At 41.3% G+C, this 121,691-nt stretch overlaps 7 protein-coding genes across 20 annotated transcripts in view; 2 read left to right on the forward strand and 5 right to left on the reverse strand.

The window, feature by feature from the left end:
- The window catches only part of LOC137872688 (cytoplasmic dynein 1 intermediate chain 1), a 54,565-nt gene extending 54,353 nt beyond the window's left edge, over positions 1-212 (reverse strand). For all 8 annotated transcript variants that reach the window (XM_068711055.1, XM_068711053.1, XM_068711049.1 and 5 more), the window contains exon 1: positions 99-212. The gene's annotated coding sequence lies outside the window, so the exon portion shown is untranslated. The remainder of the gene's footprint in view (positions 1-98) is intronic.
- A 2,645-nt stretch (positions 213-2,857) lies between these two features.
- pdk4 (pyruvate dehydrogenase kinase, isozyme 4) lies at positions 2,858-10,887 on the forward strand. 2 transcript variants are annotated; one of them, XM_068711057.1, is made up of 11 exons: positions 2,858-3,253; positions 3,543-3,684; positions 5,244-5,315; positions 5,732-5,916; positions 6,284-6,373; positions 6,736-6,813; positions 7,639-7,715; positions 7,806-7,904; positions 8,249-8,362; positions 8,661-8,774; positions 9,118-10,887. In XM_068711057.1, exons 1-11 carry the CDS (start codon positions 3,136-3,138, stop codon positions 9,259-9,261), a joined length of 1,233 nt encoding a protein of 410 aa, XP_068567158.1. In that variant the 5' UTR covers positions 2,858-3,135; the 3' UTR covers positions 9,262-10,887. The 2 variants fall into 2 exon arrangements, with proteins under 2 accessions (XP_068567158.1, XP_068567159.1); XM_068711058.1 differs by lacking the exons at positions 6,736-6,813; positions 7,639-7,715; positions 7,806-7,904; ... (1 more) ...; positions 8,661-8,774; positions 9,118-10,887 and having other exon boundaries at positions 5,732-5,942; positions 6,284-6,371.
- Positions 10,888-10,962: 75 nt separating this feature from the next.
- Positions 10,963-15,992, reverse strand: asb4 (ankyrin repeat and SOCS box containing 4). The gene is made up of 6 exons (XM_068711056.1): positions 15,633-15,992; positions 14,660-14,959; positions 14,339-14,581; positions 14,010-14,257; positions 13,794-13,907; positions 10,963-13,566 (listed from the first exon to the last, which is right to left on the reverse strand). The coding sequence occupies exons 1-6, from the start codon at positions 15,931-15,933 to the stop codon at positions 13,378-13,380; spliced, it is 1,395 nt and encodes a 464-aa protein (XP_068567157.1). The 5' UTR covers positions 15,934-15,992; the 3' UTR covers positions 10,963-13,377.
- A 944-nt stretch (positions 15,993-16,936) lies between these two features.
- Positions 16,937-68,638, reverse strand: ppp1r9a (protein phosphatase 1, regulatory subunit 9A). 3 transcript variants are annotated; one of them, XM_068711060.1, is made up of 19 exons: positions 68,584-68,638; positions 61,180-62,722; positions 48,396-48,528; positions 47,518-47,638; positions 43,717-43,821; positions 36,749-36,884; positions 31,892-32,044; positions 29,185-29,238; positions 28,121-28,350; positions 26,000-26,096; positions 24,846-24,984; positions 23,388-23,476; positions 22,484-22,631; positions 22,283-22,352; positions 21,907-21,955; positions 20,422-20,541; positions 19,997-20,020; positions 19,497-19,679; positions 16,937-19,166 (listed from the first exon to the last, which is right to left on the reverse strand). In XM_068711060.1, the coding sequence occupies exons 2-19, from the start codon at positions 62,578-62,580 to the stop codon at positions 18,984-18,986; spliced, it is 3,435 nt and encodes a 1,144-aa protein (XP_068567161.1). In that variant the 5' UTR covers positions 62,581-62,722; positions 68,584-68,638; the 3' UTR covers positions 16,937-18,983. The 3 variants fall into 3 exon arrangements, with proteins under 3 accessions (XP_068567161.1, XP_068567160.1, XP_068567162.1); XM_068711059.1 differs by lacking the exon at positions 68,584-68,638 and adding an exon at positions 64,087-64,288; XM_068711061.1 differs by lacking the exons at positions 19,997-20,020; positions 68,584-68,638 and adding an exon at positions 64,087-64,288.
- sgce (sarcoglycan, epsilon) lies at positions 66,782-77,020 on the forward strand. Of its 4 annotated transcripts, none has more exons than XM_068711066.1 (12): positions 66,782-67,021; positions 71,283-71,405; positions 71,693-71,850; positions 72,317-72,389; positions 73,054-73,252; positions 73,799-73,961; positions 74,115-74,329; positions 74,826-74,852; positions 75,340-75,528; positions 75,918-75,961; positions 76,428-76,465; positions 76,624-77,020. In XM_068711066.1, exons 1-12 carry the CDS (start codon positions 66,973-66,975, stop codon positions 76,672-76,674), a joined length of 1,329 nt encoding a protein of 442 aa, XP_068567167.1. In that variant the 5' UTR covers positions 66,782-66,972; the 3' UTR covers positions 76,675-77,020. The 4 variants fall into 4 exon arrangements, with proteins under 4 accessions (XP_068567167.1, XP_068567164.1, XP_068567165.1 ...); XM_068711063.1 differs by lacking the exon at positions 66,782-67,021 and adding an exon at positions 68,130-68,224; XM_068711064.1 differs by lacking the exons at positions 66,782-67,021; positions 74,826-74,852 and adding an exon at positions 68,130-68,224.
- Positions 77,021-77,062: 42 nt separating this feature from the next.
- casd1 (CAS1 domain containing 1) lies at positions 77,063-89,498 on the reverse strand. The gene is made up of 18 exons (XM_068711067.1): positions 89,064-89,498; positions 87,841-87,937; positions 87,486-87,606; positions 87,083-87,127; positions 86,931-86,993; positions 86,764-86,808; positions 86,536-86,659; positions 86,024-86,238; positions 83,864-84,283; positions 83,586-83,675; positions 83,348-83,467; positions 82,334-82,494; positions 82,128-82,203; positions 81,685-81,786; positions 81,372-81,512; positions 80,499-80,576; positions 79,995-80,087; positions 77,063-79,721 (listed from the first exon to the last, which is right to left on the reverse strand). The coding sequence occupies exons 1-18, from the start codon at positions 89,302-89,304 to the stop codon at positions 79,452-79,454; spliced, it is 2,502 nt and encodes an 833-aa protein (XP_068567168.1). The 5' UTR covers positions 89,305-89,498; the 3' UTR covers positions 77,063-79,451.
- Positions 89,499-91,575: 2,077 nt separating this feature from the next.
- On the reverse strand, positions 91,576-110,669 carry col1a2 (collagen, type I, alpha 2). The gene is made up of 50 exons (XM_068711068.1): positions 110,479-110,669; positions 110,028-110,029; positions 107,214-107,249; positions 106,644-106,727; positions 105,918-105,974; positions 105,657-105,701; positions 105,509-105,562; positions 105,297-105,350; positions 105,119-105,172; positions 104,949-105,002; positions 104,363-104,416; positions 104,103-104,147; positions 103,843-103,941; positions 103,529-103,582; positions 103,112-103,210; positions 102,704-102,748; positions 102,343-102,441; positions 102,142-102,195; positions 101,931-102,038; positions 101,779-101,832; positions 101,532-101,630; positions 101,213-101,266; positions 100,969-101,067; positions 100,799-100,852; positions 100,628-100,681; positions 100,463-100,516; positions 100,210-100,263; positions 100,066-100,110; positions 99,688-99,786; positions 99,417-99,524; positions 99,002-99,055; positions 98,840-98,893; positions 98,034-98,087; positions 97,799-97,852; positions 97,575-97,682; positions 97,416-97,469; positions 96,649-96,702; positions 96,317-96,478; positions 96,046-96,153; positions 95,751-95,858; positions 95,466-95,519; positions 95,269-95,376; positions 95,081-95,134; positions 94,820-94,927; positions 94,659-94,712; positions 94,177-94,284; positions 93,847-94,090; positions 93,543-93,727; positions 93,169-93,411; positions 91,576-92,958 (listed from the first exon to the last, which is right to left on the reverse strand). Exons 1-50 carry the CDS (start codon positions 110,546-110,548, stop codon positions 92,812-92,814), a joined length of 4,056 nt encoding a protein of 1,351 aa, XP_068567169.1. The 5' UTR covers positions 110,549-110,669; the 3' UTR covers positions 91,576-92,811.
- Positions 110,670-121,691: the final 11,022 nt, after the last annotated feature.

The raw sequence follows: 121,691 nt of genomic DNA on the forward strand, positions 1-121,691 counted from the left end.
TAAATACTACTGTGACTTCAGATTGCGAGTAATTAACAAAAAGGGGACCGTTGTCTCGCAAATGGCCGTATGTCGCACTGTTCTTGTAACACTCGTACCTTGTCCACTCGTGCAGATAATGATGTGTCACCCGGCAAAAGATGCTGTCTCACTGCTGCACCCCGAAAGAAGAAGATAAAAATCAACACATAGTCTACCAAACGTGAAGTCACAGTGAGTCGAGGCCTCTCGAGAACCACCGGAGAGGTCGTTTAAACCGTTTCGTGTGGCTATTGATAGCACCGCTCAAAGCACAGCATCTTAGCGGATGATGACCCATATAATACACAAAACAGGTGCACCGCACGCCGACACATCCCTCCCTAGGAAGAGTAGGAAGATGAGGAGGAGGAGAGGAAATCCCACCTCCTCTGACACGCACTGTCATCGCCTAGTCGCTTTTGCAATGTCGCCATCTCCAGGCCGTTTGGAGAAGTGCGTTGAAGGACAAAAAACTAACAGACACGTTTGACACTCTTTAAAACACCGTCTTTTATTTGATTTTTTTTGACAAGTAAAGTGGCTCGTGGTTGAACACTTTGTGAGTTTTAGATAGCGTTATTTATATGTTAGCTAAAGCAGCGTTACGGTCAATGTGTGTTGCAACGGCTGGTCCAAATGCGTCTCTACTGAAGAAGATCCGCGTGAGATCAGAAATGTGCTTTTATTAGCTGACTTATTTCGGTAAGCATTCAAAAACGTAAAACAGTTTTTCATGTGGATCGTCGATAGGTGATGCTGTAATAAAAGCTTTTGTTTTGGTACAGCACTTCGGATACTACTTCTTCTTCTACTACTGCTTTCTCTTCTTCCTTAGTGTTTATTGGCGGTTCGGCAACCCAGCCTAGAGGTGCATTACCGCCACCAGCTGAACTGGAGTGTAAAACAACAGATTATACAGGAAGATAAATATCTTTCAATATCTTTCAAATTCTTTTTTAAATATATATATATATATATATATATATATATATATATATATATATATATATATATATATATATATATATAGTGTATATATACTGTATATACAGCACTTCAATCGTCCAGTATTCAATTCACACAGGAGTAAGGCTTAATGATGTGGTTATTTTTTATAGATTATGTATTATTTATTTAATTTATTACACTTAATCTCCATCTTGTACATTTATGAGGAATATTTCATTGATAACATCAGTTATAATTGATGATCTGCCAGATCTTATACATGTTTAGTGTTTAAAACAGATGTAATAGCAGCGTTATTTATTCAGTTTTATTTATTATCTATTTCCCTCTACCCTATCCACTGCAGAGCCAACAATATTGTCAATAGCTCTGTAGTATATACTCTCAAATGGTCTGATACTCTTTTCTTAATATATGACTCACTCATTTGGGATATACTGCTGCAGCTGTACACCCTGTTCCAGGATCCTGTTCCATCTGTGAATACAAACACAGAGTCTAAAAAGTGCTGATCCAAATAGTTCTGGATTATGTGCCATACTGGAAGCCGATCTGACTTGTCCTTCAATTTCTGCTGTATGTTGAGGTCTTTGCTTGGCAAGGGGAACAGCCAGAGAGGAATGGAAAAAAGATGAAATTGTGGGGCTGTACTGTAATTGAAGTAATCCTATGCTTTCTGCCTTTGCATCACCAATCCACCCCTTACCAATCCACCCCAAACTTTTCTTCTCATTATGTTCCCAGCAGTTTGTTTAAATGCTCTTGGTAGAATGTACATCATATGGTCTCTGAAGATTAACCCAGTATGCAAGCATTAACTTCACTCTCCTTATCCTCAAAGGCATTTCTCTCATTTTCACCTGCATCGCTCATACTGGAGGTTTTTTAAATTATGAGATGGGTGTGATTTTATGCCGTCTTGAGAAACAGAGTACTTTTTTTTGCTACAGATAGTTTTAATCCCCATTTACTTTCTCATTTTCACACTTCAACTGTTGCAGTTGCACTGTTTCTTATTGACATCAGATGCATTGCGGCCTCTTATCCACACATCTTCCTACGCTTTGTTCAACCTGAGAGAAGATGTAATTGATCATTATGTTGGATAACAATGGACTACATGCACTACCTTGGCCAGTTCCATTTTCCCCCGTACTGGAACATTCTGCACCTACTCTTACTTGCATTTCCCTGTCATATAAACAGTCCCTAACCCAATTATATGCTCTACCGCCAATGCCCAATGACTTTCCAGGACATGTTGTATCTCTTTTCCACATCAAAAAAGTGATATACTTCCTTGTTGGTTTGTGCTTTAACTAGTTTGTGTCATATGCAAACCATTTAAAGATTGAAAAATCTCCGTCTAATACATATTCTGTTGTAACTGCTTTTTAACTACGAAAATAGGGACCTTCAGCTCTTTGTCTCTTCTTCCCTCCCATTAACTTAAATGCCCTGTATCAGTTTTTCACATTCATTGTTCTTCCATGGCGCTGCCTTTCTCTTTGTGTTGGTGATGGTCGCGTTACCATTGATCTAATACGGACCTTTTCCTTGATTTTCTCCCACTTAAGTTCCCCATACATCCCCATTTTCCACTCCTGTTTATAGCAATCAGCAGCGCGTGTTTACTTTACATAAGACTAGATAATGGTCACTATGGTTCGTGCTTTCCAGTCCCACACTGGTGACAAAATGATTCAAAGGCAAACCCTTTCCTGTACAAACATATATCCTTGCCTCTAGTCTCTGACTTTCTGAGAGCTGTGTTTTCAACGTACACTTTCTCCACCACGTGCTCCAGATCCAGGCGCCTATTGGTTGCTTGTAACGTCAATCCCTCCTACCGCCCGCCCAACAACAACAACACGCACCAGCACACTGTTGCAAGTTGCATTTGAAGGGCAGACGATCAACTTGTCTGGAGACAAGGACGCTGCTCGAGAGAAGAAAACAAAAACAGTGATGGGGAACTCATAACCAACATCTGTGACTATGTTCATTTAACGACGGGGTTCCTGCACGACGCCGAGCTACAGCCCTGCTAGATAACGGTCTTCAACCTGGAGCGAGCTGCAGAAAGAAGGAACAGTGTGTCCCCTTAAACACTGACGGGCTGGAGTCCGTAAAAGAACAGGAAAAATGAAGTTTGCTCAGCTTTTACGGAAAAGCGGCTCCGTCTCAGGGATACCAAAGCAAGTGGAGAGGTTCGCTAAGTTCTCCCCCTCTCCATTGTCTATGAAGCAATTTATTGACTTTGGTAAGTGTTTCGAGGAGTATCGATTCAGTCGGACACTGTTTACATGTTATATAATTATTTAGCACACACACAGTTACACAACCCCTGTCAGCTGGTCATTGACGGATTATTGACCGGTTTGATGCTGCTCCCTCTGCATAAAAAATACACACACGCAGATACCACCCAAGGACAGGTCACGTCCACACACAAAAAAAACCTGGACGGATGTCATTTACATGTTGATTATTGATATTTTTTGTGTGATTGGTTTGCTCAGTGTCTCTGTCCCCCTCATATGTGTCTGCAGGCTCGGCCAATGCATGTGAGAAGACCTCTTTTGTGTTCCTGCGGCAGGAGCTTCCTGTTAGACTGGCCAACATCATGAAGGAAATTGATTTCCTCCCCGACAAGCTCCTGGGCACTCCGTCTCTAAAGCTCCTCGTCAGCTGGTGGGCTCTCTCAGCTGCATCACACATCTTACTATATAATCTGTGTTGTACCAAAATCGTTGTTGTACCAAACTCTGGGAATAGTTTAATGTTTAGTAAATAACTCTTCCTGCACATCACGAACAATAGGGTTCAGAGGAACTGTAGCATGAGAGTCCTATTGCATGTCTGTTGTCATTTATTTTTCAGGGTTCCCAGGCTATACAAGGGTAAACATTGTACTTGTTTCAGCAGGGGATAGTTACGCAACAGTAGTGTCTGGTTTATTGAAGACCTGTCTTTATTATTTCTCAAAGCATCAACAGATCCATTCATGCAATTTGTCCTCCTTTAGTTTTGGTTAATCCACCTAGTCACATGCTTACAGCTATGCAAACATTGCTGCTGATGCTCCATCACCGTCTCTTATGCATCAAATTGCCTCCTCCCTCACCATGCTGTTGTCTGTGCACCCGCTGGCCTGACGCCATTGATCTTAGAAGCATATATTTGAATAGACAGACTAATGGTGGTCATGTTGTGTGCTATTCTTATGTAATATACCATAATATATTAGGTTGTATCATTAAGATGCTGCACTGATTTTGAACTTTGAAGGATATGCATACCACTTAGTGCATGGCAGCATTTGTTTGTGTTCACAAAACCCTCACACAGTTAGAGTTATATCAGCGTGTGTTAATCTGTGTGCACACACCTATTTCAAGGTACACTGTAAATAAGGTTGTAAACACAGAGGGTGCAGCCAAGTATAGGTGTGCACGTGCAGGAGAACTACATCTGTTGTATGTTTTCAGCTGTTAGCAGAATAGCTGTAATCCTTTTTCATTTGGAGTTTGTTTTTCCGTCATAGTTGCTACTTCCTGATATCACACAGTATTCTCCTGCAGACTTTACCCTCACGTGTCGATTATGTTTGCACAAGTCATGTTAAGACTCGGTAACAATTACCACAATCCCCACCCTTTACACAAGACCTCCTACGCTCTGGCTCTCTCTTCTGTCTACTGCAGAGCTCAGCAAAAGAGTTGATCTGTCACTTGTTAATGTTGTTGACGAAGGGAGAGAGAGAGAGAGAGAGAGAGGTCACGGCCTTGATATTTTCAATCAAGCTTGTCAAAATGCAAAGTTTCAAAAAAAGTTTATTTCAAGATCTGTTGGAACGATGGGACATAATTCAAAGTGTGAGAGCTGAAGGTCAGTGGAGGGACAAACCACACTGCTGTTCACCTTTCACCCAGTTTCTCCACTGAGAGTGTGACTCACTGAGCTCAGCTCTCCAGTCTTCTGCATCCACTGGCCTCCAGATACATTCTGTGATAAAACAAGCAGCTATTATTTAAAGAGGACAGTGTTATTCTAATCATGTGGAAATGCTCTATGTCTAATTACACCGTTGTTTAACTGGTTAAGATCTTTTTTTATCATGTCTGCTTGCTGATTAGTATTTAATGCTTTCACATGAATGTAGCCTAATCACCATTTTGATTTACAGTAAATCAACTAGTTGAGTTTGTTTCTGTATTTTCTTGTAAAATCCATTATTTTGTGTCCACCAGGTATTCCCAGAGTTTGCTGGAGATTGTAGATTTCTTAGAGAAGGATCCAGATGATAAGGATGTCCTGACAAAGTAAGTCATTTACAGACGCTTTCTAGTTCTAGTGCATACATATGGCTTCTGTAAACCTTAAAGGCATTAAATAAAAAAATCAGAGCAGTGGGGTGAACTCGCATGCACTATGCACTTAAAAGGCTTGCACAGCCGGTCTGGCAACATTAAAAAAAACCCGCAGAGAAGCAGATTACAGCACACACAGAGAGGAAAAGCAACTTCATTCTCTGCTCAGGTAGACAAACAGTACTCCACTATATCTTTACATTTCAAAAAGTTTGTCGCTGCTATATTAATGCTGCGAATGTCATATAGAGAATATTAAAATCCCTTCTCGGCCCTTTTGTTTAGCACTGATGTGTAGATATACTAATAAACCCGGTATGCTAACAATCCCTCAAATACTCAAACGACCGTCTTGTCTTCGCCCTCAGCTTTACACAGACTCTGGTGAACGTCCGTAATCGGCACAACAACGTGGTGCCCACCATGGCTCAGGGTGTGGTGGAGTACAAGGACGCCTTTGGCGTGGACCCCGTCACCAACCAGAACGTTCAGTACTTCCTGGACCGCTTCTACATGAGCCGCATCTCCACGCGCATGCTCATGAACCAGCACAGTCAGTATAGCACTCTGTCATTGACTGTGAGTTAATCAACACAGTTGCTCACACTCGAAGCTCATGTCCTTAAGTCAAACTCAATAAAGTACTGATAATGTTTAAGAGCTAGCAGTTTAAAATGTCACAGAGCATGTTGTACTTTTTATGTCCGATCCCTTTTAAGATTTAAAGCGGTAGAAAAGACACCCAACCTACCATAATAGCTTGTCAGTAGTTTTATTTCACTGAATGATACAACACCCACTCAAACTGGACATGTGCTTCATATTTGACTTAGTATTCACAAATGTACAACATGTAGGGACAGTGAATTGTGTCTATACGTATTTTTAGTCACACACATTTATTGTATTTTGCCCTGTAGCGTTAATCTTTGATGGCAGTGTGAACCCAGCCCATCCTAAACATATTGGCAGCATCGACCCCAGCTGTGACGTTGTGGAGGTAATAAAAGGTAATGAATGATTTCCCTCGGCTCCACTGCTGCTGTCTATACACACACACACACACACACACACACACACACGCTGGATGTGTTATTATTCATGACTGTTTGACCTTTTATTATTTGATATTTTTAGAGTCAGTAGACAGAGTGGGAAGTGAAAGCATGTCATCATGATGTGCATGGCCTCAATAGACCCTCATACCAAATTGGAGCTGTCTATTTCTATTTGGAGTATAGTATAGTATTCTGAATGTTAGTGTAAACTGGTTCAAAGATAGAAACCACAATGTCCTCTGATATTGTTCTCCATTTCTCACGGTGAAAAGTAACCACAGATGATTTATTTTTATTTTTGTTTCCCTTTCTAGATGCCTATGAGACGTCAAAAATGCTTTGTGAGCAATATTACCTGACTTCTCCTGATATGGAGATCACAGAAGTCAATTGTAAGTCGTACAAAACAACCACAATGTTCCTATTTGCATTTTTCATTTTTAAAAGGTACTCTTGTCTATACTGTATCTGTGTTGTTTTACCTGGATAGTTTCTGCTAGCTGTCTGTGTGAGATGATAGTTTCACTGGTGTGCTCTTGAACTGAACCTTCTACTATACTATAGTCACTCTTTGTTGGTTCAAGTGAAGCCCTTTGTGTCTGTGTCCTGTTAGCTGGGTCTGCCAAGAGCTAATGGAGCATCAGACATTCCTCACTTTGAACAATTATCTACAGATGAACAACCTTAACAGAAATAGACCAGAAAAAGGTTTCATTGTATCATGTTCCTCATACACAGTATATTGCTCATACATCTGGGGTTGGATAACATTAACAACTGTGGGTTGTATGATTACATGCATAAAAGAAGACTATTATACTGTAAACTGTATATTAATATAATATGTAGTTTAATACAACAAATGTGGTAGTTTTTGCTACAAGTTCCTGTTACAGTATATCAGTCAGAACCAGAGCTTTGAATACAAACTGTACACACTTGGCCAGAATGTTTCTGGCAGATAAGTCCCTCTGTATTATAAATCAAAATGATGAATGACGTTATGTTCCTTGCTTAATTTTGGAATAGTGGCTATAATCTTTTTTTCCCACTGATCTAATCTCAGAGTTAATATGTTGTTTTATAAAGCAGGCATTTGTCCCAGAGGTCTTCATTCACTCACTGGTGTGCTTTCAGTCAGGATGTCTGGGTTTTAGATTTGTCATAGTTGAATATAGTGCCATCCATATGATCAGTATTATCAATTTTTTTCACAGCCAAAAACCCTGACCAACCCCTCCACATTGTCTATGTGCCATCCCATCTGTACCATATGCTGTTTGAGCTTTTCAAGGTACAGTACCAAACGAGCCTGAAAACCAGACGTATGTTACTCCTCACCGTGTGTCCGCTCACTCATTTTTTGTCACATTTTCTCTGTCAGAACGCCATGAGAGCGACAGTAGAGACCCACGAGACGAGCCTAACGTTGCCCTCGATCAAAGTGCGAGTCTCCCTGGGAACTGAGGACCTCACTATCAAGGTAGATGAGGATAGACAACTTTAGTACTAGAATTAGTGTTGTGCAGGGGGAATACCACAGGGATAAACCAGAGTTATTTATATATATATATATATATATATATATATATATATATACACGTATATATATTATGCTAACAAACAAGCGTTGTTGCGCCATTCACTTCCATGTCCATGTGGACCTTGTTAGTATAAGAATAAAACTAACCCTTGACTTGATGCACAAAGCATGACACTGTTTAGATTCCATTCAAAAGGATAAACGATGAAGAGCCGACAAGTTCGCTGCTGCCAGAACAAGAAGAAGACCCTTGTAAATCTAACATACCTCCCCTTTATTTTTAGATGTCTGACAGAGGAGGGGGAGTCCCTCTGAGGAAGATTGAGCGTCTGTTCAGCTACATGTACTCCACGGCTCCGAGTCCAGTCCACGAAGACAACTCTCGCAATGCACCACTGGTGAGGCTAAACCTGTCTTCAGTGTTGATGAGGTTCTTTGTCAGTACACAGTGTGCTACAAGACGACAAACTTGTGTTTGCATTTTAAATTGGGATTAAAAGTCAACCAGATGGTAAATCTCCCTGTTCTAATCACAGACTCACACAACTGAGCATGTTGCAAATTAGCTTATTACAAAGAGGATTGCAGTCCAGACTAAACTGTAACCATTAGATAAACTGTAGACCTGTTTACAACACAAACCCCCCACAGTGTCCACACTATGTTTTAAATGTGACCTTGTTATTTTTCCGTCAGGCTGGTTTTGGCTATGGCCTACCCATCTCTCGTCTGTATGCCAAGTATTTCCAGGGAGACCTGCAGCTCTACTCTATGGAGGGTTACGGCACCTCAGCTGTCATATACTTGAAGGTGGGAACTCCACTACCTCCAAACACACGTCAAAAATAACCTTCAAAAGCCTAGTTGGTCTAGAGTTCAAATACGCATGTACCGTCAATAACACAGACTGGATTGACTGGTAGCAGATGTAAAGTAACTATGTAAAACAGACCTTGCACAACTAATGTGTGTCTTGTTGTGAGTTATAAATCACCACATGTTTCATGTCAGGAGACCTTTGCTGTCTCTACTTAAACCAGTAAATCAAGCACAGAGTGAACTTTGTAGGAACTGGATCTGACTCTCATTTATGCAGACGTGTCTGTGTGATAAGGATGCGGACTAATAAGTTGCCTTCTGTTCCGTATCACAGGCCTTGTCCTCAGAGTCGGTGGAGAGACTTCCTGTTTTCAACAAGTCAGCTTTACGGCATTACCAGACGAGCATAGAGGCTGACGACTGGTGCATGCCCAGCAAGGATCCAAAGAAACTGGGCAATTCCAAGAGGACTCTGTGATGGTGGACGGAAGTGAAGGACACTCTTCTATAGTTTAAATTAAAGAATCATAGAATTAAAAAGTAAAGGGTCCATGTTGAAAGAAATGGACAAACTTGTACTGTAAGTGGGGAAGGCACCAAAGGCTTTCAGCATGCTACTGGACCTGGACTTGTGTACGTGGAATGTGGATTCATTTCTCACAGAGAGAAGCCTAGATGCAGGAAAATGCTCATTGTTGGTGTCAAGAACCAGATAAATACACCGAAATAGCTGAACTGAACTATTACTACCAGCCTCAAGGCATTTTAATGTAATTATATTGTTTGATGATTACAGGCTGCTAATGGAAATGGAAACAAGTATTTATCTTCTTTTGCCACACTCACTTTTCAGTTGTAATAACCCAGTTACACTTTGTAAGTAAGCTTGCTGTTAATGTTTATGTCCATTTTTTTCTTTCAAAGCATATAATTTCACAATTGTAAGATGTAAGGAAGTTTAATTCAAAGATTCATTGGATTAAATAATGATCAAGGTCTAGAGAAACCCCGCCAAAGCCAGCTGCAGGTGGGTCATTTGAGTTAAACAGAATGGGAACACATTCAACGACTCCAGCTTAAACACAAAGGGAGCAAAGTCTGTTCCTTAACTTTTGTACATGTTGGCATTTCAGTCCTTCATAACTTCCAGCATTGATTCACACAGACAACTTCTGTATTTCATTGTGGCTTAGTTCTAATACAACTACAGCATTTCAGAGACACTATAAGAAGAATTTGCACTGGTTATGTGTGGCGAAAAATCACATCAATGTAGAGTCAATTGTTCCATTTCAGTCTTTTAGCTTCTTCTATATGTGATGTTAACATGAATGATGGATGTTGAGTTCCACATGGCAAAATTGAATGTGCCTTTCTGGAGAACTGTAATGGCTAAAACATAGTATTTGCAACATATTTTAAATGAATATGTATGGTTGAACTGTGAATAATTGTGTTTGAAATGTAAAACTGCCAAATTAACCATGACCTCCACAATAATACTTTTCCTCTGTTGAAACAGAACTGAAATACACACTTTTTAAACTTTTTACAAGAAAGAACTGCACAGTCATTTGATAATATCAAGTGCTTCCTAATGATGCATGTATAAATTACTTACTTAAAGGGTGTGAAGGCTTGTGGGAAATGTTAAATGTTGATCTACAGAAAACTGTATTTGAGCTTTCTGGGATGACACATACACACAAAGTTAAGTGTTGCTGTCACATACAGTAGGAATGTCACAGACAATGCTATATGCAAGATGTATTGATCTAACAGATATTGCTTTATCTGTAACTTAACAATTTCACTGTTATGTAATGTAATGTCCCCATTAGCTGTCATACTTTCAAACATGCACTGTACTTCTCAATTATTTCTTTGCCAAGTTTGTAGCATTTAGAATTGATTTGAGATCTTGTTGATTAAAATATGAACTCACTAACTTTAGATTTTTATGATTTGTAAACTGTCTCTGCACCAACAGACACTTTGCATTTTATACTGTATAAACACCACTCTCCACGGCCATGAGTTACTGTACCGTGTCGCCACAGTAGAAGGACCAGTGAATATAGAAAATAAAAATCTCACTTCTCAATACGTGACTAGAAATTCTGCTGTTCATAGTGTGTAAAGTACACAGCATTGTGTGCCACTGCTCTGTGCAACATCGCTGGAAGTTGTTGCATGCTCATTGTCCCCCTGACTCCCCTCTTCTCTCTCCACAGTTTGTTTGAGGAAACTTTGCTCTGTTTGTGTGTCACCATCTCAGACACAATCCAGTGGCTTTTTCCGTGGCCAGCTGCCAATAGTGGTTTGAGACCAGGCTGTTCTGCCCCGTCATTAGTGTGCCCACATGCCACACTCTACTCTGGTTTTGTGGATTTTCTCCACTTGTCTCTATGAATTCTGTTTTCCAGTTCATTCAGGTATGATTGGCATTGCGGCAGTACAAACAGCATTATGCAAGCTCGTTCTCAAAGATAAGAGCAAAGAAAAAAAGATCACTGCAATGTCAGAATCACCACTGCGTTCAAGTTAAGTTAAAAGCCCATTTCCCGTTATGTATTATTTTATTATTAATGCACGATTTAAGAATATAGGCTCTCTCTGCCTGACTTACTGGTCTATTTTAAGAGTACAGGGAACCAGGCCAGACCCTTCAGTCATCCAGACAATGTTCTCTCCACAGAAGATGTCTGGTACACGTGCCGACCAACAGAGCTCAGCCACACCTGTTTACATATATGACCTATGGACTGACATAAGTTTGGTAATAATAACACTGGCACATCAAAAGTACAAGCAACTGTTGTAAGATGGTGAGGTCACTGATATGACACTGGCCTTCATTTACCCAGATTGTTCAAAGAATGTGGAAACTGGAAATTCAAACATTTAAAGACAATTCCTACCAAGCTCCAAAATGTTTGCAGGACATTTTTTTTTATATCTTTGTCTTAATTATTCCTTTATAGTGACATTCTAAAATGTATGTCTGCTATGTGTACACTGTGTCATTGGAGAGGAAGACTTTCTCCCATCCTAATTCAGCCTTCATCTTATAATGCTTCTTGAGGCTTCCAGTTAATTTCTCCCCATTCTCCTCTTCAACAAAAACACCATACAATAGATCAGCAGGGCCTCTCTCTCCAGGCAGCAGCCTCAGTCACATGAGTGCTTTCCTCTAATATACACTGATATTATCTCCCCATGTCAAATTAGACTTTACACCTGGATATAATAGACCGAGATGCTCACACCATTACAGCATGCTGTTGTGAATGGGCTGATTGGCGCAGGTCACAATTTAAGGTTTACCTGAGACTTTTTAAAGTACTTTAGTGGTCTTCCTTTAGGTGAGAATCTAGAAGGCGGAATGGAAAAAAAAGTTGGTGTTGAGTTAAGGTGGACGTTCTTCTAAAACTTGACAAGGGTATTAAAGGTTCTCTATACCAAACTCAGAGCATATCTAGAGCCTCCACGCAGTTCATAACATGACGAAGGCTGAGCCGGCAGCTTGCAACTAGCAACAGTGGTAACAACACAAACAAAGGCAACAGTACTGACAGAGCTAACAGTGTTTACCTGTAGGGTGGGGGGCAGAAATGTGTGCACTATTCTTCCACGACGACACAGTGAGTCAGGATGCTGACCCACCGTAGGAAAGCAGTGCAGAGCAGCAACCGTGAGCTAACCAGTGGAGCGCGCTCATATGTACCAACATGCATTCAAAATAACACGCAGCCTCTGTCAACAAAGAACAGAGAAGCTCGGTTAACAACACACACACAGAAGGAGAGCGACTTCCTTCTCTGTGTCCCCAATTGTCCCATAGCCATGACTTCATGTTCAGTCTACTGGAAAAAACAAGCACTTGTTGTGGAGGGCTTTGTCAAGTGTTTGTACAGCAAATAAAGGGGTTTAGAGCATTAGGTCGAGACTGAGCATTAAGGCTGGTTGCCAGGTAGATATGGATCCTCTGAAGTATGTGGCAACACTGGGATAGAGAGACAGGACTAATTGTATTTACTGACACTCATGCCACGGTCAAAGAAACCAGTACCTCTACTGTAGAATGTGAACGATATACATAATACAAGCATTACAGAAAGAGAAGTTGTGGAGATTGACTGTGCTTCCATGTGACCCAGTGGACAAAAATTCTCATTTGTCCATCATCATAAATTATTATTATTATCGTAATCAGCATAACAATTTTCATCAGTGGATTGCTATTTCCTCACCTGTCCCTCAAATCTCTGTATGTCTGGATGAATAGTAAATCAACTCTCTCATGTGCAGCCTGAAACCACCATCTATAAATCAGTTTTAATGTTAGTTATGTGATCAAAGTTCTTCTCCAGCAAAGACGAGTTGAAAGAAAGAAAGTTGCATGTAGTTTCTTCTGTACTGTCAAAGAGGGATTTCTGTATGTTCCAGAGAAAATCCTCTATCGGAATGATAAGCAAAAATATAGAAGACACACCTGTTAGTACCAGCTCCAACTAGCAGCATTTTCACTTTCCATAGTCAGCAGACAGGAAGAGTGAATGTCTCTATTAAAACTGTCAGGTGACAGGCTTCATCAGTACAGTATCCCCTCAGGTTCCAGTAGTAAATATTGCTTCATGGGAGATGGCAGAGGCAGCTGTGCTACACCTCTGTGGCAGAACCCACCCAGGCTGGCTCTGATGGCACATCTGGTCAGGTGAAGCAGGCTTCGAGGAATGTTGGTGCAAACAGCAAACAAAGAGTCGTAGAAGTCTTTGTGTCGCTGAGTGAGCAAAATAAAAACAGGTAAAGATCTTACATCTTATCTGGATTGTAAATCATGAATAAACCCCCACCTTTCAAAACAAAACAATTGATCTCTTTACACAGCTTCTTAGGCTCTGGCCTACTTGCTTGTTTGTTTTTAGTTTTTAACTAAGAGAGTAATGTTAATCTTATTCACTGAACACATACTTCATACTAATCATGTACAGTTTATCATTGTACTACCTTGTAGCAGTCATCAGGAATGGCAGCTCTCCACTTATTTGTGGGCTTTATGCGTTCATAAGAGTTGATCATGATTTCTACGGCTCCGGGGTAGTCGTAGCAGGTCTGCAACACCTGCACAAAACACAAAACAACACACAACATTTCAATTTACAGCACAAGAATCTGTTGAATGTGCAAAATATGATCTAAAAACATAAGTCTCTATCTCTGTACCTTATGGAACTGGGGTGGGTAGATCCGTGCTGCGTTATGGTTGAGCAGCAGCTGATAGCAGAGCTCAGGTATGGCAAAGGGCCTGACATCAGTCACTTTGATGACATACTGAATAGGAGCGCAGCCATTGATGTCCATGGCTCTGGTGTCAGCTCCGGCCTCCAGTAGCATCTGCATCAGGACGTGATCACAGTTCCAGGCTGCCTTGTGAAGAGCTGTTTTATTGTCCTCTTCTCTGAGGTTGGGATCTTGGAGAGAAGGAAAATCTCAAAGCATTCCATGGATGGTACACAATGTCAATATAAGTACAAAAGTCCCAAAAAACTCACCAGCCTGGTGATCCAGCAAGAGGCGACAGACAAGATGATGATCTTGTCTGTAGATTTGCTCTTTAGAGTCAAAAGCCCAGAAACACGCAGTCATCAGGGGCGTCTCCCGGAGAGAGTTGACTGCATTCACAGACGCTCCGTGGGCCAAGTAGAGAGCCATCAGCTCTGGGATGCCGAATCTGGCTGCTGTGTGTAAAGGTGTGTCCTCCTCATTGTTTTCGCTGGGCATATCAACATTTGCACCTCCAAGGGGAAAAAGCAATGGTTATTTTGTATCACTTTCATTAATCTGCTAATATCCATTCACCATTCCCTCCTGACCTTTGAGGATAAGCTGCTTGGCACAGTCCACAGACTCCCTGGTGATGCAGTAGTGCAGGGGTGTGTGTCCGCTCAGCGACAGGCTGTTGACTTTTGCCCTGTGAGCCAAAAGCAAGGCGACACAGTCACCGTTGGAGACCTCGCAGGCCACATGCAGCGGCGTCTTCCCATTAGGCATCCGGTTGATGACTGCACCTTCTTGAAGGAGCACCAGTGCTGTTTCCACAGCATTGTACATCACGCATACATGAATACCCATCGCCCAGGATCTCTCCAGTTTGTAGCCTGGGAGCCAGTAGCCTGTAGCAAATAAGACAACTAACTACTTACTACATTTCCTGTCAAATGTCAAACTGTTGCTGTATGGTTATTTCACGGGACAGATTTCTGTTTGTGCCGTTTCCTCTGTTCTTTTCTTACTGGTTTGAAATAGTTGGGCTTCAATTAGAAATAATAACATTAATTAAGGATGTTTTTTTTTTCCTTCTTACAAACTTTTAATTTTGATTGTTGTAGTTTGTCATGAACATTCAAGGTTGTAGAGAAATACTTGGACAAAAGTAATCAGGAGCTGTACAAGTAAGGGTCAAAGGTGCTTGTACTCTGACTCACACTAGATTTACATCATGATAACTTTGTTCTTTTATTGCATTACGTTTAATCCCCAGGAGCCTGAGCATGTTATTGTAATTCAGCTGTTGAGTGTTTGTCATTTCCAGTTTTAGGATGAATGGGGATTTAACACCATCTACTGGAAAAACTACAGAGTGTGTTAACAATCTATTTTTCTAACTTAATGCTTTGTTAAAACTATGATGTCTCACAATCTTGTTGTTTATTATGGATACTCACATGATAACTCGTATTTCAGGGCCTTAGTGCTTGATATAGTCTGACAAACATACAGTATATCAGCGTTGATTTTATCGCTGCTGGTGAAATGTGGCTCAATCTCATCCTACTTTCTTCGTACCTTGTTTGTATGAGGCCAGCACCATGCTGGGGTCCTCCACCTCTAGCACAGTGTCAATGTCTAGTTTCCCAGTGTGCAGAATCTGCATGACCTCTTGGGCGTCGTTGGCCTGCAGGGCCTCCAAGAACTGTTGCTTCAGCTGTTTGACAGCCAGTTGTCCGGGGGTCAACTCCTCCATAAGCTCAGTGAAAGAAGGGCCTCGCTCCTCGTATAGCACTGCTAAACCAGCCACTAACACTCTCCACACAGCATGCAGAAGATTGCAAATAAACGCACAAATAATAAAAAAGGTGTCAATCATACCCACACTCCATAAACTCAGCTATCAGATATGGGAGGGGTGTGACGAAGAATATGAAGAGGGTCAACAAGTGACAGGAGGGCGCCGTCAGCGAGAAAAAATAGGCCTGAAGTGAAATTAGGCTAAATATAAATAGAAAGGAGAGAGGGAGGTACTGGAAAGCTACAGCTGACTGGCTGTTCTGGAGTCAGTCTGCTGAGATGTCCACTAAGAGAAAGGCAGTGGATGGTCACATGGTAAAAGGGATGGCAAACAAATCTGCTTGTTCTCTTCTATTGTTTCTTTACATGACTATCAGGTTTACCATGCTATTCTAGACAGAGTAGAATGAAAAAGTCTACAGTCGTAACATGATTTTTGCAAACAGTTTTGCTGCATGGGGCAGAGATTTCTGTCCCTAGCTATCAAATGACCACCAACACTGTGTAGGAAGTCAGACAAATAGTGGAAAAAAAGAAGAAACAAAAGCAGACTATGGACAGTGACTGCACATTTTATTCAGTGTGACAGGTAGCTGCCCTTTCAAACTTTTCAGGATGCGAAAAAGAGAGCAAGGTAATGACAAAAGAAAAGGAGGAGGAGAACAAGCAGCGCAGCTTTTTAAAAGAGTGAAAGCATGGCTAGCAGTTTGTGGTGATTATCTTTTGCTCTCTTAATACATGAAAGACAAACCCTTCCGGACATGACTCAAACGCCTGCCAGGAGCACCAGGGTCTCATCCATACGTTGGTTTCATCATGCCAGGCAAGCTCAGTCAAGCACACAGAAAAGATCCGGAAACACATATTGGCCTCAGGTGTGACCTTTAAGCTCCTCAGCCTTCAGACAAACTGTGCACACATACTGTCACGATAGAAAACAAGGCTTCTTTAGGATTCGTTCAGCATATTGCTCTCAATGTTTTACTATACATACAAAAGAGTCAAAAGAGTGCAGTCGGCGGACTGACTTGACAGGGCTGGGGTGGGGGGTATTCACAGAAAGTTTCAAGTGTTACAAAATATTCCATAAGAACACATCATGAGCAGTTTATTGGAGTTGCACAGGAGCAGCACTACGGTTGTTTAAGAGGAAAACAACAAGCACGGTGGGGGAGTATTTCCAAACTTTAAATCCTTCACTCGATAAAAACCATTTGAATCTAAATCACTTTTAATGAAATGTTTACTTATGTTTTGGCAATAGTTAGTAATCATACAATTCTGGATAAATCATTGTTAGGTGTTAATAATACTCGCATTTTGAATAATTTATCATAAACAGTAGTCAGTTGCTTTCATTAAATACAGAAATAAATAAATAATAACATTAGTACATCAGTGATACCTGTATTACTGTGGGATTGCATGGAGGTATCTGTAACCCCTACTATATTTCTTGCTCTTAACCAGTTAACAGTACACCAGGCAGGGCCCTTCAGACAAAAGGGAATTATAACCAAAGCTGCCTTCATTTTGATCACGGTGACACTGGTGTCTCTATATTTACTGTAAACCGACGGAATGATTCTCGGGAATGCTAAAGAAGTAACACAGGGAACATGTCTCTCAGTGAGCGTCATAATCCTAAAACAAGGATTGCATAAAGTACACATGTCAAAATAATTTCAAAAGGTATATTTCTTTTATATCTAACAAGTAAATCAACATGTTTCAAGTCTTACTGAACCAGTTTCATAGGAAAATTAAAACTAAATTGCATCTATCAGGTACAATTTCCAGTGTAACATCAGTAGCATCAGGCGTCATCATCTTTAAGACAATTTCTGGACTCACTGCATCTGTCCTCCATCACCGAGATGACTTGTCTCTATGGCAACATTCCTAAATATTTTTCAGAATTTAAGTAATTTGCAAGGTGAACTTTGTCCTGTAATTGTATGAAAGAAAATAAAATAACAATTATAAATGTTTAGTCTACTGTATATGTTTGGACACTCACACTGAAGCGGGTAGAGTTCAGAAAAATTCTACTAGTCTAGAAGTTCTAAAGGCAGTGGCGGGGTATTACTTTGTTATTGAGAGAGAATACAAAAAGAGGTCAAAAGCAGGTTACGAGCTGTGTCGAAGCAACATTATGCATCTAAGCAGGAAGTTTGATTTTACCATTTCTTGTTTTGTTTTTGTGGTACAGGATTGGTTAGTTACAAATTTCATGATTACATTGTACCTGAAGTTTCCATCAGAACCAGTCCAATGAGTTACAGTATGTCCTTGTCCTCATTCATACTTTGTGAACTGTTTTAGTATGGTACATGTATACTGTAGGGAGCACTGGACAAGCCAGTGCAGAGGTTCAATTTACAGTATTTGCACTTCCAGTGTTCTTGCAAGTACTGAGAGAGTTTGTTTCTCCCTATTAAACTTGGTTCCCGCTTCAGTTCCTATTGGAAAGTTCCAGTGTTGCCTCCTTCAGTAGTGAAAGTAAGCAGCATGGGGACACCCAGTGGTGGGAGATGAACACTGCCTCATTTATTCCACCTCACAGGCCTGACCTGTATGAGCTTCGTCAAAGCAAGAGAGCAATTTCACTGAGCTATGTATCTGAACAGGATATACATAAGTCTATTGAAATGGCACAGCAGACAAATCTGTATTATCACTGTACATGTACATGATCGTCTACGGGAGCTTTTATGAGTAACACAGACGGCTCTAAAGATGATATAGGATGAGGATGAGATAAACTTTTCACAGACTTATTCTGGCAATGAATAAATAAACCTAATTTACAGCAATAAACAGCAAAATAAATAGAACTGAGTAAATCTTAAATGGCCAAAAAACTCAGGATGGGTGTAAAATGAGACAACTGAACGGGGCAGGATCCTATTATCCAACGGCCTATTTTGGTTGTATTTGCTTGGTGAAAAAGTCACTCAACAGTCTCCGACAGTTGGGTGTGTGTCGCTCCACCAGTGAGAACTATTGAACTACTGAGCAGGCATCCCTCAGGGTTCATTTGTGGGGCCTACTGACGTTCTGTTCCTCGAGATGCTACTTGGTGTGGTGCTACAGTAAAGCGGGAGCTCGGAGATCTAACAATTCACTTCACTCTGCCGTGCTTTCTTTGTGCGCCTCTTTCTGCTGCTGCTCAAGCTCTCGCTTCCGTAGCTTCTCGCGTTGTTTCTCCACTTTCTCTCGGTTCCTCTTGGCCTTCTCCATCAGAACTTTAAGGTCTTTGATCTTTTTCTTGATCAGGGCACGGTCCTGGGAAGAAGAAACTCCAAGGGCCTGAAACAAATAAACCCCCATAAGTATCTTTCCTCCTTTAGTCTAGTTCATTGATTATTTGCTCAAATCCAATTCAGTTGTAATTTCTCAAAATTCCCTCAGGTTTGAATCCGGTCTTGTTTGTTCCAATATCCCTGTTATAGTTTAAAATAATTCAGACCTTATAGTGTGTGATAGAACCAGTTTTGGGCTGTGCTGAACATTATAAGAAGGCGTATGTCAGAGATTGTGTCACAAATGTGTGGTACAGCATTGATTAGACACGTATACTGATATATTTGTGTTCTCTAATATATGTATGTGAGCATGTATGAATCACTCTGAATTTACCTTGAGCTCAGCACTCTCCAGCTGTAGCAGCTGTTCTCCATCTATGTTTTTGGCAGTGAATTCTGGGATGTGGTGTTCTAAGTTGAGGCCCATTAGCCAGCGGGCCACTTGCTGGGAGGTCCACTCTGTGATGCTGCGGTTCTGCCAGTGATACGGCTTCTGAAACTGTCCCTCGTCTAGGATCTGAACACATACAACAGGAAGAGAGACAGACAGGAACAGAGAAAAAGAAGCAGATAAGATGCAAATCTTTCCAACTCCAACATACAGTATTTTAACCACACACTAAAAGTGTATCTCCTACAGAATGCTGAATGATATTGTTTAATGAATGCTTAATGAGCTCAGATGAAATCAAGACATTTCCCAAGTAACTATATTCTGTAGCAACACATATTACTTTGTGTGAAAATCCATGAATGATGTGTGGGAATGAAACACAAATGGCTTATACGCAACAGACACATAAAGACATATATGCAGTTAAACACAGGTCTCACCTCATCATCTATCATATCCAGACTCTGAACGTGGCAGCATTGAAATAAACAGAAGATGACTGGGTTGTTAACAAGGAAATCAATATAGATTAAACTACAACAGCCTAGACCAGCATTTGAATACAATGAGCCTAAAATGGTGCATTGACTTAAAGCTTGTTGTTTTGTGCATGATGAATATGAGAGAAGCTTCTTCCTGTAGGGAATGCTTTTTTTTGTCTTTAAAGCCATTAAGATAATAAATGGGGGCACAGACACAACATAAAAAAGTTATTGTTTGCATTTAAATGTTCCCTTGATGTGGTGAAATCAATCTCAGGTATATTGTTTGTTTAACCGTTCAGATAATTCATCTCATCTAGCAAACTACCATCACCTCATCCAACTTCCATTAAAAAGGCAATATTTTAAGTTTATATGTTTACCTCATCTGAGGAGAGCACCAGTGTGTGTGAGCGTCCCGACATCTTGGCTTCACTCAGCAGGCCGCTGATCTCCACTGAGCTGCTGCTGCTGGCACTCAGATCATCGTTCAGAGTGGGTGCCTGAGAAATCAAAAACACACTTATAAGACTGGTGGTTAAGAGCCAACTGGCTCTGAGGCTGAGTTTAGTTGATTAGATGGAGGGCTTCTCTATTTCTATTTCTTAAACAGAGAGACTGGATGAGGAGTGAACAAATCAGAAGGATTAAGACTTTTCCTTTGAGCACGTACCAGAATGATCTATGTGCTTCTTCCTAATATTTGATGGTCAATAAAAAGTTCAACTAATGTATTTAAGCTGTTTGATAGATGTCAGGGTTGTGCACATCCCTCATTTTTAAGACATTCCATTATAGCACAAACTGAGAATGTGATAGTGGTTGGAAATGATGTAGCTGGATGCTATCCAATTTAAAAAAATCTCTCTCTCTCTTTCTGTGTGTTCTCTCATTACATTTATATAAGATTTTAAGTTAAACTCTAGAATTTCATCTTACATTTAGCTTCATACTGTAGCTCAAAGAGTTCTGTCTGAGGTAAAAGCAAAACTAATCTAAGATTTTCAGCTCTTTGGGCTGAATCCTCACTTAAAAGCTCCTCATAACTATTAATGTGAATACATTCTGCATTGATTTATCTTCTGATGTGAACTCCTCTCAAGCTAAGAGCATATCCTTGGAGAGAGAAATGGATTTGATTGGTGCAGGATCAAAAATAATCTCCTTTTAATCCTATGTTAACCACATCTGATATTACACAGGATTAGAAACAGTTTTCATGCAAGTTCCTACACTGCAACGAATGCCCATGTTAACAACTTTAATCTTATTGTATCAGTATGACATCTAACTGATTGAATGTGCATTATGAAACAGACTGATTTACAATGGGACATTTTTTCTTTCTACAAAATTGTGATTTAATACTTAAAAACAGATCACACGATTGCTAAAATGGACATTTTTTACAGTGGCATAGTTACGATTATGAAAGGATTATTATTATTTAGGATTATGTAGGAATACTCATTGATTTTCTTGGAATTATTAATGCAATTACGCATTTTTTGAAGTACCCTCATTCTCGTTATGATAAACCATGTTTACCTCTTAAAGTACAAACTCATTTCAGTGGATTGAGGTATAATTGAACCAAACACAATACAATACAATACCAAGTAATATGAATAGGAGAAGAAGTGGGGCCATGTAAGGGAGGTCTGTTCAACAGAAATAACACAACACATCAAAGCTAAATGGCAAGAAAACTTGCCATCAAACTTACAGTATGAAGTTCTACATATACAGGTCTGGTAAAAAGCCTGCTCTGACTCAACTTATAATTACATTAAAACAAAGAGTCATTTGATGTCCTCACTGTAAAGTATCATTATTTGCCCAATGTACAGTCACCAAACCTCATGTACCTTGGCCTTGAGTTTCTCTGGACTGTCCTCTGCTGACGTCTCTGTGGAGCTGAGAGACAGAGAGGAAGATGACGTTAGAGGTCAGTGGAGACGATTACTGCACCACACATTCATAAACAGTTTCTGGACTTCCATTTCTAATAACATTAAGAAGGAGTTGTCCAGTACTGTGCACTAAATATTTTGTGTGTATTCTGTGTAAACCCATCTTCTCAAGTTAAATTTCCTCATCACTGGTACCACTCTGACCATATCAATCATTTAAAATAAGCTTTACAGGGAAAGAAAATCACTTTGGGTACCAAATAATCATAAAAAATGACAAATGGATTATACGTTCAAAACGAAAACATGGCATTCCAGTATTTAATCTTACCCAGGATCCACAGCTTGTCTATGTTCCTCCACACAGTGAGAGGGGCTCGACATCGCAGGTGACTGAGAACCTGAGATCACAAACGCCCCACACTGAGATTACTCCTACTTCAAGTGTGAGTAGATACAGTTTCAGATGTATTGGTGACCATTCAATTCTTCATTATGGGATGTGCTGTAGTGAGGGTGCAGGAGTGCTAACCTGCAGTGGACGGCCGGTGCAGTGTTCGTCTGGGGGAGCTTTCGGCGCTGCCAGGGGCCCTGAGGACTGCAGCTGCTCCATCACAAGAGGCCACACTACGAATCGAACCAGGCCGACTGCGGGCTGGACTGCTGTGTCCTTCTGAGACCTGAAGCCAGACGTAAAGAGACAAAAAGGAAATAAGAAATGAAGCAAATAGACGAGTGGGAAGTGAGATAAGACCAGAAGATGAGAGACAGGAAATGCAGAGAAGAAGAATTGCGATGGAAAGAAAAATGTATGAAATATATAAAAGGGAGGAAAGCAAAGGCTCGGAAATGGTCACAGAAAAAAGGAATAATAAAGTGCAATCAAAGTAAAAGTGATGTGAACAGCCAAAAGCGGAAGACTAATCTGAAAGAAGTCACTTGACATACTTTCAACATTTCTAATTCCTCGCCCTCTTTACCCCTGGAAGCCTCACACTGCCGGGTTTCTGTGTTCCTGCCAATTCTGATCCTGCTCTCGAAGTTGTTCATCCAATCTGAATCCATTCCTGCTCTAGCAGAGTTAAGTGACAGCATTAGCCAGACGAGAGCCTTTCTTCCAGAAAAAGACTATTATCACACGGGGAGAGACAATAAGTTGTGACAGCGCCACAGCCTCAATTAGTGCCGCAGAGCAACACGTAGCCATTAATTCATTAAAGGAATAGAGCGGAATGGACAGCGGTTAAAAACAAACACAGAGGCTGATGAACAGACACACATTAATTAAATACCGGTGAAATTAAATACATATTAATTGTAAGAATAGTCAAATGAACATGAATCTGGTCGATATTTCAACAGATGTTGTTCAATAACAAATCTGTTGTCACTGAAAAAAAAGAAAAATCTGCAGGTGTATGTGTTTTAATACAAACCTCTCCCTCTGTAGAGCTGATGCTGTCTCGGCCAATTCCACCGTAGCTCTTCTTTTTGCTGGGTGAATGAGGAGAGGCCTCCCTCAGGTCTAGAGTCACACACACACACACACACACACACACACACACACACACACACACACACACACACACACACACACACACACACACACACACACACACACACACACAGAGTGTAAACAACTGTGATTCAGCTTAAGTAAAAAGAAATATACCATATAATCCATTTGTTCACTAATTGTTGGGTTTTCTTTTGTTTCAGATTTATTAAGGGGCACTTCATTTGGCCTGACACTCCCATTAAATTAACTACAAAAAACATCAACGCAGTTAAAATATCAAGTCTTCCACAAAAAAAACACCATTAATTAGGCAGGCAATTATAATGTTTCTGCTCATTTCCTGACTGCACACGGAGAGGCTGTCAGCCTCTCACTCTCTCTCTCTCTCTCTCTCTCTCCTTTATGTCCTGATCCATCAGTCTCCCTCAATCCCCCCTGTTTATCATTGCATAATGGTGTGCGTCACTCAGATCAGTGCAGATCCAATCACTCCGTTATCCCGTCTGCACTGTACAGTATCATATATTGCACTTATCTGTGCACTGACTGTGTTCTGACAGATGCAGCTACTGAAATAAAGCCAGCGCAGCTTAAAAAGACTTGAGGAGAACAAAACCAGACAGATGACCTTAAAAGGGATTAAGAGTTTGTTTTTGTTTGCAGAGATTCAAAGTGCAACTGGAGTCAGAGCTGAAAGTGTGAAGGTTAAGGCAGCGGAGAAGGGGAGGATGCGTGAGTAAGAAATCTGTGTGTGTGTGTGTGTGTGTGTGTGTGTGTGTGTGTGTGTGTGTGTGTGTGTGTGTGTGTGTGTGTGTCTTAGCCACAAGAGAGTCAAATATTTTCAATGTCCTTCACAGGGCAAGAGATGTCAATAAACTGCAAGGGCTAAAAAAAGTTTAAAGCAATGTTGTTGAGTTGCATCACGGGTCATCTTCGAGACAAAAACAAAAGAACTAGGTATATTACAAACAAATTTAACAAATTACAACAAATATTTCAGCTGTCACTGTATTCATTAAATGAACATTTCTACATTTTGTGAAACAAGCTTATTTGCTTTCTTGCTGAGTGTTATATGGTCAAATCAACACTTCTCTCATGTTTGTGCGTTCAATATGAAACTTGAGCCAGGACACTTTTAGCTTAGCCCAAAGACTGGGAACAGGTGGAAACAGCTAGCCTGACTCTATTGATATGTTAGGAAATAAATCCACCCACCAGCACCTCTACAGCTCAATAACGTCTTTAATTTGTATAGTGACAAACATGAGAGTGGTATTGATCGTGTCACCTAACTCTATTCTATATTTCCCAACATGTAGAACATTCCTTTAAATCCATATCATAATAATGAACCGGGCTGAGACAAACACACCTCTGGCTTGTGCTGCAGCCCTTTTGGGGCTGTGCTGCTGAGCGCTGAGCCTCTCGGCACTGTTGCTGTTGTTGTTGTTGTTGACCTGGATGCCGTTCTGCTTCATCAGCTGCATTAGCTCGGACTCTAATGTTGCAATCTGTAGAGGGAGAGGAACCGATCGATGAGCATACTCGGCAAAAAAGCTGCTTTAAAGCACTGAAATAAAGGGCCAACATGATGACGACCACATCATTAATCTTTTGATTCCATTTTAAAATATGTATATGTGTCTTATGGGTGTTGCGCATAAAAAGCACAAGTAAAGTCAGTTTGGTTAAAGCATAACCCTCTTGTCTTGCTGTTGTCTTAAATGACAGATTATACTGTTTTTCCACCACTCTTGCTTGTGCCACACTTCACCATTCAGCCTTTACAATGCAGTGCAGTGGGAGAATGAACGAATGAATGCTCACTGTGCAGAATAATAGCAGGGGACAGTTGGGTTGACTGCCCACTCAACTGTGGGGCATGGCCTGAGACTTGAGCAGAAAACAACACAACTGTCATGTTTCAGGACTAGGAAAGCGGAAAATCAATACAGAGTTTGACATTGGAACCAAGCACAGGCCTCTGGACACCAAGTCCATCTGCCGTCTATGTGTATATGTGGCAGAAGTGGCACAGATACCCTTTTACGCCTTGTAAAGCAGTAGTGATAGAGTGATGTTACTGATCTTTTTGATCAATTAAGATAATCCTTTATTAGTCCCGCAGTGGGGAGATTTACATGATTACAGCAGTATAGTGGATAGTACAAGATACAAAGTAAAAAAACAAGATCAAAACAAGTACTATAAATAAGTAATAAACAGTAAAGAATACTAACTAAGTAAAAAAGTAAAAAAAATCCACAATAACTAAAATATAACTATAACTAAAAACTAAAAACATTATATATACAGACAGAATAATTGTAGTATTGCACAGTGTATTTATATTGCACAGATTATACGTAATGTTTCATCAAGCACAGAAGAACTGAAGTGTTTATTAGTGTATTTTCATCTTAGGGTTGTTTGGAGGCAGAATTGTACAACTAAAAAACACAAAGGGGCAGAAGGGAAAGATGGAGGTGAGCGATAGACAGAGTACACTTTACAGATCTGATTTACCCTGACTTGCAGTCCCTGGATCTCAGCCAGGTGAGCTTTCTCAGCCTCCTCCAGCCGCCTCCTCTCTGCATCCTCCTTCTGGATGAACTCCACCTCTCTGGAGAGACGAGAGGAAGGAGAGATCGTAATGTGGTGAGTGGGTGTGAGCTGACAAGATACAATTATGTGCGTGTTCATGTTTCACCATGAGTGACAGTTGGTGACAGTGCCTGCCTCTCCGCATGAGTGTGACTACTCATAGTGAACACACACAGACACACAACACATATCTACAACCAACACAATAAAACACACATACGTTTCCATCCCTAAGAATACTAAATTGCGCCGTTTCCTCTGCTTTGTCTTTGGAGAGTTTGTTTCATCAGTTAACTTCCATTTGGCCTGCAGGGCCAGAGCCAATTAGAGGCAGTCAGACTGGAGCTGAGCAGGAGAGGTTGTGATGGGGCTGACCAAAGAGATCAACGTACTGAAAAGCAGGAGAGCTGTGCTGCATGAGAATGGAGACTCGGCTCATACTAGTGAAACGTGGGAAGACTTCGGCTTTAAAAAGAGGCCCTCTGCCTCACAGATGGAAACGCGTTAGATATTCTCTTTTTTCTGTTCAGTGAAACAAGAGATGCTGTAAAAAGGTCATAAAATTGATTTATTAAAATGTACATTTAATGGAAGGATTATGACAGTGTATTAGGGCCATTGGAGGTAAAAACTAATACTGAGACGAAACAAGATTATAAAGTCATAAATTTGAGAGAAAAAATAAAAGTTACAAATCATTTTTTTGTCAAGGAACAACATCACTTCACGTTGCAGGGGTTGGCTCAACCTCATCACGCCATCGTTAAACACTGCCATAACATGAGCTGCAAAAACTGCAAAATATTTTTTTTGTCAAAAGAACACAGAAAGAATATGAAAGAAAACATATTTGTTTCATGAGTGAAATTCAGACCGCAGCTGGCATAACCATGGTTTTCACTATTTCTCAGTTTTTTCTCTTAAGTTCCTCAAATTTTTTTCTAGAAATTTTTTCTTCTTGGAATATTGCCACCCTCCCCTGGTTCCGTAATTTATAAAAAAATGTTTTACCTCCAATGGCCCCAATACTCTACGGATTGATACAATGACCTCATTAAAGACATGGTTCAAGTGAAGGAGTTATAGACATGTTTCATGCCTCTTTCAGCAGGTTATGGAGACAGAGTTGGTTCAGGAGCAGACGTTTCTGACTGTAATATCGTGCATTGAACTATGACAACCAAAGCAAAAGACTGGTCTGGTCTGAACTCAGAAGATAAGAGAAGACTTAAGCCATTAATGGTCAGTTCAGGACAAACTGACTGGGATCAAAATATAAACACGTTAAAGCGATCAGAACAGAAAGTCCATCTTTGAACAGAACCAGGCTTTATGATCTTCCCTCTACATATACAGTACGACCACCTGTTATCACATGACTAAACTTGAGTTTGGTCATGTGATAACAGCTGAGCTATTTTAGGAATAAAATGTTATATAAATGAGGGTATGAAGGATATAAAAGCAAAACCTCCTTGAGAGAACTTTCAGAATATAGACAGGAATGAAATTGGGAAGTTTGGTGTATTTAAGTGATACTGAAATGGAGATTTCTGGCTCAGAGTCTGAGAAAAGAAAACACAATTTGAGAAAAAAGCCTTTAAAGATATGTTTTGTAAAATTACGTACATTTTACATTCACTTCGGGTGAATATGGTAAAAAAAAAATTGCGAAAATGTATGTTTAAATGTGCAAATGAGGCATTACCTAAAACTAACTTTTGATGAATTGTGGAGAAATCTACAGATGCAAGTAGACAAAGTAGTACTTTAATACACTTAAATGTGTATTTTAGATGTTTTCTTTGGGCTCTAATCCCACCTCCGCTGCATAGTACTGTTGATTATCATACATTTTCAAACTGAACTAACAAAACAAATTCAGCTTAATTGAGGTCAAATTTTGGTAACACTCTTTATCTAATTATGATTTCTTGACAGAAGTTTGAAATGTCTTGCTACAATCTTCCATATTCAGAATATATTGCTCCCTCGTTCCATAATCACAGATTAGGATGACCAGTTTAATCCAGGTTTACTCACTTCTGTTGGAAGTCTTTGATGAGCTTCTTGGCCTTGTTGTACTTCTTCTCTAGAGTTTGGTACTGGGCCTGGGCTTCCTTCAGGTGTTCGTTGACCGTGTGGCAGAGGGTCTGCGCTTCGATCCAGTAGCTCTCCAGCTTCAACATCCTCTCCTTGTTCTCCTCGATGCTGGCCTTCAGCTGGCTCTTCTCCTTCTCCCAGCGCTGCTTCTCTCTCTCCACCGACGCCAACTGCACGGGGACAAAAACACTTTAGTTACAACATGGGAGCTTTTAACAGAAACGTACATATTACTGATACAGAGTAAGGAATCCTACACAAAAAATGTGTTTTAGAATAAAAGCTTTCACTTTTATCATCTTATACAGTTTGTCTCTCAAACCGAAGCATTAGTCGATGTATTTTTACTGTCTGCCACTACATGAAAACATTGGATGAGATCAAAACACACCAGATTTTCAAAAACTGTGCATGACATCCCACAAAGCTGGTCAAAGGGAAATGCTACAGAACAAGTCTTTTTTTTTTAATGTTTGTATTCAGAGTACAAATTGCATGAATTTATTTATCTGTAAAAGGGGATCTTCTCTTATTCCTAAAATAAAAGCTTTTCAGGCACCGCTTCTCTGAATTTAATCACATCAACTCTCAACACATTAATCTGGGAATTATTTAAATTACACCATTAACATTTGACAGAGCATATCAATTATACACTTCAGATGTGTGTACTGTATATAGGTAAACATACACAGAACTGTTAGAATTAACCAGAAGCTCTACAACGTGCCCTCCCTTTCGTACTTAGTTAACATTTGTAAAGACAAGTAGTCCAGCCTCTTAAAAGAAGCTTGATAAGAGTCCTTAATAACCACTGTGGTAGTAAAATAATTAGCTTCCTATTTCTAAAGAATAACATCTATTCTTAAAGCTTTCCCATCGAATCTGAACCCCGGCCCCTCTGTTGTCCTGACACTAGTCCCACATCCTTTTACAAATTGTTTGAACTCAGACAAACTTTTCACCCACAACAATTGAACCCACTGAAAGTTTTAATCTCTTACCTTGTTTTTGAGCTTCTGGATCTCGGCCTCGGTCACTGTGTGTTTGATCTGGAGCTGTTGAGAGCAGAAGCGGAGAAAAGAGAAGATGTGAAAGAAAAGAAAAGAGAGGGCGGTCAGATAATCAAATGCATGGCTGCACAGGCTCTCCCTGCTGTCGATACAGTGTGACGGACAGAGGCAGCCGACCCTGTCCTTTCCCTGACAGCATCCCAGCTCCAGCACTGACACACACTCTCAGAGGAGAGGAAACACATAGATAGACAGAGAGAGATAAAAAAACTTGACCGTTTAAATAAGTAATTTAACATAGCATTAATTCTAAATAGCATTTTTTCTAAATGCAATGTCTTTTCTTTTTTTATGAAGTCTGTTAGATGGATGGAGTTGGAAATGGAGAGAGCGACAGCGGAGTTATGCATGAAAGTTGAGATGAGCAGTGCTTTACAGACAGACAGAGAGAGATAATGACGGAGCAGAAATGAAAGAGTAGAGGAGATGGAGAGGAAGAAGTGGATATGGAACAAGAGATGTGGAAATGGGAACAAATGAGAACTATAGTAAGTGAGGCAGAAAGAACAATCAGAGCTATAAGAAAGTGTAACAATACTAACAAGGACCATACTTTCTTTTACTCTTTGAAGACAGATTTGTTTTCACTTTAACGGATAGGTTCACTCAAAGTCACTCCGCTGCAGCTCAGCAAAGAAACAGCAGAAACATAAAGAGGGGAACTTTTTCTAAAAAAACTTCAGAAGATACCCACTTGATTCAATTTACTCAGAATGCTGACTCCTCATGTTAACTTCACACAAACTTAAAAGTAGTTTAGTATTTTTGCACAGAAGGAGGACTGAGGATTTTGATCACTTCCATTGGAAGCATGTGAGGAGGGTATCTTTAAGTCCAGTATGAACAGGAGGAATGATTGCAGCCATCAGCTGTACATCTGGCCACTTACCATTAGCACAAAGTAACACAGTAAAACACAATCTGTCTGCTTGTTCCAACGCTTAATTGAAGCTTTATGATGCTTATGTTTCTTTTGGCTTACCTATTACAACAAATAGAAATATTATAGATGCATTGGCATTGTTTTAAACACATTTCATCAGAGCTCAGCAGGGTATATGTGGTATCTTTCACTTGTCTTGACATCCAGCTCCTTTCCTCAGGCTGTGAGACCCTTAAAAACATCCTCTACCCTCCAACGTATAATATAGTTCTTGCTTTTTTGTGTTTTTCCTATGTGACAGTATGGTACAATTAACTGCATTTTGATGCACATTCCTGTTGTATAATGACAATAAATGAAACCTTGAACCCGATTTGAATATATGATCTGTGAATTTGAGCAATGTTCGGCCATGCAATGGTCAACAGAGATTAAGCAATCACTCATGAAATTGAAATTTGGTAAAATGCTTGGAAAATACATGTACAATATAAATAACTTACTTAATTCAGTGCATGTCACAATGCTGATTATGTTTGAACCATCTTGCATTTATTTTACATCTGCTGATAATCAGACCAAGTTCTGTTGAGCATTCATCCACAGTTTGTGTGTGTGTGTGAGTGTGTGTGTGTGTGTGCCTGCCTGGCTAGGAGAGTGTGAGTAAATGAGTCAATAATGCGTCTGTGTTGACCGAGGCATTAAAAATTACTCTTGGCTCCAAGTTCAAAACATCTTTAAAAAGTTAATGGACTTGAACAGCAGCCTTGTAGGGAATAATAATATTTCTAAAAAAGGACACTAAGATGATAAAACAAGTTTAAGAAAGATGTATTCACTGTTGAACTTCGCAAACTAAAAGAACTACAAACATGTTTTACTATCACATCTTCTTTGTATTTTTTAAAGGCATATTTATCAGCTGCCTGGCATCTTTTTTGCTTGAATGTGTAAAAGGCAGCAAAGAAAGAAAGGGAAGAAGTGGGAAATGTCAGAGCCCTTTAAACGAAAAAAGGGAAAAACTGCATTCTGGGAGACAGAGGTCAAGATACAGAGAAAATGAGAAAAGGGAGCAGATGTACATCCTGTGAGCAGGGCTTTGCATTATAGTTTTACTCGATATCCCCCTGCGGTGGCTGCAGTGCAGCTGAAGCCATTTGTTAAATGTGTCATACAGCTATTGTGGCAGTCTACAGAAAGGCTTCAAGTGTTTTAGTGCCAAAGCAGCAGTGGAGTCAATCTATATTACCAGCTTCTCAGCACCGGTAGCAAAAGTTTAACAAAATATGTTTCTTTTCCCAGAGGCCGGCTGTGTGAAGAGATGCCAAGATCCAGATACAAATCTTTTTAAATACAGGTTTAAAGTGTTAGCTCTCTCTCCTCATCTGTGGGTTTTAACCAAACATGGGTAATTAGAGCATTGGTTTTACATCACTTTTGTATTCATGCCTCTAATCATCCAGATTAGGAATTAGGAGGGGTAAGCGGATCTTAGATTTGGACAAAACTCTGCCAAGTAAAGCAGCGGTGCTAGGCTCCATTGTGTGGGTATCTTTTGTTGTTTTTATTGAATCACTTTTTTTTCCTGTGGCTAAGTTATTCTCGTGGGAGTGTGGGGTATATTCCTTCTTTTAAATGTATTCTTTAAAGCACTAATAGAGAAAATATGGTGGGCTCCCATTAGTTGTGTAATCTTCACATTGGGATATTCAAGAGTGGGGATTGAACCGTAGATGAGAAAGCATCGGAGTTTACCTCTCTGAACTTCTGGTAGAGTTTGTTGGCGTCCAACTCTGAGGGAGACAAGATGTCCTCTGACTCTGGCAAATCAAACACCTCAATGTTCTTGTCGTCGCCTGCGACCGTTGTCCCCGCGTCCTCCTCATCTGTGGCGTACTCTCCTGTCTGCTGTAAGAGTAAAGGCAAAGTCAGTCATGTGGTCCACTTTTCTGCAGGAACACCTCATACAGACGGCACAGTGTACAGATGTGAGTGACAGCTATTTTCTAATCCAGGTAGCTGGAAACACATTTGTCCTTGCTCTTTTTGTAAAATATACACAGGCCCACACTGACCCCCATATACTTAGTCTTTTATCACAGTGACCAAGCAGAAAATGTGAAGAGACCATATGTTTTACTGCTCTTTAAAAACATTTTATGTATCTGCAAATAGCAAGCTGTTAGTGCCTTCAACAATGTGGACAGGACAAGATAAGATGACCTGAATTGCTATGTCATCTTTTGAAGATGCTGTCTTTGCATCAGTTCAAGATAATGTGTTACTCACACCCTCTCTGATCTCATTGTTTGTCAGTGTGAATAAAAACTGACACCCTCTGTGCTCATGTGCTCATTCACTCAGCTCATGTGTTTGACTGTGTTGTGAGTCCATCTGCAGATGCTGAATTAAACTTACAGAAAGACAAGACTCCACTTGATGTGCTTTCTTTAACAGAAACTGCCACCACAAATACTAAAATATTAACTGCAATTTTGTATGAAAATATAAAATATTGTAAAGAAACCAATACTAACCAAAAAACAACTGATAACATGTTTTGTTTTGGAATATTTATTCATCCAGATGGTAATAAACGTCTTTGAGGATTCTGGCAATAACATCAACAATAAGAATAAAAATAAAATAATTGTGTGGTTATATCTGTGACTTTGTGTAATGGTAATACATGAAAGGCACAGACTGGAACTAGCTTTAGCCACACTCTCTTAGCACACTGTCACGCATGGAGCCATCAAGTGCATTTAAAGCCTGTTTTACAAAATTTATGTTTAAAAATGAATCAGCTGAAAACATTAAAAAGTTAACCAACTCATAAAGTTAGCACATGTTTATTTAATGAACTGCTTGTTAGCTGGCTACAGCTGATCAAATCCGCAAGTGACAGTTGTCATTTCAGCTGGGAAGACCCATGGTCACTGACAAGAAATGGAACAAAAAAAAAGCCTGCTTTTGTCTACCCAGCAGCAGGTTTACTCATTAATACGGAGTCCAACAAGCTGCTAAACAGCATGAACAGAGAAACCACCGTCAGATATCCAGCTGTCCAACTGTAGCAACTTGTCAGCTCTCTTTTTCTTCCCTCTCTTTCGTCTTACATCTGGTTGTCTTCAATCTCTCCTCAAAGCTGCACCAGTGCCTCTCATTGCGTGTCAACCACGTCCAGAAACTCCTACCCATTTTCCTCATGCCATCCCTTCTTTCTTTTTTTTTTACGTTCTATTTTACATTAAGTAATGCTATTTTAATGCTACCAGTTATATAAGAATGAGGTAACACAGTAAGTTGGCCAAAACTTTGTCAAAAATAAATTTGTTTGACAGCCTCGTCAGGCATTTCTATAAAGATAAGTTGTACTGGACACATTTCAATGTCTCTTTTTATTATCTTCAAATATTAGTCACCATCTCGCCTCATGTGTCAGGCGGTTACTGGTTAAAACTATCGAGTTTTGAGCCTGTAAATGTCTCTAATGGAGACAATTCTAGATGTCAGCAATCTCTTGGATTTATAAAATAGATCTCTGACTAACAAAAGTAACCATTCGTCAATGTATTGTGGATCAACATTGATGTCTGCCATTATGCTGCATGTATTCTAGGCAGATTTTCTTTCCTCCAATTCTTGGCATTGGCTATTAGGCATTGGATCTAAATAGATCAGTTGATTCGCTCTTTGGCCTGATTTTTTCGAGTAAAGCCATTATGTGAAAACATCTCGGCCTCCCTCTTAACATCACACCCATGTTCTATCCTTTCTAACGTCCTCTCCTTCTATCCAAGTTGATGACATTTTTTTTTATTATCTACTAGTAAATATTTATGTCACTACTCTCTCTGTCTCTCTCCATCTTGTCTGGTCTATCTATCATTCCCTAGATACTTGTTTTCTGTCTTGATCTTTCACACGCATGTACTACACACACACACACACACACACACACACACACACACACACACACACACACACACACACACCTCTCTCATCATCGTGGCCTATATCCTCTCCTCATCTCGTTCCCTCCATCCATCTCCCTCCCAGATAACAGAGCTCAGGCCTGATTTGTTTGCATGCATGACCGACATAAAAGTTCTATTTCCATAATAGGCTTGGCTGTTGCCATGGCACCAGCATCCTACATTAACGTCCCATTCACTGAAGGTGGAGTTAACCGTTGAACACATGGCAGGTCAGTCAAACACCAATTTGCATATGATAAATGCATCACCTCCCACCACATGCTGGAGAATCAGGAGAGGAAGAGAGGATTCAGGGAGAAATGTTGCTCAGCGTGTGATGAGCTGCACTATGCATGTCTATTATGAGTAGCATGTTGGCATAATGACGGAGGAAAAGGGCTAAGGGCTACTCTGACTGGAGGAGGAGCGCACGTAAGCCACTGGGCACAGCTTTGTGTGTGTGTGTGTGTGTGTGTGTGTGTGTGTGTGTGTGTGTGTGTGTGTGTGTGTGTGTGTGTGTGTGCACTATTGTTTCACTGGAGCTAATGCTTTGATTTGATGTCTTGTTGTATTTAATATTTTTGTCTTTTTAAGTTTAAGTCAATAAAAGTAAAAACTAGGTTGCAGCATTTTTATATATCATGCAAGTTACCATTAAGTTAAATAATTGTATATACCGTTCACATCAACGTCCAAATCCTCATTACGATTTTTTTCTGAAAGCTCTGATATAACTAAATAATATGGAAGAGCCTGAATAAGCAAATAACATGAATGCCTTACATCTGCCAAAATCAGTGGTTCAAGATAATGAAACCCAAATTTGATGGATGTAGTGTTGAAATGTCAGTACACTTTAATCTTCCTCACAACACCAGTGATGCAAACACTCAACCATCTATCCACATATGTAAACGTGGTATATGTGTGTGTGTGTGTGTGTGTGTGTGTGTGTGTGTGTGTGTGTGTGTGTGTGTGTGTGTGTGTGTGTGTGTGTGCTCACATGTCTCCATGTTGGTACTGACATGAATTGATCTGTCAGCATGGTGATGCAAATCAGCTAGTCTTATTCATTCTTGATTGATGTGTTACTTTCTGTTGACTTCAGTGGAACAATGAGCCTTCTATTCTGCATCTACACGTGTTTGTGTCAACAAACAGCATCTTTGTCAAGGGCGTCATGAACGATTGTTGTGTAGACTATTTTTCTTTAATTGACTTTTTATAAAATATAATAAAACACAAATGATGACCACAATTTCAAATTTAAAGAGCAAGATTCAAACCCCAATTAATTTACAATCATAGCAATTGAAGTAGCAATTAAAGTGAATATGGAAATGTGAAGTGTGTGTGTGTCCATGCTTTTCCCACGTGTTTTTGCATGTAAGTGCTGACAGATGAGCATGCATGTGTGTTAGATTACATACAGTACAATCAAACCCACAAATGGAGTGGCAAGTGTGTGTGTGTGCGTCTGATGTCTCTTGCTAACTGAAGGAGCATCTCTTCCTCTTGGGACGGGAAGCCCCAGCACCAATAAAGAGCTGTCTGTCAGATCAACCCAGGCAGCTCTCACAGTGGGAAATAACCTCCCCCCTGGTGAGAACTCATTGTAATATTTATAGAGATATTAATATTGATGAGTTCCTTTTATTGCCCCATAGATCTTTGTAATGGTTTTGTAACTGTTTACCCTATCGGCAGTTACGTAGGGAGTTATGGATGGCTTGGTGCTTAACAGTGGCAGATTTCAAGAGTGTTTCACAGCGTTTAGTAATCTATGTATGGATTAACAATTTTAATACAATCACCGTTGTTATGTTTATGTGTTCTTGCTGGGATCTGTGGCACAGGCTGTTCATTAAAAAAAAAGAAACTCAAGCTGTTCTAAGTTTTGTTTGAATCATTACATACCCGAGATGTGAAATGATGACAGGCAGAAGAACAAAAGTTTCTTGCGTGTTTGAATTAGACTCGCTAATGGCTGAATCCTCAACTCTCTAAAGGAGATTTAATAAGTGCTGAAAGCATTTTTTATGTTACTTTAGTGTGTGCCTACATGTGTATATACAGTGAGAGTGTGCCTCCATACACACAGATAGCATGAGTTGCAGGGCCATGAGCTCAGTGTCTAGTGGATTAAACGTGCTGTGAGTAAGCAGCAGAGAGGAGAAACGCTGAGCGATGCTTTCTAGGACCAAAAGCCACATGGCATCTTCTTAGTGTGTGTGTGTGTGTGTGTGTGTGTGTGTGTGTGTGTGTCTGTGTGTGTCTGTGAGAGAGTGTGTTTTGTATGACAGCATCAAAGCCCACTGTCAGTCAGTTTTATGGAGTTAATAAGCTAAAACTTCCAGTCAACTGTCATAAGAAGGGAGCTGATTTATATTAAGTGACAAGTGGAAGCCTCAGTGTCATGTGTAAGAAGTGAGTTTACTGACAGCGGATGAACTTCAAAATATATAGATATAATATGCTTTATTAATATATGAAAATCTTACCCTGTTGGCACATTGGAAATATTTTAAGATCCACACTACAATATACATAATCTCATATGTATGTATACACAATCCTTGATTGCACCTCCAGGACGCCCTGTACAGTAGCCAGGGTTGTGTGTGGTCATTACCTCGTCATCATCAGCATCATATTGGGCGTATTGCTGCTCCAGCAGCTCTCTCTGTCTCCTCTCTTGCTCCAGGGTCTGCTGGATGAGCGTGGCAACCTCACTCTGCTGGCCCGGACGCTCTCGTCCAATCACAAACCTGCAACAACATGCACTGTTATAGACAGTGTTGGCAACACACGCAAACAGAGTCAACCCGCCTCTGATTACATAACAGGTACTGTACATTTTGAAATAAACACATGAACATTTGAATTTCATGAATGAACAATTGTAAATACAGTTTTTAAAATCATCATCAAATCGTCAGTTATGCTGTGTGTCATCAGTCACTGGCTCTCAATTAAAATCATAGACTGTATATAAGAAGTGGACTTAGTCACTGTGAAGTCACTCATTGGTTTGTGGACTACTGTTTCTGAAGCCTTGAGTTTATCAATTTGGCCGTCGGCATCTTGGTTTTTTGCAACCAGATGTGACACGAGAGGGTGGAGCTAAGTAGACCCGAACACTGAATAAGACTGTTTTACGGTCTATTTTATTCTAAATGGACATCATGATGTATTGATGAAGACTTTAAACTAGCAATTGAGACCATAAACTCATGTTTACAATGTTTACTGAGGTAATAAATCAAGTGAGAAGTGGGGTATTATAGACTTCCATACAATCAGACTTCTTTTTGCAGCTAGAGGAGTCGCCCCCTGCTGGCTATTAGAAAGAATGCAAGTTTAAGACACTTCTGCATTGGCTTTACTTTTCAGAACCTGAGGTTGCCGCCTGGTTAAAATAAGGAGTGAAAGGCCTTGTGGGAAATGTAGTCTCCTATAAATGCTATATAAAAACACTCACAGATTCTTAAGGTTCCCCCAGTTTGTCTAACCCTTATTTATGGTAACAATTCATTTGAACAAATTTGGACAGAAAACATCTTTACATCAAGGAAACTAAATTCTTATCAATGTTTATTCTTTCTTCTTTTACAGAAATTGACACATCATACCTGATAGTTGTGTCCTTTTTAAGGCATATAGAAACATATTTACTATACTTCTGTTACAATGTATTGGGTCTTTTGCGCGTGGTGGTGTGTATTTGTGCAGTGAAATGACCACAGCAGGCACTGTGTGAGATCAGCAGAAGCCCACAGCCACAAAGCAATGACAGCAATATCTGCTGACGTATCAGGGCAGGGCTGGAAGACGGGACACGCATAATAATACGAGAAGACAGTGAGCTCAGCCAGGGAGCCTGTTATTAGCCTGGCAAGGAACTAAATGGAGAAAGCCACAGGCTCTGCCTCCGAGCTACTGACTACTAACTACCGCAGTTACACATGGGACCTCCCTACAATACATGTCAAATTAACATGGAGACGGAGTGAGAAAGAAAAGGAGAAAGAGCACAAATCATGTTCGAAAGAAGTTTAGGTTTGTCACAGATATAACCTGTTTTCCTACAAATTGTTTGTGTTTGTCGTAAGACAATGACAAAGTAGGATAAAGTCATCTTAGATTCAAGAGCACATAGTTCATAACTCTAAAAATAAAAAAGGGAGCGGCTTTAGGATTTACTCATATAGAGGTACTGCTACTCAAAAGAATATTAATAATAACATCTCCAGTGTATTCTTCTCATAACTGACTAAACCAAGCAATGATGTATAAGAATTTCTCTGAACTATTCTAGGAAACCTCCAACACAGCAGGGGCGGAAAACACATTTTTTGGATCTGCCCAAAGATACTGTTTTGGGAAAACATTTGGAAATCATGCAGACTTTTGAGCTGCAGATCTCATTGACATTCACTGATACTTCCTGAAAATACTTGTAGTAGCAGCAAAAAAAAGCATTCACTCATAAAAGGTTACAGGCCGATCCACCTGCAGTGGATAACTGGTTTAAACTTATCAAGAAAATTCATTAGATGGAAGACTTACTTTCATACTAAGATGAGAAACGATTTAGAAAATGAAAGATGGACAAAATGGATACTATATTTGTTGGAATATGGAACATGTTTGCCTTGCTAGTCCTGTCTCCTACAAAATTATGTTCCCATAAAAATAAACTGCACTCTAAATTACGTTTCGAGGGAAACTTATTTTCTCTAACTGAAACAAAACAAAGCAAAACCCCCAAAAAACTACTTGGTTAGGTTAAGTAAAAAACATCATAGTTTGGCTTAAAATGACAACAAAACAATATAAAACAAAAACTCAACATATTTAGTACTTACGTACTTGGTTATTTTTCTCCCTACGCAGTCTGCTGACTCATTTGAAACTTAATTGTGATACTTGAAATGCAAATGTAATCCACGACTAAATAAGTTTCCCTTTCGAACTATCTGTGTGTCTGTGTGCATTACTCATGTCATCCATTTACACAGTAACATTGTGGGGACTCGCCTTCCTTTTGAGTACAAAATGCAGGCCCCTATTAAGGAATTATTTATATTTCAGAATAAAGACTTGATTTAAAGTTAGGGTAAGGTTTAGGATAAGGCAAATAGCGGTTATGGTTGGGCTAAGTCTCAAGGAAATCAATTTAAGTCGATGTAATGTCCTCTAAAGTGATGGAAATACGTCTTTGTATAAGTGTGCAAGTGTGTGTGTGTGTGTGTGTGTGTGTGTGTGTGTGTGTGTGTGTGCTAAAGGCATGTTCCTAACTACTGTTCGTGTACAGAGTGAGTTAGAGTGAGAGAGGGAGACAGACAGAAGGAGAGAGAGAGAGAGATGGAGAGTGGATTCGAGATGGGGCCCAATCAAGTGAATTCAGTTCCTGAGAGCTCTTTCATATATTTCTAAAGGCGATGTAGAAAAAGGCCTTACGCTCCAGCAGAGAGGTGTATTTAATCTACATGTGAAGGAACAACTGAAGGGCAGGACAGAGACAGAAAGTTATAAAAAAAGAGAGAAGGACCGGGCTAAGCTAAGTAGTGCACTGGAACAAGCCTTTGGACAGCAGGGAGGCCTGAGGAGCAGCTGACCTGGAAACAGCCTTCCTTCTCACGCATGGGGAGTCTGTCTTGGTTCCTCCTTGCCTCTCACTGTTCTGGGGCTGCCACACACAGCAGTGCTACAAATCAACTGTAGAAACCTTCACTACTGATCTCATTGACTGAAATTCAAACAGACATGGCTCTTGTTAAACATGCAGTATGGTGCAGGAACTTGAAGAGACAACAGTCTTCCTCATTAGGTAGCGCTGAGTTGACAGGCATTTTGGGTTGTCAGTGTTCACACAGAACAGATGACTAGTCGGCTATCGTATCCACTTTTTGTTAAACTTTTCTCTCTGTAAGTTGTAAAAATTGGGTGCATCATAACAGAAATAGTTAAAGAATGATGTTATTCTATATTTTTCGACAAATTCTAATAAAAGAAAGAAAGTCTTTCCGTCAGTATTTGTGTCTGTGGCATTCAGTCTCATTTATTGCATTGAAGGTTTCATTTTACAAAAAGACTAAGTAGTTTCCAAAAAGAGCACGGCAATGTCGTTTTTAGTAAATGCAAAGAAAAGTAAGACGTGCATTTGGGGACTATTTTCAGCTTTGTACTAATACACATTTGGTATTTCAGTGAGTATGTACAGGAGTAGGATGACTGTAAATAAACTACATCACCATCATAATAAAGGAACACGTCCCCCTGTGCAACAGTGTTGCTCATTTATGACTTTTTAATAGTTTTTGGAAAACAACGGAGCTTTATGGCACAAAAGCACAACCTTTATCAGGTTTTGACAAATTCTAATTGAATGATCCATTAACTGTTGGTTCTGGCCTTTTCATGGGATTTAAGTAAATATAGAATATTGCAAGATTACTTAATAGATTTAATAATTTTTAATCCTGCTCATACAATTAGAGCACCTTTATATAGTAAATGGTAACTGGTAACACTCAAAGTGCTTTTCATTCACACCCATTCATACACTGATGGGCTACGGGAGCAATTTGGGGTTAAGAGTCGGCGGAGCCAGGGATCGAACCGCTCACAACCCACTCACTGAGCCACAGTTGCCCACTCTAGTCTAAATTTAGTAACTGACTCTCTCTCCACCTCCTTCCACCTACATCATATTTTGAGTGAAATTCACTTGTCAAAAAGGAAACACAACTAACAATAAAAAAGTTAAAGATGAATTTGACCAAGCATGGGATGATATAAAAGATTCCATGTCACGATTATCCTGACGAAAATAATTGCAATTCATGATATTATCCCATTAATTAGGTAAAAATATGCTTAAAACATTTAAAATGAACTAAAACATTCAAGAATCGCTTTACCTTATTTTGTATCGCATCACAGATATGACCTTTTTTTTGTGAAAAACAATCAAACAATCTTTGATAAGGTCATCTAAAGGATAAATAAATGAAATAGCAACATTGTGAGAGTATTTTCTTTAAATAGTCATTCCTGTAATTTTAAAATCAGGCTCTATTTTTTAAAGAACATTTATCACAATCAACTTGCTGTGAGCCACGATAAAATCCTATATCCTCACATCCCTACATTTGACTGATATCTGTTTTCTTTATTTTCTATAGATATTGAGGTAATATTGTCGTCGTGAATTCTTATGGCCAAGATAATCTGATATTGTAACAGCTCTATCATGTTACTGAGTGCATATTACTCTTGTGTTTTCTCACAAGTGATCCATAAAACAGGGCCTTTAAATCTGTGTTTTATACTGTCACGCTGGGGGGAACTTATGACTGAAACCTGGATGATATAGCGCTGGAAGTCAGGGTTAAATATAGCTAAAATGGCAAATCTAGGACAGTTGGCCATAAAACCTCTGGTGATCAGACAGAGAGAGAAGGATTTACCAAGGAGGAGGAGGAGGAGGAGGAGGAGGAGGAGGAGGAGGAGGAGGAGTGAGTGGGTGAGACATGATGGAGGAAGACTGAAATAGAGAGAGAGCAATGAGGAAGAGTCTGGGGAATCAATGAGAAAAAGCAACTGTAATAATCATTACAATTTGCTATAAGATTGTTACAGTGTTGTATTTTTCATACATTAAGTTTAAATAAAAAAATTTAGATCTGTGTTGAAGTCACTAATTGTATTTCTAGAGCTTCAATAGACTGATTAGACAATACATCTTTCTTCCCCACACACTTTAATCTATTTATAATTGCTAGATAGGTGAACAGGTGATAGATGGAACCTTTCAAGGCTGCCTCACCTATAGTGCCACATCCTGGTATGTGGAAAAAAAACCTTGTCAATATTAGTTCAGCAAACAGCATCTGTTCTGATACTGTTGGACATGTCTTTGTTCAGCCACCAGCTCTTCCCCCGGGCCAGGTACTCTCCACAGTGCACACATCTATCTTTCCACAACTGCCTGAGTGAACATGGCACCGGAATAGTTGAAAACCCCACTGAGGCTGATGGATTGTCTAATAATCCATAATAATAATATCAAGGATATGGGGATTGATGGATTTATGGATCAATTAGTTTGGATAAAACATCCTGGGATAGAGGGGTGCAAACAGCCAACCCGTTCTTCCTCCCATCTCATCTAATACAGACGTTTGATCAGTGCCCCTCGACACACCAGGCTATCAACTAACTCCAATGTAAACCCACTCGCAGTATAAAATGATGCTGGGGGTGGTGACAAATGGTTCACACAAACACAGGACGTTCAACCAGAAGACAGTTGTTTGTGTGCAGTGTGAATCAAAAATTCAATGTTAAGTAATTTTGTTACGTCAGCCACGCAAGTCGTTAGTCAAATTAACTTCAACCACGCTCTTCTCCTAAACCTAGCTACGTCGTTTTGTTGCCTAAACCTAACTTCCTGTGAAGACAGAGGTTTATTTTGAAAGGACACCATGAATATAATGAGTAGAAGCTGACACACCGTCCCCGACACGTCCAAAACTGACACTAGAGGGGTACGTACAGAGCCATAGATTGAAGCGGAGGAACACTGACCAGGCGTCGGTATATGACCAAGTTGGGAGTGAGAACGTGTTGAAACAGCAAATAAGATGACAAAGAGTAAAAAGAGTAGTCAGAGAGGAGGACAGGACATACTCAATAAAAGATGATGGTGATGAAATATGAATAGAAAAGACAACGGTAAATCATAAAAAACAAAAACAACAGAAATAACCAACTGAAAGGAAGAGATGGCAGGCAACCAACATTGCCAAGGACAACGCTGGTTTTCCAAATCAAAGCCTTGCTGCTATGCTCTGTGTGTGTGTGTGTGTGTGTGTGTGTGTGTGTGTGTGTGTGTGTGCTCCACACTGCTCAACTGTCAAACACACCAGACTTTTGTCACATACTGTGTTCCCACATCCTGCAGTATCTCAGATATGGTAATGGCGTTGAGGGGCCTGCCAAACAAAATCTCATGGCGGCTGTTTTGCAACTTTTGCACCATGACAGCAGGACGAGCAGCTTTCAGAATTGCACCATGCAGTGGTAGTGAACAGCGAAGACTGTCCTCACTGAACACTGCTGAGTTTAAAAGGAGGTTTTTAGAGGCTTCAGTTTGTTAGTAATTATGTCTGATACTGTACGATGGTACGTCTGGTTCTCGGGGCTGATAGCTGCTTGACACACTTCTATAATCTTATGGTAATCCAAAGATCCTCATCAGCGGGTGAAAACCTACAAATCTAATGTGTGAATGCAATAAATAAATAAAACAATTTAAAAAACAAATTGATCAAGCACTGAATCTTTACATCTTATTCTATACATAAGTGTTAACTGATGTTGGAGAACCATAGCAGAATATGTATGCAATTGAGCTTGATTTGATATTTTTATATTTTATGGGTAAGGAAATCACTGGCATCACTCTGTCCTGTTTCTATAAAGTCCTGACTAAGTAGTAGAATTGTTTTTGTACTTAAATAAAATACATATAGGATCAAAAGACTATATATGGGACTAATAATTAGCTGCGTGTTTGTTTGAGGGCCGTACCTGACCACTCCTGATGTGTTCCTGAGGACGGAGGCAGCGAAGCTCTGGGTGACGCCCACCAGACTGGTCCCATCCACCTCCACGATCTGGTCATTCACCTTGATCCTGATGCACACACACAGATGAAAGCATCAGTCAACACTCTGTGCAACAAATACTTTATGTGTGTTAAACTGGTGAGTCAGTTTGTGGTCACGATCTGTGCATACATGTGAGATGAAGTACTCCAGATATGGCCCATACACAATGTCCCTGACAAGTCTACAAAAATAAATACATTACGACGTATGCAGCAACAGAAGCACAAGGGACAAACAAACTGGCCTGCATATTCACATTATTTTCAGAATTGCAACAGCGTCACACTTTCTTGCGGTCACAATTCTCCACTGCGATAGCTTCAGACTATTGCCTGACCAAGAGACAGAAGAGATGAGGCTCAAAACAAAGTAGGAGGGCTAACGAGGTCACGGAGGCCAGCGAGCATTTCACCCTGAGCTACAACACAGCCGGAAACTCTGCTCTGAAAACAATGAGAGATCAGCTAAGTTCTTGATCTGAAATCAATCTCCTGATGATCCACTATTCATGACAGGGAAATAGAGGAAACATTACTTAAAAAGAGACGTCCTTGCTAAATATTCCATTTAAACCCACTTGGAAATCTGCATAAAAACCAGACTGAGGATTCTTCTGAAACATAGTTTTGAATAATTTCTTCATCATATGAATAAAACAAAAACTAGCTCTCATTATTTTTCAAGAAAACAGCATATTGTTCTAATACTTCACTGCTTGAAGGCACCACACATGTATCATTTGCTTCTACAACAAACCCACTGTAGAGGTCGTGCTTCTATTTGGACCAAGTCACAACAGCATGCTAATATGTAGGGCTTCCATCAATCTCTTCAATATCGTTGAATGCAGACAATTTAATTACACTGTAATCTAGTCCAATTATCACATTTTGTGATATAAAATGGTCCAATCAAACCAGAACAACTAGGCTGGAGCCTAATCATGCTCAGGATAATTGAGAGGATAATGAGTGTTTCATGAGTTTTATTCAGTTCTACAGAGATCAATTAGCATGCACCAAACTAATTCTGCCTCACGTACAATTTCTAAATACGTGGAGTTCATTCAAACAAGCTGACTCTACAGTATTTTGTGTAAATGTTTCTGAATGCTGTAATCTGAGCACCACTGACCGATGAAAGCCTCATAACTCAATTTTTCCTCATTTGCATGATGGAACAACAATTAAAGGGCCTAATAAAAAAAAAAAAGTAAAAGGTTAAATTACTTAGGGACATTTATTGTTGAAGGAGATTAGTGATTGATACTTCCTTAAATTTCAGGGACTCACAAGACACAGATTAATCAAACAGTGGTCATAGTCAAAGCAGCAGAGGCTGAAAAAGCCTTTCTTTAGTCCCTAGAAAGGGTTAAGCTCCCAACTCAACACCGTTTATTTACTGCAAACCTCTGCATATTGAATTTTTGAGCAAATTTCCTGTAAAGTTAAGATCTAAACCAAGAAATGCCCTCCGATGGTCGCATCATCAACTGCAGTTAGCAATGTCCGTTCTGCTCCTTTCTCAGCCTGTCACAACATTCAGCAGCTGCAGAGCGAGATTGAATATAACCGTGACACCCAACACATCAACCAGAGCTGTCGTATGGCTGTAGAGAGACGCGTCAGCCTGACAGGTAGACAGAGAGCGAGCTGGTTGTCGGCCAGTCAGCAGCTCAGACGCTTTTCTGACCTTCACAGCATCTAATGTGTCAATTTGGCTTTAGGTGACCGAGGCTGGTTGACATACAGCGGCTGAGCGAGGGCAGCTGGAAAACAAATAAAAACAAATTGACAACAAAGGAAGATTCATAGGAATATAACAAAACACACACACACACACCTTCATCTCATAAACCCCACCTCACCCCTGGACACACACACACACACACACACACACACACACACACACACACACACACACACACACACACACACACACACACACGTATAGGGTCATCTGTGCCAGACAATACAGTGAGCCACAACCAAACCCATTTATCTGTCTGCCTGAGAGTGTGTGTGTGCGTCAGACCATTAAGTCCGACTCAGCAAGAGAAAGAGAGGGAGAGCTCTATAGCTGGAAAGGGTAATGATGGAAGGAAATTACATTCTGGCTAGTGACTCCTCCCCTGAGTGTGTGTGTGACTGAGATAGCAGCACTTAGAGGGCAAATTAATGTGCACAAGCTATCTAGTAATTATCACTAATATGAACGAGTCTTCGGTTTATATCTCTGATGTTGTGATGAAGGTTTATTGTGAAATCAATCACGGAGACACAGGCAAAGCTGCAGATTCACAATAAAGGATGATTCTGTTTTCACAGAGGCCCTAATCATGCAATTTAATGTTTGAACACTGCATTAAACTGACCTACACTATTAAAACATGAGATGTAAAGAGGAAGTATTCCTCCTCCATCTCCTGCTCTAGTAATCGTAATGTTTCCATCATTATTATACTTACTAATCTCAAAGAAAATGTAAGCAGGCATTGTTTATCAAGACTCCTTTGATTTTTAGACAGCAAGTAGTACAGTAACATTAAAACTTTGTTCAGAGAAAAAGGATCACATCTACAGGCTCAGAATTGAACCTGAGCTTTAGCAAAGCCTTCCTCTGATCTTTTCAACTTTTCATACTTCTTACTTCTTCTTACTCACAGTCACTGAAGGAAATTAGACTTTTTAGAGTGCAACTGTCATCTTAGAACAACTTCTCTCACTTTTGAACAAGACGGTTCCTTTCCTCACTCGCTACTTCTCTCCCCCGTCTCTCTGCTCACTACATTTTAACTAATCTCACTCTCATGTGTTCCTAAAAATGGCTGCCCTGGCTGCTACATGAAAGAAAAAATTAATCCCCAAGGGAAACGCACCTACCTACCGCAAACAGCCCCAGTGCACTAGGTTGCCCAGTGTGTATGAGGAGCTTACAGTACTTACTGCTCTCACACTGCATGGAATGGAAGTGCCTATCAGTTTTTTAATCTGTTTATGGGGAACCTGAACCACACAGACACACTAATAGGTAGAAGCTGGCGGTTTAGAGGCAGAAAACCACAGCTCGCCTGCTGGGAAGCTGTCATCTCCTCCTCTACCGCTGGCTGAGTGCTTACTCTGCACTGTTCACACTTTAGAGTGCACAAATACACACAACGCATACACACTTCCTCCCTCGCAACAACAGCAACACACACGCAAATTATCTAGGGACATAGATAGAGACACACTGAATATGGAAGTCTCCACAAAACAGACTCTCATTTTCTACAGACTAACTTTTGCAAACTTGCACAGAAAACAAGAAACATAATACACTCCAATGAAATGTGTCTGTGTGTCCACACACACACACACACACACACACACACACACACACACACACACACACACACACACACACACACACACACACAGTCCTGTGTGAGACTTCATGTCCCAGACTGCGCCTCTCCCAGTGGGTCTAATCCTAACCCCTGCTGCTAAAGCTGACAGGAACAAAGCATGACTGTGTGACTGTGTGAGGGAGGGAAGGTGGTGGTGGGAAAGTGGAAACGAAACAGCTGATTAATTGTTGTGTGCATTTTTGTACAATAGGTGTTAAGTGCAACTTTGTTCACATGGGAGCTTTCCTGCAAATCTAATCTGCTTTGATGTGTCCCCAGGCTCACCTGTCGCTCAGGGATATGCGTGACGTCCAATAGGAAAGCAGATCTCACCTGGTGTCTCTCTCAGCGGCTCCGCCCTCGATGACGGTCTTAACGAAGATACCCAGTTTCTCCAGGCCTGCGTCAGCGCCAACACCCATCCCGATGATACTGATCCCCAGACCATCTTCATCTGGGAACATACACACCACGTAGTTAAAGTGTTTGAGTCTCAATAAGTGTGTGAAGGGTTAAAAGTTTCTATTTTTCCAACTTTCCAATGGCTCTTAGTAAACTATTGTCAGGTGGACTGAGGGACACAAGGAAACATGGATGGATGAATTCACTCAAACAGAAGAACAGTTGATTTATTAATGGAGAAGAGGAGGAGGCGTTTACTATAGGCAAGTTCACATGAATAGTAAATGTGCTGGATGGGAAATTCCCTAACAGTGTAGCATTCATCAGTCTCCATCCAGCATTAACTATTCATGAGTTGTTAGGGTTACGTAACAGCGAGTGGATGTGATATCCTATGATGCAAAGTAATTGTATTTCAGGTCCTTGGCAATGTTGAATTTCAACACAGCAAAACGTCAACAGGAAAAGACAAGTGAAGAGGCTCATGCTGGGGAGTTAGGAGAAGCTGTACACTACAATATCGTTTAATGTGATCTAATCAGATTTGTAGTGAACTTCTGCAAGGGTATTTCAAATAAGAAGCCTCATTGCCTAGAAATTCAAAACATTAATTTATAATGGGGATAAAGAAATACTGAACAAAATAATGAGGAAACAACCCGGATAGAAAGATAAAAATAGAAATATCACTCCTTTGATTAAAGAGAAGTGACATCCCGTATGTGGGTGATTCTGTCTACTGGGTAAAATGGGTAACTGACAGGATCTGACCCCCTCGTTTTACGATTTTCTTAGATTTTCTTTCCCACCTTTCTCCAACTCCACGGGGAACAGCTCCAGTTTCTCCACCCTCTTCTCCAGCTCGTACTCTGCGGAGGAGGCCACAGGATCCACCTCTTCGTTACGACGGTCATAGTCCTCGTTGGAGTAGGTGTTGAACACCTGGAGAGGGAGCACAAGGAGTTAAAGAACATGGGCACACAATATCAAATGCAAATTTCCCCGCTGTGGGACTAATATAGGATAATCTTATCAAATAGAGCAGTTACAGAGATAGAGATAGTTCCACCACCTCAGCAGCATGATCCTGGATGTTTGATAAAGTTGTATAAAGGAGATATTGTACCTACAAATAGGACAAAACACTTCTATTCTTTGGTGACAAGAGTGATTATTGCTCCTTACTTAACAAGTTTTTGAATGGCTGGAAGTAATTGTATTCCCAAACATTACATTATCTAAGCTGGCTAAACCTGTGGTAAATAAAGGCCCTTCTAAAAAAGCCTCAGCTACAACCACAAAATCAGCACATTAATCAACAGATAACTGCAGCTTAGAGCAACATAATGTGGTGATGGAGGAGAGGAAGGCCTTTCTCCTCCTCCAAGCAGTGTGGTCCTCGCAGGAGCCTCTCCGCACAGCAAGAGTCTGCCATCACTTCACATCTCATCCCGGCCAAGCATTCCCGCTGCTCTCTGCACCGAAGAGGAGGGGAGAGAGCTGTGCACAAGCAGACTCCAAAGTGCATGCTGTCTGTAGTGTGGCGTTCTGCAGAATGATGGCTGCTGGTGCCAAATAAAGGGGTGCATGCAAAGTGTCTTTGCAGCTATGTGCACAGGCATGCTAGTCTGTTTCTCACTCAGACACACACCTGCAGAAAACCCACACTGATTGCGGCTGCTATTATTAAAATCTGAGAATCTGAAGCCACATGGTGCTGTCTCCTACAAGTGAGGAGACAGCACCATGTCTCCTCACTTGTAGGAGACAGCACCAAATCACACATTTAGCTTGATGACGTCAATTAATCAAGTCATTCACAACACTGGACGCCCACAGAGTTTTACCACAACCAGCCGGCTGTAGTGTCACTGACTAAGTCAGTCACTGACCAAGTCAGTGCCCTGACCTCTTTGAATTGGGTGAAAGAGGAATATCACATCATATCTATTGATCTGGCCTATAGCCTGATTTATGTTTGTCAATAAGCAATGCTGGCTTCTGTCATCAACATTTTAGTAATGTTGGAACCGTGAAAGTTACCAATAATGAGGGCAGACAAGTTCAAAACACGCATGAATATCGTCAATCAAGATATTTGTGTAATTATCCCCTACATGCAGTAGGGGATGTGGCATGTGTTTGACTAATATCTACCACATGATAAAGACACCAAAACTACAGTGAATAAATAAATGGACCTCTGTTTAAGAGACACTGTGCTACATTGATGTAGTGGAATGCTGCCAGGGTTAGTTTTTATTCTTTCCCCTGTGTGAGCATGCGTGAGCTCTATCCATGACCTGTCATCAATCATTCAGTGTGATCAACAGCCCTGCATTATTAACGCTTGCATGCACACACACACACACACACACACACACACACACACACACACACACACACACACACACACACACACACACACACACACGTACATCCCCTCAAATACACATATACATAATATTGGGCATAGCATTAAATACATATAAAATAAAATATATAGGCACACACCCTCATCAATCAGTAAGTGACATACACACACACTCATAATAAATACCACTGCACAAACCACAAACACACCCGGGACGTCCTGGACACGATGCTACCATTAAGTACACTCTCTAATGGCCTCTCTCAGTCACTGTGTGCTCTCTACAAACAAATTAGCATGTGGCCAGTCACTTGAGAGAGCCAGAGAGAGGTCACAGAGAGAGGGAGGACAGATGATGGTGGATCCATGAGAGAAGGTGAGCAAAGAAGAGGCAGAGCAGTGATGGAGATTGCTAACAAAGTGGCAGAAGAGGGAATTCCAAAAAACCTGAGAGTCAGATGAACAGAGAAGACAAAGGATGGACAAGAGAGCATTGGCGATTGAGAGAGGGAGAGACAAGATAAATAAAAGAGCGTGCACAAGGGAAATAAGAATAGGTAGGCAGAAAGAGAGTGAAAGAGAAACAAAGAGACAGACTGCACCATCAAATGGAAAGCATTCACCCACAAGATAAAGAAAGACCTGCCGGTTTTCTCCAGATTGTCAGGCCATGTTCAGTTAATTTGGTACATATTGAGGCACCCAAAGGAGGAACACAAAGGAAAAAATATCCTGGATTAAAAGAGGATTAAAAAAAAGGTAGGACAGCATGCTGAAACGTAAAGGTCACGCAGAGCAGACCGATTATGAGTCGGGCAATGTTTTTACATTTCTGCTCTTAGATAGGATGAATAATCTTCATGTTCTATGGCAAGAACTGGATTTTGTTCTGCCAAAAACCCTGAGGTAACAGAGGAAAGATAAGGAAAAGGCAGAAAGAGAATATGTGAGATGGTACAGTAATGTGTGCGACTGTGTTTGACCTTGGTAGTATGGCAGGACACTGCTGCATGTTTTACTATCGGGAGCTAAAAGATGGCCAGAGTACAGGGCCAGGCCTGCAGCTGTGGAACAGACAGTTAGAACTGCAGCTAACCACACATGTATAATGGCTGAACTCAAACAATTAAATAGCAACTAAATGATATGCATGTGTCTGCTGGCTGCACAGTATGACCAAATACATGCACAACTAATGGCATTCCCATCAGCCTCAACTACTTTGTTTAGTGCTAATTAGTAAATGCTAGCAAGCAATCGCACTAAAGAGGGATGGTGAACATGGTAAAGATCAAACCTGCAAAACCCAACATGCTAGGATTGTCATTGTGAGCATGCTAGCATGCTAATATGAACACTCAAAACACCAACAGTCTCACAGAGCTGGTAGCAAGGCTTACTCTTAGAGTTTTTAAGTCCAGGTTGCTTTGATAAGATCATTGGCCTTTACGGGAATTACAATTTAAGACAAACAAACATGGTGCAAAAACTTGCTAGGCCCGACTAAACCCAACACTGTCTGCATGTAGAGGCAGACTCAAGAGATGAAATTAATCTTGACAGCTCCACCAAACTTAATATGACGCATATCAATGTGTTGACTCACATAATCTAATAAAAAGATCCCTGGGAACGGAAATGTCAGAGCATTTCAGCCTTATTTGCATTATTAACTGTGTGAAATCTATATCCTCATGACAAACGGCAACAAATTTCCACTTTCAAACACAGTTGGTGTGTGCTGAGGCAGGTCATTATGCTCAACTGAAACTCAGTTTGTATTGAAGAGCCAGTGCACAAGGACAACCACTGAATATTGAAGTAGAATGGGCCAGCTCCCCATGTAGTGCCTCCCTGGAATTGGAATAGTCGTTTGAAGGATTAAACACAACACACAACCATTTACATGTAAATATATTCTACTAAACTGTCTGCACTTTGTTTCAAGCTTAATACACTACTTTGCATAAAGAAAGCTTGTGTCAACAAAAAAGTCAAATTTTGCAAGAGGGTTTTAAATAGTTTTCTGGACTCTGTGGTAATAGTACTTGCTGAATACATCATGCTGTCTAATCTTGAATCTAAAACTTCTGTTCATAACATCCTTTTAAGATGAGAGCAAGTAAATGCAAATGTCTTACAGCAACTCTTTCAGTGTCACATCGCCTCTCATCCACCCACAAACACAGTATCAAAGCAAGCACACCTCTTTCTCTGAGATCTGTTAAGTCTGGTATTGACTACCTCACCTCTCTCGCTGTTTGCCATTCCTCACAATTTAAACCAATAACTCTTCTGTTCCTCAGCTTATGCTCATCTCTAATCCATACAACACACTGACACAAGTACATTTCGCGTTTTGTCAGTAATCAAAAAACCCTTACAATGGAGATACTAGTACTTAAGTGCAGACAGCAGTTCTGCTTGGGTATCCACAGATTGACTGTTGTTATCTGATCTACAGGCCTCGCAAGAGGATGGAGGGAGTTTGGTTTGATTCTTCTGAAATGCAGTTTTACAGTTATTTATGGATGCTGCTGCAACTGCTGCAACTGCTGTGACTCTGCAAATGCCTGCAAACGACCTCAGCCACCAACTTCAATAAAGCTGAGCACTTTCACTCGGCACAAGTGCCTCTCACTCACCTTGTATTTCTTTAAGAGTGCTTAGGCGTGGATGGTAAAAACGCAGTATATAACAGTATGAGTGTGTTAGGAGTGTTTCATCGCAGAAACATGTCTGCATAAGCATGCATGCATGTACATGCCAAGCTGGTGTCCAGATTCAAGATTCATCTCACGATGACAACCCCTCAGCAAAATAATGTCTGTCAGTCAGCCTGAATAGATGTTGGGTTGGCGTCAGTGAAAGAGGAGTGAGGATTAACCAGGAGCTCACTAAGCCACAGGAGAGGAGAGAGAAAGAGGAAGCAACAGAGCACGGGGGTGAGTCTGAACGAGAAAAAGGAAATAACAACATTTGGATGGGGAGGAAAATGAGAGATGGAGACGTGTACTGGGACAAAAATAGGAGGACAAATGAGGGGTCACAAGAAGAGATGCAGGAGGCTTTAAGATGATGAGAAAATGGATGAGTCGTAAATGAACAGGAAGAATCAAGTTCACAAAGGATGGGATGCAATATCAACAAAGAGAGAAACTGAGTGACTCATATGATTCATGGGTTAGAGCAGCAGGCAGTAAGGCTATTGAAAAGTAAAACAGCCAGCAAGAGAGAAATAAAGAAAAGAAAATGGAAAAAAGAAAAAAAAAGCTGAGGAGTGAGTGAGGCTTGGGGTAATTTGCTCCAGGGTTGTTTGAGTCCCTGCCTAAGATGTCACAGCATGGTGCCAATGCCCAGCCAACCGCCTCTGATGGTATTAAACCGGGCCATTGGTGTGTCGGTGCCAGTGCCGTCGCCTGCGCCTTCCAGACAGTGGACGCTGCCCAGGGCAATAAGAGGCTAGAAAGCCCAGGAGAAATGTTCCTACTGCTGTGGCGCGAGCCCAGCAAACCCTGCAGTGGATTAACTACAACCTGACACACACACACACACACACACACACACACACACACACACACTGCTCTGCAGCGACAGCTCAGCACATTTGCATTCCATTACTTCTACCTGTGCCCCCCCCCCCCACACACACACACACACACACACACACACACACACACACACACACACACACACACACACACACACACACACACACACACACACACACACACAAGACCATGCCAGAGAGCTGACAGGTGCTGAAGAAAGTGTCTGGATGTTGAAGGACGAGGCAGTTGCTGATGATGGAAATTAATTCATGTCTTGAGAGAGCAGACCAAGAGAGACTGACAGATAAAAAGAGGAAGTGCAGATGGGAAGAAGTGAGAGTGAGAAAAGAGAGAGATAAACAGAAACATTCACTAACACAAACATTCACTGTACAAAGATAAGTGAGAACGTACAGATTTTTACAGTCAATTGAAGGCCAACCTTTCCGTCATCTTGACATACTTCACCCCTCGTCTGAGGAAGTGACACTGACTTTTGACATGTCGGGGAATACCAAAATCTTAGTCAGCATTTCTTTTTTTAACTGAAGTACCTTCTGCATACAGAGTAGACACACATACTGCTCACACAAGTGGAGATCTTTGAGAGAAATACACTGGTAATACCTAGTATTTTTCAAAATACTAGATACTAGGTATAATGAAGATTTAATTTCCGGGTAGCTTTAGAGTTTTTTTCAGTTTCTGTAGCCGGCTTGTTTTTTCCCCCTCAAAAATGCACTTCAGTCCGCTGTTTATGGCACAATACCACTGGGTGCCATGACTCCCACCGATAAACCAAGCCACTGGCCAACTACAGGACGAGAGACACAGAGAGGGAGGGAGGGAGGGGGAAGAGCAAGAGAGAGAGAGAGAGAGAGAGAGAGAGAGAGAGAGAGAGAGAGAGAGAGAGAGAGAGAGAGAGAGAGAGAGAGTATAGTAAACTAGTGAATGGATGCAGAGTAGACAATGTCCTGCTTTATTTCAGGTCTTGGTCATATACAGTGGGTGGGAGCTGGGATCAGAGAAAACACAACAACAACAACATGTTGCTTGTTACAGTACTGCTGCTCTACTGCCCACTATCTACGCTATGGACTTCATTATTCAACAATGACTTGGCAGAGTTTGGGACCACACAGCATAGTAACCGCTCTGTGTGATCTGGAATAATTCCGCTTGTGGCACAGATCTCAGGACAAAAAGCAGTCGAAAGGGTCGATATTTCAGCATTTCAATAAGTTTGAATCCAGACCGTTCGCCTCAATCATGTTCCTGACTCACTACAAACAAGGACATGGCGACAGTGCAGCAGTCTGAACCGTCCTCAGCACCGGCTTAGCAAACACTGAGAACATTGTGTCACTGAGACACTCTGTTCTGCGCCATTTTTACCGCAATAAAAAAATGCCAGCACGCTGATGATATCATTAGGAGGGGACCAGATTGAATTGGGTTGGATGGCGGTCCATGACACAGTCCACTGTAAGGCAACTGACCAGCCTTAAAAACCGCAAGGCCCGTCTCGCCTTTCCTGGATCGTTAAAAATGCATCCCTAAGGGAGGATTGGGTGGCACCGAAAACAAGCAAACAAAAAAACCACTGCATTAATAATGGAGTGACTAAGCTACATGCCCGCACAAATACGCACATATCCAACACCCGAGTTTGGAGTAGATGTACCTGTCAGAGATAAGAGAGGAAGAAAAAAAATCCTTGGCGTCACAAAGATGGGCTTTTCCATATATAGCTGCACTACAAAGCAAAAACACAACATTTTGGGGCTGAATTTTAATCTATGATACCGACTAATAGTGCTGGATTGTTTAAGCTGCCTTTTAGCTCATGACATATAGAGTCACCACACACGTTTTTCCACTACTACACGATCTGTAAGAAGTTGTTAGTCAAGATGATTAATTTAGCCTCCACCAAAATACCTGACTGAGCTCAGCTGCTGTTTTTGCTTTTCTTATCAAAATGTCAGCTGTTATATCGCTGCTGTACCAGTGTTGGAACTCTCTCCCAAAAATACCCTGCTCTCTCCCATTAAACCCAGCCACAGATTGCATAATTAGTAGTGCTGACAGCCAGCTTCACTCATCCAGCAGAGGGAAAACACCAGAATTCAGGGCAGAAGGGAGACGATGTTAAAGAATGTAGCAAATAACATATCATAAAATATCATAAAATAATATATCAATACCTCTTAGGTGTAGTCAATCAGCATTATGAGTTGTTCTGTATTGAGAATGACTGGAACAGTCTCATATGTCTGCATAATGGATTTTTAGCTCAAAAGGCATCCACTGCAACACTAGACTATATTGAAGGTGGCTAAGCTGTAGCAATGCTGCTGCAGGCCTTAAATACTATTTACAAATGACATTGCCAACATCCATGTCAATGCTGTTTCACATACATACGATCATCCAGAAAGACAGACTGCCCTTAAGTAGAGTAATCTTTCCATCAAAAACACGGTCAGAATGTCCCTGGCTAGAAGCCATCTCATCTGAGCTTGTGAAGCATAAGACCAGTTAATGCTCCAGAGAAGGATGATGTTAGAATCACATATGTTTTCTGTTGATGCATGTACGTTGGATTTAAACAGCCATGTACAGTGGGGAGGCTCTGCCATGTACTGTATTAAGGGCAGTCAAATGAGCTCCCAAATGTCCAAAACCGTCTGGCAAGGGGGATGCCGGTTGGCATTTTCTCTGTTTTTTAGCATCAGCGACTTTGTCTTCATGTTCTTTCATGCTCCAGTACAAGTACAAGATGAGTCTCTGAATTGCTTTGATGTATTTCAGCCTGAGTTGCAAACCTGCATACAGCAAACGAATATCAGTCTGAGGCAGTAGTGGGTTTAGAAAGTTTAGCCAGACTGAGGGCACAGTAAAGCAACTATAGCTATAATTCACTGTACATTATTAATAGTTACATTGTTTATTCAGTACAGTAATGAATACCAAGTAAACAACTTCATATATTCTAATATGAAATAAGATCAATAAATAGCTGACTATGAGACAATGGGCCCGTGGACGCAGACATGTAAAAGACACCCAGACTGACAGACTTTGTTGTAATTTTGTATCTCTGTGTAGTTTTTTTTTTATGTATTTGTCGTCATTTGATTGACTTTCCAACAATAAATGTTAATCACTTCATACAGAGGCTCCGGTCCTGTATCCAGCAGGCCTGTGCAGTAAGATATCCATGATACGAACAAGCCTCTCAACTTCTGACTCTGGTAGGGGCGGCCAATCAGACTCCTGGGGGGGAGGGGGGGGCTGCTTTGGTTCCCGCCCCTTGTCCGAGGCAAATGAGTCATCTAAGTGACCTCATATTCCGCTGTGTTGACCTCACATCCCTTTAAATACCAGAACTAAATCTCCAACAACAGCAGTATTTACGAGACATAGATGTTTATACATCTTAGAAAGAGGAGGAACACCATCCCTGTCACAGAACAACACACCCGTCAAAACATTGAGTAAAAGACATGCAAAATGATGTCTTGCGGCTCCAAAACCACTGCCATAGAGAAGAGGAGCGACACAGATCTATCATATCGATTATGGCTCTGAGCTCAGATCCATGGTACTCAGCATTCCACAGCGGTGCAGCAGCAGAATCTGATGGACAAAACGTCAGTCTCGTTGATACGGCATGATGAGTGAAGGGGCTGATTGCAGTGGCCTGTGAGCTGGTGCTCCGCTCGTCACATCTGCTTAATTCCATTAAGAAATCACGGCGTCTCGAGTGATGAAAACCCAGCTGCTCTACAGGCACAAAAAGTATCATTAAAAATATGATCTAAATGCCGTTCACGTAGAGAGTGAGAGAGGAAAACAAGAGGAGACTGACACAGCAGACTGCGTGCAGAGGGAGAAGATGTCTTCTGTCAAACTCCCAGGGTGCGGTTCAACAAAGAGAGGAAGACAACACACTACTTGCAAAGAAATCTGCAACAAGTGAGAGATGGTTAAAAGCTTTTGGGATTTGTTTGTGATCAAGGCCGGATTTTTTAAAACTGTGAGAGAACCACACAGGGGAAGTGAACGCTGGCTGAGATGTGTGCCATACCTTCAGATCAAACAATGTATTCTCAATGTCATATCAGCTACACCGAACATACTTTGAGAACAGGACATCAAAGGTGCGATAGAAGACTGAATCTACCTCAATACATGAGTCTATATGCTTCAGACTGAACAACCAAACTAGAGGTTCTAATGTCAACGATAAAACCGGTTGCTTGAATGAACAGGAGATCTGATTCTCCTCTGTAGGTCAGTGCCTTCGGGAGAGCTGGCTGCCTTTGCCTCGGGCAGCTCAAAGCAGTCACTTCCCACTGGGTCAGTCAGGATGTTACAGCTGAGTGAAAGGATGTGGAAGTAATTATTAGTTAAAAAAGAAAAACTTGTATTAACAAGAGTTTACAGCCTCTGTGAGGGTGTACAAGTACTATAGGCAAAGCAATAGCACATGCTCACAGTGACATTATTGTAAAGCATAATGTTAAGCATATTCACCATCTTAGTTTAGCGTGTTAGCATGCTAACACTTGCTAATTAGCACAAACGCAAAGTACAGCTGATGTTGATGGGATCTGTCTTTAGTTTTGCAGGTTGTTCCCAATTTGACTGGTTTTTGGCTGTCACATTCTTGGTGAACGCTGAATAAGATATTTTAAGGCATACAAAAAGTTACTATTAACTTTCATGAACAGAGAACACACTATGCAAGGCTTAATATCCTAAGACAAATATACAGACAACACCCAGACCGGACAACTCTGTAGTAGCGACCTGTCAATCATAAAGTAGCCGCGCCCTAAAACATAACCTGCTTTATGGTCTTTACTCTAAATGTGACCAGAATTTACTAAAAGACCATCATGCTGTATTGAAAAAGACTTGAAACTAGCAATTGAAACCATAACCTCATGTTTACAATGTTTACTGAGGTAATAAATCACATGAGAAGTAGGGCCATTTTGTTACGTAGTATGTAGCAATATTTCACAGTGTAAGTAAAAACTCTGACCTGCTGGTGGCGCTAGAGGAAAAGTCAGAGGATCCCCTAAGTGATTAAGATTCATCCCAGGGGCACAATAACTGTCTGAACAAAATTTCATGGGAATCCATCCAATAGTTGTAAAGACACCGTCTTGAAAGCCAAAAAATGTCAACCCATGGTTGCGCTAGATGGAAAGTCAGAGGCTTACCAGTCAGTAGGATTCATCCTCTGAGGACCACGATTGTACAATCCATCCAGTGTTTTTTGAGATATTTCATGCTGGACCAAAGTGGTCGACAACCATACCACCCCATCCACAGACCCAAGCTGCTAACATGGCTAAAAAAAATATATATATAAATTTAACACTAGTGAAGTCAACACAACAACAGGCTTCTTTGACTATCTGGATCTGGGAATCGTCTTCTCAAACAGAAGTCAGTGTGCATGTTAACAAAAAGGATGCCAAAGCTAGTTGTGTGTTATCTTCTCCCTGTGGCTGCCATGATGATTTCTAAAATTAATTAAGCTTTCAAAGCTGGAATGTTGAAATTATTTATCCGCTTTAAGGGGCAGGACCAAAGGAATATTACATAAAGGGGAGAGAGCGTTAAGCATTAGATTATAACACGCCAGGTTTTTTTTCTAGGTCTTCTCTGCCGTCTCCTCCCACTGAGGTCAAGCTGGACTCGTGCAGGGCAGAGGGCTGAGAAAATAGCTTTGTCTCTTTCACTATATAGACGAACAAAAGACAGAACCCTGTTTGTCCCTCATGTGCTGAGAGAAGGGGGGCGTGTGATGAAGAAGTGGGAGGGGTGCATGTCTAATTGTGCATCATGTGCGTAAGGGGGGGGGGCAGTGCCTCTCTTGAATATTCCATATGATGAACGAGCGTCTGTCCTTTTCATAGAAAAGCGAAGGCTTGAAACGACAGACAACAACAGAGGAGCATATTCCCCGCCTGTTCGACCTAAATGGGACAACAAGCTTTGTTGTGCTCACTTTCACTGTTTCGCTGTATGATGAATAGAACATTTTTCAAATGATCAAAAGCAGATTTTGTATTTTTGATTTTTGTTAAATATATTACGACATTTTTACATATGATGCTGTTTTATATAATGTAACAACTAATATCCTTAGTTAAAATATGTGCTTTCGATTGTGTGTGTGTTCATGCACATGTGTGTGTTGAGTCCTGAGGAGGAGGAAAAGAGAAAGACGCAAAAGGACATACTGCAGAGACAGAGCAGGGTAATTAGTGAGGCAACATCACGTATTCTCCTCAGAATAACTGGGCTAATTGTTCTGGTTCATTACAGCATGTTAATAGGATTGATCTCCAACTTGTGGAACGTTTGTGTTCGCTCCAAATCTCTCATACATAAATCTTACTCTCTCAATCACAATTTCACATGTCCACACACACACACACACACACACACACACACACACACACACACACACACACACACACACACACTGCTCTGCATGTCAAAAGCCTGAAAATCTCATAAATAAAAATGAATTTCACTGACAAATTTAAGACATGGGATAAATAAAGTTAAAAGACAACCTAAAGCATGTTGTTTACTATTGCAAACATTAAGCTTATTGATGCTAATGCTTAAGGATAAGACTGAAAAATATTTCCCATAATCCCAAATCTATTTTCCCAATCCACAAACACTGGCTGCATTGTATCCAATTTAGCACAGAAAATAGTATCAAAATATGTTATGGCAGATGATGCAACAAATACTAAGGTACTTCTATTTCTATTAATGAAAACAAGAAGTTACCAGGAAAATTAATCTCTGTGGGAACTGGGCGTTATGGATGTATTTTCATCAGAAACAAAGACCTTTTTTGAGAAGTGAAACCTTATTGTGGTGTAATTACTGTGGGAAATCTCTGTGGTATGGATGATAAAAACACATGTAATCTCTTGCCATAAATCAGATGATATCACTGAGCATAACGGACAAAACAAAGTTAACTACTCGTAACACACATAAACACTATGTCGGCTATATTCTGTATATACAGAATTTGACAGATTATTTTAAGACTCTGCCACTGAAATGTACAAAATATCCTCATTTAAAAAGTTCAATTATGGCTCCCTCGTTTAAAAGACAGAGATGGGACTGTTTGAGAAAAACAAACACAGCATCATGTGTGAAAACTGTGTGGGTGCAGAACCAGCATGACTAACACATGCACAGATGTTCTGCTTATGAACACGTCAATTTCCCAGAGGGCAATGCTTTGACCCTCACGCTCTGCATCACAAAATAGCTTTTAAATAGCTTTTTTAAATAGATTTTATCTATCGTATCACAAACCGACAATGTGAAATGACTATGAAGGTCTTATGAGGATAAAGACTCCTGATGTCAGATAATTTTATCATGATCATACAACATCATAAAATGTGTGTGAAAGGATAAAAGCTAACTGCAATGAGTGGTTCAAAAGTAACTATGGATATGAGCCTATATAAAGGCAGCTCTGAATACCAGATTAGCTTTCTGTTGTTTTAACCTACTTTTGATAAGAGCTGCACAAAGCCTTTCATGTTGGATTGTTTACACAATTAAGGCTTCCACAACAGTTTTGTTCAGTACCCAACTTACTGTGATGACAGCAGTACTGAAACGTATCTTCCTCTTTGGCGGGACATCCTCTTTGTTTTCCTGTGGCAGACCAGGGATCTCTGTGAGATCAGAGCCTGGGTCGTAGACAATATCCTCATCGTCTCCGTAGAGGTCATCCTCAGGGTCTGTGCAGCTCTCCCCCCAACCCTGGTAACAGGCGTCCCCGTCTGCGTTAAAAATCACCCGCTCATTCCCAATGTATTCCTCATCAGGTTCTTCCGCCTGGTCCTTGGGAGGCTCAGAGGACTTGTCTTCTCTTGAACCATCCCCATCCTCCTGGCCTTCCCCAGCTGGTATAGTTGGGGTTGGCAATGGCTCAGGGGTTGTTGCATCTTCAAAAGCTTTGTCGGTAATCACAGCATCATCTGTAGGTTTTGAAGCTTTGGACACCCCTAGATCCTCAATATGTTTTCTTGTTTCTGAAGATTTCTCCTCTTCTTCACATGAACCATTCACTTGGCCTCCGTTGGTGGTGACCCCAGAAAGACGCCGCCTATCTCTGCCCGTGGGCTCAACCTTGTCTGCTTTGTCTTGGGCTTCTTCCTCTTGTGGTACTGGTTTCAGCGCCGTCCCAGTCTCTGTTCCGGGACTGGCGCTCAGAAGGTCCTCAGAAGACGAGGATGTGGGACACTTCCCACCTGTCCTGCTCTGGTAGCTCCCACGAACTGGAGACTGTCTTGAATCATCTTCGCTGACGTCACCTCCAGGGCGGTGGCACACGTCTGGTGAGTAGAGGGCCCGTCTGCTGACTCCTTTGTAGTGCGCACCATGATTGTGGTTGTCGGCATTTTCAAAAACAGCACTCAGTTGACTGACAGTTGGCGAGGACGCCTCTGTTCTGGAGCAAAGTGAGTCCAAGGAGTCTGTGCTGCCTCGATTAGACCTAGCACCTCGCCAGTCATCTAGGTGCTCATGGGAACCTCGTTTATCACGTCCGTATGGAAAGACGGGTGATTGGGACTGGTCACGTGACTGCTGCTCAAACAGCTTCCTGGTTTCAGAGAACTTTGGCCCAGCACCTCCAACCCTGTCAGCTGATGAAGAATGCTGGAGTTTTATCACTGATCCGTCGGCCTTGTTGATGAAGTTGGTGGGCTTGACCAGCTTTTGTGGCGAGGAATCCTCACAAACCTTGGCCTTATCCGGCACACCTTCTGAGCCCATCTGCATGAACATGTCCTTAATGCGACTGACATGGCCACCATACTGGCGACCCCTTGGCTGTTTCACACGTTCTAGGTCCTTGGGCCTGGAGTCCCCATCTATCCGAGGCTGGTCAAAGGCCTTCTTGAGTGCCTGAAACTCAGCCCGGTAGGCATTGCGGTGGGGGGAGGCACTCCGGAGGCCGGTCCTCTCCCCTGAGGCCTCCGTCTTCAGCATGATGATTTGTTAAGATTCAGAGGGGATGTCAGCATCGCCGTGGCCTCATTAGAATGTAGAAGTGAGGAGTCTAGTTTGACCTACCGCAACGCTGCCTTATCAGATCCACCCGTTGTTATAGTTCCTTTAGGCCCATTCATACCTGCAGAGACAAAAAGAGGTGTTATAAAGACAGAAACATTTTGTCTGACACTGCATGATTTAGTGAACTCAAGAGAGATAACTATTTAAACATGCACACAATAACATCACATCGACTGAAAGTGTCTCTTACTAATCTAAATTATGATTACAAAGCTTGAAAAGAGATCATTTCCACCTTCCATCATTAACACTATTCAGAAGCATGGAAGCCAAAGATGTTGATTTATGATATAAAAGTTCTTCATAAAAGAGGACTAGATATGAGAGCCTATTGGACTCTAAAAGCACTCTGATTATGTTGTTTTTTCAGCACTGCTGCACTGTTTACGCTTCTCAAATCAATACTTACACATGGGTGTTTGAGCTCTTTATGTTTAAACTGGTACTGCAGGGAATATTATTTTTAATGTTTTCTTCTTCTCTTTTCTCCCTCCCACTCCTTCTGTTTTCTACAGTCAGCTGTGACCCTTGTATGCTGCCACATCCTACAGCTCTCTCAACCATCACTGACATTATGCTGGTTCTCACTAAATGCCAGCCCTAAACAAAGCATTGCATGACATTTGCAACCTTTACTCCACAGAAAAAATGCGGTTGAATGCACCAAAAAATTTGTTGATATCATTCAAAGGAGAAAAATACAAAAGATTTCAGGAACTGAAAGACTTGCATTTTACCTACAGTACTGCGTTAAAGCAGAGGAGCAGGCTAGTATGGTAGTTAAATATTCCATACCCACAGCCATTAATGTTTAATCCTGTTTGGAAATGCATTCCACACAGAGGAAGATGAAATATGACACACACACAAAAAAACATTCATCTGGGACATAGAGAATCCATTAATCTCAATTGTGCTGAATTGGATGCAGCAGCAGCAGCAGTAGCGGTTGAAACCCAAATGCCCTGGTCAATATTCATTATTCACCATACTGGACTCTTGCTGGTCCACGACAACACCTATGTGAAATCCTTGAGCAAAGAAAACATCCGTTTGAACTTGACCAACATCCGATGCTGCCTCGGAGGATATATCGCACAGAGACACATAAAGTTAGAGGTTAAAGATGAAAGATGAAAACGAGGCTTTAACGTTGTGTCAGTGGGATTAGATAAACAGCCAGAGCCGCACATCAGCCACACCGCCGCACACAACATGACAGCTCAGGTTTCCCCCTTCTGACACTGATAAAACATGTATTTACCTACATGTGTATTCCTCCTGTGCAGGTGTATGCATTGGGAAATAATATAAATGACGATCCTTCCTTTATGATCACTAAAAATAAGACTAAGTTAACTGTTAACCACAAACAACAGCGACGCTGCTTCAATGTTACAAAAACAAAAGAGTCAGACTTACATGCATGGCTCCGGCTTCGTTTTGACGCGTGATGCCAATAAACTGAAATCCAGAAGACTCAACTCGCAGGAAGATACAGACGCTCTCGTTGCAAAATCTTTGGTAAAACAAACATTTCTATCCCCCCCCCCACACACACGCTCGTAAATTGTCCGGGACTGAATCGCCACTACAGAAGCGTTTGGACACACTAGAGCCGCTTCAACGCCATTGCAGGCAGTGGGCGATGCTGCCAGTCGCGCTATAGGGGTGTCGGTGCAATTTGGCAGCTCGTCTCACTGAGAGCTGCACTGTGGCCGCGTTTGCAGGGGCAGGTCCGATATACATCCGCAGTGTAGAGGAGTAAGCGTGCTAAGCTGTGATGGTAGCCGGTGATTTGCAAATGTAAAGCCTCATGTGACAGGTGCTGAAACCTTGAACTGCGGCAATGGTTTGGTCCGATAATCTGCTGCGCGGAGGGGGTTTCGGTGAGCTGCAGTCTGGCATAAATACCAGCACACAGGGACTGTAACTTCTCTCGTTGCTTATTGTTCATCGATGGGGTTTGGGTGGGGATGATGGAGTCAAGGACCACACCGTGGGTGTTCAAATGAAGGTGTCTCAAAGTGTGGTGTGAGGACCACCAGGGGGCCTAAAGGAGTTGATGGGGAGGTACAGACAGAAAAAACTAGGTAAAGTTTGATTTCACTGCTCAGTTACTCATTAGAGGTCAGTCTGCTGAGAGAAATAAGGATAACTGATTTACAACACGTGCTCCTTGCTCTGTCTCATCAATCTATGCACAGATGGAACTGAGCATTAATTCAGTCTGGAGGGGGAAACATGTTTGAAGGAGACTTATTTTAGCCTCATGTAATGAAAAGAAAGACCCTGAAATATCAAAATTGGCCACTGAAGACCATCTCACACACACACCCCCACTAAATGCATCTCAAAAATGCTATAGTTTGCAGTCTCTCTCCCCAATTACTCTGTTTGCATTAATATTTTAGCAGTCTTACAATAAAGAGGATAAGAGGGTAACAATTGTAGCTGGCTGGGTCACACGGGAGCCAACAGAAACGGCCTAAAGCATGGGACTGAATTCATGTGATAAATAACTTGAATAGAAGCTTTGTCAACGTACGAATGTGTGATTATCTTAACAAATGGCAATAAGGCCTAATACATGGCATTGTTGCTTGCATACATACTTTGTCAGCACACAATACAATCTTTATTTTATAAATTACATTTTAATTTAAAGGATAATCATAATTAATTAAAATGTAATTTAGCAGATTGAAACATGCATATTCTGCACAAATGCCTATTCCTGACTTTATTTGTCACTTTCTCAAATCTCATGAAGTAAATCTCATTTATAAATCTGTGCAGTCATACAATCTGCCAAAATATGTGATTTACATTATTATGTAACCATTTTAGTCCATACTGAACTCACTCATAGCAGCACATTTGTTATTTTTTAATACAGTATACTGTACCAGAACCAGCATCTTGAATCTTGAATTAAAAAAAGATATGAAAGAGTGTGTTTGCCATGAGGTGTGTTGTTTCTGCTGCACTGCAAGAAACACAGACCCCCATGAGCCACAGTTTGTCCCCATTTAGCAACAGCTCTCACTTCTGAGGAGAGTGGGAAATGTTGCATTATGCCTCACTGCTCAAATCCATGACAATAACAGTGCAATTAGAAACTTCCTGCAGACTATACTGAAACAGAATTGGACCGATATCAATCCATATCAGCACACATTTATCACATCAGATATCAGACACATTTGGCCGCTATCTTCCCTCTTATTCCAAGAGGGAATGCTGTGTTTTCCAAGTCTTCATTACCACGAATGTCAGCGCAATGCATTGAGATATAGTGATTGTTGTGATACGCTCACACTCAATCCAATCATTGGCGATGTGAAGATGTTGCTAAGCAACCTAAAAATAATCTTAAGGGGATAAAAAGGGGAGGGTGAGAGAACAGAACAGCCTCGCACTGCAGAGCTCAGAGGATGGATGGCATTGTGCTTATCGCCACATGAGGAAGCATGCATCCAGTTTCAAATACGCCTTCATCAAACAAGAGCCACGCAGGAACTGCAGTCAGCACGTTAGGATCCTTTTTCTGCAGGATCAAAGTGCTCACTTAGTGGTAGCCGACATCAAGGGAGCATGCGGGGTGAATTAAGGGTCCCACAGCCCTTTAGCCGGCCTGACTTGGAGCCAAAGGGGCCAAAATATAAACATGACCATCTGTCTGTCTCTGCAGGGGGTCCGGACAGATTGGAGTAGACTTCTCAAACATGTCTCTGTCCTCTAACAGCTGGGCTTAGGAGGTCATGATCTGGTGAGGGGACAGTCTGTGTCGGCCTTGTGCGTGTGAGTAAGATGCTGAGTCTGGCTTCACTTTACACATGATCCAAATTTTGGAGGCATTATAGCTACAAATCATCAAGCTGACAGACTGAGAGGTTTTCAAAGACGCCTCTGGTAAATGTATGAATTTAGCAAAAGATGCTTTCAGAGAATTACAATGTGACAATGACATGTTATCCTAGATCAGAAATAGAGAGGCCATCAGGAAAGCAGCAGTCACTTGTTGTATTTGATATACTGGCAGACTCTACAACCATCCCACAGAAACATGTTCTGTAGGCGTAACGCTCCTCTTCTGAGTCACACCGTGTTTTTGCCCTGTTTTTTTTATACGAGACAACCATCTTTTTCCATCCAGATGTTCGGCCAATGAGAAGTCGTGTGGGTTCCCAGTGAAGGAAGGAGGCGGAGGAAGGAAGGAATGCTGCAGGATGCTTATTACTATGGCTGTCAAACCCAGTGGCGATTAGAATAAAACATCCTTTTTTTAATGCGAGATTTGCGAGGATGATGTGCACCATGTCCGCTGCAGCTCTCTCGGTGTGGCTCGGTACGGGTACGTATCGATTAAAACGGGTTAAAGATCCGGGAGTGTTGCCTTTGATGCGGTTGACGTTATTCGTGCTAGTTAGCTAGCTAGTTAGCATGCTGCTGTGTAGCTACTGTGCTCATTTTTTCCCCCAAGAGGCTGAGGAGGAGGCTTGGAAAAATGGCTAACAATAGTCATCTATACCGTTATACGGGTGGAGCTCCTAACGTGACACATTCAACGTGTTTTGTACTCGTTGTTACATCTACAACGATGCATATAATACCGTTATACGTTGTGTTTCTTAGTCATTCATTCAGTCTTAATTAACGTAACGTTACTTTTGAGAAAACAGCATAGCTCCTCTTGTACAGGCCTGTGTTTGTATGCAGACCTGCAGGTGTGTTATGAATGCCTAATTAAGTAGCTGATGCTAGTTTAGTAGCTCAGGTTACCCTTAATTACATGAGATGATAATATTACAGTGCTCCATGTGTTACTGCTGTTTATCACTGGTAACGTTGTCTGTAGGCAATATGTATACCTTCAGTTACCCGTTTATTAGGTACACATAGATACAACTAACTCCTACCTTCTTAAAGGTTGTAATGTTAGAGTTGTGATGTAAGTTAGTCAAAATTTTAAAAAAATAAATAAAATCAGCCTACTATCACTTTAGAAATAAAGACTCACGTTTTAGCCTAAATGGACACATATCTAAATGATGTCACATGATGTGTCCATGATGTGACAACTAACAATTACTCTAATCAGCAGTTATTCTATTTATTATTTTCATGATTAATTCATTATTTATTTGGTCTATAAAATGTCAGAATTGTATTATAATTCCCTACAGCTATCCATATCATGTTTTATTTGAACAACAGTCCAAAACCAAAATATATTAAGTTTACTGTCCTATAAGACATCAAATCCTCACATTTGAGACACTCTCAGTTTCTCTTTTACTAAGTTACTAACTCAGACTTAAATGTCTGAGCTTGGATGAACTTGAATATAAAAACATTCATGAAAGAAGACTTTGTAGCACAGCTGATGTACTAGACTGCATTAAAAACACGCTTGTTCCATTCATGCTTTTATTCATTGATCCACTAGTTTACATTGTGCATGCCTGTGATGTGAAACACACCGCTTTTCATGAGAGAAATGCCCGTATGGAGCGATCCATGGGCCCGAGGCAGAGAACAGCCCAGTACAGAGATGGTGAGTGGGTGTGTGTGCGGTGGTGCACTTCATGTGTTGACCCGCTGTCCCCTCCCCCCGTCATAACACAGTGACACGCTCAACTGGTTCCTCATTAATACTGCCATTATTGTTTTCACTTGTCTGCCGTCCCACAGACTTGGCCCACTTACATTCGCCGTAACAGCAGTTTCCCAAATTTAAATTGTGCCTTAACCTTGTCCTTTGCTAGAAGTAGAAGTTATCCTAAATCATTAACTGTGAGACAAAAGTCTATATCTTCTGTTTAACATGAAGCTGGTACTTTATGGCATCGAGTCAACACTGTGGATGACAGAATGTCACAACAATGGCTGTGGACAAATGAGTGATTTACTTACCTTAATAGAGCACGAGAAGACTGAGCTGGCTGTTTCATGTCCTTAACTACAGCCCTCTGCTTGTTGTGACACCGGCTACTTTCACTTCCATGTCTGCGTTTAGAACAACGAGGCTCAAACTCATCCGTGGTGGAATACCAAAAGCTGCTGTCCAAACAGTAGCAATCCTTGTAGCCGGTGCTTCCCCGCTGAACACCAAAGAAGCACATGCATCCTCCTGACCCGGACAACACGCACATACAAAGCTGATTCGACAGAACTAAAGGAGATCCCTCCCTTGCTTCTGCCTCGGCTAGCTAGAGGCCTCTTTTAGCTGGAGCCATTAGGACAAGGGTGGTTTATTCTCTCTGCCTTTGCCAATGGCATTTTAAGGCATCGCTCCTTCAGCCAGAAAAGCATAAAATCTGGTTAGGCATTTCCACCTCTGCGACCTGCAAGTGATCCACGAACAAATGCAAAAGTGTGTCAGTTTTTTTATGATTATGTGTAGCTTATTGTGTGTGTCAGCGTGCACTTGTCTGTCTTTGTCCTGCAGCGGGAGCCGACAGGTTAGTCTTCAGCGGACGGTCTAGCATTAACTTTAATGGGTGATGTATTATGTACTGTAGGAGCGCTGCAGTCCATCATCTCGAGAAGCTCTGGCAGAAAGTCAGCCCAGCCGCAAATAAGCAGATCTGATGCTATTAGCAGAGCCTCAGCGTAGCTTAGTTAGTGATCTTTACTCACACCGGCTGCTGTCTGAATGGAAGTGACTGCATTCAAAGGTGAGAGTGAAACACAGATGAGACCGGCTCACATAAGGCCGCCAGGAGTGTGCGTTAGGCCTCAACGCTCGTTGTTGAATCAAAAGCTTTTATATTGATAGGCCAAAACACATTTCAAATCCCATAGGTCATTTCCTATTCCTCAGACCATTAGGTGAGACCATCTGGACTCCTTTGTTTGTCATCACACAAATGTTTATACCACATCCACTTGGTCTCTGAGCAGAACAGAATAGCCAGTACTTGACCTGGACCAGGAGTGTGTGACCGTGGTGCTTTGTGCGGTGAAGAACTGATGAGGCCCAATGCGGTCGGGTAATAGAAAACGAGCGAGCGCATTCAGAGTGGGATTTGCAGATCGACTCAAGTCATCACCGAGGGCGCCACTGGTGTCCTGAACCTGAATGAGTTTTTATTCTCAGCCTCTGAATAACCCAGGTCCTCATGTCGTGGGTGCCGGTATAGAAGGTGAGAGAAGCTATATGGCGTGGATTAGTTCCTTTAATCTGCTCTTGGAAGGAGATGTGGTGGATATAATAACCTCAGGTTTAAGTAACACCACAATCAGAGGCCGCTAAATGCTATTGATTGCATCTAGCCGTGACGGAGCCCGTGGGGATATGTGACATATGGCCAGTTCAGCATTTGTGGCCACAGATGTAGCCCAGTTCAACATGCATACGGGACCGTTTTATAACACTCCCTGCAGCTCACCAGCACGCTTAGATTGCAGTTAGGCAATTTGGCCTCGTAGATGTGGGCTTCCTTAGTAATCTGCGGCTTACTGTGTCACCTAATCTTCTGTAACCCCTTTGTGCACCCTAGTAATAGATAACGCTTAACAACCCAAAGATCACATACTGACTTCCTCTTTCATGGACACGGATTAGAATGTAAATCCTGCTTTATTACTCTGTTCAGCGGAGACTCTCCTTGGAAATCAGCTTCTGTTGAAAGAGAGGGATCACAGCAGACCCGCTGTATGTTATGAGACTGAAGATAGTTATATAGGTTTGATGGATGCTAATGGATAGATAAGGCAGGAGATAAACAATGGGGAAAATCTGCGACATTTTGCTAGAGGGAAGACACACACGCACACAGCTTTCGCATGCCTAGCTGCTTAATGCGTCTCGAGTTATGAGTCTGCAGGCGAAAGCAGTTCAAACTCTCGCTATTTCTCGTCTCCCTCCTTCTTCTCTGCCTCCTTGTTCACTCTCATGGTGATTAAAAACTGAGTGCCCACCCACTGAGGGGGGAGAGAGAGAGAGAGAGAGAGAGAGAAGAGAAAAACGCTGCGCAAAAATACTTAAAGGGTGGATTAAGACAAGTGGGCAAGAGAAGAGGAAATAGTGAAAGGAAAAGATGCAAAGAGAAGGAGAGGGCTTTGCTAATCACCTCCAGCCTTACATTGTGTAAACTTGTGTTAACGGGCTGCCATTTTCTCAGCGATGCCCTTCACAAATATAGACTTAAATGTTTGTGTTTGAAATGGAGTGGGTCTAAACAAAGAGCATAATGGAGACCGAGAGAGAGGAGGGCCTGGAAACAACTCTGTACAGTCTCATTATGGCTGATTTTACCGCGGCTCCTTGGCCCTAAAATTCATTGTTTTGCTTCAGCAGCTTGCTCTTATTATGTACAAAATCATGGTTTTTAATAATTAGAGTTTACGCCTTCATGCTTGGCTGCTGTTTGTGCACTGCACCCTCATGTCAAGAGGATGCAAAAGCAACGAAAGCAAAGCAGAAAAATCTATTATTGTGGGCGGTATTGATTCGCAAAGCGTGAAGTAGGTTAGCAGGTGCTTGTAACAAATGTTTGCTTTATTAACGCCTTCTCTACTTTTGTAATTAGTGCTGCTGGCAGGTTGTTAATAATAACGTTGAAAACGTTCTGTTTTCAGGAGCTAATTTCTAAAAATCTGTGTTTCAGTGGTCACCATCTTGTCACGATCCCACGCGGACCGTAACGTCTACCCGTCTGCAGGAGTGCTGTTCGTCCATGTTCTGGAGAGAGAGCACTTCAAAGGAGAGTTTCCTCCCTACCCCAAGTCAGGTAGAACACCGTGACATTTAAAACATTCTGCACTGATTAAAAGTGTTGGCATTTCTGATTACCTAAGATGACCCAAAGATTTGTGCGGTTACGTTGTTGGCGCAGTCGTTGTATAAATGCAGCAGTGCAATGTCCATTCATCATATTTCACCAGCAGGAATAAAAGCTGAGCTGCTGTTGGCATCACATCCACAATTCAGCTAATGGCTCTAAATGCATATTACTGAATTGGTTCTGGACCATAGCAGATCATTGGGTCACCCCTCATTTAACGGCTCTGTCCACAGGTGATGCCAGCAGTGACCCGATCACTTTCAACACCAACCTGATGGGCTACCCCGACAGGCCAGGCTGGCTGCGCTATATCCAGAGGACCCAGCACAGCGACGGAGTGCTCTACGGCTCCCCCACCGCACAGCATGTTGGCAAGCCCTCCATCATAGAGGTAGGGGTCTGGACCACTTTCAAAGTGAAGAGAAGGAAGACGAAGGCGTTCGTGCTTCTGTTTAATATGGCAAGGAAGGAACATGAAAGCATTAAACTAAAAGAATTTAAATGTAAGACAGTATCACGCATTTGTAGTCTTTGTAGCCCACATAAAGGTAATGGAGCAGCAACACATTTCAATTTATTTTACTTAACACAGCTTGTATGCATTTAGTAGTTTAGAGTTAAATTCCATTATTTTTTTTTTGTATGCTTTCTTTGCCCCCCCCCCCCCCCCCCCCCCATAAGCTACTGTAGAAATTATTTTCCCAGAAGGCTTAGCGTTCGCAGCGACGCACCCTCTTTACGGTGTCTCAGTTGGGCACACAGCCCGCGTAGTGTATCTAGCTCAGCCTTGTCCAAAGGGCTGCTGCCATATAAGCCGCACTGATCTGGGCTTAAACTTTCACCACTGTGTGTTGCAGATTACTGCCTATAACAGACGCACTTTCGAGACGGCACGGCACAACTTGGTCATTAACATCATGGCCACAGAAGGTAAGAAGTGCCAGCGGAGGAGCTTAGAGCAAACAGACATCAGAATGTGCAACTTCCCTGATTAAATCCCGAGGGAGAAAACGCTGCCTTTGATTACTTTTCACAACAAGAAAACAATATTTTCTTGTCTATAGACAAGAAAATATTGTCTATAGATATGTATATATATATATATACTATAAATACCTTAGATGGACTGAACGATGTGTCACAGGTTGGCCAGCATAAATCAGTATGATATGTTGTGGCTGTGTAAACACACAGTCCTGTGTTAGTACAGTAAGTTAGGGTTATCAATTATTTTGCAGGAAGCAGCCGTTCCTTTGCATCTGAGTGACCTCACATCTGTGCATCTTGTATGTTTGCATAACAAGGCTTGTTGACGAGTCACGGTCCACGCAGTTCAATGTGAACTGAATTGGCGGTGCGCTCGGCAGATGTTCGCTGCACTAACGTGACATCACTCTACCTTTCGCACGATGTCATCTGCCATCTGTGCCTCAAAAAGGGAAACCAAGTCATAACAGAGCGCAGCGAACAGCAACCATGCAGCAGTAGTAAAGTATCAATGATGTCTTTGTCAGCAGAACGCCACTGTAGCTGCCCCTCACGTCTTCTTCTTCCCCTCATTCACCTTTTCTCTCTTCTTCATCCCTCTGCACAGAGTTCCCTCTGCCCTACCAGGCGGAGTTCTACATCAAGAACATGAACGTGGAGGAGATGCTGGCCAGCGAGGTGCTGGGTGACTTCCTGGGAGCGGTGAAGAACATATGGCAGCCTGAGCGCCTCAACGCAATAAACATCACCTCTGCGCTGGACCGTGGCGGCCGTGTGCCGCTGCCCATCAACAACCTCAAGGAAGGGTGAGGAAGGTTTGACTGGACCTGTATTACAACGGTTGTAAATACACAGGGTGCTTTTCATATTGAGTGAAAGATGATCCAGTTACAGCTAAATCAGACTTTTTTTTTTTTTATGATTTAGATATAATTCCTCTTCATAACTCACACACAATAAGGTTTAACAGCCTGAAAGATTCTCTCCTCCTTCGCCTCTCTCTCTCAATCAAACAAATTGCTTATATTTTCAGCCCACTCACATCATGCTGACATTTAGTTTAATTGGGGCCCTGGGGATCCACAGTTCGCTGTGAATTAGATGAGTTCACTTGGCCGTCAGCACTGACAGTTACTGTCAGTTGGTCTAGTTCAGAGGGGAATAGCCCACGTGAACGGCCATAAGTTGTGTGTCAAAGATTCATGCTGACGTTCTGGAAGATGAAAGCAATGCAGAACAGTCAGTGGAGGAGAAAACGCTGTGGCTATAACAGCATAAACATGTAAAATGAGGCTCCATCTTCTCCTCTCCTCTCTGGTGCCTTGTGTTCCACTGCCTCCTCCTCTCCCCAGAGTGTACGTGATGGTTGGCGCTGATGTTCCCTTCTCGTCGTGCCTGCGGGAGGTGGAGAGCCCACATAACCAGCTGCGCTGCAGTCAGGAAATGGAGCCCGCCATCAGCTGTGACAAGAAGTTCAGAGCTCAGTTTGACATCGATTGGTGCAAGATCTCTCTGGTGAGGGTTGTCTTGTACAGACTTATTGAGACATTGTTGTAGGCAACAGGTTGAACACGCACACCGCTCTTCAGCAGTGTTTGTCACTTAACACCGTCAATGAATAAACATATTTTTCACGAATGCTGAATTAACTACGACCTATTTCTTCAGGTTGACATCAACAAAGTGTTCCCGGTGTACATTACCCGCCCCGACCCGGGAACCGGGATCCTGCCTGAATTTGGGGAATACAACCCCCCCTCTGAGACTCTGATGGGCCGGAACTACTTTTCAGATTTCCTAATCACACTGGCTGTTCCCTCCGCCGTGGCACTAGTCCTCTTCTTCATCCTCGGCTACACTATGTGCTGCCGACGGGAAGGGGTGTAAGTGTGCTTGGTCTTGTACTTTTTATAGAAATATTGCACCAGACACCCCCCAAAAAACAAACATTTGAGGAAAGTACAGAAACTGTTACTTAAGTATATGAGAACCGAATGGGAGACAGGATGGATAGTGCAGGATATTTAGATAATAATCTGGACTGGAATTGCAGCTTGTCATTACCATCTAGTTGTATGGTCCATTTCTGTTAAGTTCCTCATGAATATCTGTCACAGCTTTTTGTTAATTCCGTCACGTACATCTTGATGTTTTGAAGCATAGCCATGGTATCGATTGCCATTCATCCACGATAAATCCTTTCATCATTCTCCATCATTTACAGGCTGGGAGAGACGTGCCCCCTCGTTCGCTCAATGTTCCACCCCCCCATCACCATTTCCACGCTTGTCTTTACCCAACAATCCATTCACTTGTGTGTAGATGTCTCTTTAACTATTAATATTAGTATTTAATTCATCCATTTTGTTTTGTTTCTAGGGAAAAAAGAAACATGCAAACACCAGAGTAAGTGTTTTACCTCTCCTGTGTTTTTCTTTATTTTGGGTCTGTTTCTGTCCCCCCCCCCTCTCTCTTTGGTTTGCAGTTTTGTCTTCTATGTTGTCATTGACGGCTTTTTCATAACCATTCATGTGCTCATCTGTGTGTTGACATCCGTTCATCCAATGGGCTGCTCCAAAACTCAATGGCCAGATGTAGGTTAATAATGCTGTAGCAGTAACAAATTGTTTAAAAACACATACATCTTGAAGACTAAGAAGTTATGTCACACTCTAAGTCAGACGAAGTAAGGAAGTCAAAGCGATAGGTAAGGGTGGAGGTTACAATGCTGTTGTGCATGCATGAATTGAGTGCAGAGCTCACCATAGCTGATACAAGTTGATTGCATACTCAAATATTTGTAAGTGTGTTACAGGTGAGACAAAGTAACGCCACAAACCATGGCAACACAGGCTACAATACGTGTTGTCTTCACTGCCTCTGCCCTCTCCAGCATCCAGCTGGTTCACCACGGCTCCATCCAGAAGTCCACCAAGGAGCTGCGGAGCATGTCTAAGAACCGGGAGATCTCCTGGCCCCTCTCCACCCTGCCCGTCTTCAACCCAGTGAGCGGCGAAGTGGTGCCGCCCATCCACCCAGACAACTATGAGACCACCAGCATGCCCCTCATGCAGACGCAGACGTGAGTTCAGAGATTATTTGGTTTAAGTGGAGGGAAAAGCACGTGAGACAAGACATTCGTGTGCACATGAAATGCACACATGCTCATTAGCAGTCACGCAGATGTATGGCTTATAGGCGTCATTATATAGGGGAAATGTTAAGTAAAAACAATACCATTATTGTCTAAGCTTGTTTCCAGTGCTTCTAACAGCACCATGTTTACAGCTAAAGCTGCAGCAAGCCAGCCAGAAAATAAATACGGTGACAGCTTAAGAGGTTCAAGCTGTCCCATGATTTTTCCTAATGGGCTTGAAACTTGTGCTAATATAAGTACAACACATGATACTAAAGGCTCTTGTAATGTATGTGAATGTCTGTTTACCATAATATCATTGTTGTTAATTTCAGGAATCTGCAAAACCAGATTACGATACCACAGCAGCGGCCATCAGGTTGGTACTCCCGTCAACATTTCTATAGTAGTCGAGCAGCCCGAATGTGTAACGATGTGTTTAATGAATAAATATAGATATATAAATATAGATGCTCAATGTTTAAGCTATGAGTAGATATGATGGGGGTGTTCTGACATACATAAGATGACTCTATACAGACAATAATACATTTTGGAGTCATAGTTATTTTTGCTGTGTTGCTCACAACCTCTGACCTGATCTACATCACTGTACAAACACAAGCTTGCAGACCTCATTCAATTGGACACAGATTATTGGGAGCAAATCATTTTGGCACGGCTCCACGACAAGTCAGGCATGAGAGCTTTACTTCTCGTCTAGCGGCGCCTCAACGCATTCAATTCAGGAGTTGGCGTGTGATCGCCCTCCTGCGTACATGGTGTTCAGCTGCATGACTGTTCAAGCACTAACCTGCTGCTCTCTCTGTTCACTGCTAACAAAGGAGATAATTATGTCATGTCAACATTTCGAAGGCTGGAGGTAGGTGCTGCAGATAACTCATGCTGATTCATGAGGTTTTTGTTTTTTATCAAGTTATTTCTGCTCATCGCTTCTGCTAAAAAGGACTGACAGCTTATCAATTCTTCAATGAGAGTACTCGTCAATAAGATCTAATATTCTTTTCATATTCATTGTAGGTAAATGGTATTCCTGAGGAGAGAAAGGTGGCCGAAGCATTGGATTTGTGACCGGAGAAGACGGGTGTCGGACCTGACTTTGATTCCATATCTATATTTGTTTTTTCTAACACTTGTGCCAATCTGCATGCCTCAGACGTGTCTTTACAAAGATTTATAGTTCATATGCATTTACACCTTGAAGAGTGAGTGTGAGATAATCAGAGCATAGCTGATTATAAAAACATCAGAATATTTTGAAATATTTGTAAATGTTGAAACTGTTTGGATTTCTACTTGCTTTGCACAATGAACCTCTTAGAGGAAAAAGGGAGTTTTACATTAAAGTGCTTTAGTTGTCATGTCATTAATATGTAATGTGTCACATGATAACAATAAATACTTTCAAAATAAATTATTTTCACTCTAAGTATTTTTGTTTCAAAAATAAACAAGACACTTGTAATGTCTGAATGACATGAAAAGTATATTTTTTGTCCAAAAAAGTCCATAAAAGCACATTTTATGAAGGTATTATTAACAATGTACAACAGACTAAAGGCATTTATAAATAATATGGATACATTTCACATTTTTAAGACACCACAAAAAAATGTACATGTAACATATTTCAAAGAGGCCCTCCACAGGGGTATAAATAGTTGTTGCTTTTACACGACCACAAAGATCTATTAAGGCCTGAAACAATTACCAAATTTATAGCTGTTGATCAGTAATAGACGAGAAAACGGAGCAGTAAACTTCACATATCAATGGAAACTGCAACATGGAAATGACATTTTCATCAATACAATGAGGTGATGACTGGTTATAGAAATTACAAATTTACTTCGCTCTTATTCAGAGAACGCAACAGAGGCTGCACATCATCAGATAAACAACGAGAAAGATGCGAAAAGCTGTAGACAAATTGTTCCACTGTAAAGAAGAAATTAATTCTTTGTGTATTTCTTTTAAGCAAAAGCTACATAAATGTGTAAAAAAGAAGAAAAAAAGAAACATAAATGAAATGGTAAATTAAATAAAAGTTAATTCATAAACGATTTAGCTTGAATTGTATAATATACATTTGCCAAGCAATCCTGACAAAACTTTTACCTAATAAAAATGTGCTAAAGTGCAGAAAGTATCTGCACTGGTGGTATCTTGTTAAACATCTTATTTTACTGCAAACATGAAAACAAAATGCAGGTCTTAAAATGAAAGTGCTAATATCTCTTAAATGTCTGTGAGGATATATATACATATACACATATATATATATATATATATATATATATACATACATATATGCAAAGAGACATCCCCTATTTGTCAGCTGACAAAATATTAAATATGTTCCTTTAAGTGACACTTATACGTCAGTCATAGTAGTTGTTTTAAAAGTGGATGTAGCCCTGATGCAAAGTGCCAACAGGCTACATCACAGATGTTCTGTGTGTGGAAGCCAGAGAGAGCAGCCGCACGTTCAAAAGGCATTCAGTCTAAGAAATCACTTTTTCCATTCACCGACCAGAAATGTATGACAGCGGGGGGGGGTACATTTAGCAGTTATTCCTATTGTACAATAATATGTGCAAGCTCCACCAGAGCTAGTGAGGCGTGGTTTTAAAATGACCATGAATGGAGGACTTAAAAACACTGCTGAAGCATTGCTGTATAAAATAAAGTCTCTCACTCGGTCATACAAATATACACGGACTACAAAGTGAGCGAATAGGACCGACGAGTGTCACGCTGTAAAGGCTCATCGTCTCTGAGGCAAGTGATCATCTATGAGATGCTGGGATGGGTACAAAGTGATCCATGTAATACTTCCTTCACAAACAGCAGTCATGAGCGCAAAGTACAAAATCAAACAAAGCCAAAAAAACAAAAAACTTGTATAAAATATAAGCTTAATTTAAATCATTAAATACTGTACATATCACATAGAATTTCAGAGCTACAGCAGGTGACCACGATACCTTTCAGCACAAGGCAAACATTTCTAAAAATCACTCACAACAACATTAGCAAAAATATGTCGAAGGATAATCCAACTTTTCAACAATTGCACTCCAAATATTCACTTTAGTCTCGACAGATTTTAGATCACCCAAGCCAGTTGTTGGTCCATATTTTGCATATTTAGATACCGACACTATTTTAAAGTCACCAGAAATACTGTACAAAAGAAATTCTGATAGTAAAATGCAGCACAGTTGATTTTTTTTTTTTTTTTTTTTTTTTTTTAAGATATCTGAATATGTAGATTATGGATCCTGAGTGAAAACACCTTCAACTGCTACTGCCATGTGGACGGAGTGTGTGCCTGCTGATCCCTACCAGAGTGAGGTTATGACAGGAAGTTCTGTATGTGACAATAAACTTCTCATTATTGTTTGGCTAAATAGAAGCAACGCTGCAAATATTCACACAGCAAGCACGAGGTCTTAAAATGAGAACCTCTTTTTTTGTTTTACAGAAAATTCTCTGCTCTTCTACTGAATCCAGATAATGTAAACGTCTTCGGCGTTTTTGTTTTCTCTCTTGCAATTTGCCCTGAAAGGAGCAACCGCTTTTTTGAGCATTTTTTCTTTTATTCAGTGTGCGACTTTCACAGCAGTCAAATAGTACGGACTCTGCTCTGACGTGGGGCCAGCAGAGAGACACTGTCCTCCCTAAGGTCCCCGTGTTGTCACTCAACACAGTCGAAGTGGCGTCTCCTGTGGCCACCAGTAGGCTAAACCACCGGGCCTGCTTCTGGCTTGGATCTGGACCGAACCTCAGCAGGGGCTTGGCGAGTCTGTTGTGCCCCCCCCCCCAACCCCATCGAGAGGTGTCCATCAGGCACCGGGTGTGGGCTGGCTGCCCCTGGCCAGCAGTAATACAACGAGACTGAGGAGCCCAACGGCCCCCAGTCTTTTCAGCAGGGCCACGCTGTCTTTGGGGATGACCACCTGGGCCAGATCATTGGTGATGAGGGAAATCTCATGAGCCACGCACACAAAAATGAAGGTGCTGACCATGATGTTGAGTGAAGGGTTTCCTGGGATCAGGACCAAAATACCCTTGGTGTCCGCTGCCAGCCAGATGTGGTACTGGCATATGAACAGCTGGGGGAGACAAAGCATAATTCAACAGTGCGAATATAATATGTGGTCGCCTGCAGGGAGCTACAGAACATAAGACACAGCTGCGGAGGACTCGTTTTTTTTTTTATTAGTGTTGCTTCCATCCACATTTTATTACTGTGACCTCATCTTGGCTGAATTTCTCATTTCTCTTATTGTTTTAAGGTACCCTTTGCAACATATTATTTATGTAAGACTACATAAAAACAAGCTTTTAATATATGATCACAACTTTACTGCCAGGTCATGTCTTACCTCCAAGGAGATCTTTCCAAACCATGCAAAGAATGAGCTATATACAGAGCGGGCGTAGCCAGGAATGTTCCTGATGAGAATGAAGGCCAGGATCTGAAGACAAGCGAGAGTAAGGACTTGAGATTCTTATCATTTGAAATAGTGGGTTGAAGTCAAGGAGTCATGAACACTCAAGTTAGAGAGACAGTCACTGTAGTAATAATACGTTTATTACTATTAAGTAATAGTAAAATGGACAATCGTATAATAAGCTGTTCTTTAATGATCTATTGCACTACTTACAGGGGTTTTCGGGTGGGGACTGGCTTTCTATAATACCAGTACTATCTTTAGCAACAAAGAAAGGCAACTTCCTTGTTGTTACACTCATAATATCCTGTCATGTGACTAAGATAATGACATCTCAAGGCAAATAAAAAAAACAACTACAAAACAACAGATGACCAGAACGAAAGAAAGAAAGGAGGAGGAAAAATAAAGAAGGACAAATAAAAAAAATAATACCTGGACCACAGAGATGTAAGGATGCATCTCGTTGCACTCGGTTTTGGTTTTGCAGCTGCTGGCCCATATTGAGTAGGTCTGGAGACACAGGGAAAAGGATCATTTAGCATGTTTTAATCAAGAGCTGCAACAAAGACAAGGTGGATAATTTAGATTAGACCTAGACCAAAACAGATGTACAATTTATGGGATTCAGATCATTAATACAGCAATTTGCTATGTAAACATTAGTGGAGTAATGTCTACTTGAGCAGAGAATGAAGTCGCTCTCCCTCTGCCCTCTGTGTGTGTCGTTATCAGAGCTTCTCCTTGTTTTGTTGACTTAGCTGGGATGGCCACGCGTGTTTTTGGTTAATGTTCGTGCATGTCAGCGTACCTCACTGGCTAGCTCAACGCGGCCGCTCTGCACTCCTCCCATACGGCAGTAACAGCTGATAACATCATTGCGGAATCGTAGCACCCACCATCCGGTTTCCCCTCAGGTAAACACCGTTAGCACTTTTACCCTACTTAGCACCGTTAGCATTGCCATGTTGAGAGGCAATACAAATCCTCCCAATATTGTATATAGCACCTTTAATGTAATCCTTAACTGCTGCCCCAGTGCTACACAGTATATCATTAACTTTACTAAGTTTGTGTTACATTCTGAAGAACTTTCTCAAGATATACCTAAAACCATTAAGAGCAGACGATTGTGTTTGTCAAGGCCAGGTGTGACATGCATGTACAGTAAGTAGCTGCTTTTGTCAGTATGCATTTTGTTCATTTAGTAAAATAAGATTTGGAGAAAGGACCTAAAAGATGACAGCAATCTAAAATAATAAGTCTAAAGCCCAGTGCTGGCAGAAACCCAAGTGTGAAGAGTCTTACTATGAAGGAGACGACAGAGAGGAAGAGGAGCAGGTTGGAAATCTTGGCAGAGAAGAGCGCCTCTCCTTTGCCCTCCGACAGCACCTGGCGCTTCTGAAGCACCAGATAGAGGAAGGCAAATAACATGCCGTGTATCACCGCCTGCCAAAGAGCCATTGACACATTAAAACAATTGTTACACAGTGTGAAAACTGTGGTCCCACTTAAAAAGCTTCTGATGTAATCTGCATTCACACATTATTCGAAATGTGATATGTCGCTAAGACTGAGAACTGAGATGGGAAAGAGTTGGAGTGAAACATATTTGACTTACAAATCGGTCCAGCTTCCATCTGAACCACCACTCGTGGATGCTTCCGTTCAGCTCAAAGAGAGCAGAGATGGGCCAAACAGAGAAGATCCGCTCAAAGAAACCCTGAAGTAAAAACACAAAAACATGAATACTAAATATTAAGCATAGCTAGGGAGCAAACTATGCATTTGAGTAAAAACTATGACAGAAAATGCACATGGATATTTGGCCATTTTGCTTCATTCCGGCTAAAAATCATAAATGTCATTGAAAACAATCTTGTATTTAAAAGTATCTAACATTTTTTTTTGTATTGTGCTGTGCAAAGACATAACTATTGAAAAAGTTCAGATGAAATCAATATAAAATCTAATTCAATTTAGAATTTAAAGTTTCACAAACTCAAAATTAAAGTGAGGTTGCAATTCTGACTGGTGGGATTAAAATATTGTCAATTCACCCACTTGTGAAAAGGCAAAGATGCAGATGAACAGCAGGAGGCCCAGTAACTTCGCCAGGACCCCAATGTGCCACAAGCCACTACCTGTACAGAAAACAAGACCGCCATTGGTGAAGTGGTTGTTCTAAATGCAACACTGCTGCATGACAGGTATCATATTTCCAAGGGTATGGCGCATGTGAGGGAAACAAATTAAATTAAATCTGACACCTACCGTTAGCCTTCTTCTGAAGGATCTGAGGCCACATGGCCAGCGTGGCGTAGATGACAACAAACCAGAAGGTGACCAACGGCACAAAGTAATAGAACTGGTAGGGTCTGTCCATTACTACACACAGCACCAACACCAGGAAGTTTAGACGGAAAAGTACCTGGAGTGAAACGAACATGAAAACAGAAACATAGACATGATCAATCAATAACAGCATCAAATTGATAATAGTCCAAACTAAATACATGAATTTGTATTAATAATATGATAGTATTTCATTCTAAAGTACTTTTTCACCCTTAAAAGGGGTCGCTCACATTTTTTCAAGTGAGGTTGTATGAGATACTTTGCATTGTCAGCGTATTACTTAGAGTAGATAGAGTACCGGCTCTTAAGTTAAGCAATGTACTGCTGAGGACAGGGACAGCAGCAGAACTTATTTTAGCCCACTTAAAAATAATATCAGTTCAAGTGTACACTATATTTACAATATTTTCACATTACTTTGCTGTCCGCAGACTTTTTCAACTGGGAATTTACGGTGTTTATATCTATCTGTGCTCTCTTCAAAATCACAGGACTCCTCGGACAAAAACAGCGATTTTACCTCTCAGAACACAGGAGTTGCTTGTTTACTGCTGACTCAATCGGTTAGTTTGTTTGTGTTATCGTTTGACTTTGGTGTATCTGAACCAACCCTTTAAACAACACGGTCAAACTAACAAGCAACTCCTGTGTTCTGCAGGGTATACTGACTGTTTTTATCAAAGGGAGTCTGGTGGCTTTGAACAGAGCATATATGGCAGCTTCAGCAGTGAAAACAGTGTAAATATAGCGCATACTTAAACTGATAATGATTATTTTAAAGTAGCTAAAATAAGTTTTGCTGCTGCCCCCGTCCACAGCACCGCACTATGGATAACTACGCCTATAGGTCTCTTATATAAAATAAGTTTACTAAGATAAAGAGTGATTGCATATCCTGGTTAAAGTATAACCAACTGTACCCTCACCTGGCACACTCTATACAGTCCAAAGTCTCCTTTAAGCCAGAAAAAGGAAAAGTGTCCATAGCCGGTCTGAAAGAGGTACGCTGCCACCAGCACCCGCACATGCATGTACACTGGAATGAACTGAAAGACAGAAAAAAAAAAAAAGTTCTATGCCTCTACATCATATATAAATGTGCAGTGCTTCAAAGCAGCTTACTCTCAAATGTATGTGTGATGACATAACTACTGTGGCACTCACAGCGCTGGCACCAGATATGTGATAGATGAGGATGACCAACTGCATCCAGCCTTTCCACTCGTCTGTTTGCTCACGATTGAGTAATTTGGTCTGTTTGAGAAAAAGAGACAATACGTTATTGTCTTTTTTTTAATAAACCAGATATTAATCGTTTAAACTTGTTGCATCTTTACCAACAGCAAAGGCAATCTAATTTTTGGGGAACATTACTATTGTATGTACAATTAGAATAATAATTAATAATAAAAAAATTACTGTGTTCAACAGTGCCATCTCACCTCCTTGGTGTTCTCATTGTAGAACACTCCCAGGACAAATATATAGATAAGAGGGATGAAGAACGTGGAGTGAGTGTAGAACTTCTGCTCTTTCATGAACACGTCCGCTCTGTCACAAAGGTAGAAATAGCTCATGATGATGCCCATCCTGCATAGGGCCTGGAACGGCGCCTTTGGACCTAGAGGGGCAGCGGCGGTCGCCGGCTTCTTCTCCTCAAGGCTCTCGACGTCTGGAGGCACAGGTCGGCGGTGGCGGTTTTTGCCAAGGACGTGGAAGACCAGGAAGACCACGCCCGAGCCCAGGAAGAAACACAACGACAGCTTCTGCAGGAGGTTCGGGGGCGGCAACGTCTGGCAGCAGGAGCCGTCGATGGGCCTCATTAGCTTGTTGCACAGAGAGTTCATGAGGACCATGGCTCCCTAACAGGAGAATCACACAGGGGGGTAGTGGTGAGTGAGGTAAAGTTATCCTTACTACCAACAACACACTGTAAATAATATATTCTACTACAAGTCAAAATGCTTGAAATGAGTAAAACTAAAAAGTGTATCAACAAAATGAACTTACAGTAACTTGAGTAAATAATAGGCAGCAGAATGGCCCCTGTCCCTGTTTTATATTAGTAGATCGGTATTAGATACATTCATGTGTAAGAAGCATTTTATTGTTGTAGTTAGTTGTCAACGTGAAGCTAATTTAATTGCTTTATATATTGCTTGGTGGTTTGGTTGCCATCATTTGCAACAACCTTTTAACATATAAAAAGTAGGGACTACAAACAGCAAAACGTGCACCCCAAAATAATATATTTTAAAATATTTGTTGCATTGGTGTTATTTAAATATTGCTGTTACAGTCAGAACCAGAACATGTTGCGCATGAATTGGTGTATTTACTGGCAAGCCCAAAGGCATCCGCTCTAGAGACAATGGCAAGGCAAATGAAGTTGTTTGACTGCGGACTGAAAAGTTTCGACTAAATCCACTAAACACGACAGTTAAATTTGAAAATGCATTCGACGGACAAAGAACCAGATGAAGCTGAACAGGACATTTGTGAAGTCCTAGGAGGCAAAGTATCACGCCATCTTTGAGCTGGAGGGGGATTTGTACTGCAAAGCATGTACGAACGACATGCATCACATTTCATTATTAAGCTGACGTTAAACTGCATAGTATCTTAATCTCTCAAAATATAAGGTGATCAAATCAGCAAGCAGAAGCTGATGCCATTTTTTCAAAGTAATTAGGCTCAACATGAACTCCAGGATACCTAAAAAGAATTCACAGTATAGAAAATGCCTCTCCTGAGATGACATACTGTACACTTTAGAAAGAGCTGAACAGGTAGAAGCTACTCAGCTCATTTAAAGAAGCAATACCACAGTGTGGAAATACTGTGTCACAAGTAAAAGCAGGGTTGAGCAATACTTCAATATGATGATTTAAGTTTTACCAGGTGGTTATTTCACAAAGACACGACTACTACATTTAATGAACAACCAGAAAACATGCTATACTCTAATTAAAAATCCTGCATTCTTCCCTCTAGCCAGTGCTGTAGTCAAGACCAACTAAACCGAGACCAAGTCATGACCACGAGTGTATCAAGACCAAGACAAGACCAAGACCTTAAGGGGTTGAGACCAAGTCAATACCAAGACCAGACCAGTGCAAGTCCCACGCTGTTTGACACACATACTGAGGCACTCCTCAAATTGATCTAAAAGATCCACATTCTAATAAAATCACAGACAGAAAAGAAATGAAAATTCACATATTTAATTGCCATATACTGTATACTATGTGTGTACGTATAAGTGTACCACAAGAAATGTCTTGATAAAATATTCAAAAGGCATCGCATAGGTGAATTTTATGTGTGGGAATATTCATTTGTAACCAATTTATAACCAATCAACATAATGATGTTAACATATAAATCAGACAATGTACAGGCAATTTTGTGATATCCTTGCAGTTGTGGTCTCGACCAGTCTTGAAATAAAATCTGAGTACAACAACACTACCTCTAGTCTAGATGAACAGATTTGAGTAATAATGCAAGGACTGCACTGCCACAAGAGCTGAAACTAAATCATTGAACAGAACAATCTAAAAGCCACCAAATAACCTTAAATTATTAGAAATCCTGCCTACCACGTTCCTGGTGCTCTCAGGCAGGTGCAAGCCGTCGTCCGACTGAGCGATCGTTTCCAGTGCAGCCTGGCGGGACGCGGCCAACAGCTTGACCCGGGACCTGCCGTTGCGCTTGCTGGCGTTGAGCACGTCCACCGCTGCTTCGTTGTACAGCTCCAGCTGTTGATTGGTGATCATCTTCCTGTTCTCACTCAACGCCGCCTCGTTAACTGGGTCTAGACAGGGGGAGGTGTGATGGCGATTTGTGCAGCGCGAAGACGAAGAGAGATTTGGTTTAGAGGGTGCATGTATGAGACGTTGAGATTCACAAAATCCTCAAAAATACTACTTTGGGAAATGAGGATTTAGTGATGACACTGCAGCACCTGAAATACCCTGAAGCACCCAACCATTATATCTGCGTAAACAATGCTTTGAACCATCAAGTCATTTTAACTGACATGAATGCAGTGATCATATCAGAGACTTGTCACTGCGGTGGAGGGGCTAGGCAGCTTGAAGCTTGAGTTTACCTTGCAGGACCCAATAGACCTCTGCATGGTCAGCCAGCTTCTCCAGGTGAGCAGCAATGGCTGTCAGGTTGACTTTGTACTGCTGCAGCGTCTCGCTGCTGCCACTGCGCAACTTGATGGACCACTGTGGAAAATGGATTCACGGATGAGATTAAGGTTGACAGGACTCAGCCACCACCTTGTCGTGAAATGGGCAAGCATTGCTAAACACTAATTTGTACAGCTTACTGTTGCAGCACCAAGGATGACAACATCTGGCTTTGCTGAACCTTCCTGCAACATACGAGAGAAGTTACAATCAGAAAAATAAATGTCTTAACCACGAGACAATGTCAGGTTTATGAAACTTCCTCTATTACTAATGGTCCTGACTTGAACTTAACGTTTATACTCACGTTTGTCCATGATATTAAGCGCTCCTTCATTGAATTATTTGCCTCTGGATACCACAGAAAGTCCTACACACAAAGAGTACGTAGATGTTTTATCAGGGTATGCTTTTACAGACTGAGAAAAGGAGATAAAAACACATCCATAAATAGCTCACCACATTGACAGAAGCACTCTCAACTTCAAAGGAAATGTCCTCGTGCTTCAGACATTACATGTGAACGGACAGAGAGAAAGTCTGTTAGGCATATAGCGTTCCTCTTTTTTTCCTGCTTGAGATCAGACCAAAAATAGTTACAGCGGCTGAATGATTGCAGCGCATTCCAGTGCAGCATTTTTTGATATTATGTTGTATTTTTGGTTACAGTAGATTTTCTCACTGCTACATATTTCAGGGTGTCCTGTAGGTGCAGATATTCACTGAAATCACATAGATGTGTAGTATGAAGAAAAGACTGTTTAGGGTAAAGTAAATCAACTCTTGCCACCTCTGCTGAACAATTTATAACAGTTTAACAAGTTAAACCCTGGGATTACCCGGTGCTTCTTCTCATCATTACCTTGTTTCCATCTTCTCTTCGCTCAGGGTCAAGAATTTTGACGAAGGAGTAAAAGAGCTGCCTGATTCGCGAATCACCGACAAAGGCCACTCGCTTTTCAGCAAGGCAGGTTTTGGCTTCGCTGTAGGACAAAAATGATGGTGAGGAATCTGCAAACTGTAAATCCCAACAACCAATCATGTGTTGGGTGGTACCACTGCATTTTCTAACCTCATTAAAAGCAGGATTTATCACCACTGCACCCTTACAGACACTTATAGACAGATACACCCAATATATCACCGCTACACCCTTATTCATGTTTGTCTCAAACATACTGTACATATCGTGACTGTGCACAGTTACTGTAACTCACATGCTTTTGTATTTGTGCATCATGCAGCCGTAAGGCTGCCATACGTTCTCCCCCAAGTAACGTCCTCTGGACAGCAGTCGTTCACATGAGTCTCCGCCTGGAGGCAAGACACAGAAACACCCCCCCAGTAAGACCAAACAAGAAAGGACACCACTCTTGCTTTCACACATAGCTTCTCTGTGACTGGAACCTGCCGTCTCAATGGCACCCTTGCTTTTCATTCAGTGCTGTCAAAAGACTAGTATACAATACAGGGCTCTGCTAGGGGCCATAGTACAATATAAAGCCATCAGCAAGTCAGGCTCAACCTTGAATCTCTCCAGCTATTCATTTGTGTGCAAAATGAATGGAGCCATCAGCAACTGAGTCAATCCATAGAAACATTATGGGTCTGCGGGCTGACGAGATACGTGGACAAATCAGCTGCTATGTGCGCACACGCGCGCGCGCACACACACACACACACACACACACACGTCTGTGAATCCTTTTCATGAACAAAGTCTACTCTAGATGGGCGTTGTATATAACATTCCAATATTTGATAATAATTAAACTCTGGGATTTGTGCAATCACTGTCATTGTCAATATGTAAGGGTGTGGGACAATATACATGAGATCCAGCGTGTTGACAATGTGCATCTTTGATCGACGAGCCAAAGCAAACTTATCAAAGACCCGAGACAGGAAGCAGGCTGCTACGATGCTGTTCAAAACTACTAAAGTTTGTTAGTGTTACAACACCAAAATTACTGCCAAGCTGTATTGATAAACTAGCATGCAACTTACTTGCGATTTAAATAGCACTGAACTCATTATAGACTACTTAAAAACGTCTTTATGTGAGCTGCTAGCTGCATCAACCTACACCGTACATAACCAAGCGTGTCCTGACAGGAACATATAAACACAGCTACATGCAGTGTTAGCTTTGCTCAACTAAGCTAGCCAGACAAAGTCGATTTAAGTTCGTGCAGTTAGGGCAACCGTCGGGGGAATTGTGTCAATATATGCAACCATCTATTTACAATGGCTAAACCGTGCAACCTGTGACGTTATGTCTCACATTTTTTAATAGTAAACACCGGATAACGGCACTGTACCGACCCGCAAAGTGAAGCGCTCGCAGACACAAACAAGCTAGCTAACATTAGCTAGTAGCTGGTGGCTCTGGCGTTAGCTGCACCAACAGCAAACTTCAATAAAAAGGGAGACCACTTACCGCCATAGTACCGCGAAGCTGTGTGAAGCACCAGGAGTAAAATGACGACTACCAGCGATATCAGTTTGGCGTTTTTGATGGTGAAATGATGGTTTATTTCTCGTTTGCCCAGGCTATAGGCCAGGACCGCCATCTTTGCTCCTCCATGACAACAAGCACCTGTGCGGTCTAACAGCGGCGCTCCTCCCCGTGCGCCATCCGCCTGGCCTGCCTCATGCGACACCACCTCCTGCTTCTCCATCACCGCTGGTCGAAGCAGGTGCAGATCAAAAATAAGTAGACATACATACAATATAGTGTCCCAGTTCACAGACACTTTAGGATAACGTATCGGTGTACGTTAAAGTACCTTCAAAGCAAGAGTTTGAAAACGAAACTTGAAGATTTGCATATGCGTAATTACGCACCGGGAGTTGTGTGAATGTTCAGTACGAGCGCAAAAAAGTATTAAGACATGTCAGTCTGTAGAGAGCTGATGCATAACCTCCGGCAGGTTAGGAAAACACAAATGGAATGGAATTTTACGAGTCTTTGTATTTACTAATGAAAGCATCAGGTGACTTGCTGAACCTGTTTGGAGCTGAAAAAGCATACATCAGCTGTGTTTACCCCCCGATCAAAGTGTAGCTAAATCTTGTGGAGCAGAATATTTAGCTGTTTCTGATTGTGGCACTGTAGCTCAGGATTTACTGTATCATGCACTGACTTCCAGGACAGTGATTTAATTTAACTCCCCTGAATAAGGACAAAAATCTGATGGCTCGAGTTTAAAATTGCAGTTTTTTTCTGACTATTTATGGAAAATGATTAACGTCAGGCCCATGTTGGTGTGGAGGGGGAGCTGTGCCAAGTATTGATATTGTAGATCAGCTCCTGCTGTCCACCGATAAAGTTCATATGAAATACTCTGGTTATTGTGTTTGAATGACGTGCTGAATAATGTGCTTACATTTTTGTTACTTGCACTCGCACCTGCTTGACTTGTATTTCTTCATCAGACAAAGGCCACATTTATGTGTACATAAGATAATAAATATATAATTACCACTCTACTGTGCAAACCTGGTGCATACATATAGTAAGCATCTGTAAAAGACTGGGGACGTCCAAGCAAGTCTGTAGGGCACCTGCTCAGTAATACTGTAAATCAGCAGGTCTGGACTGAGTCAGCGGTGGAATTAAAGAAGTACTCAGATCCTTTATTTAAATAAAGGTATAGTCATACTGCAGTGTAAAAAACTGCATTCAAAATGTTACTTAAGAAAGCAAAATGTACTTAAAGTATCAAAAGTGAAAGCACTTATAGTATTCTGCATGATGTTATTTAATTATGATTACTGATTAATTTTCATGTAAGCGGGACTTGAATGTTGTATTTGGTCAAGAAAGAGTCAATAGTGACTACAATCATACTGTTGAGCAAGGCTGGATTACTAACTGGGCAAAGAGGACATCTACCCTAGACCCCCTGCAGACCCAGGTTCACTGTGTGCCAATGGGTTGTATATAATTTGATTAACTTCAAATTTTGATGAGGAATTTGCACCACTAAAGTACAATATCAACCCAGGGGAGTAATGCATTATTACCTAATAATAGTGACCCTGTCTTGAGGAGGTCACCTGTGTTAAAGTACATTTTTTATTAAAAATCATTTCAGTCTATTCTAAATAAAGATGTACTTATTACGGTTTAGAAAACCTCCAACCAGTTGCTCTGGTAGCTTTGGCAATCTTATGTCAAAAGAAAAATGTAGTGAAGAAGAAACAAAAGTAAAAAAGTGGAATACGGCCCTCATATTTAAAAATTTTAAATTCTGTCCTCTACTGTTGCACTGTTTATTGTCACAAACCAATCGCCGAGCCACATTCCTTGTATGTGCAAATGTACTTGACAATAAAATGTTTCTGATTCTGATTATGAAATGTAGTAATAGTAGTAATTGTTAGAATGAAATGTGGTGTAAAGGTATCTCAAAATCTCAGCAAAGTATTTGAGTTGGAAATTAACAAAATTGTCACTTTAGCCAAGTAATCTTAATTAATGTAATATAAAAAGAAATACATAGTATGTTTGTAGCCTGTTGTCTGTGTGCTATTACAGGTTCTATCTGTGGTTTATTATCATAAGGGTTATGCATATCAGATTCTGTAGACCCGTAGTTGCAACATGCATCCTAGTCTTTGCTGCTCTGTGGTCATACTGTATATCTATTAGATAGAATACGTTGCACTTCTAGCAGGGATGCTAATAAAAATATCCCATACTGCCCTCTAGTGGTTATATGAAGTGATGCATGCGACTTTTTATGTATTGATGCCTTCATCTTCAGCTGAATACAACTGCTTCATGAGGAGGTATAATTATATCCATATTTTCAGAAAGCTTGCATATCCCAGTTCCTTTAACACACTGAACTCAGCCTCTGACAAAAGTGACAAAACAAGTAATTTCTGCAGGAATGCCATGTCCCCACATTGGTGTGCATTTATCACTGCAATTCATGCCTTGATCCAAACCACAGAAATTTATTTGGATGCAAAAGCTGTATTATGCAAGGAAAAGCAACATCAGAGGATGCATATTTACAAGACACAATGCACGTTAGTAATCACACATTGGCATGGACAGTGTCAACAGAAATTTACTGTACATTAAAATCGGATGTACCGTTGAAAAGCATGAAAGAGGGGGAAAGTAAATAAGATATGGCTGTGCTTCCACAGATGGGAAGATGTTTAAGTTATTGATGATTTGCTACCATCAGCCAAACTAGAACCAAAATACAGTGACAAACCTTCAATGGTGTCATTAAAACACGAAAGCACTTAAGTCACTGAGTTGTGTGTTTTGGAACATTGGACATGCTTTATTTCAGAACTTTTCACAATTTATTTAAACATCTCACATATACAAAATAGGTACAATAGACTTTGTGGTTTCATTTTTTGAGAGAGAAAGAGGCCGCCTAAAAACCATTCAGAATTGGATGAAATATGTGCTGTCAGTATGAACACTCGGTGTGGGGTTTTGAGTAAAAAAAGCCTGAACAAAAAACCAAAACAAAAAAAAACAACCTTCTAGACAAAACAAAAAAAGAGCAAAACAAAATGAAACAAAACAAAAACCAGACATCAGATTTAGAAACATTCCACCTGCTTAAAGTGGGGGGGCATCAGGGGACGAATGCAAGACTCCTCAAATGTCAATACAAAGTAATACAGTAAAAGTGGTTAGCTCCACAGCTGCATATTAGCACCATAGATCTCTGCTTCAAGTAACTGAGCACCTTCCGATACAGCTTGAAGCATTAGAAGTCTTAACATCTCGGTTGTGGACCCAGGTTTTGTCAAAAGTATTTTCTTTCGGTACAGGCATGAGGTAGCTTAAACCTTTTTTTCATGGAAATTGTGGTTTTAAACCTCCTCTTTGGAAGATATACAAAGACCACAAAGTGATGCATACTTTCAGCGTTTTTATTACACTTCTTTTATTTTTTACAAAAGGATGACATGATGTCCCACAACAAGCTGTTTTCCCGCGTCCCTTTGGGTTGCTGTATTAATTTGCATTGCACAAACGCTCCGTTCAGTCCATTCAGTCCTCTCAGATAGTTGCCCATCTTAAGCAAGTGGATTCGCAGAGAGAAATCAGCATTCAGTATAAAAAAACAACACAGAAAGAAGGGCAGAGATTTTGTTTTTTCGTTCTTTCTCTCTTTTTGGTGTTTAATTTATCATGAGTCTATTTATTTGAAACAGACTGGGCCAATGTCCAAACCAAACTCCTGATCAGCTCCACCAATGTCCAAAGGTGCAATGTCGAGGATGGGCAGGCGAGATGGTTTATTTGTTCTGTACTCAATCACTGTCTTGCTCCACTCACCAGTGTGTCTCTGCAGGGGCAAAAGAAGAAAAAGAGGGACCAAATGTTAGAATAGTGGCAAAATAATACAAATCACACAGCTGTGAAACAAATTAGCTCTGTCTCGTGACACCAAAAACTGCATTAATGTAGCAGTTTGTAAACAGAATAATTTCTTCCTCATGAGGAAGAATGAACCTGAAGCGGTGATGGTAACAGTAAAGACCAAAGAGCAACTCACAGTGCAGCCATCCTCCAGCACGGAGAAGGTGAAGCGGCTGTTGCCCTCGGCTCTCAGCTCAACATCGTTGGAGCCCTGGATCACCACAGCCTTCTTCAGGTTACCGGTCTCATCACTCATGTAGGCGTTGCTGTTCTTGCAGTGGTAGGTGATGTTCTGGCTAGCCTGGTTGGACAGCAGGCGCATGAAGGCAAGCTGGGTGGCCATGCTCTGGGGGCTAAGGGTCGCATCGTTGTAGGTAAACTGCAAAGGAAAGAATAAGAAATATTACATCTGTTGTTGCCGTTATTTCTGGGTCTTGTGTGCTTGTGTGGTGTTTAAACCCCTTTTGTTTCAAATAAAGTAAAACATGTTTCCTCTCTGTAGACGCTCACCTCAGTACCACCGTTGATGGTCTCTCCGAACCAGACGTGCTTCTTGCCCTCTGTGCTTCTGTACCAGTTCTTGCGGGCGATGCTCTCGGGGTGGGCGTGGATGCAGGTCTCACGGGTGGTGAAGTCGCAGAAGACCTTGATGGCGTCATTGATGCATCCCTGGTTGGGGTCAATCCAGTAGAATCCTACAGGGCAGGAACAATAGTGTTTTACTCTACTACATATGGGCTCCAAAAGACATCTTAACAGTACTAAATGTAAGTGGTATCTGCCCCACTGTGCTGTCGGATTAAGTTGAGCTTACCGTTGCTCCATTCGGGGTGGCTGAGCTTGATGTCACGGCAGGTGCGGGCAGGGTTCTTCCTGGATCCCTCAGGGGTGAGCATGTTCTCGATCTGACTGTTGAGGGACTTGATGGTGGCATCGACCTCATAGTCCTTGGCTCTCAGAGAGGGCTGATCGGCTCTGTACTCATCGTATCCAGAGACATCATATCCACCACCAGCGGGGCCGGGAGGTCCGGCCAGACCGGGAGATCCAGGAGGACCCTGATATGTATAAAAGAGAGGATTGATACGTGTATCACAGTAGCAGTTGTCAACTGTCAGGTTTACAAGACTCTAGATGTGCTTACAGCAGGTCCAACGTATCCAGGGGGTCCACGAGCACCAGGAGAGCCAAGGGTTCCATGGCCGCCAGCTCTGCCATCCTTACCAGGGGGTCCGTGGGGTCCAGCAGGTCCCTGAAGAGGAGGTCATTTCATGACACAGTCAAACATTCGTCTTTTTTGGAACATATGACTGTACATTACTATATCTCCTATATTTGTTGTTTTAGTGATCACGAAAATAACACAAGGCAACAGAGAATAGTGACAGTTATTAATGTCATGTCACCTTTAGAAATGTTACTAGCTCTGAATGTTGTTCATCACATTACAATGAACACTCCTTGATACTCTCTCTGCCATGGTATCTGCCACACTGACCTTAACTAGCTCTGCTAATTACTAGCTCACATACTACAAGCCTTTGATTTGAGAACATGGTGCCTCTATGGATACAGGTGGAACAAGAAAACCACTGGTGTATTGTGGGTTATCAGGATTCCACTCACTCTGGGTCCAGAAGGTCCATTTGCTCCGGCAGCTCCAGTGTCACCGGAGGGTCCCTGAGGAGAGACAAAGTGCATCACTGAGTGACATCATAGTAGGCGTTGTAGATTAGGTAAATATCAGCACATATTTTGTGTGCATTATGATGGTATGGGTCACTCACAGAAGGTCCAGGCATTCCCTGGAGACCAGCATGTCCACGCAGACCCTTCATGCCTCTCTCTCCCTTCTCTCCAGCAACTCCCTTCTCACCACGGGTTCCAGCAGATCCCTATAATACACACACACACACACACACACACACACACACACACACACACACACACACACACACACACACACACACGTGTTACATCTGTGTGCTTTTAGTCAATTAATTATTATATGTACTATTTCTATGAGTATACTGGTTCATTGTACTTACAGCGGCACCTCTAGCTCCAGCTGCTCCAACAGGTCCAGAGGGACCTCCTGGGCCCTAGAGACAAGAAGAGACAGGAATGAAAGGATGAGAAAGCAGATTAATGTAGATGTTGTGTAACCTGTATATTTTGCTGTTTGGAAATGGTCTAGCAGTGAATTCATCTTAAAAGGGTTGCTGTTTATACGTACAGACTCTCCACGGTTTCCAGGTCTGCCAGCTGCTCCAGAGGGTCCAGCAGGTCCGGGGGAACCAGAAACTCCCATGGAACCAGCAGGTCCGGGCTCACCACGGTCTCCCTAAACATGGTGGAAAGGTGTAGATGTGGGTCAGAGCACAGAGCATATGTGTGTTCAAACATGCTTCAATGTGTATGAACAGGCATTACCTTGAATCCAGGAGAACCAGGACGGCCAGGGGGTCCATCGTTACCAGAGTTACCCTGTAGATGGCAAAGAATATTATAGTTTACATAAAAATTTCTATCTTGTTATCAGGCTATCGTATCAGGTTCTTGTGAGTCCATGTTTTTGTCTAATCTATTAAAGCAAATTTCAACCAAGAAATCAGAGTTACATTTGCAACAAGTCATATTTTGATCAAATAAGAGTACTTCTACTCTGATACTCCACTTTGGTTTACCACTACCAGGTAAATCCAGATCAAGCCTTACCTCACGTCCAGCCTCTCCCTGGGGTCCGGTCATACCAGGCAGGCCAATGTTGCCAGGGGGACCACGAGCTCCAGAGGGACCAGCAGGTCCAACTCTACCAGGCTCTCCCTGTGATGGGATGCAAAGAAAACCACTGGGTCAACTACAGTCCCAGGCTTCATACTGTATGTGATACAGTATGTATGGAATGCATGTTTGACCCTCTGGTAGATCTTTTCTTTAGCAAAGGTGCAGTTGTTCATTCAAACCGTCCTGCAAAATGGGCATGGTGACTGAAAACTATCCACAAATTTACCAATCCACCAGCACCACCGGGTGTACCACGATCTCCTCTAGCACCAGGCAGACCAACGAATCCCTGAAGTCCAAGAGGACCACTGGTTCCAGGAGCACCAGGAGAACCCTAAACAACACACAAGCCACATATTAATGTATTGGCGATGAATGTCTATGGATCTATATGCCCATAATACAGATGTAAACTCAGTAATATTCATTTATCCAACAGTTGTTGTTGTTTTCAACATTTCAGTGTTCCATGGTCTCATAATTTTGATCTAACTTACAGGGGGACCAGACTCTCCAGAGGGTCCTTTCTCTCCGGAAAGACCAGGTGGTCCAACCATACCCTGCTCTCCAGAAGGACCACTGGGACCAGAATCTCCACGGAGACCACGAGGACCATCCTTACCAGCTGAACCAGCGGGGCCAGGGGGTCCAACAATACCCTGTGAGGAGAAGAGGAGCAGAATGTGTTAATATCAAGCGCTCTATTTCACTGATATGAGCAGCAGCAAGATGAGAAAATGATTTGAAAATGTTACGTAATCCAATGCATTCAACATGGGCTTGCATGCATGTGTTAACTAATATTATGCAATATAAGAGCAATACTCACAGCGGGACCAGAACCACCAACTCTGCCAGCAGCACCAGGGAAACCAGTCAGACCCTGACATCGGAAACACACATCATCAAAGGTTACACAGCGGTCATCAAGAATGTGTGGTGTGTCTGTTTGTGTGTGTCTATGTATGTGTGTGTGTGTGTGTGTGTGTGTGTGTGTGGTGTGTGTGTGTGTGTGTGTGTGTGTGTGTGTGAGAGTGGACATCAGAGAGGTATGATAAATATATTTTCTGGCCATGGAGAACAGATGAATAAATTAAATAAAAACCACAAAGAATACAAAATGTTCAATTTGGCTTACTTGACATTTTTGAGTCCTTCAGTACTGCTGCAGCTATATGATACACTTTCCTAAAACTTATTATCAATATTAAAGTTAATAAAAAATAGAAAATGTGAGTTTGTGGCTCAAGTGCTGCAGGAAAAAACATTTTCATTGTGTTTATTGTGGAAAACTGAGAGTTACTTAAAACTCAGTGGTCAGTGGACAGAGGTCGTCCTCTGACATTTACATTTACAAATATAACTTTTCAGATTAAATTGGCCACTTAGACTGATGATGTTAATTTCCAGTCACTAAATGCTCTAGTCTAGTAGACTTCACTTGAGCTGAAGGGGCGATAGAGCTGTTTGACTCTGAGGTAAAAAGTTTATATATGTGTTTATGTATACTGTCATGTTTTTAAGGATCTTAATTAAATGCTTACGGATGCAATAAATGTATTCAGGAGGAATTCTTTTAAATGTTTCAGTACTCACAGGAGGTCCGTTGTCTCCACGACCACCAGTAGGTCCAGCAGGGCCAGAAGCACCCTAGAAAAACAGAAATCCGACACCATTCACATTACTCATATCTCATCTGAGTTTTTAAATTCAATCAATGTAAGTGGTTGTATGTCAACTGTAAATGGTACTAACAGCAGGTCCAGACTGTCCAGCGGGTCCAGAAGGACCAGATGGGCCAACTTCTCCCTTTACTCCAGCAGGTCCACGCTCTCCTCTTGCTCCGGTCTGACCGTCAGAACCCTGCAAACAGGAAGAGTAATGGGGCCGGGTCAATATCTGGGCAATAGTGTGCGTGTATGTATTTGTATCACCGTGTATAGTATTTTGTATTGCAAGGTGATCGGCTGCTGGCTTACAGGGGGTCCAGCGAATCCGGGAGATCCAGCAGATCCAACCTCTCCGCGCTCTCCCTGTGGAGAACAAGCAGGGGGTCAGAAAGACAATTTAAGCTGTACATAAAAGCTGTAAGTTGTCTTTAGGTCTTTGTCTGTTATAATATCATCAAGTGCTGGTGATATCATGTCAACAGGTAATTTAAGGTGAATATGGTGAAACGGGTTATAATGAAGGAAGTCAGCCACAGCTACTTACAGAGCCTCCACGAGGTCCAGCGGGGCCGGAAGGTCCGAAGCCACCGCTCTCACCCTAGAGGAGAGAACAGCGAGAGTTTCATTAGCTTAGCATAGCTCCGGCAATCTATCCATCCATTCATCCATTATTATCCGTCTATAAATCCATACACACATGAGAAATCTTTTGTCAGCAGCATTGTTTTGAACAGACTTTTGTACTGTAGATGAATCTCAAAACCTGATATGAATGAAATAAAATATAATTCTTTGTTTTTTCTTCTTTTACGACATAATGCAAATGTGGCATCATTGTTTTTTTTTGTCCAAAAACAATAGGCCAACGTGCTGTAAACCGTTAGGAAAAAGGCTGCTGCAAAGTTGTGCATCCGCCTGCTGCATTTATTATGTTATCACCTATGCCATCCTAGATTAGGCTGTGGTTGAGCCATTGCTGTAATATTATAAATCAGCCATCAGGTGGCAATGTTGAGGTTCTAACATCAGATACAATGCTAAAGTTGGGGTTCTCCTAAAGAGAAGTGCGATGTTCAAGGATATGGATTCGAGTTGGTCAGCCAAGAGATAATATCTGACTGTGACTTGATCTTAAAAACACGTCTTGGTGGTTTACTTCTGTTGGTCACTGGTACGAGAGTCTGCCAGCCATCTTGAATGATGTTGGCGGCAGACATTTTTTTAGCTCGTTACAAACCTCCATAACATTAATTAATCTGTGTTATAGTTTTCATCCTCAACGGCCACATTCTAATGGTTTATCTCATTATTTGTTTTGTGGTAAGTAACATCCACACATCACCAACTTACCTTATCACCATTGGCTCCAGTGGGTCCTGGAGGTCCAGCGGGTCCAGCCATACCCTAGAATGAGAGATGAGAGGACACTAAGACCAAGGCTCTGGTGCTCTGGTTGCTTCACTCAAACACTTTTATATCAAGTGCTTCAAGAAGAATTAGAGTTGAACTTACACGGCTACCATCTCTGCCAGCATTGCCGTCGGGTCCTCTGTGTCCACCCTCTCCCTAGAGGAGAGAGAGGAGGAGGGAAGAATAGAGAGGAAATTAACATTTATTATTTTTACAAGTTTATTTAACAGGGAGTATGTATAACAAACACAAACTTTAATACTTGAAATCTGATGCGTTATACGGAGAATTACGTAAAAGCTAATTTGGTGATCAATAATCCAAACAGCATATACATTACATACAACAAGCATTATAAAATAAATACTGGTCACTATATGCATAGTCACAGGATGCCTATGGTATTTACAGAACTGTTGTGGCTTTCTGATTATTAACAAATCTCATTAACACATTTGAGTTATTTTGAGGGCTGACATCCCGCTTTATTTGAAGGTGGTAGATTTTTGGAGTTTACCTTCTCTCCCTTGGTTCCAGGGCCACCAGCAGCTCCACGCTCTCCGGGCATGCCACCAGGTCCCTGGTGTCCAGGTCCACCAGCAGCTCCAATAGCACCAGGCTCTCCCTGGAAACAGACATGGCAAACTATGGTTCCTTTTTGCATAAAACACACATGATTCTATAAACACATTACCTCATATATGACCTTGGCACCAACATATTCAGATTCTACAGGATCATTTTACTCAGAAGAGCAGATAAACAACCATTATTTGGAAACATCTTACCTTGCCACCATCGGTTCCAGGGGCTCCAGCGGGTCCACGGGCTCCAATTGGTCCCTGAGGTCCAGTAGCTCCGGCAGCACCAGGGTTACCACGCTCTCCCTGCAGGAACACACAGAGGGAGTCAGTGTATTGTCTTCGGCTACTTGAAGCTGGTTGTTTTTAATATATGAATGCAAATGTAATCTGCCACAATGACGGAGACATTCTGTTTGTATTCTAACTAATGCTTTTGGCATCATACTCTAATAAAAAAATTACTAAAACAATAATGGGTCTTGGTTCAGATTTTGAAAGGTAACTCATCCTGAATATTAACTGAAAAAGAGTCCCTGTACTGCATGTGCTCTGGAAAACAAAGGCATGAACAGGTGAACTCACCTTGGCACCAGCGGGTCCAGCAACTCCATGGTCTCCTGGGATTCCCTAAATAGAGACAAGAACGGTGGGTTAGAGATGTACTGCTTATTCTACACTATATGGTTTGACTGTGCAACATGTTGGAAGTCAGAGTGTGTTACTTACTCTTTCTCCGGCCTTGCCAGCCTCTCCAGCACCTCCAGCGGGGCCGGGAAGACCCTGAAAACATCAAGCCGTAACATCAGGACCAATGGACTCAACAGGGCCATTTATGCAGATAATGTGTGTGTGTTGTGTAGCTACTAAGATTATATTGCAATTAGACTGAAATTGGTCTGATAAATGCACTTTTATGTTTTGCATTTTCTTAGCTCTGTTTACAATGAGCAGGGAATAGAATCAGATGAAGAATGCAAACCTGGAAGCCAGGAGCTCCAGAAGGTCCCTGCTCTCCCTTCTCACCAGGACCGCCCTATAGCAAAAGAGAAAGAGAGAAGACCAGTGTTAAAACAACACATAAATGGTATATGTATTTGTATATGCGATTTATATATTTATATACTGTATATAAAAGGATACTTACAGCAGGTCCAGTAGCACCAGTGGCTCCATTGTTGCCATCAGCTCCAGGGGTTCCCTAGATAGAAATATGATGACATGTTATAACAACTGACAATGGAGCTGACACACCATGATGAAACGTTTTATCAGTCAGTTACTATATTAAACATTTGCAGGGTATTTTTTGACTTACTCTCAGTCCAGTGGGGCCTGCAGATCCCTTATCTCCAGGCTTGCCAGCCTCACCCTGACGGAGGTAAGAGGTAGGTTAAGCACAAGTTACGATAAACTTTAAAACCAAAACCAAAAAAAAGATGTAGATCCAAATGCTCATTGTTCAGTCTTGGCTTTGTTTTCACTTACAGAAGGTCCCTTGGGTCCGGGGAAACCAATGTTTCCGGGCTGGCCTCTAGGCCCAGTTGGGCCGGGAGGTCCAGAGCGGCCATCTTGTCCAGCGGGTCCCTGGAGGAGGAAACAAAAAGTACAGCAGGATGTTAATAAGGAATATCATGAACAGTACAGAATGAGATTGTGTCCGGAAGTAAAATTTGGGGATATTATTAATAATAGATTCACAAGTTTCAGTGTAAAATTCTGATTTACTCACAGCAGGTCCCTCCTTTCCTGGGGGTCCGGAGCTTCCAGGGCTTCCTGGGAGACCCTGTACATGATCAATCAATCAATCAATCAATCAATCAATCAATCAATCAATCAATCAATCAATTAATCAAACTTCATTCTTTGAGCCAACTTGAGCCAACTACCTTTCATCAAAATCTTGGGTTTAATCATGCACACAAGGCAAATTCATTTCACAAAAGAGCCTTTCACTGCTGCGCCAAGCTAGAGGCCTTTTCTCTCTTTAACCTAGACTCTGAGAACTAACATGGACACCAGATCAAAAACGAAATTAGCAAAAGACTCACCCTGAGACCAGCTGGGCCAGACTCACCGGCGCGGCCAGCATCTCCAGGGGGTCCACGAGGTCCAGAATTACCAGTGGAACCACGGGCACCAGGCATGCCCTATGAGAAGGAGACAATATTATATACTATATAATATTGGAAGCAAAACAGAACTTTATTTTTGGTTTTTCATCAGTGTAATTAAATATAGATTTGCATTATCAAAATTGCATGTTGCTGGAAGGAGATTTGTTCATTGCACACTTACAATTGGGCCAGTTCTTCCCTCACTACCAGGCATACCACGGCTGCCAGAGGCGCCCTGTAAGAGACACACAAGCATCAGCAGGTGACCCAAAAAACGTGGCTCTTGATATGGAATCATATGGGTCCCATCAGAGACGGTGGTCTGGTACTCACTCTAGCTCCACGGTTTCCAGCAGGTCCATTGGCACCGAGCTCACCATTGGGTCCTCTCTTGCCTTCCTCACCCTGAGATCCGGGGGGTCCCTGAGGTCCAGAGTTACCCTGAGGAAGGCAACAGAGAAGTTGAAGGACAACAGTCATGAAGTATTCAGAGGTCTTCACATTTGGTGAAATTTTAAACTAAGAGATTAGTACGTGAACTTACAGGCTCTCCTTTGGGTCCGCCATCTCCCTTGATACCCTGAACACCAGGATCTCCCTAAAACAGATAAACAGACACTATTTTATTATTTTCACAATTATCTGTGTTTCAGTGTGCCTGTATGTATTGTGTGTACAACTGCATACTTTCAAAAGGAATATGTATGTTTTTTTGGCGTTTTTAAAGTGTCGGTTGTGTACTCACAGAAAGGCCTCTCTGTCCAGCAGCACCCTGAGGGCCCTGGGGTCCAGGTCCTCCTCTTGGTCCGGGGAAGCCAGGAGCTCCAGAAACACCAGGGGTACCCTAAATAACAGCCATGAGGGACAGGTGAGCATCACTAGAGCCCATCTTGAAACATTACCTGTATTTGATAATTATCTACTTTTTAATAAAATAGAGACTATATTATGTTAAGTTGGAATAAAACAAATAAAAACTGCATCCTGCAATTAGCAAAAGTATCATGTCAATTAAAATAACCACATTATGTATGTGTTATCTGTGCAGCATGGATTAGGGACTAATGGTTGTAACCTCTGTGTGACCCTAACGGTACAGTACTTACAGCAGGTCCCTTGGCTCCATTCAGGCCATTAGCACCAGGGTTTCCCTGCAGGAAAAGAACAAGAAATTAGGGAATGTTATTAAAACACTAAAACAATCTGATTAAAAACACCTTGCTCCATCAATTAGTGCATTTAACTTTTTCAAAGATTTAACAAGTGCACTCCAAAACACAATAATATGCAATATGTCATAATATCACACAAGGTAACTAAAGTAAATGACAATTAAACTGCTCTGTAAAGGATAATGTTAGGGGAAATGTAAAATTTATATTTAATGAAGTTTAGGAATTAATTGAGGAAGTCTGTAGCAACACAACAATCCAAATAAAATCAAGGACTAAATAAAATACGGGTTTTTGTTTATGACTTTTCCAAGAAGAGCGGTATCAGCTTTGTATACGTACAATGGGACCAACGGGGCCAACAGCACCATTGACACCGGGCTCTCCTCTAGCTCCCTGAGCTCCAGATGGGCCAGGAGCTCCACCGGGTCCAATCTCTCCCTGTTAAAGACAAAAATACATCCATGATTAATCAATGAAATCAAAATAAGGTGTTTCTTAAGGATGTGTTGCAATTATGAAAACAAATGGTCCAGAGTGACTGAGGCATGTCTGAACTATTCCCATGGGGATAATACACAAGAAGCTATTGGAATGGTGAACATTGACAGATGGTCACGTGGATTTTATTTGTCTGAGAGATGCTGATAATGTATGCCAATGAGAACTCTCTTTGTTTGTGGCCCTACACATGAACATCTCTGGGAGGATGTGTTGCCAAAGGACAGTAAATGCTACAGGACGTGTCATCACACTTACCTTGGGTCCGGGGCCACCGGGGAAACCTGGGGGACCAGCAGATCCGAGGGGACCCTGGGTAGAAGAACAGCCGATATGACATCCAGATATATGTAACATAGGTAAAAGCTCACATTAAGTTAGTCTAATATGATTGCAATAATATTCATATAATCAATATTTAGTAGCATATTTATCCTTCCTCTGACATTATATTACACATTATCATTTATACTTTAAAATATCAATCACCAAATACAATCTGGATTGGTATCTTGAGTTCAATATTCACAAAATGCATTAATATTACAAGGGTTTGAAAGGCCAATACTCACAGCAGGGCCAGAGGGTCCAACATTGCCATCAGCACCACGAGAACCAGCAGGGCCAGCAGGGCCGGGTCGGCCTCTCTCACCACTCATACCACGAGCTCCCTAAAGAGAGAATACACAAAAAATAGAAGTCATGAGAAATGTGTCATTACTGCAGTCGTGTAATGGCAAATGGTGAATGATGGCTAAGTTATTATTATGGCAGCGTTTACTAAGGTAACAAAGGTGTTGTGCATAAATGGTAAACTCGATCAAAAACTTACAGCCAGTCCAGGACTTCCAGAAGCTCCGTGGGCACCATTCTCACCCTATAGTAGAGACAGGAGAGGAGATTAGGCATCTGGAGTGAAGAGACTAGGTCAGAGGTGAAAACCCTCAAGTATTGGTAACACTAAACTGAATTTAGGTTTGTGTGTGCGAGTTATATTTCTACTTACACTAGAGAAACTATGTTATGTAAATGCATCCTTGCAAAAACTGGGATCCTACATGAAATGAAGTACTCATTGGGTGCCCTCCTTACCTTGGCACCGGCACCACCGTTCTCTCCCTTGCGTCCATCCAAACCAGTGTAGCCCTGTAACACAGAAAGAGAGTGATGATGGAAGATGTTTATAAGGGCAAACAGACATCACATGACAGCCGGTGGGCTATATAAAGGGATAGAGAGTGCTATTATTATCACTCCTATTAATTGGAAATATACTGTGCTACTCAAGAAACAATAAAGAAGAGATAAGGGACAAAGTGATGAGACGGGAATCCTCATTAGATCAATCAGATTATCAGAGGAATCAGTATTTGTGATGCTTGTTCGACAACAAGACATCCAAAGTATCACGTAAGACATTCAGGAAGCTTGTCTGTTTGCAAAGGTGGTTTGCCAGGAAGTTTTACTATCTGGCTGTAGAATTTCTCATGCAAAACAGGGACTAAACATCTTAAATGGCAGCCATTAAGCTCTGTATTAAATCTAGATTGCTCCTCACGAGGCAGGAAAAAGGAAGTTAATTCCATAATCACAGTTTTGGCTGCTTGCCTTCAAGCCAGTGGGCTTCAGGTGATTAGGTAAACCACGCAGTCAAGTAGAAGAAAAGATCAACACTCACTCTGTGTCCCTTCATTCCTGGAAGTCCAGGTGTTCCAGGGAATCCACGAGCGCCCTGTCATTCAAAATAGAGAAAGTATTACCGAGACATGCCTCATATTTATCGTTCAGATGTCTGTTTTGTATCTGTTTGTTTTTATTCTCCTTGTTTTTTCGAAGAACATCTCTTACCTGTGGGCCGGGGGTACCTCTGTCTCCGGGCTTGCCAGGTCTGCCGTTGTTACCCTGTGAGTCAGCAAAACAGGCATTTTCATTTCACATTGAAACTGCTAAGAAACTCAACAGCATCAACTCAGAACCATTACAAGATTACAAAGTAGTGCCTGTAGAAACACAAATGTATACGTACATCCTCTCCAGATTTGCCAGGGGGTCCAGAGGGGCCAGTGGGACCAACATGACCCTTGGGAAGGAAAACCAGAACATTTAAGATCGCAAAGACAACAAATACTTTTAGGATTGTGGCATCACATGGATGAGTCTGACAAAAAAATTAGCACAAAGCAATTCTAAACACATGATAATTTGAAAAATGGTGAGTATTTTGGAAGATAATCTTACAGTCTGTCCAGGCTCTCCGGGCTCACCAGGGTGTCCAGTGTGTCCCTGAGCTCCCTGTTGAATGACAAGAGGCAGTTATAGATAACATAGAGTCATATACATGATAGTAACAGCAGATTTTAAATTAGCAGGGGGTGTGTGAACTTACAGGGGGTCCAGGAGGTCCAGGAGGGCCTCTAGCGCCCATTATACCCTGAAAAAGAGAAATAAATTAATTATACACATCATTCATCAACAATAAAATAAGTATTTATGTGAAGGCAAGAATGTAAAGACACACATATAAGTAACAGACAGACAGCTCAGGTTCAGTGAAGTCTGTATCTATTGAAATAAAGGTTGGTTGGTAGGTAGATAAAGGTGTGTGTTTATTTGTGTGTGTATGTGGTAGAAAGAGAGGGTCCCTCACCATGGGTCCAGGGCCGGCATCGGGAGCTTTTACACCATCATACTGAGCAGCAAAGTTCTGATAAAAAGAAGAAAAAAACCCACCACAGATTAATCAGTCATATTGTCACTATCGGACAAGCAGAGCATTGATCCAGTTCCAAGGAATAGCAGTGGTCACTGTTTCCAGTAGTCCAAGTCTATGTTATTGGCATGACACAACAATCAGCCATGAAAAAATACTGTAGGAACATACAACAGCTGCATGTGCTACTATAAATTGGTCCTTTTTGCACCTGTAAACTGATTTACCATAACATGGAAGTGAGCATCCTACAGTATATAGCTATGGGCTTGAAATCTTAAAAGAGATTTAACTAATAGCACTAACAGAAATCCTGTTGTGTTGCTCTGTTGGGCCAAAGTGACAAATAGGTAAAGGACAAAGGGTCAAAGGTCACGGGGTATGACAGCATTAAAAAAAAAGCAAAGCAGCAGGAGGGATTATAAACACTGCCAGCCAGCGCTGCACAGAAACGTTGCCCGGAGCCCCGAATGAGCCGAATTTGGCTCAGACACACACATCACACAGACATATTTCAATGCTTTGTCTGCAGTTTGCATCATGAGAATCATTGGAAGTCAAACCACTGCTAAAACTGCATTATCATTATAGTTTTTGGACCACTTTTGAGATATATACACTGTTAAGCTAAGCGGCTCATTTAGCGAGTATAAAGAGACTTACTCCTCCGAGCCCAGGGGGACCAGGGGGGCCAGCGGCGCCAGGGAGTCCGGGTTTGCCATCTCTTCCATTTGGGCCCTGAGGACCCTGTAAAACACAGATGACATAGTGAGTAAACACTGTTACTGGATGAACAGCTGCTGATAGGATGGTTTGTTGTGATTGTTTGATTATTGTATTTCATGAATGAACAGAATCAAGAGATAAATAGATAAAGCTTGATCACTGTTTTAGCTAATTGTGTTATTATAAGATATGATGAGCAGACATTATTTCAGTAACAATGAGAGAGAAAAATTTTACTTTGAAAAATGTATTTGCTAATACAATAAATGAGGTAAATATTTGAAATAGTACCCATCATATCTATGCACATCACTATTATTGTCCCTAAACACTAGGGCCTATGGGTGATGTAAACAAAGGGGTGTGGCCTAATAAGGTTAGAGGGTCAAATGATGTCAACAAACACAGCGCCAAAAATGCATAAAAAATGCACCACATTAATTGCATAAATTACATATTTGGTAACAGTTGTTTGATCGAAGGAAGCAGAGTTTCGCTTCAGCTTACCCTGTCACCTCGAGGTCCTTTGTCTCCTCGGGGACCCTGCAGAAGAAATTCACTCAGTCAGACCAGAACACAGAGCGGAGGACTCGGCTTGCCGCTTTAGCAACATGTCAGTTCCTAAACATTCCTCTAGCAAAGCAGGCGTCTAATCTGAACTATGTTAATGTAACGAAAAGCAAATCAAAACCAGATATGAATTATATTCAAACAATCTGGTATATGATAAATCAAAAAAATGTGTATGAAAACAAACTTGATCTTCCAGTGAGAGGATAAACAAGTTAAAACACATTTCAGTGATTAAAACAGACATCATAAAGATGCCCTCTGACCTTTTCCAATCTAAACTACACTTTGTGTGTCTGATATACCACACTGCAGGTGCTAAATGACACATAAGAACAACATTATGTGCTCACCTTGACTTTTCCCTAAATAAAAAAAGAAGACAAATAAATGTGAGATTTATTTAGTCTTGTCATTGAGAACATTCAGCTCTCTTAACTTTTGCATAAGCATGATGATGAGTGACCATCGTAAGAAACAGCTAAGCATGCTAATTAAGACGTGATACTATAATGAGGATAAATTAAACATGCTCATGCAGATACAGGAGTTACAATGAAAACGCAGCAGAGCAATGTGCATGTGGTATAAATAATCAACATGTGCACAGAGATGCTAAAAGGAGTGTCCCAAACAACTCAACAACCTCTTAACAGAGCATATGTTAGTCCATGGAACAAATAAAGTTCTGAGTTGTTACCAGAACCACACAGTGCATACTGCACCTTTAAAACTTTAAAATGCTGCAAACACCATGCTGATTTGGGCAATCTCAATTATGAGCAGAGTCATTCAAACAAACACTCATTGGGTTCTGTTTGTCTTACATTAGAGAGGCCTCAGTCTGATTTCTAACAATGAAATACTATTTTTAGCTTATCTGAGCTGAAGATCTCAACCTTTCCTAACTGGTCTGAGATCAGCTTTCGTAAATCAAAATCAAATCCTAATCAAGGAGCAGGGGATGACTCCAAACTGACCCAAAGCCAGCTGTTAGGGGCAAACCTCCCTCTGCCCCTTAGAAAGGATCCTTTGTACCAGGCCCCATGGGTGCCTCAGAGCTGTGGTTTTAGCTTTCATTGACACAAACTTTAGCCAATAGGACCCTCACCTATTCATGGACAGGAAGGGAGAAAACTGCAAGAAATAACTTGGTTCAGGGGCAGGAATGCCTAAATTAAATTCTCCGCCATCGTTGACATTGCTCACATGGTCAAGACCAAACGAGATGTCTTGCTTTCATGGAATATTTCTCAGCATTTGGAAGATTAAAACAGCAAAGAGACAAGGTAAAGCTACCATTAAGAATTGTTGCTTTCATGATTTCATGCATGCGTACTAACCGAGTCTGTGGCGTTGGAGAGATGAGGAGGAGGAAGAGGGAGAAAAAATGAGGGTGGGGAGAGAAGAGGGAATACTCTGTTAGAACATGATAATCATTCTGAGAGCAAAACAGTCAGAAACAATGTCATTTCAATCCATCTCTATTCTTTTTGATTGCATTAACCTCTTTCTTTGGGTCAATGAAAAGAGTTCTGTTTGCCTTTGAATGAGAACAAAGTCTACTAAAATGTACACACTAGACTGCAACTACACTAAGCAGAAACGTTAAAATGCACAGTAGCCATGTTAAAATCTAGTAATCCCATATTCAAAGATAAAGTATTTTTTTCCTTTCAAAGATAGCAACAGAAAGCAACAGAAAGCTGCACTGCTTGTGTGTTTTGATGGCCTTAAAAGTCATCTAGGGCTTAAATAATGTATCAGAGTTCAAGACAAGTTTAAAAACAAAATGACCCGTAAAACCATAATCTAAATATGTATAACAAAACCTTCTGTCAGGCCTAAAACATCTGGCTCTCCCGCATTGACTCTTTGCTATCAATCTGCTTGATGTGTGAAAGTGTAGCTGAGGGCCATCTCTGCATGCTAAATGTCTTCCAACTGTCTAACTCTGTATTGAATGTGAATCTCAGTGTTTAATAGCATTCCAGAAGGATCCGGCTTCTAACAGGCCCGGACTGGTAGTTTGTGCCCTTGGGACAGGACTAGTTGGGCTGCTACTACAAACAAGATAAGAGCTACATCACTTGTATTGGGGGATGTTTGGCATCAGTTATTTATGCTGTTCAGATTTCTGCTGCTATATTGTTGAAAGGTGCATTTTCTGATTTTGTGTTAAAAAGAGACTTTTAGCCCAATTAGATTGAATCCTACTAAAATCCAAAATTGTAAAGCAGTTTTGATTATCTGATGACTGCATTATGGCCGATGTTCATGGCTGACGTGTATATCTCTCATCCAAAATGTGTCGCAGGTGGACATCAGCTGGTCATGGCTGGGTTTGGCCCAGCTGGGACCTCCCAATGAACTCTAACGCTTCATGTCCAATCTACACCACAAGGCGGCGCACTTGAGCATTCAAGGTGATGGGAGACAATTTATCTCCCGATTTTTACTGTAATAGTAAAAAAGTTACCAAGAAGCTTTAACTTAAATGCATATTTTGTGGTATATTCTTTAAATCGTTTTGTGTCCTAAATAATGATACATTTCGCAGTAAAGTGTAACTATAAAGACAGTCATAGACCAGGTCTGATGCAAATTCAGAAATACTATAATATGTAAGCATTTAGTCTAATTTCTACTTTTTTTTAAAAAAAAAAAAACAGATGTGCTTCTCTTTAAAGAGGAAAAAATCTAATTGGTGCCAAGTAGAAGTTTGCACTCATGGCCACCAGGGGGAGACACCGCTGTTTCCTATAATAAAGCTTCATTAACTGGACGTCTGGATGGAACAATATGTACAACGCCCCACGAAGTTTTTCATCTAACGTCTAAAAGAAAAAATCACATTTAGCCTATTTTGATGACTCCACATGCATTAAAGGTTTTAAAAAGTCACTAGGTCGATTACTTTAGAGGTCTCTTTCAAAGCGAGAAAACTTTTTTTTCAGGAGTGCAACTTCTCCCTCTCGGAAACTAATGAAATATAAAATAATTGTATCCTTGGGTAAAAAAAAAGGTGAAGAATCCTCTGCATGAGCTAAATCCGTTGAGCTTTAGTCTGCAGTGCTTTGAGCTGTCTTCAAGTTGACCTTCATGTAAGTCCCAAATAAAAGTCAAAGCGCAAGATCCTCAAGCAGTGGGACCCGAGAAAAAAGATATCCATCACAGAAAAAGAGCAGATATTCAAACTTACATTGACATGATGCTAGGTATGAAGTTACTGCAAGCAGCAACAGAATCCGAGTATCCACAAAGCTGAGCATGTCTACGCAGACATGCAGACTCCTTGTGCTGCTAAACCCCTGTTTTTAAACCACCTTCAAGCAGGCATACAGTTGTGATGACACGAGTAACTCCAAACTGAGCGGAAACCTGCTGCCGTGATGCTAGAATAATAATGTTCTATCAGGCCTATTTATACGGCAGGAGGGTCCCTGGTCTGCGTGTCAAAAGTCAGCCCACCGGCCAATGAGAGAAGAGAAACCCAATCTGACTCCCATCCCTCTCCAGCTCACACTCAGTCATGTGGTGCTGCATCTCCCAGCCTCCTCTCCACCAGAACCCGCTTGGCAAAGCGTTGGCGATGATGACGAGTGCAACGTTTTAATTAGATCCATTCTTTTTGAGGACGTGGACAGCGTCGAGGTTTAAAAGGGAGAAGAAGGCCTACGTTTTTTCCCTCTTTTACGGGTTGCAGGGAATCCGGAGTGTCAGTACTGAGATACGGGCGGCTGGTATCCAACCTTACGCGCAGTTTAGGTTTGCGCGTAAAATGTGCCCGTTTTGGTGCACATCGGTGGGCTTTAGTTGGTACCGAGAGGGCCCGATTCTTCTCCATTTTGGATTTAATGAAGAAAATAACTTTTAGACGGAGTGTAGCAATATCTATTGAACTATTGTTGCTCTATTATAATTTAATTGGGATAGACTGTTTGCCATTTCGATGCACGGATTTCTTTGAAAAACGTCTCACATCTCAGCCTTATTCTTCTATTGTTGATGGCATTCTCGTGGCAACCTTGCTATTTTGTGTATTATGAGGCTACCAACAATGTCCATTATGCAGTCAAGCAGATTTGTGTCATTTTTCACATTTTTTGTTCCACTCAAGTGCAAACCACATGCATGAATAATCTCCCAAACAATTGACTTGTGTGTTAAAATAAAATAATGTTTCTACATCTGGATATTTCCGTAAAGTTTCTAAACTCTTTAGATCAGTTTACAATTGTAATAAATATTTACTCTGCAAAAGCGTATTAGTGGAATGCAGGGATTCACATTCAACATAGTCTGCTGGAGCTTTACACTGACAAAAGACAGGTGTGAAGGAGAGATCTAGTTTCAACCTCTCTCTCTCTCTCTCTCTCTCTCTCTCTCTCTCTCTCTCTCTCTGAGCAGCTCTTACCTGCCCACATGACCAGACATGTCATCTTTTCTCCTTCCACTCCAACAACACTCAGCGTGGCCCTCATGCTGCCTTATATTACACATCCACTGTCCTTTCCAGTGAGTAAAGCACACAGCATAAACATAGTTCTGAATTAATGCAGTGCTGCACTCAGTGTTTAAACTCTCACATTTACATTATTAACCGGAATCAATATTCATGACTAAAACAAATGTATAGCTCAGTGCAGCAGTCCTGTGTCCTCGCTTAAAGGAGGAGTTTGCTGGTTATGAAGGAATAAACCAGTACAATTAGTTAATGATTTCAACCAGTGATGTAAAGAATTACCTCCCTATTCCGTCTTATCTTATTCTGCATCTCATAAGGGATATTTGCTGCACCATAAATTCAGGAGAAAAGTTGTCTTTCTTCAATCACCAAGACATACTTACATCTTTTCTATGTTTATTTTATGAAGCTGGATTTGCCTCAATAAACACTAAATATGTAAACTAGTGTGCCGCAAAATGTTACAGGAGGATAGGAAAAGGATCTCCACTTTGAAACTCCTCTGTGAGCCTGGACAAACACTTTTTGGGGTTTTAATGCAGATCATAATGATAAAAAGCTTGTTGTTTCTGAATGACTTTATCATCCATTATGTATTATAAAGTTGTGTTTTGCAACATGGTATGTACTAGCACTAACTATTTAAGCCACGCTAAAAGAATATAGAAACAATATAGGAGGTTACATCTTGGTTCTGTTATATTACAGTTTACTGAACTATTCCAAATAAGCTCTTCTTTGCCTCCTGCTCACAGAAAGGCCCGTTCTCTTTCCTCCCCCCTCTGTACCAAAAAAAATAAGTAATTGTTGGACACTCCCGACAACTTCACCTCAACTCCTCCCTGAGTCGAACCAGAAAGATAGAAAGACAGAGAAAAGAAGAAGAGGAGGGGCGAGCGAGATGAAATGTGTTTTAAAGATGGCAGAGCTCCCACTCACTGCAGAGTTACATTCTCATGTTTGCTGAGGAGCTAAAGCCTTGAAGTAGCCGGAGAGACCAGACAGGCGGCGTAGGAAATCAAAGATGGCTGCAAAGCTCCACATCATCAGACTTTTTTTTTCCCCGTCTTGATTCAACCACGTTTCACATGAAACAGTCAGTTGTGTTTTATCCTTTCATCCCAGCGAGTATTTGCTCTTTGCGGACATTCAAAAACATGATTAGCTTTCAAAAAACACTTTTTGAAAGCTAACTGAAAAAATAAAAAAATCTATTTAACTGTAAAACCAAAAGGTCACAAACATGGCAGCAGATGCAAATCAATTAAAACACAATTCAACCCTTAAGCACTCACTGTTATTTACTTGATAATTCATTTTCCAGTCACTATACTGAAGATGTTTTCATTGGCATTTTCAGGAGACAAAGTCACCTTTCCTCAAGATTGTGAGGGTGTCCCGTGGGTCGATTTATCACTGGGGGTAGACAGCTAGTTTATGTTACCGAATGCATCTGCAAACTGTTGATTTATTCATGTCTTCATTCAAACACATGTCAGTGTCCTCCTGGGGAACATCTGAAAATGGTACAGGCAGAAAAACTGGTCACCCAGTCTCACTTCTGTAGTCTCCCAGTTCAGCTTTGGTGACAGTTAAATGTAGTGCCTTCAAAGTGTATTGCTCCTTTAACCATGCTTTTATTAAGGAAATAAGAATGCTGCAATGGAAAAGAGTAAAGTAAAGTCAGCTAAATTAAAATCCAACAAGATTTTTTCCTTTCCTCTCCTGGAGATTTCTTTTAATCCCTCAGCCATTTTGAATCTCACATTTTGCTCCTCTCCTCTGCTGTCTCCCATAGTGCTGCCAGCTGGGCCTGCAGACAGATTCCTCCAGATGTGCTACGCTCTGATTGGCTCGTCGACGTTGTTTTCTCACTGGCCTCGTCTCACTGCGTCTCATATTTCCATTCTGATGCGGAAGAAAGCGCTAAGGATTATGGGTGCAGTGGATCCTCTCATGTCGGGGGTGACTGCCCACCTGTCAGCCAGCTGGTGAGGAAAAGAGCACACAGCTGAGTTTAGATTTTGATCAGCTGCTGTATGCTCGGATGGAAATGTAGAACCATTGCATCCTTGATAGTGAAATACCAGAGTATATCTGATGTTATCGTGTCAGATCGTGGCGAGGAATTACAGAAAAGATCAGATGGTTTGAAGCATGAAGAACATCTACTGATAGGTGTTTATTTTAATACACCCTGTCTATCAGCATCTGTAGATTTCTCCTAAATTTACCAAAAGTTAGTATTAGATAATGCCTCATTTGCATATTTAAACATCATTATAGAGAAGTTTCATGGTGATATATATTAGTTATTTGTTGCCCCTCACCTGCATGGAATCATTCGTTATATTTATTCAATCGTTTATTGTGGCTTCCTCTTTATTTTGTCACTTGTTAGTCCATACTGTACCACAACTTTGAGTACTAAGAGCTATCTCAGTGAGATTTCCTTTTACTTTTTTCTATTTAGTATAAATTTGCGGGGTGTCTCAAAGCATTTTAAAAGGGGACAATGTGATTCTGAACAAGGATGCCCGTCCACATTTTTCTACTGTAAAATAAAGTAAACAAAGCATATGTGGCCCACACACTCAGACACCGGCAGCTGTCTGTAGAGGAAGTTTAGAGATAGAGCAGAGGAAAAGAGAGAGTTAGTGATTAAAGAGGAGGGGCGCACACACACACCTATAATCCTTTCACAGACTGAAGCAAAGAGAGAGACGACAGAGATGAGAAAAGATCAAGAAAAGGGTTGAAGGAAGCAGAGAGTGATGGATAAAAAGGTTCAGACACACTGCCCTCTGTGACACACACAGATAGAGGCACTAATTAAACAGAGCACTCCACACACACATACACACTCACACACACACACACACACACACACACACACACACAAACACACACACACACACACACACACACACACACATACATACACACACGTACACACAGCAGACATGCAGGGGCGGTTGAGGTTTCCAAATTACAGCCTATATTCCAGTCGGTTTTTGTCTTTCTCTTCTGAAAACTTGCAACGGATTTTCCACACAGTAATACTGTCGGTAAAAACTAGAATCTATGAAACTCTGCCCGTCTATGAAAGACAAAAGTTAAATAACGAATTAGCATTTCTAAACTGTGGAGTGTGCCCCCCTGTTTCCAGTCTTAAGGCTAAGCTAAGCTATCCAGCTTCGGGTGGTAGCTTAACATTTACCACACAGACATGAGAGAGGTATCCATCTTCTCATCCAACTCTCAGCAAGAAAGCAAATTAGCATACTCCCCAACATGTCGAACAATTCCTTTAAGGTTTTTTAAATAATTCAATTTCACACTCCAAATGCATTGAATTTCTTTCAGAATTAATAAAGTCCTATCTTGAAGTCAATGGGTTCTTTAATGTGTTTTTGGTTAGATGCCTGAAATCAGGTCTGTGGTTTACACAAGCTTAAGATGTTCGAACGTTTTGCTCTACGGTATAGAGTACGTCAGTAAATACCCCTCTTGTAAATTGAGGAAGCTTTCACAGGTCTTAAAAAAGAAAGTTGATAACAACTGGCTAAATGAGACAACAAAATGAATTCACACCATCTAGTTCACCTTCACAGCCTAGTTATGTATAATAGCACTCATGCGATCGTGGTGTAGTTTGTTTATATATAGCCTAGCGTTAGCATTTTACTTCTGCCAATTCTAATTACACTTCAAAAACTATTAAAAGTAGCGTTAATGTGTAAACCTTGCTAAATAAAAAGTGTAAGTATCCTACATTTTTAAGGGAGGAGAGAAAAAGAAAAAGAGGACAAAGGAAACACAAGAAAGTTATCTTGCTGCAGTTAGCGAGGAACTCTTTAGTTGAGACCGTTGACAGACAAAGAATGATAACCAAAATACTTCAAAGTTGAGAGTTAATTTAATGTTTATTTGTTAAGTGAAACAAACTGAAAGCAACACTGTGACACACAGCAACATCTATCTAAAGTTTGCTAACATTCGCCACTAGCCAATATCTAGCTACTGGTCATACCAGACCATGTTATGTTTCAGCAACTAATTTGCTGAATGTGTTGTACTGAACACTGATGTTTTATATTGCTTATGAATTTAGCTTAACATTTGGAAGAGAAAAATTGTGTAAATTCTTTTTACACAATTTTACATAATCTCACTTTAAGCTTGATTAATTGTTATAATTGGCCGAACCATCCCATCGAAGAGAAATATTCCAGATGCAGAGTGCATCATTTTATACGTGTCCCCTAAATTCAGCTCAACATATTGGGTATCCTTTAAAACTTCAGGAATTCAACTAGAATTTATGATAAAGTTATCTGGGTTTGAACAAGGTCTGGATGAACATCATGAGTTTGTAATGACTCGTCCACCAGAAGGTCAGAGGGGTTAAACAAATCAGGCAGCAACATCAATACTTCTTTATTTAGTCGAGGCGATAAGCAGTGAATCGCTGCTCCTTTAGTCAGTTAAAGAAAGCAGCAACAGGCAACAGAAATAGTCAGGCATGTAGATTTAGCGCCATTTAGATTGAGAGGAGAACCTGGAAGCTGCTGGCACTTGCACGAGTCTTTAAGCATAACGATCAAAAAGACGAGTCAAAGAATTCCGCTCTCTTGTTGGCTCGACAGGCCTGAGCGCATATCAGCATGCTGAGGCCACCGGCATTATTCACCCTGCTGACTGACTCTGTAGCACCCAGGAAGGAAGGAACTGGGGGAGGACTAGTAAAAGACAGGCCAGGGCTTTTTAAGGAGCTCTCATTTGCTTTAAGTGCTTCAAATTATATTACAGCCTCAGCCAAGTTTGTGACGTGTATATGTGTATGTAACAAATTTTCTCGCTCATTCCCTTCCTTCTCTTGCTTTTCCAGTTTTTCCGTTGTTTCTCGTATCATTTCAGTGTATCCCCACCATCTCTTCATCTTTGCCTCTCTTTCTCCCTGTCTACCTTCACTCCCTTATTTTACCACATCTGCAGGCTCTTTCCAGTGGAATATATTTCTTGAACGTAAGCTGAGGGGAGGCGGGGTTATTGAAGAGCTGCTCTAATGTCAGTTTGGGGATGGGTGGGAGTGAGGGGTACGGGTAAGGGAGAGTATAAATATGTGTCAGGAAACCCAAGCGAGCATGGTGGAGAAGTTGAGTCACAGCGAATAGCTCTTCCACTGGAGATACACTTAATCACGTCAAAGAAAATACAGCTTTTTGTCTCGTGAAAAGGGCTTCTTGCATATTTCTTGCATACTTCAGAGGATATATCAAAATTCAAGCAATTACAATTCCCCCAAAAAGCTTTTCTGTCAATGAAAAAGCTCATGTGATGAGAAAGAACGTGAGAATTGCAACAAAGTAGAAGGCAAAAGAGAAAAAAAAATCCAAGTAGGGAACCTCCCTTGGCTGGGACTAACACATGGTTAGATATGCCTGTGTGTCCATATGACTCACAGTCTGGTCAGCAAACGCATAATAAACGTGACAGAAATATCCCCGCACAATGTCACCAGAGTCCACGGCAGGCACTTAATTGCTAGATAGAGCTGAGCCGTGGTTTGAGAGAGGAAAAAAAGTCCAACTCATATAAGTGTAAAGCAAGAGAATGTCTTTATATGTATTTTTTTTAATTTCTTTTGAAAGGCTGCATAAATATGCAAAAGAGTCGAGTTGATCTTTTGACAGAGTTCAGTCAAGGTTTTGGTGGAGCAGAGATAAAAGTCAGAGGGGTTGTTCTCACGATGAGGAAAATTTTACAAAATGATGAACTCAATCTGAGGAATACGGCTGTGTTTTCAGTTACTCACAAAATGTTGTAAGTTAAGTAACTAAACGGCACTAAACAAATAATGAATCATCACTTTCTAATTGAAAGCAAAGCAGAGAATAGTTCTACTTTGTTAAAAGGAGTGCATCACATTCACAGCACAATTACATTAGTATTCACATCCATATATCAGTGTGTCGATCCCCAATTAAGCACAATGATTCTACTTCATCAGGTGCCAGCAGTCAAAGATACATGTTGTAACACTGAGAGGCAGTTGTTAGCTACACTTGCCACGCATGACTCAAGGGAGGGCCATGTTAGTCGGTTGTTCGGTCCACCACTTTGGTCCAGACTGAAATATCTCAACACTTATTGGCTGGATTCAAGCTTTGTACAGAATTCATGGTACCCAGAAGATAAATCCTATCGATCCCATAAGCGTTACCAGCTGACATATTTGTCCTTTCTACAAACTACTATCCTTACCAACCAACACAATCTTTATCTTTTAATCTAGCTCCATCATCCGGTCAAAAGTTCAATTTGTCCAATTGTTTTATGACCAAATAGGCTACCTCCAAAACTAACGACATTCCCATCAGCCTCAATTGCACTGTAATTGTTTTTAGTGCAAATGTTAGCACGCTAACACACTAAACTAAGATGGTAAACACAATACCTGCTGAAGTTAGCATAGAGTGCTGCAGGAATGAGTCTTAACCCAGAAATGAGTTCGTATTTTTGCACTCCCCTTGTCTTGAAGTCAATGGTTCTTTGGTTTACACAACCTAAGGAGATATTTTAATTGTTTTTCTATGATACAAAATATGTCAGTATTCCACTGGTATATGTTATATAAAAGGTGGTTTATAACGAGTGACTGAATGAGACTACAAACGTGTTCACATCGAAAACTAGTCTTCCTTTAACTTAGTGTTGCTGACGTCATGTGACAGTGGTGCAGTTTGTTTACAGCCTATCACGCATTTTACTTCTGCTGATTGCATTTACGCTTCAAAAATCATATAAGATAATTTTTCTGAACAAAACAAGTACGTATCATAAACTTGTGTTGTTCATTTTCTGCACTAATCCAAAATCCAAAGGAAAAATCCCATTGGCTTCTTGTCAAGCACTGCAGCACTCTTTTGTCACTGTGAGAAGGTTAGCATGCTGATATTAGCATGTAGCTCTAGCACTGCTGTGCCAGTCACATAATTTAGTCGTGTTGAGGTATGCCGGATGTATTTGGCATAGCATTGTAGTTTTAATGGTCAACAATGAACATTTTCAGTAAACTCACAAACCCAAGACGGAAATTACTCAATTTCTTTCACTCCATCAGACTCTTCCTATGAGTTACAGGAGGCACAGCAGACCTATACCGTATTGCTCAACCCTTTAAAAAAATATAAATTCACCTATTTACAGTTACAGTGACATACTTTTTTAATGGTTGAATTCAAGTTTACAATCTGACTGTACAGCTGTGTGTAATGTGCAAATGTTTGAGGGACAGTTTTCACAACTAGGATAAAAGATACAGGACCTGCAGACTGCATTAAACAGGAGCGTTTTGGCTGTTGAAGGGTTAAGCTGAGCTCAGTTATGGTGAGCGGAGGGGAGAGCGCTGAAATCTTTTCCATATTACGGCACACATGAGGAACACATTTAAGTGAGTTCAGCTGTCTGGAGTCTCTCTCTCTCTCTCTCTCTCTCTCTCTCTCTCTCTCTCTCTCTCTCTCTCTCTCTCTCCCTCTCCCTGGCTGGTTAGGGGCGAGTTCAACACAGCAGTATATCATTACACATCTGGGGAAATGCACTCAGAGCCCCGGATGACACACCAGAGAAAAGAGAGACACTGCGCTCCATCCGTAACTAACCTCTGTGGTAAACGACGAAGGAGAGTTTTAAAAGGAAACAAAGTGTTTGAACAAAAGGTTTCTAATACAACAGCATGCATCACAAAACTACCACTTTGTTTCCACAAGAGCCAGGACAGAGAGCGTCAGGGTTGTTATGAAGCCAATGACATCCTTACACCCCTAAAGAAAAAACAAAGCCCTGCAAAAGATTGTGAACACGACAAACCGTGGCATCGATATTAACACTAATGGAAATCTGATACATCGACTTCTTTCTCTCCTGCCGTCACTTCCCCTCAGTAACTCCACCTTTCAAATTGCTCTGGTTCCTGCAGTTTTATTTTGGTATGATGGAGACAGACTGGCCGAACTTTCGGGAGGGAGGAACCTTACAGTCTTTTTTTTTCCTGTATGGAAACTGTTCAGTCCCACGTCCACATACCACAATAATATTGCTTCCATGACTTCAGCTGCCTCTGAGTGTTTCTCTCTGCAGATGCTATTTGGTAGAATAAATGGATAACATGTATTTTCCTCCTTCTTTCTTGTTCTTTCCATCCTGTTTCTTCCTCAAGACACTAACACACAAAGATGGTGGGGTCCCCGCAGTGACAATGATGGGTGGGAAACAAGAGTTATAGAGGTGAGGTCAAAGTTGAGGGGAAAAAACCCCTCCACGCATCACTTATAGGCCCACATATGCCACCCCCTTCATGACTGACCTCAACCCTTCCATGTCCTGTAAAGGAACAGGACACATTTTAGGGAACTTAAACTGGAGACCTCCATCATCTTCTGTCTTTTTATTGTAGTGTTGGTAGTGGTGTAAGTTGAAAATAATTCCTTTGAAATCAGCTTTGCTCACACAGACTTTTGTCAGGAAAACCTCCAGCGCCTGGCCTCTCTGGCTTTACGGCTGCAGTCGGTTTGACAACAAGGAAGTAAAATGACTCCTCCAGACCTCCTCCGCACTTGAATGATTTCACAGATGGGAAGGAGGAGAACGGTCTACAAAACAGTTGGATGCTGGAAAAAAAAGCTTTTACTTTACTTCTCTTACATTTGCATTGCTGTTCAAAGCTCTGGTGGGATATTTTATCTTGACAATGCCTCTAATAATTTCAACTTAATTAGTTTCTATGAAAGCCAAGGACAGCTGTGCTTGTAATTGTTTTTTTAATGCCATTATCTTAAGATCACAAGTCAATTCTTTTTTTTATCTCGATGTAACAAAGCTCGTTGTCTGGAGACAACAAAATGTAACATAACTAACTTGTGATCTTGAGATAACAGATTTTAAAGGAAATTGCAAACATGGCGGCTCTCAGCTTTGACAATTTCTTGGTTTCGTACAAGAATGATCGACTGAAGGATTTGACGAGGCACAGACGATCCCAAACAGTAACACCAGCTCTAGTACAACACGTAGACCGGGGCTTCAGGGTCGGGTTAGAGTGCAGAAGAGCGTAAAGCAGTTTCCCTCTAAGAAAGTAGTCACAAACTAAACCACACACACAGACTTTACCAAGGGGTCTTCTTTCTCTACTGAAAGTGTAATGATTCAAGAATCAGCCTATAGTAAAGGTTTTGGTTGTAATGAAAACATGCTTATTGGCATGGCACCATTGGACACCAACAGTTTACAGAGGAAATGCTGACTTAAACCATGGATGCATAAAGAGAACAGGATACAGCATTGGAGGCGGCTCCCCATTCATTCCAATGAAAGCTGCTCAGTGGCGCATTATGCTCAAAATGTTTGACTTTCAAGAATAAAATTCAGATGAAAATACTCGGATCTATCACATTTCGGGGCCCATAGAGCCTCAAACTCTGGCTCATTCACAAGAACAGAGGAAGGAAAATAGCTCTGTATTCGGCTGCAAGTTTACGGGAGAAGTATTTTTAGGGGCATCATGCAACGGACCCAGAAAATGTAATTTCATCATTGGCCACTTTGTAAAATTTGCATCAAAGCCTTTCCTGGGGGCTTGTATATATTACTGAATTTAAAACAAAGTGCACCTTCTCTTTATATTTTCCATTTATATCATAAATCTAAACTCAATGTTTAGATCAATGTATCTGGACTCAGACCAGCTCAATGCACTGTAATGTCCCTCAATGACTTGCTCCTCTCTGCAGGGATTTGTAAGTGTACTCAACCACTAAAATGGATTGCGCCTTGCCTTTTCTGGGTTATAGGCTCACCTGAGCACTTGAACTGTCTGCCACCTGCTACTAATCAAACCTCCACCTGCCACATAAAACACCTGGTGGATGCTTGCTGAGGACAATCAG

This window comes from Cebidichthys violaceus, unplaced genomic scaffold, assembly GCF_023349555.1.
Source record: "Cebidichthys violaceus isolate CVI_PGR_0920_01 unplaced genomic scaffold, fCebVio1.0.p SCAF_16, whole genome shotgun sequence".
Lineage (NCBI taxonomy): Eukaryota > Metazoa > Chordata > Actinopteri > Perciformes > Stichaeidae > Cebidichthys > Cebidichthys violaceus.

Excerpts from the sequence above, each read along its gene's own strand:
- pdk4 (XM_068711057.1), top strand. The coding sequence starts at position 3,136 with ATGAAGTTTGCTCAGCTTTTACGGAAAAGCGGCTCCGTCTCAGGGATA. Across the intron at positions 3,685-5,243 it reads CTAAAGCTCCTCGTCAGCTG|GTATTCCCAGAGTTTGCTGG; the intron begins GTGGGCTCTCTC and ends TGTGTCCACCAG. Across the intron at positions 5,917-6,283 it reads CATGCTCATGAACCAGCACA|CGTTAATCTTTGATGGCAGT; the intron begins GTCAGTATAGCA and ends TTTGCCCTGTAG.
- asb4 (XM_068711056.1), bottom strand. The coding sequence starts at position 15,933 with ATGATTGACACCTTTTTTATTATTTGTGCGTTTATTTGCAATCTTCTG. Across the intron at positions 14,582-14,659 it reads CAAGCAGCTTATCCTCAAAG|GTGCAAATGTTGATATGCCC; the intron begins GTCAGGAGGGAA and ends TTCCCCTTGGAG. Across the intron at positions 13,908-14,009 it reads ACCCACCCCAGTTCCATAAG|GTGTTGCAGACCTGCTACGA; the intron begins GTACAGAGATAG and ends TGTTTTGTGCAG.
- ppp1r9a (XM_068711060.1), bottom strand. The coding sequence starts at position 62,580 with ATGCTGAAGACGGAGGCCTCAGGGGAGAGGACCGGCCTCCGGAGTGCC. Across the intron at positions 26,097-28,120 it reads ATCAAAGACTTCCAACAGAA|AGAGGTGGAGTTCATCCAGA; the intron begins GTGAGTAAACCT and ends TCGTCTCTCCAG. Across the intron at positions 19,167-19,496 it reads TGGAGAGTGCTGAGCTCAAG|GCCCTTGGAGTTTCTTCTTC; the intron begins GTAAATTCAGAG and ends TATTTGTTTCAG.
- sgce (XM_068711066.1), top strand. The coding sequence starts at position 66,973 with ATGATGTGCACCATGTCCGCTGCAGCTCTCTCGGTGTGGCTCGGTACG. Across the intron at positions 71,406-71,692 it reads TCCTCCCTACCCCAAGTCAG|GTGATGCCAGCAGTGACCCG; the intron begins GTAGAACACCGT and ends CTCTGTCCACAG. Across the intron at positions 73,962-74,114 it reads ATTGGTGCAAGATCTCTCTG|GTTGACATCAACAAAGTGTT; the intron begins GTGAGGGTTGTC and ends CTATTTCTTCAG.
- casd1 (XM_068711067.1), bottom strand. The coding sequence starts at position 89,304 with ATGGAGAAGCAGGAGGTGGTGTCGCATGAGGCAGGCCAGGCGGATGGC. Across the intron at positions 81,513-81,684 it reads GATGGAAGCTGGACCGATTT|GCGGTGATACACGGCATGTT; the intron begins GTAAGTCAAATA and ends GCTCTTTGGCAG. Across the intron at positions 79,722-79,994 it reads TTGGAAAGATCTCCTTGGAG|CTGTTCATATGCCAGTACCA; the intron begins GTAAGACATGAC and ends TGTCTCCCCCAG.
- col1a2 (XM_068711068.1), bottom strand. The coding sequence starts at position 110,548 with ATGCTCAGCTTTGTGGATACTCGGATTCTGTTGCTGCTTGCAGTAACT. Across the intron at positions 100,517-100,627 it reads CTGGTGCTACTGGACCTGCT|GGCGGTCCTGGTGAGAAGGG; the intron begins GTAAGTATCCTT and ends CTTTTGCTATAG. Across the intron at positions 99,525-99,687 it reads CTGGAACCGATGGTGGCAAG|GGAGAGCCTGGTGCTATTGG; the intron begins GTAAGATGTTTC and ends GTCTGTTTCCAG.